Source organism: Protomyctophum parallelum, assembly GCF_964188405.1.
Source record: "Protomyctophum parallelum genome assembly, chromosome: 22".
In the NCBI taxonomy this organism is placed as follows: Eukaryota; Metazoa; Chordata; class Actinopteri; order Myctophiformes; family Myctophidae; genus Protomyctophum; species Protomyctophum parallelum.
This window is the reverse complement of record NC_139714.1, coordinates 11,293,793-11,435,176: the sequence shown is the minus strand read 5'-3', so window position 1 is coordinate 11,435,176 and position 141,384 is coordinate 11,293,793. Positions and strand designations below refer to the sequence as shown.

Below are 141,384 nucleotides of genomic sequence, written 5' to 3'. Positions count from 1 at the left end.
CTGTCTCTATTAGGCTCACTGTCTTTCCCCAGTCAGTAAACTTGCAATACTGTAGCCCTGTTTAGATTTTAGCCTACATGCATTTGGCCTTGGCCAGTAGATAGCAGCTCTTAGAAGGAGACAGCTGTATAGCCCCTTGTTTTGATAGGGAAAGAGAGTTATCATTTATCAGGTCACGATGACAACAACAGCCTTCATGCACTCCCGGCTTGAAGCGCCATCGATGACGTCGCTACACCATCCTCATCATCAATGTGCTGGACCACTCAGCGCGACACCCATGGTTTTGGTCATCTGACATCCCGGATCCTGGACAATCCTCCAATCACCATGGACAAACAACATTGCGTCATTTTGGCTATAATTGTATTACCCACGGTCAGAAGAGGAGTTCCGACCCATCTTGGAACAATTGGATACTATATTTTGTAACGTTCTTTCCGAATTACAACACATTTCTCTGTAAATTGATTATTACCTACTAAAATATTGTTATAACAACAGAAGTTTCTTGCGTTTGCGTATTCAAATTTATTTTTAAGGTCTTTCTTTTTGGGTTCAAATAAGGTTTTTTCTATTCATCCCCTGGAAGTCAGGTAAAATGAAATTTCCATTAATTTGGGCACCTTCTAAACTTCTCTAAAAAGGTTTAATATTAGGCTAAACATTTTCATAACCAATATTCCTGTTGAACCTAATTCCAAACTTAATAACTAAAAGGTTTTATAACCATTGTTATTGGGACATAAAACCAATGACGATCAGTGGTGATGATGTCGTCGCTTGCCGATTGTGAACCACAGATCAAAGATATTGAGATCATAATGAGACAGAACTCAACTTAGAGAACTTGTTTTAACCAAGAAAAGACTCTAAAATCCATTATTAACGACTTGATTGAATTTGATTGAATAGTTTATTGGACTAAAAGGGATAGCACCAAAAAAGGTCCTTGCTGTCTTGTTTCCATTTAGGCCATATATATGCAATCAATTCATAGACATGACATGAAGAATAACGACAAAATTCAATATCATCATGACTATTAATCAAGGGAATTTGTTAACTAATCGATGAGTTGATATAATAAAACAAAATTGTACAATTGTGTTTGTTTACATGCCTGTACAATCATGGAGAGCAGCAGCCACAGGTTGGAGTCGGAGTGGCTTAGAAGTGAACACTGGATACGTACTGGCTTATAGACTGCTAGAATCAATGGCTATTGGCTTATAGATTGCTAGAATCATTGGCCTATAGACTCGTAGAATCAAATCTAGAGTTACAAGAAAGACATTTTTATTCATTCAGCTAGAAAGAACAAAATTAATTAATACAATATTAATCAACTTAACAACTCGACAAAAAACAACTGTGGTGTGACAAATATCAGTCTGAAACAATAGCCTGCATGTTTTTGAACCAATCGGAAGGTCCAATGCCTTTGAGTATCTCCATAAAGCTTGTCAACATACTGAACTTCTGAAGCACAAAGTACTCCTGATCTCCTGATAGATGGCTATGTTATCACTGTCAGTGGACCAACACCATGCACATAGCATGGCCTAAATCATCACTGTATGTGTTTTATCAAGTCCAAAGTCTCAACACAACTGTCTATTATGATATTTTATGTGTGCTCCCGTATGTTGACAAGCTTAATGTTGATGCTGATCTTCCTTTTCCAGCAGGACTTGGCACCTGCCCAAGGAGCCAAAACTACTAGTAACTGGTGTACTACTACTGACCATAGTATTAAAGCACACCCTCGATTGTAATATTGCAATTATACAGTTACCCTTAAAACTAAGATATTTGCTAAAAATCTATATTTTTTTAATTGACAGATGTAGCCACTACGACCACAAAGGTCCCAAGAAACTCGCTAGCCTAGCAACCCAGTCTGCTGCGCTAAGAGAGCAGCTGATTTATTCTTCTTTCTGATTGATTAGGTGTTCCATATGCTCGTTTGAAGCCTCTGTTTCAACCAATGAGATTGCTTCCTCAAAACCACCTATTGTATAATAATGTATAATATTTCCTTTCGATGTTATGTAAATTGCCTGTCACTGTGTATTGATGGAAATAAGATTGAAGTTCAAAATAAATGTAAATGCACGATTGCACGTGCCAGTATAATGTGTATATTGCTCCCAGCATGTTCACCATGAAAAGCAAGCAGGTTGCATTACATGACTTTAATTTGAGTAAAAAAGAGAAAAGGGCCACACACTCGTAGCCACGATGCGGTATTTTTATTAGTAACCAACGTTTCGGCCTTTCGGCCTTCTTCAGGGAAATTACTTTAATTTGAAGCTCACAGATTTTACAGACAATATTGTATTATGATTCTGAATGACAATGATTCTGGGTGGATGGGAGGCCGAACCTCCTAGTGTCTTCGTCAAGGAGCTGCATAGTAGAAACACATGAACACATTCATACACAACACACTCACCCACTTTATGTCAATGATTCAACAGTTGATATAAAGCATAGTATAGAGTGACTCTACTGGAATATGTTTTGTCATTGCTCATGTGATCAGAAATGGTTTATCGTTGCTTATGTTTAGTTTCTAGGGTTTCAAAGATCTCTCTATGCAGGACTGTCTAAATAAAGCATCAAAAGCTTTAGAAATGTAATAATAAATGTGATCAAATATTGTGTAAAGTATAAATGTTCACTTACCACTAGCCTGTTCCCTCGACAGTTACATTTCCCTAAAATGTAACACATACAATATACAGTAATTATGCACTTTTGTCTAAAATGATCAAAAGCCTTTAAAGAGAGTGAAAATACATCTAGAAAATCACATTCAACATATTATGTTGCATTATGCAGCATGTTGCGACCTTATATAGATCGCCTATTTGTGCTACTGTTTTCAGCTAGTAAAATATTTTCCTAACTATCCCATACAATAGGCCTAAACGATATTAGAATTATTACAACAAATATTATATAAACAAAACTAAAAGTAACACTAAGTCTAATACAAACTAAACTAAAACCAACATAAGAAGAAAAAAATAATAATAATAATGATTAATTCAAAGCCATAACATTCTCTCTCTCTCTCTCTCTCTCTCTGTCTCTCTCTCTCTCTCTCTCTCTCTCTCTCTCTCTCTCTCTCATGGAAACACACAGTTGAATGATGTGTGAGTGGGTGTACTTGCACGTACCAGGACCTGTGGTGTTTAGGTCTCCTAAACATAGCACATCTGTACTGGACCTTAAGGCATTTATGTGAAGAGACACAGCTGCCGTAATGTTTCATAAGTCGCGCATTGAGCACACATTTACGTTTCCCGGCACACCTGAGAGGAAGAAGAAGAGAAGCGTCTTATTTATACATATAGGTGTACACTGAAAATAGCTGTTCTTCTCACGAAATGTGTGTGTGTGTGTGTGTGTGTGTGTGTGTGTGTGTGTGTGTGTGTGTGTGTGTGTGTGTGTGTGTGTGTGTGTGTGTGCGTGTGTGCGTGTGCGTGAGTGAGTGAGTGTATTCTTACTTGTTTGCAGAATCATATGCAAGTCTTGCACACTTATGTTTATGATAGAAACTGGGTTTCAGCCACCCAAAAGACCAGGTCCTCTTTGCGTATGTAACCCGTGGTCCGTACTCGATGCGATGTCCAAATGCTAATATTACATGAAATATCACATTAAATATGCTTCATAGTTATTTTACTCCATCAAACATCTTACAGTATAGTAAATTATTTTATAAATCAAACATTTCACGTTAAATATTCCTTATAGTAAATGATATTATTCCACATAACCATTACATCACCTAATCAACATGAGTTATAGACTTTAATATATTAGTTCTGGTGGGGTAAGCACCATTACTTTCAGAGTGTGCCGCCGAGTTGTGCGCATGCAAGGTCACTCCAGTGCGAGAGAGATTGCTATATATTGTCAGGGCAGAGAGGGACACGTCAGAATTCTCCAGGTCAGACACCCTCTCTGGCCTGCGCTTCGCGGGGCCCCCAAATCTGTGGACTGATATGATCGAATCCGAATTCGTGATGTAACAGGTCGTATTTGCTTTCATATATGTCTTTGCTGTTCATATGTATATCACATGACCATTCAATTTGGGATAATTGTGGGCAATCAATAAATGCCAGATCTTGTGAATCCATAATTTTAAGTGTACAGCCTGTTTATTGGACTATTATAATACCCTCTCACAGGATGGCGCATCAGTTCCCCTCACTTCATACGGCGCTAGCCCCTCCTATATACAGCTTTAATGTTTGTTTTTCAACAATGCTTGTTTAAGAAAACGCCATAGACAATAAAGAGAAATGTAATGTTTGTTTTGAGGACTAAAACAAACATTAGCACCCGTTGCTAAACAAACATGTTTTAATTGATGTTGTAAGATGATAAGAGCGCCCCTCAATTCACACTGGTGTGATTTATTTTAATGTCATGTGGACAGAATTATTGCGACCGATGGTCGCAGTTAACTACTCCGTATGAGCTTATGGCAGCAGGTCGCATTTACTATGATATGATCCCTGATTTACTATCATCCCTGATGACCTGCTGCCATAAGCTCATACGGTATATGGAATATGGAGATCCCTGATGTCATCAATATTAGTATATGGATATATGTCAGAACCTGTTTTGACATTCCATATGTTGATTCTTCTCCCTCTATCCTTCCTCTTCGATGTCTCTTGTCGGATACCTGTCCTGTCCGTTTAAACTCTAAACAGGCCTGCCCCAAAGTTATTTGTGCAGCCGGCGAAAACTCGAGTTAAGGCCCGGCCCTACCTGGGTCCTCATCAAACCCTGTACACTCAAGACACTGTCACCGCTGCCACCCTTAGATCTCCATTTATGGAGCTGACCTGTTCTGACATTCCATGTTGTTCTGACCTCTTCAAACCATCAGTCAAAAGGGAGACATCGAAGAGGAAGGACGGGTGGGGAGGATCAACATAATGGAATGTCACAACAGGTCAGCTCCATATACTGAGATCTAAGGGTTTGAGGTCAGATGTAGAGCTGCTGGCCAGCTCCATATATGCAGATCAGTCTTCTCCATGTATGGCTATCCAGGGTTTGAGGAGGGCAGTGTCATGATCTTCATATTATGGAGACAGCCATATATGGAGAGTGTCACGAGGTGTGATGACTGACAGGCAGCCATTTAATATATGGCTGTCAGTGGTGGTGTGTCATGAGGCATGATGTCATGAGGCGTGATGTCACCAGGCGTGAGGTGTCACAAGGCACATATGGTCGCAATTAATATTTGTATGATTTAAAATGAAAAAATATATATAAATATATATCTGTTCGTAAAATATCTGTTAAGAAGAATAGAAAAAAACAATATCTTACCACAACGGAGATGTAAATTGAATTTACCACACCCCATAACAGCTGGCAAATCCAAGTTCACCAATGTGCACGCACGCACGCACGCACACACACACACACACACACGCACGTTAATCTGAATTCCTAATTATAATGCATGTCTTCCTTTACTTGATGGAACATTTCCTAAATCTATATTCAAATGGTGTAATATTCTATGTAATAACTACAACAATAACACATCATTAAGGTTGACAGTACTTACTAGATTCCCCCCAAAATGAGCAGTTAGCCTCCCAGCAAACAGCAGCCAACACTGAAACACACACAACACAGTGATGTGTCAAATATTAACATTATATGATCCAAATAAATAAGTCACAAACCCTTAGTTTTACGTCAATCATCAAGAGAATGGTCCCGTCATATTATCATTGTAAATAAGCTTTGAAGAGTCTCCGCACCAATGAGGACACACAGGAGTCGGAGGTTGGCCATGTTGTCAGAAGACAGCTGAACCCATGTACGTTCCTGCTTCAAACCACGCTCTTATATAGTCCTGCTTATGATAACTACTAGTTTGCATACACTTATATAACACTGTTTGAGATCAAACAGCACCACACCCAATATCTGAGTAGTTAGATGTAAGCACAAGTGATGAGACTTGCTGGGCATTTCTGCCTGACGCACCTCCGACGGTGCCATGGTGCTGGCTGCAGGGTCATCAGCCGGGAGCCACCCTTCACAGATGGGTGGCTCCCGGATGATGACCCTGCAGCCAGCACTTAAATAACACTGTTCAGGTCAAACAGCACCACACCCAATATCTGAGTAGTTAAATTATAGCCATGCAATTCTAGTATAATGCGTCTCTTCGACAGATTGCAAATATTGCATCATGAGGTAATCATTCATAAAATGTGCAATAAGGCAATATCTTTTAAAATAACAATCATTAAAAACTAAAATGTAAGATACCAAAACATAAGGGGATGCGACTTGGAGGACCCCGACCTCCAAGTAGATAAGTAACGATACCACACTGTACTGATTTACTCACATGGCAACATTTAAAATAAATCTTAAAGTCATGTTGAACTTTGGAAGAATATTGAGCTACATTCTACATTCATTGTCATGGGATGGTGAAATTATTACTTTTACCACATGAATGAATGTGAACAAAGAAGATTATGGCAAATGTGTTGCAAATCTGCTAGAAGAAGCAGCTAGTAAAACAAATAATTTACTCATAAATAACTCACCACTTTCTGTCAATGTTTCAACAGTTGCCATTATTCAAGAGAGAAAAATCGATGGGGGCACGGTGGCACAGTTGGTAGTGCTGTCGCCTCACAGCTAGAAGGTCCTGGGTTCGATTCCCGCTCGGGGCGCTGTGGGTGCTGGCGGCGTGTTTCCTCCTCCGCGTCATCTGTGCCCATACCCGAAGGCGGGGTTGGCGAAAGGGCCTTTCTGTGTGGAGTTTGCATGTTCTCCCTGTGTCCCCTAGGGTAGGTACCCTCACAAAAACATGCAGTAATCCTGGTCTCTAAACTGCCTCCCCCTGGCCAGCCGGGACGCCTGATGGAGGGGAAAGGAACTGGTTGGAATAACGTGTTCCTTCCACGCGCTATGTCCAACCAGGAAAACTCCCCCCTGTCAGGTGTAAAGGAGCAACTTGGACACTCAAGCATGAAGGAAGCATGAGTTAAGCTCTCCCTAGGTTGGCGGAGGGTGTGTAGAGCCCAGGATCACATCACAGGATGATTGACACAGGGGTGAAAAATGGGTTACAAAATCGTGGGACAAAAAATATAAATAAAAAAATAAAAAAGAGAGAAAAATCGTAGATAGATACTATATAGACCGCCATCAGAGGCCGGCCTCTTTGATGTGGGACGAGAGCGTGGCTGCATGACATTGAGCTGGACATCTGACCATGATACACCAAAGAAGAGTGGCTTGATTACTACTGTTTTCAGGGTCTGTGGGATTTGAATGTACAGCTCAGGTTCACATGTGTTTATCTATGGGCCACATGGCTCGGGAGCGGTTGGGTCCCAAGGCTACTGTACTCACATAACATGTTGGATCTTCCTGAGGGTAACTAAAAATACACAAAGCAGAATGTTTACCACCACCTAAAACACATGCAAGACTTCTCTTTGTTGATTTTAGCACAGCTTTTAATCCATCCAGACATTCTTCTTCGCAAGTTATCTGAGAAGTGTGTAGTCACGTTCTCTGACGACACTGTTATCCTTAGTCTACTTGCAAGTGAAGGTAACACCAGTAGCCATACAACTGGACAAGTGGACAGGTTTGTAACCTGGTGTGATGAACATCACTTACAAGTTAAAGTAAGGAAAACTGAGGAGATTTTAGTGGATCCCAGGTCTATAATCTCTCTAATAATAAGGCTAGTGGCCTAGATGGCATTGTTGCCGTGCATCTTAAATATTCCAGTGTAAAATTATCTCCTCTCCTTTTTTTTTTTGGCTTTCGCCTTTATTTTATATTTTTTATAGAGGGACAGACAGTAGACTGGAAATGGGGCAGAGAGATGGGGGAGTGACATGCAGTAAAGGCAGTCGGGATCGAACCCGCGGCACACTGCCAGACTTGGGCTACCGGCCAAAGTGCCTGGACCGCTGAGCCACGGCCCAGGCCCTTGGATTGTGTTTTACTGGGTTTATGATTCATGGTATACTTCCTGATTCCATGATCTGTTTTATTAGTCCCAGTTATAAAGGTAAAGTTAGTAGCCTTGACAATAACAGACCTATAGCTTTAACCAGTATACTGTCTTAAGTATTGGAAAGAATTCTGTTGGACAAAATAAAGGAGTACATTGACTCCACAGATAATCAGTTTGGATTCAAACCCAAGCATGGTACTGATCTTTGTATATATGCTTTGAAGTAAATTGTAAACAAAACTCAACAGTCCTTATGTCTTTTATTGAGGCGTCAAGAGCCTTTGATGGTATTACGGTAATCATAGAAAGCTTTTTATTAAACTAAGCCTAAGAGGGGTGCCTGGGGGCATATAGGATCTTGGCCTATTGGTATGCCAACCAGACCATGAGTCAAGTGGGGCAATAGTGAATCAGGCCCATTTGGGGTCACCAATGGGGTCAGACACGGAGGAATTTTGACGCCTATTATTTTTAATCTATATGAGCATTTGCGCCTGTCGTAGACATGCGCAGAGCAAGTTCAGTCAGGGAACCTCAGTCAGCGCGCCGGCCGTTAATTGGGCCACCGCAGCATCAAGCTCTCATCCACATGATTCACTCAGCCAATCACACGCTCACCCAATCTCTCATACCGGCTACTTGAACCAGAGGTTTGCAGTCCTCTGCCTTCTTGCTTGCTTACACTGCTGTTGTATCAACGTGCTGTTGTCATACAACCTGCGCTCAATTCTGCTTGCTTTAGCCTACTGCCGTTGTATCAGCGTGCTGCTGTCATACAACCCGCGCTCATTCTGCTTGCTTATACTGCTGTTGTATCAGCGTGCTGCTGTCATACATCCTGCACTCAATTCTGCTGCTGCTGCTGCTATACTGTATACTCGTGCTGCTGTATACAAGTGCTCAATTCTACTACTGCTGCTAATGTCACCAGTTCGCCACTGCTGTGGCGTCTGGGCGATTAGGCTATGCACTAAACGTTGCTTTCATACAATTCTGGTAAGTCAGTGAGTTTAATTGGTTGGAAGAACGTGCACTGCTTTTGTTCACCGACGGAAATAAGTTGAAGCTGCTGCTTAAATGTTCTCTTCTGTTGCTTTTATCGTTGTGCCTCGATCACACCGAGATCGCGTTAGCCAATGCATTTCACGTCGGGTCCTGTCCTGCTCACAACACTATAGTCAAGGAAGCATCTTACCTGCCGTCTGCTCTGCTTTCCGCCGTTCTTCACATCATAAATCCAGGCAAAGTTTATAATCAGTTTTATGACGGTGGTCACGCTTGGTGCGCATTCTTGTCTCGGCTGCTTCTAGTCAATATGTGGCCGTAATATAGATTCAAGGCAACGGGATTAAAAGCATACATTCGTCCACAGTGTAGAGTAGGAGAGTGGCGACACGCTTTGTATAGTTCCAACATTGTTCCTTTGGCTGGAAGTTGGAACTATCCCTTGAGATAGAACGAGCACTTCCGCATTCCATTGTTGCCAAGTGAGTCAACACTAATGTCGCCACTATTACTAGATTACTCGGGAGTATGTCCGCATCGCGTCTGTCAGGCATGTTAATTGCCACGTCTGCACATTATAACAGTCAACGTTGTTTAAACCCGCGGTTCATTTGAGGCACCCTCAAATTTATATGATGATAAACTTATTTGACGTTGTTGGATTGTTTTCATAATGATTCAAGATAGTTTGTGGCTTGTTTTCGTTGACCCAGCTGCTTGTCTCCTCCATATTGAAGGGTCTGCCGTCCACTAGGGGCAGTATATCTTTAGCTTTCCTGTTCTGTAGAGTGTAGAAGAGAGCCGTCTTGTTTGTTGTCAGTTTCATGTTCACATTCAGAGATGCATGTTGTGTTGTTTGGAGGTTCTTCACCTAATACTTGTAAGTTTGTTTGTGTTATGCATATATATGGAACTATGATATAGTTTTGCCTCTTTCTTTTATTTACATTATGTGAGTAAATGTTTGCTTGTACATTTTCTTATGTTAATTAGCCTGCTTATTTTTAGTTAATGTTTTTCTATTATTGTTTGTTTGTACTGCAGTGTATTTTTCTTCACATATGGCAACACAAGTTCTCTGATCAGAATGAAACGTCCAATGCAGCATCAGTTGGAAGTAAATGGAGTTGACCAGAGCAACTGAGAGAGCAGTGAGGTTGCTCTTGGTTGCATAGGCCCACACGGCACCTGGGTCCCAATGAATATTTCAGTGTGAATTGTACCGTATCATGCACCTAGTGTTGGGCAGAGCCATGCTGGATATTATTATTTTTATTTTGTCTGGAGGAATCAATATCATGCCATTGATTCATGCTAACTATCTATAAACTAATTGATCCTGCTGTTCAAATAAATGATTTACCTGGCTATAAGGTGCATGCTTGCACATTCAGGAATCTCTATTTTTTAGTAGGCCTATTATGAGGTATTTAGGATGCTAATTGATAGTGGGTGCCCCACTGGCCCCAATGCGGGAGCGCACTCGTCCATTTGTTTGCATTGCACCACAGTGCGCTATTTCCGAACGCGCCCATTGTGGCAGTGGGTGCTTCAGCTGTTTTACAGGTAAGTACTTATGGTGCGCCAGGGAAGTGTTTAACATTAAATAAAACGCACAGTCTGTCTTTAAAGACAGGAATTGGCTCATTGCTAACATTTCTGCTATGCTTAGCCCAGGAACAGAGGCGTGGTGTTTTCCTATGCTCAGCCAGGAAAAGAGGTATGGCGTTACCACGCTGCTAACACTGCTGCTAAATGATTGATTTGAATTCTATCAGTGTTACGGCTTAGATGATGCTACACTGTGACTGAAGCTAATTTGCCTTAACGTCAACTTTAGCTATATCCATGTAATTTTAAAGCGATTCATAGCTGTTCTCATGCTGCTTCTGTCTCCATTTCCTGAGCGACAGCCCTTTATACTGATGAGATGAACCTTGGATGCTGGGAAGGTCCTCCCTGTGGGTTGCCGCATACAGTCTTCATCGCAGCTGCAGCCATTATCGGATAGGCTCACATTGGTGGTATACGTGGATCTGCTGCTACTGAAACCATGAGGCAGGTCATCAGTTAATCAATCCGCATCTTCACCTAGGCTGCTTTTGTTCTATTAATTCTATATTCACATGCAGTCGCTCAGCCACCTAAGTAGTTTTCGGTTGAAACATCTGTATCCTTGATATGTTGACATGGACGCAGCTCCATCTACGGTCTTGGGGGAAGAGTATGAAGGGAGATGGGTTGCAGATAAATGGCTGAATTTAATACTTGCCGGCAGATGCAAGTCTTCCGTGTTATTTGGGCTACCTTATAAGCAGCGGTAGCATGCTTTTGGTCGGATAAAACCTGGAATGGGAAACTGATCAGTCATAATGAAGGAATCAGCATCACCCATCAATAAGGACGCTCCTCTGTTCCATCTATCGACACGTTACTCAGTGGTATAACTTGGACCTGTGTTATGGATTATTTCAGTCTAAGAGCTGTTCTAATTCCAGGTTTGTCAACATAGAGATGCTTGTCCTGTTTAATTTCATGTTCTAGCTCAGAGGCCATGCTGATGGTTTCGAAGCTGCCTGGTAACCTTAAATCAAACCATGGTAAATTATTCCTGCCTTCTCTTAATGCAGCTGCAAGCTCATGAGGTTACAGTATGTTGCAGGGTCCTATTCATCTTTCCAAGTTGCTTTCTGTGTATCCTATCATAGTAGTGCTTTTAGTTAATTGTTTAAATCTCAAAGGCATTATAACTGGCGTTCAGCTTACTCCAGATCTTCAGTGAGTAATCTACTGGCATCCTTAATATATATATTTTTTTATACTTTCTATGTGGTGAATCCTATGCATGATATTTCCACTTCTGACTTTGCTTGGATGCCCACCATAAAATCACTCAAAACAACTAATTTCATTAAGGTATATCTGTGACAGAAACTAACACTGGTCTTTGTCCTTTCTCTTCCATGCCTCGTTTTCTGCCATGCTGTCCATCCGCAATGTCATGAGCCCCTATTCATGATGGATTCCGGGAAGCCATGGCCGGTCCTGCAAAAGCTGCTTCTTCTGTGTCAAGGCTGTGGGCTGCCTCCTAATCGCTACACGTCACTCTTTAGGATCGGCTCAGCAGCACCAAAGTTCCAAATGCTACACTCTACAAGCTTGGGCTGGTGGTCTTCTGCAGCTGTTGAAAGCTATGCTCTGCTAAACTCGAATGCTTTTTCAGGCTCAGAACTAATGAGCTCTGAATTATGTTGGTTACATTGCTGCTGCTACATATATTCATTATTTTGCTCCTTATGCTGCAGGATATTATTAATACTCTTAAAACTGTTTTTCTGCATGATCTTTCTGTTTCTTAGGCCGGTGGTCTCTGCTGCTTACGAAAGCTACGTTAGACTAGTCTTGAAAGATATTTTACAGGCTCAAATACTAACTAGTCGCGAATAGTGTGTTATTTGCTACAGATTTTTTCTTGCTTACCACAGAAGTACAATTAATTCTTAAAACTGTATTTGCATATTACTGTGGCAGAACTTGCAGCATTGCCGCATCATGATCATGCATGCGATCATGTTGCAAGCTAAAACTTGAAGCTCCAGGTGGTAGACTAACTGGGTACTGATTTCAGATATTAATGATAATGATAGAATGTCCCTTTCGGTGATCCTGGTTGGGTTGGGTTATTTGTGCAGTGGGTCATGTTGGTTGCAGCGCGCAGCGAACCAGGACACCGTTTAGGACTCCTGAATTTCAGGGATCATCAGGCGCTGTACTGTTGAACACATTGACCTAGTCATCACATAATGCTAGAACAGGCGCTGTACTGTCGAACAGGCGCTGTACTGTCCAACACATTGACTAGTCATCACATAATGCTAGCATGACCTATGTCTGATCCATGTCCTATGACCCTTGTCGCTGCGCGGAATGGATATCGGTATGGTCTTCCTGTTACAGGAAACAACAGGTGCTCTGTTGTACACATGTATAGCTTAGGGTTGGTGGTGATCTGCTTTTTGGGGGTTTCGGATGTTTTGCGCTGTTGGGGGATTCAGAGTCCCTATGGTTGGGACTGATGCGCTTGACCTGAGTACCTAAAAGCAGATCCAATACATTGCCAAACCATAATAAATATATTGCATTGATTATCTTATATTCAATAAATATATATTACATCCTCCTTGAGTTGTCTGACTGAAATGAGCATTTGCGCCTGTCGTAGACATGCGCAGAGCAAGTTCAGTCAGGGAACCTCAGTCAGCGCGCCGGCCGTTAATTGGGCCACCGCAGCATCAAGCTCTCATCCACATGATTCACTCAGCCAATCACACGCTCACCCAATCTCTCATACCGGCTACTTGAACCAGAGGTTTGCAGTCCTCTGCCTTCTTGCTTGCTTACACTGCTGTTGTATCAACGTGCTGTTGTCATACAACCTGCGCTCAATTCTGCTTGCTTTAGCCTACTGCCGTTGTATCAGCGTGCTGCTGTCATACAACCCGCGCTCATTCTGCTTGCTTATACTGCTGTTGTATCAGTGTGCTGCTGTCATACATCCTGCACTCAATTCTGCTGCTGCTGCTGCTATACTGTATACTCGTGCTGCTGTATACAAGTGCTCACCCACCTCCACCCCAGCTACCACCTGTCGTTTTGGATCTACTGTTTAGGTACGGGGGATTCAGAGTCCCTATGGTTGGGACTGATGCGCTTGACCTGAGTACCTAAAAGCAGATCCAATACATTGCCAAACCATAATAAATATATTGCATTGATTATCTTATATTCAATAAATATATATTACATCCTCCTTGAGTTGTCTGACTGAAATATGGATGATCTGTCGAAACAGTTGAATGCTTGTAACACTGGTTGTATGCTGGGTAATGATCTTGTCAATCATTTGATGTATGCAGATGATTTAGTCATATTGAGCCCAAGTAGCGCTGGACTATGGCATTATGTACAGTATGGCATTGAAAATGATATCAAAGTATAATGCCAGTAAGAGTGTTGTTCTTATTTGTAGAACAAAAGAGGACAAAAGTCAAACATTTTATTACAGAACAGTTGACAGATGATGATGATATTCACAGACAGTGCCGTAGGATGTATGCACAAGCGAACACCCTCGCACGCAAGTTCAGTATGTGTTCAGAAGCAGTTAAGATTACTCTTACTACTACCCATAACAATGATATCACTCTGAATTAGACAGGAAGGAATTGTATTGGACCACAAATGAAAACAAGGACAGACCATTTATGTAATCATCTAATTGTCTTTTTATTTGATGATTAATCAGACAAACTTTTGTTCAGAAACATGCAGACTATCATTTCAGACTGATATTTGTCACATCACAGTTACAGTTGTTGTTTTGTCAAGTTGTTAAGTTGATTAATATTATATTGTTTATTTTTTTCTAGCTGAATGAATTAGGTTTTGAAAATTGTGCACATTTCTTGATTTTGGACTAAATCTTTGACTGTAGCCTACTCTGTTGCTGTTTTTTTTTGTTTTTTTTTTACATTTCTGTCTAAACCATTCAATCAAGTCATTAATAGTGTATTTTAGTCTTGGTTAAAACAAGTTCGCTAAGTTCAAACGATTTTGTCTATTATCTCGATATCTTTGATCTGTGGTTCACAATCGGAAAGCAACGACATCATCACTACTGATGTCATTGGTTTGATGTCCCGGGCTGTGACACAGTGACTGTGATGTCACAATGCAGGCTCAGATCCTCCCGACGCAGATGGAGGGATTGCGCTCTCCCTGTTGAGCACAGGGACAGATGTGGATGGTGGACAAGTTATCCATGACACGCACACATATACATATATACATACATAGAACAAGTTTCATGCAAGATGTATTTTTTGTAATAATTCTTTTTACCCCCTTTTTCTTCCCAAACTAGTCTGCCAAATTCCTCCCCAGGCACATTTATGCATGGTCACTGCTGTTCCATGCAATGATAAAGCAATATGCCATGAAGGTCTCAGGTTACCTTGTATTTTATAACGGCTGAGAGGTGTGGTGAGACACGACACGCAGCGGAGTGTCTCCAACCCTCTCAGACATTATAAAATACAGGTACAGTAGACTGGGACCTCGTGTGGCTTATTGCTTTTCGAAAACGGTTACAAATATAATAGCAATATTATTAACGTCATAAAACTGCCTAATTCACAAAAGTAGTTACACTTTGTGCCCACCAGAGAGAGCCACTACCTTGTTTACTCAATCCTTAATCCAGCCAGGCTGTGTGCTTGACAAACACATTAGGTAGCTTGATGTAGCCTACACCCCATGGACAATGACTCTAGTACTTAACCCCAAACCAAGCCTTGATGCTGAGTGCCAAGCAGGGAGGCATTCTTATAGGCTTTGGCATAACTCGACCGGGAATTGAACCCTGACCCCCCCCCCCCCCCCCCAGCGTAAGGGTGAACAGTCTAACCACAAGACTACTGAGCTGGCATTTTACTGTGTAGGCTATCATTTTGTCCAAACACGTCAATCATTCCATGAATAAATAAAAAGAGGGCTAACATTATGTTATTATTTATATTTGTGTGTGTGTGTTGTGAGTGAATGACGTATTTCAGCCAGAACGGAACACTATTTACTGTTCGAATTTGATCGGAAATTAAGTCTCACTGTATGAAAACAGTCTGTTTTCCACTCAATTGGCAAGCTGAAGTCAGCTGAAGTTCTTTGTCCCTTCCCTTCTCCGTTTCTTCCTAATTTAGCGTAGCCAATTGGCTCCCAATTGTGCACATTTATTCTTCCCCACACATTTCTGATGTGTTGCCGCTGCTGTACACTAGGCTACTACTGGCTGAGCTGCCAGTGAGGAGCCCCCACCGGGAGGCCGTAGCACCTGCGTCCTACTTCGCTCTGACTAGGATGGATGCGAGTAGAGACGATACATAACATCTTCAAACTGTCGGAAAACATCTTCCACTGGTTGTTTATGGCTGTACAAAAAAGGGCAAGGAGTGGATAGAAGTGTAGTGGGTTGAGCTTTACGGGTTGCCCCTAGCAACGCAACGCCCACATCCTCGTCAGGCTGATTAATGGGAGCCGGTAGCGGCTGGCGTGTAGCTGACATTGTTTGTCTGTTTGTGCTGGGGGTTGCATGCCAGAGCGTCTCATGATCAAGGTGCGCTCTGCAGACCCCTGCTTGCTTCAGTCCTCTCGTGCCGTGGGCACGTCTGCCCTGGGTGTATGTGCTGTGGATAGAGAGCTAGGTGGCCCACGCCGGGTGTCCTCCACCTAAATGTACATGTGTGCTTAACCTTCGAATAGAGGAGAATCCAGTCTGCCTTGCCTCTGCTGTTTTTGTCCTCGTTAATTTGTTTATGATTTCGTTTTGTTTTGTTTTGTTTAAGTTTACTTTGTTTTGGTGCAAACCTATAGTATCTCAGACTTGATGCCCCTTTAATAATGCTTGAACACAACGTGTAATGTAATATTGGGCTCTGCCTCAGTTTATAGTAGTGCCAGTAGCTAAGGGTGCTGTAGTTGTAGTCCCGACAGGTGGTGGGTCACGTGGTCCTGTAGGCTGTCTTGGGGTTTAGCTATAGTGCATGCTATTTGTTTAATGTGAGACCAGTGCTGTGTGTATAATTGTATTCTCTTTTCTTGCAGTGTTTGATGTGAAGTGTGTGCGTCCTTGGTGGCGGTGATTCTTTCCCCTCACTCCCTCCCTCCCTGCCTTCCTCCTGTCAGTAAGGACACCTTGGCACCCCTTGGCTACTTCTATTTGTAGTTTTAAGATATTAGGCTATTGCCTTTTTAGATCCTTTTGATATTGACCTGTGATTAAAGTCACTTTTAAGTAGCATTATTGTATTAAACATAATTCAATAAAACAATATATATTTCAACTGGAACTGCACGTCTCTGCTCCCCTTCTTATCATTGCCCAGTGGGCTATTGTACTTGTATAATTATATTCTCTTGGTGAAATTCCCAGAGTGGCGTAGTCTGGTGTTCTGTGTCCGGGCCTTAGTGCCCTGGCCACAGAAGCATAAATGTTGTCCATCATGACTTATTAACTGTTGACTGCAGAGAGTGGGGGGGGGAAAGCATTTGTGATTTCAAGTGAACTTGTTTTTGACTGGGGACTCAGGGAGCAGTGGGAGTGTGGAGTGGATTAGTGTGTATACTGTACCAGTGACTATGAGAACGTGCACGTTTGTGACGCCTGCATGTGTGTGAGTGAGCACGTCACCGTTGGTGTCATTGGGGTGTACACATTAATCTCATGTGTGTCTTGCGTGTGCGTGTCGTTCGCTCAGTTCTCACACCGTGAGAAAGCTGTGTTCCGGGGAAACTGCTTGACCGACATGCTCCACATGACAGGAAGTGAAGACCCCTCTGTTGTCCTCTCCCCCGAAAGACGCACGCAATCATGCACACATTTTGCGTGTGTGTGTGTGTGTGTGTGTGGGCGTGTGTGGTTGTGAGAGGTCAGAGTCTCCTCTAATGTTTTCTGGGAAACACTGGAGGATGAGAATCTGCTCTCTGTCACGGACTCTACCCTATACCGTATAATGCGTTTGTGTATGTGAAAGCCAACCCATAATGTGATTATTATTCATACTGCAATACATGCACTTCTGTAGGAAACAGAAAAAATCTATATTTACTCGCGACTCACCCAAAGACGGGTCCCGACCCACTGTTTGAGAAACAGTGCTCTAACTCTAAATCATCTTGGCTCCTACAAGCTACAAAATGTCATGTCATATCATAAGGTATCATAATGAAGCACTATAAGTGGATGTTAGATATCTCTGCTGTCCACCTAACTACAAAATGTTCATTTTTCAGGAAATGAAAAATACACATTTTTCAGGAAATTAAGAAACCCTTATATTTTTAAAACAAAGCAATACTGTCTCATCAAAGTTGGTGTTGTGACTTTAGATATTGTCTGTCAATTACTTGCATGAGAGGTGGAGTTAGCTGTTTTAGCAGCCGTTTTTAGGGTCCGATGGAGTTAAGCGTTTTTGTCCATTTTCGAAACAACACACAAACGTAAAGGGTGTACATTAATTACAATAGCACTGATTTATGCAACAAAAAAAACAGTCAAAAATGGAGTTAGGTGGTTTTCTCCAGACAGCAACAAATTATAAAGGTTAGATGTAAACACCATTCTACAACAATTATTCCTCACTTCCCTACTCTGGGGTGAATATACATAGCAGATCTACAAGCTTCCCTACTCTGGGGTGAACATTCATAGCAGATCTACAAGCTTCCCTACTCTGGGGTGAACATTCATAGCAGATCTACAAGCTTCCCTACTCTGGGGTGAACATTCATAGCAGATCTACAAGCTTCCCTACTCTGGGGTGAACATACATAGCAGATCTACAAGCTTCCCTACTCTGGGGTGAACATTCATAGCAGATCTACAAGCTTCCCTACTCTGGGGTGAACATTCATAGCAGATCTACAAGCTTATACTCTGGGGTGAACATTCATAGCAGATCTACAAGCTTCCCTACTCTGGGGTGAACATTCATAGCAGATCTACAAGCTTCCCTACTCTGGGGTGAACATTCATAGCAGATCTACAAGCTCCCAGCTTGTTGATCAGCTATTTTGGGTGTTGAGATTTTAACCATGCCTCCTGGATCAAAAATGTTGTATACAATGGAACAGTATTGAATTGGTTTTATAATGAGATAAACACAAACACTTTATGCATCAACTTGTCTGTGTCCACAGGATGGCGCTGTGGTTTAACTTTGCAACTATGGTTGCTTTGTTTACCTGTGTCCAGTTTGTCCAGCCGTCAAAGCATAATCCTCCAAGCCACGCCATGGCAATTCTGTCCACCTTCTGACTTCCTTTGGTCCTGCAATGCCAATGCCATGACATTACATGGTGTGACTGAAATGAGATGAGAGATGATTTGAAGTAGCCTGTAAATGGTTGGTTTAAATGGGACTTCTCCTGGACCACTAACAAGTACCAAAGCACGCACGCACAGTGACGCACACACACACACACACACACACACACACACACACACACACACACACACACACACACACACACACACACACACACACACACACACACACACACACACAAGCACATTGTGAACTGGTCCTATGGTAGTCGTTTTTATTTGCATAGCCTACATTTATTTCATTCCTGTGCACTATTTCTTTGAATAATATAGGCCTAATTATTCTCCCAGAGTGTTTCCTCCTACTGTAGCTATTTTCAATCAGTCAATCACATTTCACATTAAGTTGATAATACAATTAAAACTACTGTCACTTATTCTCTATGTCCTTTTTTGCCAAAATAATGTCCAAAAAGTGAGTTTAACTCATAAGGCAAGGCAATTAAGCCATTGCGTTAAAATGAGCCATTAGGCCTACAGCATAAGCTTGTTACTGTATGGAGTGCAAAACAGGACTGCATGGTCATATGCTTGAGTTAATACGTGACCGGCTCTGCTTTTAGAGAGGTCCCCATAGGATTGGCTACTTTAAAACCTTCAACATATAAACCAAGTGAAACTCTCAAATATTGACTTCTAAAAGAAGCTTTTCTTCAGTCCTTCTGTAGTCTGGTGTCTTCTCAAAGATTTCAGTTCAATCAAACAGAGTCTGCAGTGCAGTGTACTGTCTGTCTTCACAAGAGAAACAAATATTTCAACAGGTTTCCCTTCACTGAAGTTGTTTTGAAAGTTGACAGAAAATGGGTTGTTTTCTTTGGATAGCATCTGCAACTGCAGCAATTCCCACAACAACTGACTACCCCTTTGGTATATATGTAGAATTTCCTCAATGGAACAAAGGGTGTCATAGTGTGAGGTTGACAGAATGTCATTGGCATCATCATCAGAGGGTGAAAAATGCTACTGACCCTGCATGGGGCTTCTAAAAGCGTATCATGCACTCCCGAGTCCCTGGCAAAATATAATGGGTTTACTGGCAGCCTGGCAGGAATTATTGGTTAATGTAGTCCATAATGTTCAATTGAGAAGTATTTTAGTCCCGTCAGTGGACGTTTCTGTGGCAGTGAGCAGGTCCGGACCGGAATCACGCTCAACGTAAACAGGAAGTAAACGAGAAGGGGTAAATTGCGTTCGGCCACTTACGGGACTAAACTATTTATTTATTGAAAACTACGGACTAATTCATTAAACAAGAATTCCTGCCAACTCTCTAACATTTGGGGCAAGAGGGTAAGCTGTTAAAGCACCTTATATTTTGCATGAAGGAGTTGCTAATTCTGTAATGGTGTCTCGATCTGCAGTGTAGGCTAGCTAGCACTTAAAACTTAGAGAAATAGCTGTTGACATTGCAATATGTTGCATGATTAATACAGCCAAGTTCTCTCACACAATTTGGGGATAATGTGTAGGCCTAGCCAGGCCATTTTTAAACCGCCTAAAAGGGGCAAGGGGGCATGTCGAATTAGGCCCTCTTTCCCTAAAAGCCTAAATTGTAATATAATGGGATGTATAGGCTATTAACTGCGGTAAGTTGGTAACGCTATCCTACACTCACGAACCAAAAGACCTAGACCTCAATTACTGTCATGAAGTGAGCGTCATATCACGTGAACCATGGCTAGACCTCAATTAACCCTGGCCTAGAGTGAACAAAACAATGATGCCCAGTATTGCTTTTTTATGTTGATTGTCAACCATCCATTGATAGCATGGCCAACTTATTCAAAGCTGTAGGTCGGACGGACGGAGTCAGTTCATTCTACCTAGTTACCGTTCAAAAATAATTACAACTCAAAGCATTCATTCTGATTCTGATTTGTTTTTCGTGCAGGGACGCCAGAACGATGCGCGACTCGATTGAGACGAGCATGGCTGGCCGCGATGCTTGACTGCATGATGTGTGTGCGTGCGTGTGTGCAAGTGCAAGTGCGCGCTCGCTCCTCGGGGTCTGAATGGATGGATGGATGGATGTGGATCATAGCCTATACTAGTACAAAGAGAGGCAGGTCGATGACGGTCGGGAGGAGAAGGACACGCGGGGCAGCGGATGGATGGACGAGGGAATATATAGCCTTCAATTGGACGCCTTGACCAAAAGGAACGGCTCGCAAACGTCCGTCAAAAGCGGGTAAGTGCTGAGCGGAAGGAAGGTTTCATATAGCCTATATTAGGATAGGAATATGATACTCCTCATTCCATCACATTCACAGTCTGACTGAAGACGCTGTCACATTTGTTCCGCGCGCTTCAATGTTTACCCCTGTCCCTTCATTCCCCCCCCCCCCCTTTTTTTTTTACTGAACGCCCATAATCGACTAGATCTTTGACAATAATATTGACCTTGCATATCTTATACAATTGCATTTCAATAAAGCCTCTGCTGCTGCTTGGCTGGATCGGTTGACATTATACCCGGTGGCATGGCATTGCATCGGTTCACTGCATGCGCCCACATATGAATGAATCTAAAGCACGGGTCGTCGCACGGTCGCATACACATATCCAAGGACTTTTATATTCTCCGATTTCTCCCTATATGATGATGGCATGTGGCCTCTATAGCCTCCTAGGCTCTGCCTCCATGATATTTTATAATTGGCCTGATTGTACAGTAGCCTATAGGCTATGCCAATCTAGTTCCTAAAGCCAATCTTCACTGATATAACCTAAACATATTCCACTTGCCTCCTGCTACAATGGTTTATTTAAAATTCTCTAGTAGCCTAGCACAAATTTCCATATGCCTATTTTATTAGACAGACATAATGTGAATGTTGTTTTGAGTCAGGCAGAGTCCTGTTCTGACAGTATCAAAAGCATCTACAACTGATATTTTATTCACAAGTTTCTGCCTGTTTGTCAACCTATTCTATCACTGTCTGCAAAACATATAGGCATAGCTTAATAGTTTTGGTTTTCAAAATGTTGATCTCCATAATAAATAGATTACTGTGTCAATGTGTACAAATGGGTCCGTTTGGTTACATTGTGTACACTCTTACACAGTTGAAAATGACACTGCAGGATGTTCCAGTGTAGCCTAATCTCATTCAGACTATATGTATACCTGTATCCCCCACACACAATTCTACATAAGACTGACAGACCACATGGCTCATGGACAGGGTCTGTGTGAAACTGTTACTCTGTCACTCTCACACTGCTAGACTTGTTCAAGTTTTGGAAATCCGATATGAGGGGAGAGAGAGAGAGAGAGAGAGAGAGAGAGGCTAGTATGTGGCTGATGCACTGTTAGGGCTAAAAATAATCTGTTTTTTTTTCTCTCTCCAATATTTTCTCTCTCTTTCTTTCTCTCTCGCTTTTTCTCTCTAATTTACCCTTTCCTCAAAACCCAGGCACCCGGAATGAACCTATAGGCCAATAAGGACTGCTGTTTGTGTCAGAGGTAAGCTGTTTTTTTGTGTCACTATAATTAGCCTAGGTTGTGTTCCTATAATGAACATTGACAGACGGTAGTAAGGACTTGGTTTGAGGAACAGGGCTGTGTGTACGAGTAGTAAGTGGACAGTTGGAGAGTGCTGCTATAAGTTGAGTGTCGCTTGGCTGTGTGTTGCTTACACTGCTTTACTGCGTTACTGTAACCCTTGTCGGACCATTAACTATTCAAACATATTATTTGTGTTTGAATCAAATGAGTTGTCCAGTCAATTGTGCTTTGATTTATAAATTAAACACTGCATGACAATTAGCCCTCCACTCCACCGGAAAGATATGACCTTACAAAAAATATGTAAATATGGTATCACTATAGAATAATCATTTGATTGATAGATTCATTGGTTGATTGATTTATTCATTAAATAAGTGCCATACTTCACACAGTCCCAGTCAGCAAAGGATTTCATTCACAATACATTGTATTTATTTTTTAACACGAATAGTACTAGTGTAACAAATGACTAACAATGCCTATGTGACAATGTTGTGTATGTAACATGTTGCACACTCAAAGTGTACAAATGGAACCAAATGGACAATTAGCGGCCATTAAAGTGGCCCCTAATTGTTAAATGAACAAGTTAAATGAACACAGAGGATGCTATTATTGTGTATTAACAGTGTGGGCCTAAGGAGTATGGTTATGCTACTGTATCTGAGTGCATTATGCTTAAAACCCATTTTGGGGGGGAACCCTTTTGGTGTTAGCATTATGTTATGCTTTAGCTATTGAAAAATAGCAGATCATCAATACAAGCTCGTAGCTCACCACCGAGTGGTGCGCTACGAGCTTGTAGGTCTGCTATTTTTGAAAAATCAAAGAACCACTGACATATAAACATAGCTTTTTCAGAAAACTGTCAGGATGTAGAAGACATTTTTAGAATCTGATCTCAGGTCAGAATGGGTTATGTGATCAAAAAGCAGAGCTGAGCTAGCTCAGCTTACTGGGGTTATTTGCAAGCGATCTAGACACTTGAATGAAAAAATCACGGTAAATTAACTGGACACTATAAAATCAGTTGCATTTATAGTACTGAGGATTATTCTATGTGCCGTCATGTAGTGGAGTATGTTTGTGTTTGCATGCTCTTAGCATCTTAATAATGAGCCTGGATCTCACGGCAAGAGTATAGAATAATATTATGCTTATTAGACCATGGTGAAAGTTCTGGTGGTTGTGTAAACATTGATTGCTAACTCCTTTATATTTACACAGCATTCTTAACGTTACTGTACACAATACTGTACTGTATTTGAATCGCCTGTTCAGTAATATATTACTGTCTCATTCAAATCAACAACCAAAAATCTATGCTGGTGAAAACTGTCCAGGTAACCGAGCTAAACGCAAACCTAGCGATTTAGCTGGTTTATTCAGCGTTTGACTAACCGTGTTTAAAGGGATGTTAGGTCACGTCAGTGTGAAAATGCCATGTGTTCTTTCTGTGCAAGTGCTTTAGCTAGCTAAGCTTCCTGGGTTGTCAACAATGCCATGGAGAGGTTAACAACAGGAGGGCTTTGGAGTCAAGGTCAGGCATGTGCATAGGCCACGTCGCACGCACGCACGGTCGCACGGTCGCACGCACGCATGCACGCACGCAGGCACGCACACACACACACACACACACACACACACACACACACACACACGGCCATTAAAGTGCAAGCATGTAGGTGTCTTGTCTAAATAGTTCCAAGGCAATAAACAGACAAAATATTGTATTTGTTTATACATTTTGAAGTTCACACATGCCAACAAATGCTCGTAAAATTAATACAGTACCTCTAATGCTTTGTTTTATTGTTTGGCACTTTAGCCTGACTGGCCAACTGTAGGGATGGGACGATATGAAAATGTCATGTCACGATAATAATAATTGTGATTAACGATAGTACACGATAATTGTGATAATCAAAATACGCATAAAACTTATAATGGCACTGGCCTCGGGTCTAAAAGGGTTAACAAATGTTAAAGGTCCAATGACACGCCCCGAAAATATCAGTATGATACTGTACATCACATGGTCGGTCTCTGTCAAAACAGTCTGAAAACTCACACGACGGCCGGGGCGCACTGAGCACTAGCTACTAGGCTAGCAGGTAAGGCTAGTCATTTGGATGGCAGATTTGCGTGTGTACTGGCTAAATTTGGCATTTCATTTTATTTTGATGAGCTTGTAGGTCTGCTATTTTTAAAAAATCGAAGAACGACTGACATTTTTAGAATCTGATCTCAGGTCAGAAATGGGTTAATCAGACCAGTGTGTGTCCAGTGGAAACCTCGTATATGAATCTGATCTCAGGTCAGAATGGGTTCATCAGACCAGTGTGTGTCCAGTGGAAACCTCGTATGAATCAGATCTCAGGTCAGAATGGGTTAAATGATACATAGTTTGCAGAGTTAGTTTAGGCAGGTATCTACTCGAGGGGCTCATTCAATGCTATTGAAGTCCTACATGTCGTACGCTGTCGTGGCAATCAGCTGACCATTTGGGTGGGGTATTTAAGCTCACTTAAGGCTGCAATCTCCCTGCATTCCTTCTGTTGCGTTCCTGGTTGTCTCCCCCCCCCCGTCACCCCAGCACCACCAGTGGGCTCTGCTATTTCTGTTCCCATTGGGGGGTGGGGGGGGGGGGGTTGTTATTGTATATCTATCTCCCCATGCTCTTAATGGCTAATGATGGTTGTATAAGAGCCGAGCAGGGAGAAAAATGTAGCAGAGCCGAACGGCAAGATAAAATATCATATGCACACTCACTGTATATTCTCATTCAATAATAATATTCGCTCAATCTATGCGTGAGTTATCTGACTGATCTGTGTGAAGTCACTTCCTGGTTTAGTGGTGCAACTCGTGCGAGGCCGTGCGAGCGAGGGGAGACATACAGGCAGGGAAATGTTTATCTCAGGGCTGAAAAGTTGCTATATACTGTACATAGCAACAACATAGCAACAAATGGGTTCCCGGATTGAAAGGTGTTTATGTAACCTGGGGCAATGTAAATGCATTGTGAGCTTCTATTTGTGTGGAGTGAAATAAAAGCTCTTTACAGGTCTGTTTTGATCAAGTTTAGAGAAGGTTTAAGTGGTACTGAATTGGTGGTGATGACCAGATCCGCGAGTTTCAGCTAGGGCTCATTTCTGATTTTACACTGCACCGCGATTACAATATTTCTGGAATGTATACATTATTTAATAACTTCATTCATAATTTTCATAATTTCTTCTGGAGAAAGATTGCTATCGTGAGCTAACGCTAGTGTTTGAAATTTTGCATCATGATTTCTAGATGGGGAGAAAACGTATGTGCTTCAGAATAAAAGCTCTCTCTGGCAGCCAAGCGATATCGCTGGTGGCCAGACTGGTCACACGGTGGAAGCCAAAGAATTAAACATCTGTTCACTTTGAAACATTGCCAGTGCTTAACGTTCATTTTTATTCATTCAGGGGTAAAACATTTTCATACAAATTCGATCATTATCGTACATCTGGCGACACTGTTCACAGTTGACGACATATGGCTGGCAACCAATGATGACCTCTGTTCATGTTATACCCAGGCTTATGTGGACCAATCGGGTGGCGGCATGGGCTTGTCATTCTGTGGCAACGACAGGAACGATTCGTACAGCGTGGACCTGGGCGTGTTGAATAACGGCTGCTTCGTGGACGCCCTCAACCTGGTCCCCCATGTCTTCCTGCTCTTCATCACCTTCCCCATCCTCTTCATCGGTAGGACACGCACGCACGCACGCACGCACACACACACACACACACACACACAAACACTCCAAGGAACAGCAATGTCCGTGTTTACCTATGTGTTGTTCACCTATGTGACGTTAATGAGCACCAGTATATGACTATGAGTACCAGTAGGGGCGCTGTTGTGCCAGAAACAGAGAGAGGGATAGTGCTGCACTGTTGCCTGCTAATGAGAGAGAGAGAGAGAGAGAGAGAGAGAGAGAGAGAGAGAGAGAGGAGTGAAACTTTTACTCCACTACAATTATTTGAAAACCTTAATTACTAGTTACTTTGTAGATTTTTACCAAACAAACATTTACCACTTCAGTCCTTTTTAAACTTTGGCTAGTACTTTTACTTGTGGTACTTTAAGTATATTTTGATGCCAATACTTTTATACTTTCAATCAAGTCAATTGTGACTTGAGTCTAACAGACTTTTTACTTACCAGTAAGACACCCTGAGGGCGAGGTCGCGTGCACGCATCCGCCTGGGTGACAGCAGACTGCTGGGCGAGCGCTGGCGCTTTGGCATGGGGGGGGTCAGATCAACATATGGAATGAATGCTGTACTGGCCATACATGGAGCGTGTCTTGAGTGTACAGGGTTTGATGAGGTCAGATCAACATAACTGGAACAGGAACAGAACAGGAAGGAAGGACAGGTGGGGTAGGATCAACATCCTATTCCCCAATAGGCGGCCCGCGGGCCATTTGCGGCCCACAGAGCGCCCCCTTGTGGCCCATGAAAGAATTTCCAAAAAAAAAAAAGTTTTTTTTTTTTTTTTTTTTTTTTTTAAGGGTCCCAGATATAAATGGCATTAAATGGGGGTCAGTAGCCTATGCATGTCAAACTGGGCATCCTTTTCAAATGGGGTCTTGCCCTGAAAATGAAATTTCAGGGCAAGACCTCGACCTCGCGCGTGCAGACTCGCCCCCCAGCCTGGTACGCTAGTCAAAATATGGCCCTTGAGGAAAATTAATTGGGGAACCCTGACATATGGAATACAGGTCAGATCCATAATGGAGATTTCACTAGGAAAGACCAAACATCAGACATGGGAACCCTTTAAGATGGTTTATTGAACGAGGGTGGAGAATGGTCATTGCTGTCACGAATGCCATTGCATGAAGTAAGAAAGCGGGGTATGGTTGTACAACATAAACATCCATTGCAAACAACATGGTGGGCCAGCATGGTCGTCTATGAGTGCGCTCTGGCATGCGAAGCATGGGACGCGCAGTATATACGGCCAGGCATGGCAGCAAGGTCGTCCATGGGTGCGTATAGTGCGAGGCACAGAATTACGCACGACATGAACGGCCAAGCTTGGAATACGTAGTGAAGCAGCATGGTCGTCTATGAGTGCTCCTCATGCGAAGCATGGGGAGCGTAGTATAAACGGCCAAGGCTTGGAATACTTAGTGAGGCAGCATGGTCGTCCATGGGTGCATAGAGTGCGAAGCACAGATTACGCACGACATGAACGGCCAAGGCTTGGAATACGTAGTGAAGCAGCATGATCGTCTATGAGTGCGCTCTGACATGCGAGCATGGGACGCGCAGTATAAACGACCAGGCATGGAATACATAGGGAAGCAGCAAGGTCGTCCATGGGTGCGTATAGTGCGAGGCACAGAATTACGCACGACATGAACGGCCAAGGCTTAGATGAATACATAGTGGGACCCGAGGTTCGAGGGGGCGGACCCAGATACTTTGGCTTAGGGGTCGAGGCGTGGGCCTGAGTGATATAGTAGAAACCCCAAAAGTATCATTCTAAAGTTACCAGACCCTGGAACGGTGGGCGTCGTGGAGGGCGCGTTGGAGCAGACGTAGCTGTGATGGGCCTGGGAAGACCTTCGGGCCGAGAGTCTGGGTTATGTGGTCGGGAACTCCCTTGTTGGAGCTGTGACTAGGGTTGGGATTCGTTAGGATTTTAACGGTTCCGGATCCTTCCCGGATCCCTCTTAACGGTTCCGGTTCCTAACGGTTCCCTTAACGGATCCTAATATAATTTTTTCCCCTTTTCTTCTGACATAAATGATGCTTATATTATAACTAACCTAACCAAGTACATAATAAAAACAAATGAATTAATTAAATTATTGAAAATGCACTTTACAAGTATGAGGTGGCACTATTATTTAAACTTCACCACCACCACCACCAGCTAGCCACCACAACAATATCATTTTTACTCTATATTGCAATTTGCTGTATATTAAATACAGTACACATTGCAATAATGATATTGTTGTGGTGACAAATGTTGTCTTTAATGTTCAGATTAATTTAATATGAAGGACCCCTTACCCTAATGGAAACAAATAGTGCTTTCTTGGAATAAAGAAATCCTTTTAGCAGACCTTGTATTGAACTGTAGGCTACGTTCCTGTGCTTTTTTCTGCAAACTGTTTATAAAGTAGGCTAATCAATCTATGGAGGTATATGCACCTAAACGCTGGGCTCTCAACAGTCACGCGATTAATTTAGAGCCAAATCAAAAGCAGTTGAGTTGCTTATAAGTTGTAAAAAATAAGTGCAGAAAATTGATTTGGCATGATTCATAAAATATCAGACAGAAAGACGTCGAGACATTGGCGTTCTAAATTAACACCATTAACAACAGTTGTACAATACACCTAATGAAAAGCTCTGTAGACATTAGTAGTTTTTATTTTCTATTACGTTACTAGCCTGGGGAAAGTGAACCAGCCTTGCATCATCCTCATCCCCCGCCGGCTGTGGTGGAGCTGCGGGGAGTGTGAGCTTTCCGCATGGCTCTCAAACGCGATTTGCCTAGATTATTCTCGTGAGTTGTGGACTCGTGTAGGCGTATTGATTTTGAGTTGTTTCATCAATGTGGACGTGCAACTGGTACAAGTTGCAACAACCTTTGCAGGGAACTATAGCATAACATTTATTCCACTTTGCGTGCTCAGCCTCAGAGTCATTTCCCTCTCTGTTAACCACACTTTGGAGATCTCTTCGACATCACTCGCTCCGCAGCGGTGAGCGGTCGCTGAATGCACAGAACAGTGGGCGTATCCTCCCCGACCCCACACACTCCTTTAGGTGGGGTGACGTCACCTCAGGCTCTGCTTGCATGCATGCACATTGCACAGACACAGCGGAGCTAAATGACGACTGATGAGAACCGTTTGGGGAACCGTTAATAAAAAAACGATGGAACCGGCTCCGGATCCGCAATGTCGGAACCGGGTCTGAAATGGACCCGGTTCCGAATCCCAACCCTAGCTGTGACGCGGCTCCAGTTCTGGAGGGGTAGCCGAAGGAGTGTTCAGGGGAGAGTCCTGGTCGGCGGGGACCAGGTGGAGGTAGGAATGGAACCAGGAGCGGATGGCGACTGAACCGCTGTTGTTACGAACCCGATGGCGTGCGTGCTGGGCGTGTCGGGTGAGTGGGTGGTTAAAGGGGCTCATTGGGCTGAGGGAGGTGTTGGAGATGCGGGAAACCCAAAAGAAACGAACAGGAGAACTTGGCTTCGAGCGTGGCATGGTGAGGGGCCTGAAGCCGGTGCGGAGGATGGAGCTGTTGTGGGTTAAGGTGTGGTGGGTTGGTGTTGAGGAGATGGGCGTTTGGCCTGCTTGTCGGTGCAGGTGGGACGGGAGTGGGAGCCGCCGCAGAAGGTGCAGATGTGGAGATGGCGGCATGCTGACAGGTCGCAGCCTCTTTCATTGAAATTATTGCAAACCGTTTTGGTGCCGACAAAGACAAGCGGGCGGCCACGCATGTCTTTGGCCTTGGAGGAAGTGGGGAAGACCTTGCTGGAGGTGGTGACGCTCAGTAGGGGGGGGGGGACGTAGCTGGTTTGGTGTGCGGCGTGAGGGCGGGGCTCTGGAGCTCTGAAGGTGCAGTGGGTGGTGGGATGGGTGGGGCAGTTGCAGAGACTGCATGCTTCAGAGGTTTTGCCGGCAAAAATCCTGCAGTATAGCTCCAGCTCGAGGGAGCCCCAGTAGGTGGTGGTGTTGAAGTGTTGGAGTCTGGAGGCGGCCCTGGCGGAGAACTGACGGTGGTACTCGTAAAACAGGCTGCCTCCGAACCGTGTGCAGAGGTCCATGCAAATGTAAAGGTGGTCGTCCAGTTCTTGGCGGCGGGAGGGGAATGAGGTGCATAGAATGTCTCGGAATATGGAAAATGCTAGGACAAACTCTGTGGGTGTGAGGACGGAGGAAGTGGATGGGGAGAGGTCTCGGAGGGTGATGGAGATTCCTCCGAGATCTACTGACCGGTGTTGGGCTGTGCTGGCGGAGGGGCGTATGAGGGAAGAGAGATCGATGTCCATACCTTGTAAAATCTGTGAGCGGAGGTGTGAGGGGACCATGGGGGCGTTGAGAGCGATGGCGGATGGCGGGATGGGTGCTGGCGTTGCTGTGAAGAGGGAGAAGGAGGGGGGGGGGGCGGTGGGGAACGCTGGGTGGGGGGGGAGAGAAGACACGTTGGTGTGTGGGGCGCTAGGTGCTGCTGGGGGAAAACCTAGGATGGCTGGGGGGAAACCTAGGGGGGATGGGGCTTGGTAATTGTACTGAAAGGGGGGGTGGAGGTGGGGTGCTGCTGCCTGCTGGAAATGGGGGGGAGGAACGGGTTGGGCATGGGGGAAAGAACCAGGAGGATATAGTAATGGGGAGGTGTGAGGTAGATGGAAAACGCTGGCCGTGTGGGGGGTGGAGAGAGCTGAGGTGGCTGGAGCTCCTTCAGGGGGGGGGGGGGGGGTGGAGAGGGTGGATGTCTGGTGGAAACGGCTGCCTCTGGAAGGTCACGGTGGCTGCGGGATGTTGTGTGGCGGCCTTCCTTGTCCCGCGACGTGGCGGAGCTGCCTGCCGCGCAACAACGCCGCCTCTCGGCCGAGCAGGCGCCTGTTGGTCTTCTCCTGGGCGCGTGACGTCGTGTCGGCGCGACGGACCTGCGACGGCTGGTGGTGTTGTTGTGGTGCTGTTGCTGTTGCTGCGTTGGCCGGTGCGGGTGGTGGTGAGAAGGTTGAAGAGGCTTTGTTTTCTGGCGGTTCTGGTGAATGGTATCCCTTTGGCGGTGAGTGCACGCTGGAGACCGACGACGGTCCAATCCGACATTAGCGTCGGCGCCGAGTCGTACGTGCCGCGCGAGGAGGCGCCGCGGCGGTTTGGCTGGAGAGCTGGGGAGGGAGATGGATCCCCGCGAAACTCCCGGGGTGTCCGGTTGAGATCGGACGCGGCGGGACGAGGAGGTGCCACGGCTGCTGACCTGGAGCCGTGCTGGCTCGGTGGCGTGTCGGGCACGGCATTCGGATCGGCGACATCCTGGTGAGTACCGAGAAAAATGTCGTCGTTCTCCTCGGCGTGAGCGAAAAGCAACATGTTGAGATCAGGCACCGCGAGTCCTCGGTCTGACATGTTTGGTAGCTGGTGGTTAGCTGGCTAGGTGGCAGAGAGAAAATGCGCGATTTTAACTCTGGTAACGTTGGGGTGTGCGTGTTTACAAGAAACTGGCACAGGGCACTTTTTTGACGGTTGAGTTTAAGTACCCACGGTAATGGGCGACGTAGGAGTGGCCAGGCTAGTTGGAAGTGGGTGAGTGGTGGCATGGTTGGCAAGGGTGGAGTATTGATTGGCAAGGGAGGAGATGGCAGGCAGGTGGGTTGTCTTCTGCTTGGCCAAACCTCCCGAACCTTAGTTGTTCCAACTCCATCTAAGGGTTTGAGGTCAAATGTAGGCGTGACCATATATGGAGGTGTGATGTCACGAGGCATTACCATATATGGAGGTGTGATGTCAGGATGTGTGACCATATATGGAGGCGTGACGTGACACACGGAAATGCAGGTTTTCATAGTGAATGCGACCTACGGTCACAATAACAGAGAATTTCTGCATGGCAGTATTGATACTTTTACTTAAGTAAACAATTTGAATACCTTATTCCACCACGGGACCCCGCGGTGTGTCTGGCTGACAAGTACAGTAGTGCTGGCTGACGATCAGCGCAATATCTCCCCTGGCCAAGTAGGCAGAGTTCAAGTCGCTGGGTAGGACATTATGGTTTGGTGTGTGTGTGTGTGTGTGTGTGTGTGTGCCTCTGTCAACATATGTTACTGGTGTCTGTGTACATAAGCTTCTCACTGGGTCATTAATACATCAGACATGACTGCATCAGATGTGTGAAACGGTAATCTCTGAGGATTATCCACATGACGCCCTCGGACGTTTGGCGAGAACAGCAGATCTGCACGCTCACAGCGAGCGAGATTTGGTGTAGAGGGAAATTCTAACCCTGGGGCACATCGGTCAACTAACCCTGGGGCACATCGGTCAACTAACCCTGGGGCACATCGGTCAACTAACCCTGGGGCACATCGGTCAACTAACCCTGGGGCACATCGGTCAACTAACCCTGGGGCACATCGGTCAACTAACCCTGGGGCACATCGGTCAACTAACCCTGGGGCACATCGGTCAACTAACCCTGGGGCACATCGGTCAACTAAGTATGGTTTCATTGGTTCATTGGAAGAGAACCAATCCAAAACTTGTTCATTTAGACTGGGAAAGCCTATACGTGTATACAGTATACAGTATACTGTATGTCGTTAGTGTGGGAAACCTCCAATCGAGGCCTGGGCTGCGACTGAGCGGTCGAGGCACATAGGCTGGTAATCCAGCCTGATGTCGCGGGTTCGAGTCCCAGGCCCGTCAGCCTTTTCCGCATGTCTTCCTCCCCCATCTCTCTCCCCCTTTCCTGTCCAAAAATGACTGTACCCTATCAATAAAGGGCTCGGGACTCGAACCCGCGACACGCCGTCAGGCTGGATTACCGGCCTAGGTGCCTGGACCGCTCACTCAACACTGATGAGTGTAGCATTAGCCGCCTTTTTCATTCTGCAGAGTAAAGCGCATTACAGTAATTGCTAGACTATTAGACTAATTAACAACTTTCTTTTCAACCCTGTGTCAATCATCTAATGTGATCCTGGGCTCTACACACCCTCCGCCAACCTGGGGAGAGCAACGGACTTGAACTTTTTTTTAAAAGATTCTCTCTGTGTGTGCGTGCGTGCGTGCGTGCGTGCGTGCGTGCGTGCGTGCGTGCGTGCATGCATGCGTGCGTGCGTGCGTGCTTGTGTGTGTGCGTGTGTGCGTGCATGCGTGTGTGCGTGCGTGCGTGCGTGGGTTTGGATTTTATTCCTTATATGTTCATTTCATCTAAAGTGGCTGTATCAGACACACGCTCACACACACACACACACACACACACACACACACACACACACACACACACACTCGCTATTCTGTCCTCCAGCTGGGTGAAAGATAGATTTTGAACTGGTTCAAGCCAGTGGTTCTCATGGTCCAAATGGAGTGTCACAGGTCTGTAACTCTCTCTATTATTTTAATTTAAACTCTGTAAGTTTAATGACTGAGGATTTATTTTACAGTGTAGATTACCATGACAGTAGTTTACTTCAAGTGCTCCCTGTCACGTATTGATGTGGTCAGCACCCAAATGCAGACAATTTCTATACGTTTTCTTACGTAATACGTTTTCATGTGGACAGAGATATTTTGGCCTCAAGACGCAGATTATTTTTTCTTCATAGATGCTATTTCTGTTTCGGTTAAATAGCCTACTTGATAGATTGTTTACAGGCAAACTACCATCGTAGGCTACTCTGCTTCAGAACCACCAGAGACGTAGCAGCTGGCTGCTGGCCAATGCAGAGCTCCACCCAGAGTGCACACTGTCCTGCAACTCCTGATTATTGCATTTATACAAACAATAACAAGAGGCTCGCACACTGACAAAATCACGCTGCGGCTCTTTGCAAAAAAAAACACACACTTGAGGCACTGTGGCTGCAACATGACGTCACTGCTTAATGCAAACATTAAAAGTCGATAGACTTGGCTGCCACGCGCCACATGACGTCACGCGTGGTGCTGTTCTTTTTTCATGGATGTCACAACATGACGTGATTTCTGAAAGGCAGATATCGGAGGCCAGCATCCCATAGCTTAGCCTATATAGCCTATTATTTATTAGGCTACAAAAGTATGTTTTTATGGATCTCTATATAAAAAAGTGTAAGAAATAAAAGTAATTTAAAAACACCCCCCACCCCATGATGACATGATGGGAACAATGCACGAAAACGGATTTCACACACTTTTTTACCTTATAAACCTGCGAGGTGAAAATAAATTAAAGCTGACATCAGCTGCTGGGGTGCTGGGTTAAAAGAGGATCATAAAAGCAATAGAAACGGCCTGTGTATGAAATCTACTGGAGCGAAGCTGAGGAGCGTACAAGTGGAGCACCTTCCATTGACATGGTCATAAATTACACGATGGATATGGTCACAGTTAGAGACCTAAGTGATTTTGTTTATTCATTCGATGATAAAAGAACATCCTTTGCAAGTGTATAGACCTATATGCTATGGAGTCAACAACATGTCACTCTGGCTATAGTTTATCTAGCCAATAATCTCCGCGTCCTCACACATGCACTTTGTCTTGCATATATACAAGCCCAGTGGTGTGTGTGTGTGTGTGTGTGTGTGTGTGTGTGTGTGTGTGTGTGTGTGTGTCTGCGTGCATTGTGGCATACTGTAGAAACTTCAGGGGCCAAAAAGGAGCGTGCAGGCTCCCAGACATAAGCGCTCAGCAGTATGATGGAGGTAGGCATGAAGCTAGCTGATCCCCTTTTGGTGAATGTTGAGCAAAATAATATAAGGGATGCCCAGAAAAGAAAGAAAAAAATCTCACTGTATATATGTACAGTTTTTGTTTTAATAACCTCTATTATAGTGTATGTCTGAACTATGTCAGATCATGATGTATGTCATTAATTGATTCCCCAAAATAAGGAACAAAGTGTATATAGGCCTGTCACAATTATTGCATAATCACCTGAGATAATACCAATGATCAATTATTTGAGATAATAGTAATACCAATCATTTTTGCATAATCGTCAATCGTTTCCATGTTGAAAAATGTCCATACATTTTCAAAAAAGATTAGCAGAAATAGCATCTACAACTATAGTTACAACTCATCACTTCCAACTTCAACTATTTTGTACATTTTTGTTAAAGAAAATGTATATTTAAAATTATTAAATGTGCCTGTGAATTATTTGAATATATTTGTCATATCTATCTGCCCTATACAATTTGTCATTACGAAGCCTAAAAGTCAAACGGATACAAATTGTAACGTTCCAATGTGCAAAAATGCACAATTAAATTGTTAATCGCAATTATTTGTGTGACAATTAACCGTCAACTTAAAGCTGCTATAAGCAATAATATGTCAACTTTTTAATGACCTTATTATTTTAATTTATTTTGGTATTCAGACAGACAGCAATGGGTAGAACGCTCCCCAAAAAATGTAGCCTCTGCTTATAGCATTTTTAAATGAGTAATCGTGAGTCGTGACAGCCCTAAGTATCTTTACCTACAGCATCAGTTAAATAAGGGACACATCTATTCGTTTCCAAATAAGGTACGAGTCCATATTTCAAGGGACGGTTGGCAAGAAGAACAGTTGGTTGGTTGAATGTAACTGTGTGACTGTGGTGTCCCTTACTCAGTCTCTGGGGATTTATGACTAAGATTTACTGTTAATGTGTGGTTTATATATAGTGTGTGTGTGTGTGTGTGTGTGTGTGTGTGTGTGTGTGTGTGTGTGTGTGTGTGTGTGTGTGTGTGTGTGTGTGTGTGTGTGTGTGTGTGTGTGTGTGTTTGTTTGCACATTTACAAATGTTATATTACTGTGCGTGCGTGCGTGCATGGTTTCTGGGAAGTTCAGACTCTGAACTCTGACTCAGCTGTTTCCCTGAGGACTCACTAATTAATGCTTCCTGGTTTGGATTGTTTATTATAGATAGACGGTGTCCCCAGAGTGTCCTCCAGTTGGTTTAACGACAGAAACCAAATGAACGTTAAAGTAATATGCCCTCAGTGGTGGACAGTAACAAAGTACATTTACCCTGAGTAGCGTACATTCTTTGAGTATCTGTACTTTACTTGAGTAGACCTATTTGTATTTGTAGATACTTTCACTCCACTACATTTCAAAGTCAAATTGTATTTTTGACTCCACTACATTTTTAGAAAGGGAAAAAACATTCTGTACTGGCCATAATGGAGCGTGTGTTGAGGGTACAGGGTTTGATGAGGTCAGATCAACATATGGATTGTCAGAACAGGTCAGCTCCATATTATGGTAAATGGTGCATTCATATATCGCTTTTATCCACGGCACTTTACAGAGATTCACACACACATTCACACACCGATCCCAGAGGACAACATGCAAGGCATCAACCTGCACATCGGGAGCAATTAGGGATTCAGAGTCTTTCTCAAGGACACTTTGAGACTACTCTGGGGGAGCCCGCCCGGGTTCAAACTGGGAACCTTGCGGTTCCCATCCGGTCACTCTACCCCTGAGCCACTGCCGCCCCATATATATGGAGATCTAAGGGTGGCAGTGGGGGCAGTGTCAGCTCCATATAAGCCATATATACTTTGGTCAGCTCCAAACAGGTCAGCTCCATATATGGAGATCTAAGGGTTTGAGGTTTGAGGTCAGATGTAGAGTTGCTGGCCGGCTCCATATATGCAGATCTAGAGGTGATTATCCAGTCTTCTCCATGTATGGCTATCCAGGGTTTTATGAGGTCAGTGTCGTGATCTTCATATATGGAATGGAGACGGCAATATATTTTCATAGTAATCTGCAACCTACTGTCGTAATAGGTGTATCCCACTCGATGTGTCGGAACCTCATCGATGAAGATTCGAAAATAGCAGATCTACAAGCTCACAGCTTGCAGATCTTGACATTTTCTTGATGACATTTCGGAAATATAGTAGCAACACAAATCTTGTATGGGGGTCCCTGGCAGGAAGTCATCTTATCGTCTACTCGGGCACACACACACACACACACACACACACACACACACACACACACACACACACACACACACACACACACACACACACACACACACACACACACACTGATACCAATGCAGACAGTACCAAGCGTGTGCCAACCATTTTTCTATCTGCAGCCAAGGAAGCCATGTTCCCACCACCACACCATGTGAACTGATTTGATCCCCACCCTGCGCGCACACGCACGCACGCACAGTACACACACACACACTGTTCATCTACACAGTATCTAACATCTGAGGCCAGCTTTACCAGCAATCTTGTATATTAGCTTTTTTGTGTGTATCAAACGGGGCTTAAGGCACTGACCAGGCGGGAGGACATCTGCTTGCCTGGTGTCTTATAGTGGGGCTATTTTTCAGGAGGAGGAGATTAAATCCCTTCGCCGAAAATGATCACATTTGTGATGTCTAGGGAAAAAAGAATCGGAATCGAAAAAAGTATAGACCCCGGGACGTCTCTGGTCAACAAAGTATATATGGCTTAAAGGAGTAGTTCATCCAAAAGAATTACACACCTCTCCTATATTGAGGATTTGGAGCCACACTCCTCTGCACTGTTATTGGTTAGCAAAATACAAGGCTCACTCCCACTCCTAGACCAGATTTCCAGGCTCATTTGCCCAGGTTTTCTTTCCACTTTTAGTTTTCGTCACATTTCTGTGGCAGAAAAGATGCTAATGTCTCGAGACTTCGCAAGTGTCAGGGTTGACGTTGTTACGTCATCCCCTCCTTTTTATGAGGCATCTTGCCAGAACCATTCTCTGTCGCATTAGAAACTTCAGTCAAGTCCGTATAAGAATATAAACCTAAGCCTTACAACTAAGCTTATCTTTAACTTGTCCATCTTTAAATCCGAGACCTAATCTACTCTGCAAATCTTTAGTCAAGACTTTACTCTGCTATAGGAGTTACATCATGGTCAGCACTTCCGCTCTTGTGACCACGGAACATTCTCAACCCTTACAGCAAGTTTCCAACAGGAGACTCCGCCGTTCATCAAATTAGTGGCTCAGGAATGCGACAAAAACGAAACAAAATGATCTCATTCTCTCTCTCTCTCTCTCTCTCTCTCTCTCTCTCTCTCTCTCTCTCTCTCTCTCTCTCTCTCTCTCTCTCAGGTTGGGGCAGTCAGAGCTCTAAGGTACAGATCCATCATAACACATGGCTCCATTTCCCCGGCCACAACCTGCGGTGGATCCTCACCTTCTCGCTGCTGTTCGTCCACGTCTGCGAGATCGCCGAGGGCATCGTCTCCAACAAGTAGGCGACGAGACTTGCAAAATGCAAAATGACGCAACGTTAATGGGTTGACACCGTGGGAGGTTTACGGCGGTCACATCTGCGCGAGCATATATATATACAGTATATAAATGATGGCGCCGCAAACCTGATAATATTTTCACCAGCTTTTTGTTTGTGCTTTGTTCTTACGCTGTGTCAGTGGCAACAAGAAGCAAGGAGAACCGCATTGTACAAATAACCCAATACTCTTATCATCGTATGGAAGTCTTTCTAGATGGAATCTGATTTATCCAAGTTAATGTGTCTCACTCACCGTCTCACTCTCTCTCACCAGAATGATGTTGACGGACCACCTGCACCTCTTCATGCCAGCGTTTATGGGCTTCATAGCAGCCATCACGTCAGTGGTTTACTACCACAACATAGAGACCTCCAACTTCCCCAAACTACTGCTGGGTAGGTATATAATCGTCACATCAGCGGTGTACCACCATTACCGCTGTGTCAGGACGCCGGGTAATGGAGTTCTGCATATGCAGAACTCTTCTCAAAGTACCCGTAGGAAACTCAGGAGGACAGTTTACGATGACTTCACTTAAACTTAAAACAGAATACAAAACGGCACACCTCACAGGGCGAACAAACGGGACCCCGTGCCATGTCATTATTCCGACCTCCCATTGTTCCGAAATCTCTAACCTTAACCTAAACATAACCGCAAGCACGGGAGCAGCGCATGTTCGCCAACCAGCAGCGCATGTTCGCCAATCTTAGCGCATGTTCGCCAACCAGCAGTGCATGTTCGACAACCTTAGCGCATGTTCGGATCTATGGGCAGTCCCCCCCGTTGTTTAATCATCACGTCAGCGGTATACCACCATTACTGCTGCTCAGTGTCTCTGCAGGAAGGCCACGTTTGCACAATCAGTTGTATATTTATCACATCACGGGTTTAAAGATGCAGGGCAGTGGGTGACGTAATTGTTTTCGTGCACGCTCCATCATCAGAGTGAGAGCAAAGGGAAAGGGATAGAAAACAGGTTAAATAGAACAAATACAGATATACAACACAGCTACAGATAGGGTGTGCACATCGCATGTGAATGTGATATTCATAGCATTTGTGAAACAAGTCCCCAGGACTTGTTTTGTTATCCTTTGTGTTTTACTGTTCCCCCATGCTAATTGGCACAATCAGTGCCGGAAGTGCATCAAAATAGAAGCTCCGGGGTGCCAGAGTTGTCTGATCGCTTTTACTCTGAAAGCCATGAACCGGAAACACTTTCCTAAAAAAGTTGACTTTACAAAGTGACCTCACATCCCCGATCATCTTAATCTATTTTTTTACGCTCCAAAAAGCGTTCATATTTTGCGGGAGAGACGGATGAGGAGCAGAAATGAAGCGCCAGCATATCGATCCATTCATCACCACGGAGAGCGCCTTGGATTAGGAGATACGAGTCATTCTTTCAACATGGGAGTCAATGACAAGCTAATAGTTGCACAGAGCGTTAGCATACGGAAAGCGAAAAGCGAAATGCCAAAAAAGAAAATAGGAAAGATTCTGAATATTCTTATCTCGCCCCGTGTCACTAGGACGTCGCTAGGACGTCCACAGACGTCGTAGGCACTAATCTTTCGGGATCCTTATGACGGCCTCACTCGTCGTATGAACTGAAACGGTTAAAATGTTTGACTAATACTAATGAAGTATTCAATCAGTCAGTCAGTCAATCAATCAATCAAATGCATCACATGAAGGTGTGGGTGTGTACATGTTATTTTGAAAATATAGGTAAAAAGCAGCAGGTACAGTGTTCCTTAAAGTCCTGTTTCAAAGACCAGTTTGTGTGGCATGAAAAAACATTACTGTAGGATATTTCACATGGTTAAAAACACGTTGTGTATGCCTTGTTCAACAGTCTGGTGGTAGCTGCGTAGAAACTGCTCAGAAATTGGATGTTCAGGCATTTCATACTGCAATGAACTGTAAGCTTGTAGATCGGCTATTTTTGGTGAAGAGATTTGGTGTATATAAAAAGAAAAGAAGACTGCAAGTTCAATTTCAGTTCAGGTCCGTTTGACTAGGTTATACAGGGTTTAAGTGCAGGACTGTTCCTTCTGTTTTATGGGAAGGCTGTGTCATTTGGCTGTTGACATTAACAGCCAGACATTAAGGCGACATACTGTTGCACTGCCTTCTTTACCAGAGGCGGTGTCACATTAACCATGATCTTTCCTGGATACAGAGTCGGATTTGCCAAAATATGGAAGCAGATGTTCTGTCCAGCTGAACAGATTTGATTTGTCACGCAACCGGAACCTCCAGTAGTAAAAAGCATGCAAAAGTGCATGAATCCTAAATGCCTGTGCATGCATTTCACTGCATTTCGCCAAGGCGAAGAAAAAACACTTGATATTATAGGATATTGTTTTCAAGGTTTGATTTGTAAACAAAAAAAAAAGAAAGAAAAGAAAAACACAACATACTTGAGCCCTATATTCTGTACTTCTTTGTACAACAAATACCCGATCTACTAGCTCTAGATTGCAGATCTGCTATTATTATATATATTTTTAGGGCCTTTTTCTGCCTTTATTTGATAGTGTACAGTATTCTGACAGGAAATGGGGAGAGGGGTCGTATGGAAGGGACCGAACCCACGACACGCCGTCAGGCTGGATTGGCAGCGTAAGTGCCCGGAACGTCTACGCCAGCCGATATATATAAGATTGACAAATGAAAACGTGTCGCAAAAATGTATACCCTCCAGCCTTGTTCATCTACTGGGTGTTGGCCTTCATCACAAAGTCCATCAAACTGTGGAAGTTTGCGGAGACGGGAGTGAGGCCCAAACACCTGCGCTTCTGCATCACCTCCCTGCTGGTGCTCCTCTACGGACTGCTGATGGCCGTGGAGCTCAACGTCATCCGCGTCAGGGTGAGTCACTGCTTTCACTTCCTGGATCAAAGGTCGGGCCAGCAGTGGGTCGGTCGGGAGCCATTGTTTTTGGTTTCCTAAATTTTTTTCTTTTTTTATTATTATTTTAAAAAAAAGTTAAAAACATACAAAATTACTTTCCCAAAAAAGTTAAAAAGAATTCCATGAATTAAAAATAAAATGCAATGATCTTTTCAGTGATTTCATGAAGAAATCAAAGAAATTCCATAAATCAGAAAACAAATGTTTAAGAAGTAGTGAAAATAGCCGAAAATTCAAGCTCGCAACGCAGCACTTGTAGATCTGCTATTTTCACTAGTTTGGGTCCCGGGGCAAACGTAATTTATTTTTTGGGGTCTTGAGCTAAAACGTTTGGGAACTACTGACCTAAAGCAGCATTTGATTTAGAGTCTAGAAAGTAATACTGGATACATCTCTGTTTGTTAATTTCATTTTGATTGACTCACTATACTTTAAACTATACTTATCCGTTTTGAATTCCAAGTTTGTAAACTTAATTAGAGAATAGCTAGACCACCATGCCATCACAGTTCCAGGGATTAGAGCGAACATTTCCGTTGTTACGTAACCAAAATATCTCCGTCCGAACTCCGGAAACTGAATTACTATATTTCCCATCATTCAAGTGTGGTAGCAGATGCATAAATTAAGTTCCCATAATCCTAAACAGAATGGAAATGCACCTCAATTAGCTTCTATCTACTGGTTGTGGCAAAGCACACTATGGCGCTGTTTAATACAAGTTTTTTGTATTTACTTGTATATCTTATTTTAACCACTTAAACCCCATGTACTGTAGCCTATTTAACCCATTCTGACCGGGCACCCATTTTGGTGTCAGCATCATGTTATGCTTTAGCTATTTAAAAATAGCAGATCTACAAGCTCATATCGCGCCACCGAGTGGCGCGCTACGAGCTTGTAGGTCTGCTATTTTTGAAAAATCGAAGAGCGACTGACATTTTTAGAATCTGATCTCAGGTCAGAATGGGTTCATCAGACCAGTGTGTGTCCAGTGGAAACCTCGTATGAATCTGATCTCAGGTCAGAATGGGTGAACAGAATGTTATTTTCGCAAAATGTTTTCCGATTGTATAGAATTGAGACGATACCAATCTATGTTTGACTCACATTGTTCTCTTTTCCCTTTTGTCTCGGTGTAGAAATACGTGTTCTTCGCCAACCCTCAGAAGGTGAAACCACCCGAGGATCTGCAAGATCTGGGTGTTCGCTTCCTACAGCCATTTGTCAACCTGCTATCCAAGGTACAGTACATGTACATAACAGTACGTGTGGTCAGTTAACTTTGTTCACTCCAGAAAAGAACAAAGTGTACCCCTTGTCCAGGAGTTTGGTTCCGGAATCCTTTACTGTGTGTGGAGGTCAGCCCCACCAGGTTTAACCTGTAGCACTCAACCTCCCGCAGCAGTGTGTGAACATTATCGGGTTCAGTAGGTGAGCTCTAGACCGGATCAGAGCACTAAGTAGTGAATACAGGCTAAAACAGGCTTTCCTACTGCGAAAAGCTGGTGTCTATGGTATATTTATATAAAAGCTGGTGTCTATGGTATATTTATATAAAAGGTCTATGGTATAAAATATAAAAGCTGGTGTCTATGGTATATTTCTCGCAGAAAGTTTCCATATCTCTCCAATGGACCCTATAGTGGACTTTTCATATATTTACATGCAGTTCAGTATTGGGTCAATGTTCTACTATTGCAATAAGTAAGTATAAGTAGATTGAAGAGGCTTATTGTCAGTATCAGCCGATAACATGGGAGTCTATCCTCCCTAGAATGCGTTAGACCCCTGGGAGACGGGTTGCTGAGGTGGAGCGCCACACCATCAGCTCCCAGTACCACCCGCACTATAATACGCAGATCCCTGGCATATCTTATCAAATGGGGGTCCGCGGGCTAATTAGTGTCAATTTCTTGACATGAAATAGTTTGGGAACCACTGCTCTACTGTGCATAAGGCCTCTGATCTCTCTCTCTCCTCTTCATCACCAGGCCACGTATTGGTGGATGAACCCCCTGATCATCGGAGCTCATAAGAGACCCATCGAGTTGAAGAAGATCGGCAAGCTGCCCATCGCCATGAGAGCCCTGACCAACTACCTGCGGCTGAAAGACGCCTACGAAGACCAGAGGGTACGCCCGGCCGTCACTCACCGGCATGACGTTTTACTTTACCATCGCACGTCCCACTGGGAGGAGACCCCGGGGCAGACCAAAGGCGCAGTTGGAGGAAATACATTGACCAACTGGCCTTGGAACGTCTCAGGATCCCCCCAGGAGGAAGTCACTAATGTTGCTCTGGAGAGGGAAGTCTGGAGCACTCTGGTGGAGCTGTTGCCCCCGCGACCCGACTACGGATAAGCGGTTGAAGACGGATGGATGGATCTCACCTCATGACCTCGGCAGGCGTCCTACTCCAGTTCTCAACCTGTGGGCCATGAAACAATTGACAAAACACAAAGATTTTCATTAGAAATGTACCGTAGAAACAATTTCATGGTATTTTTCATTGATGAAATGTTGTGATTCTTTTGTTTAAACTATTTATAATCGTTAATAATAATAATAATAATAATAATAAAAATAATAATATATATCGGCCGCCCTACACAGTATATATATTTTAGGAAACGAAAAAAGGTGGATATTTACTCGTGACCCCTAAAAATTGGTCCGCGACCCACAAATGAGTCCCGACTCCCGACCTACTAGTGCTCTACCATTATAGATTGGTTCAAATCAACCTTCGACTAGGGAAGGGACAATACTCATTATATTACTGCAACTGCAAATTCAGTAACCCTTAAACGCAATTATCTTTCTGCCACACTAACCGTGACTGTAATGTAATTCTCCACATTTGTCCCCCTTTTGACCCCGTGCATATAGACACCGGAGGATCCGGACGCGTCTCCGTCCATCTGGCGCTCCATGTACCGGGCCTTCGGGCGGCCCATCCTCCTCAGCAGCACGTTCCGGTACCTGGCCGACCTGCTGGGCTTCGCCGGGCCGCTCTGCATCTCCAGCATCGTGGAACACCTGGGCAGCAGCAACACCACCGTCAAACCACAAGAGGTACTGTGTGGTTGTGTGTTGTTGTGTCCGTACCACTTTATCCCAATCTGACCTGAGATCAGATTCATACGAGGTTTCCACATGGACACACACTGGTCTGATGAACCCATTCTGACCTGAGATCAGATTCTAGAAATGTCAGTCGCTCTTCGATTTTTCAAAAATAGCAGACCTACAAGCTCGTATCGCGCCACTCGGTGGCGCGATATGAGCTTGTAGATCTGCTATTTTTCAATAGCTAAAGCATAACATGATGCCAACACCAAAATGGGTGCCCGGTCAGAATGGGTTATAGGCTTTCAGGTGGAAATTTAATCTCATAATCGCTCATACACTAGCATGACTGTGTGTGTGCACGCAAAAGCGAGCACGTGCAAAGTACGTTTCATTGCGTCAGTGACAGAAAGTGTGACCTCACTGTGAGTCTCACACTAGCACACGCACGCTGCACACAACCGTACGTGCACACAGGCGGCGTCTGACCAATTAGATTGTAGCTATAGGTGCATGGCTCAGCTCGCCAATGGATGACTCACTTCCAGGCGTGTGACCCATATCACCGGCATTTTAATCCCTGAGACGAGATCGCTTCAGACTAGAGGTCTTCACACGTCCTCCCGAACCTCTCAACTCCAGACCATAGGCAGGGTGTACTGTAAATGGAACCATAGTTTCAACTGATGGTTATAATTCAGTCCAGCTGCTATCAAACCACTTGAACCCCAGCATCCTCCATTCCTCCATATTCTGGGGGGAACATTATATTAGCCAAAAATAGACGATCTACATTTTTGGTGTAGATGGAAAAAGTGGTCAGTTGTAACCCGAGTCCAGTTCTCTAAGACGACAGTTAAGTGGTTAAGCAGGCTCGGCTCCAGGATGAAATGTCTGAGGGGGCAGTAGAAAATGGCGAGGGGGCGCACATCATTTTTGTGTATCCTGTACACACACAGACAGGGAACAGACAGACTATGGCAGTCCATTTGGCAGAGGAAACAACTCAGATTATCCCAGAGATTATCTGTTCTTATAAGGCCATGCTGGGTCTGTAAAAATAAACATGATATATGAGAGAGAGAGCGAGAGAGAGAGGGGGGGGGGGGGGGAGGGGGGTGACTAACAGAAGCCATTAATGCAGTCTATTTGGGGGAAAGACACTGTTAAGAGTTGGTATGATAGATGAGTTGTCCTTTCCACAGTGCTAGCTCAGAAAGAGATGCCTGCAGGATGACAACAGCAACCCTTCATTCAGTCTGTTAGGTTGTGTGGTTGACAATGATATGGCTTCTCCTAGTGTGAAGCTACGCTGTTGTGTCTTCATTCAGTTTATTAGGCTGTGTCGTTGACAGTGGTTCGCTTTTACCCTATGAAGCTATGCTGTTGTTGTGTCTTCCATGGCAGCATGTCTACAGGTCTGCTGGGTAATGAGAGAGAGAGGCAGAGGCAGCATGTGCATTTCTCACTGACGTGGAAAATTCACCACTCACCTCACACCTTCTCACACACACACACACACACACACACACACACACACACACACACACACACACACACACACACACACACACACACTAGGTTAACACAGGTCATGTCTGCAAAACATCAGACCGGTCTTTTTTGTACTGTACTTTGACATGCAATGTGTGTGTGTTTGTACTGGCTGCAATGTGTACTGGGTACAATGTACAATGACAATTGGTGATGTCTGTATAGAGCGTTTTTCCCATAGACATTATAAGCGTCGTACAAAGCCAACTCGAGTCGTGACAAATCATGACAACAAACACAATATTTTGGACCAAACAAATAATTACAAAAAGAAAACCAAAAAAAATAAAAATAAAGTGATGTAACCTGCCGTTTTCTTCTTCTCTCTAATTATTTGTTCGGCCCAAATATGCTCGGCCCAAATATGCCTGCATTGATGCAGACAAATCAGCTAATGTGTGTCTCCCATTCGACCCCCCCCCCCCCCCCTCTCATTTACACTAGCCATTAGCAGAGATTTACCTTCTCTTAAAAAGGATTGTGTGTGCATACCAGTAAGTGTGTGTAGTGCATACCTCTGAGCCAACATTTTTAAACGTCATTCACTCGATCCCATTCACGACAGACTTATAGCAAAGTGAGCTGTGATTGTCTCTTTCCCTTTGCTCTCACTCTACCTCTACCCCCTCTATCTCTTCTCACAGTATACTACAAAACATTTAAAAAAAAAGAATCCACCCACTTATTTACCATAAACAACAAAAAGGCTCGCACACTGAAAGATGAAAACTGAGGCTCTGTGTTGATGATGGTCTGAGGACCGGAAACGTCCACTCTCTGTGTCACGTTATTTCACCATGTCACTTCTTGCACTATCGCAGGTAAAAAGCATTTTGTTGCATCTAAAGCAGTGGTTCCCAAATGTTTTTGTCCAAAAGTGATATTACTTGTTTGCCCGGGACCCCAAAAACGAGTGAAAATATAGCAGATCTACAAGCTCAAAATGCGCCCCTTCGTGGTGCATTTAATTGTGAGGGGAAAATCTTTTGAAATACTTTTTGTTTTGTTGTAGGAAAAGAAAGTGCAATTATTACTCGAGTTGTGACCCATAAAAATGTGTGTGTGTGTGTGTGTGTGTGTGTGTGTGTGTGTGTGTGTGTGTGTGTGTGTGTGTGCACGCGTGTGCGTGCGTGTGCACAGACGACGTCCTTTCTTGGCGTGTACTTCATGTCGTCCTCGGAGCTGTTGGAGAATTCGTCGGTGTTGGCCGTCCTTCTCTTCCTGGCTCTGGTCCTACAGAGGACCTTCCTACAGGCCTCCTACTACGTCACCATAGAGACCGGCATCAACCTGCGGGGAGCCCTGCTGGTGAGAGAAGGGGCTACATGGGAAATGTAGTTTTTAATTGACCACACAGACCCGAGCGTCCCTATTCCGGGGGGAAACATTCGGCCAAAATAGCATATCTACAAGCTGACACCGTGTTGTCAGCTTGTAGATCTGCTATTCTCGCCGAAGATATTTAGTGTAGAACAACGGATAGGACGGATCCGAGTATATATACCTGCGGGACTCCGTTTTACCATGTATGTAGGGTTCGAATGTTGGATTATTGTTTCGGGGATGTGAAATATATATTCAAGGCTTCGTGTAATTGACGAAAGGACTGCGAGGCGTTGATCTATGATGACACGCTGCTCTGGACAGATCTTTCTTGAGGCTGTAATGTGTCAAATCAACCTTTTTATGACAACCAAGATGTGTAGCATTGTCCTCAAGGTACCAATGGGATGTCTAATTATAGAGAGGTCAAAGTTCACTCTTTTAGCCCTAAGGCATACGCCAATGATGAACGTTATATGCAGTATGTGCAATAGTTTCACTCTGAGGCTGAATCTGGTTGATGGGTTTAGACCATATTAAGGCCCATAATTTTTTCGAAATTGGATCCACGGACCACCGTTTGATGACGTTTAGCCTCTCAGACCCAAAACTAAAGAATATTTTGTTCATTGTATTTGTTTATTTTGTTGGTAGCATTAGGAGATAACTAGGCAAATGTTGATCAAAATAACCATTCTTCTACATTCTCTAATTGTTGTAGACTTAACAATAATGTAACTCTTGAGAGTTAAAGATCTACGGTAATATGGGTCCATTTGGTTACCAACTCTCCATAATTTTGCTGGGGACCACCTGGAGCCCCCTCAAGGACCACTGGTGGTCCCCGGACCACTGGTTTAGAACACAACAACACTGTGGATCACTCCATCCAATGTGTGTAAACTTAGTGATTAGCCTACTTTTTGGATTAATTGACAAATGCACAATTATTTTAATGATTTTTTTAATTTTAGTTTTACACATTCAATGAATTAGTCTGATTAACCACTTAAGCCCTATTTTATACTTGGGTATAAGTAGGTGATCTACCCGCTCACAATATGTCACATCATAAATATATATATAGCTTGTAGATTTAGATTTTATTAAAATACATTATTGTGAAAAGGTATTATTATTATCATAAAATCGATTTGTTCAATTAACTTTTGCACCCCTAGTTTATTATTAGCTGTATTAATATTGTAGTGTGTGTGTGTGTGTGTGTGTGTGTGTGTGTGTGTGTGTGTGTGTGTGTGTGTGTGTGTGTGTGTGTGTGTGTGTGTGTGTGTGTGTGTGTGTGAACCAGGCGATGATTTACAACAAGATCCTGCGTCTGTCCACCTCCAACATGTCCATGGGGGAAATGACCTTGGGTCAGATCAACAACCTGGTCGCCATAGAAACCAACCAGCTCATGTGGTTCCTCTTCCTGTGTCCCAACCTCTGGGCCATGCCAGTGCAGGTGACTGTGTGTGTGTGTGTGTGTGTGTGTGTGTGTGTGTGTGTGTGTGTGTGTGTGTGTGTGTGTGTGTGTGTGTGTGTGTGTGTGTGTGTGTGTGTGTGTGTGTGTGTGTGTGTGTGTGTGTGTGTGTGTGTGTGTGTGTGTGTGTGTGTGTGTGTGTGCGCGTGCGTGCATTCTGTGCAGGTACAACAGCGCTTGTTTTTTTTTAAACCAATGAGATTATTTCCTTGTGTTGTCTCCGGATAAAAATCTCTACCGTCAGGCCTTCAGAAACGCCACTGAATCCCCTTGCTGTTGAAATGAATGGGAGCAATATAGAGATTGACAGGTTCCTTAGCCAATCAAATTTCGAGTTTGCTCTGCTGGGCGTTTACTTTCAAGTGCCAGGGCCAGCTAGCTGGGCTTTGGTGACGTTAACGTCTTGCTTGGATCCCATCGCTGGGGGAAAATATTGATATATATATATATATATATATATATATATATTGAGAAAAGAGAACTGGGTGTTTGAAACTTTCTGCGCGAGTTCCCAACTATGGGGTTGATTGAGCACACTAAATGAACAGATTTAACTCACAAACAAACACGGAAAATGGCTGGACTAGGAGAACAGACTGTGGTGGTGGATTTACAGTCAAGGCCCTTTTCAGCCATGGTAAGGAATAAGATATTACATGTGATAATGCGATACGATGCAGCTTATTGATCGTTTTATGGGAGAAAAACGAATTATACGTGAGTACCCGGGCGGGCTGGGTGCTGGCTATGCGCTATGGTTGTTGTGAACTTGTGGCTGGTGCTCACTGGCCGAGTCTCTCTCAAACTCAGTGCCTACTTGGGTGTAATGTGTGCGCTGCCGAGTGCTCTCTCTCTCTCTGTCTCTCTCTCTCTCTCTCTCTCTCTCTCTCTCTCTCTCTCTCTCTCTCTCTCTCTCTCGGTGTGTGTGTGTGTGTGTGTGTGTGTGTGTGTGTGTGTGTGTGTGTGTGTTTAGTCCCCCGGTGACAGGTTGACACTTGACAGGCTGCAGCCTATTTTTATTGTTTGTGTGCTTTCGTTGTTCCAGACTTCCAGTATAATAACGTTGATGTGCGTTCTTACGCCGTAGTGTGTGTGTGTGTGTGTGTGTGTGGGGGGGAGGTCGGTTCTTGCACGCGCGCGGCCGTTCCGCGACCGTCCCAGACGGTCTCTAGATTGTTGAGGCCCAGTTTATTTCAGTACGGACCGCCACTGCAAATTATGTACATATTAAACCAATCACCTTAAAAAAAACTGCCCGGGGTGTTAAAGATTTTAAGTGATCTTACTGTATATATGATAAGCGTTTTCCTCTTCATATTTAGTGTGAATGAACTGCTTCCTCTTCCTGCTCAGATCGTGATGGGAGTGATCTTACTGTACAATAAACTGGGATGGAGCGCGTTAATCGGAGCGTCTGTCATAGTTCTGTTGGCACCGGTCCAATACCTCATCGCCACCAAGCTGGCAAACACACAGAAGAGCTCACTGGTCAGTAGAATGATAATGTACATGTTATGCATTTGCTGTTTAGCTGTCGTCTCTCAAGTCCGTCCGATAACGCAAATAATAATACCCTCTTTCTGCTGCCGGGTCTGGGTAAATGTAATGAGTAGATTTGGGCCAAGCTAACCAGATATTAAACGGGAGGGAAAACTACTTGCTACTACATTTTGAAATGAGATCAAACGAACCAATACTGCTGGAAAGTGTCTTTAGGCTAATAGCTATGCTACATGAAACCCCGCGGAAGATATACTATGTCGTAAAATGCACTCTAAGTAGGTTTAGACGAGGAGGAAGACCACCGAAGAATGCAGAAAGGAATGTTAATGCCTTCAGGTACGCTTCCCTTACAGCGCTTACCTAGGCACATGGACATGAAAAAAGGCCTTAAAAACACGCTGTGTCTATTAGGCAACACATTTTGAGTCAGCAATTCTTCCTCCAACCATGTGCATACTGTAGATAAGCAGATCGGCGAACCACTATGATCCAACGCTGTGATCCCCGTGGCACCCGCCCCTCTATACCAGGGGCGGGTATTATTATTATTATTATTATCCTTATCCCATTCTGAACGGGAACCCCTTTAAAATAGCAGATCCACAAGCTCATATCGCGCCACCGAGTGGCGCGATACGAACATGTGAACACGTGGACCGAATGTCACCCATCTTGTGTACCTTTTTAAAAGGACCACTCCACGGAGCGCCTGAAGAAGACCACGGAGATCCTGAAGGGCATCAAGCTGCTGAAGCTGTACGCCTGGGAGAACATCTTCTGTGACAGCGTGGAGGACACCCGCGAGAAGGAGCTCACCTGTCTGAAGACCTTCGCCCTCTACACCTCCATGTCCAGTTACTGACCTGTCTGTCTGTCTGTCTGTCTGTCTGTCTGTCTGTCTGTCTGTCTGTCTGTCTGTCTGTCTGTCTGTCTGTCTGTCTGTCTGTCTGTCTGTCTGTCTGTCTGTCTGTCTGTCTGTCTGTCTGTCTGTCTGTCTGTCTGTCTTTGGTTATTGTTCTCTCTCTCTTTCTCTCTCTCTCTCTCTCTCTCTCTCTCTCTCTCTGTATTCCTAGGTGTTTAACCTCTCTCTGTCTTGTGTCCCTGCAGTTTTCATGAACGCTGCCATCCCCATCGCTGCCGTGCTCGCGGTACGCCATTCTAAACACACTCATTGGGTTAACCGGCCCTTCCGAGAGGCTGTGGCCGACTTGAATTTACTGCAAAAAACGCCATCATTTCGTGAAACTGTCGAGACGACAACATGCATTTTGTTATATTTGTTATATGCAGACGTTTGTGATCCATAACTTCATCAATGGAAAAGTTCCCAGTCCGTCCGAGGCCTTCGCTGCTCTGGCTCTGTTCCACATCCTGGTCACCCCGCTGTTCCTTCTGTCCACCGTGGTCCGCTTCGCTGTCAAGGCCCTCATCAGGTCTGTGCGCGGCTGTGTGTACGTGTGTGTGTGTGTGTGTGTGTGTGCGTCATAAGGGAGTTGGGCAGCCGGCTATTGCAGTGATGGAGTCTGGATGTGAAGAAGGCATGAATGAGTGTCTGTAAGTCTCAGAAGAGGTGTGAGACAGTGTGGCAACGTTGCGGAGGTGGAAGAAGGGGCTTGGCAATAATGGAGCGGCCGCTGTTCAGGGAGAAGTTATGTTCTCGGTCCTCTCCTTTGCAGTTAACACAGTGCTCAATAACTAATCTGTTTGTATCTGTGTGCATTTGATTTGTGCGCCTGTGTGTGCGTGCGTGCGTGTGTGCGTGTCTACAGTGTTCAGAAGCTGGGTGAGTTTCTTCAGAGTGATGAGATCGGAGATGACAGCAGGAGAAATGGAGACATGTGCAGCTCACTGGACACGTACAAGAAACTCCCTGGAACAGTGAGTCTCAATCACACCATGCTCCTCAATGACTCACAAATCCATTGATTATCAACCACGCCAGACCTCATAAATCCATGCGAATTAGACGGGGCCGGCCTGCCAGGTACTATACTTTTGAAAAGAGTAATGAGAAATTAGTAATACAATCTTTTTAACCCATTCTGACCTGAGATCAGATTCATATGAGGTTCACTGGACACACACTGGTCTGACGAACCCATTCTGACCTGAGATCAGATTCTAGAAATGTCAGTTGTTCTTCGATTTTTCAAAAAATAGCAGACCTACAAGCTCGTATCGCGCCACTCGGTGGCGCGATATGAGCTTGTAGATCTGCTATTTTTCAATAGCTAAAGCATAACTTGATGCTAACACCAAAATGGGTGCCCGTTCAGAATGGGTTAAAGTTAAAATGTCATTAATTTTGAACAACATTTTGAACAACATTTGAAGTCTTTGGAGGTTTTCACATAAAAAGTCCGCTCCAGAATGCCATGCCAGGTGTTTTTCTCTCTGGTTCTAAAGCTTCTTCAGATGCAATGGAAAACACTTTGCCCCGTCAATCATCGCCTCTGCTCTGTGGCCTCCTGGTGGCGCTATAATAGGCCAATGTGAAAAGGGCGCCCTTTCTTCTTGTGCCTTGGATGGCAATTGGATGATTTGAGGCAATTTGTTCCAAAAATGTGTTTTGCAAAAATCCACCTGTTGGTGGCGCTAACAAAGGCCAAGGCATCGACCGGGTTAACGGTGCCGGACATTAGCTGGTAACAGACCGATGGACGGACAGACGCACTGCCTTCACCAGTGTCACCACTAGTCTGCCAGTAACTCAAAAGGATGTGAAAGAAAGGAAGGAAGGGTGTGCGTTGCACCTCGCTGTGTGAACTCAGAGGGTGACATACAGTAACATATATCACAGAGCAGCACATTCCGTCTAATCCCATGGCCTGTCTGAGATTACAGCCAGTCAGGTCATGTGTCCCAGCTGGATTAGCACCGTGTAGCCAACGGCATTAAACAGTCAATCTAACAATATCACAAAACGCGACACGTTGTGAGCTTGTAGATCGGCTGTTTTCCGTGCAGAATAATAAAGAAGAGCAAACTAATCTCTCTATCTAATTCATTATTCCAGAGCAGTGTTTCTCAACCTTTTTTGTCCCGGGGCACACTTTTCATAGCCTAAAAATCTCGGGGCACACCTAGATATATGGTGTGTGTATATACTGTATATATACCGGTGTATATATATATATATATATATATATATGAACCCAATATACACACATGACAGCACTCGTCAAATAACTTTAAAGAGAAAGAAAAGGACAGAGACAGCATGCCTCGTTTCACCAATTTATTTTTGAAAACTCATAATCTAGAAACTTCCTCTCCTGTTGTATTTCCAGGTAGTTGTTTGCAAAACAGGTAATTCTCTCTGATGAAGTCACCATCCGCGTCACAATCAATGAATCTCACGTTTGCCAACAGCTGTGCGTGTCCACTTACATCTGTTGATTCATCCACTTGCAGTGCAAATTTACCACTCGTCATCATTTTGTGTATGACAACACTCTCGATGTCTGCAGACATTTCTTCAATGCGTCGCCCAATTGTGCTATCTGAGAGCGGCACATTTGCTAATTCCTTTGCAAGATCTGCTGGCACCAAGCCCACACCCCCCGCGAGTTTGAATGCTCTGGCTATTACTGTTTCTGCCAATGTATGTGGCATTTTTAACTGTGCCAACAACTCTGCGATTTGGTAGCTTATTTCCAGACCTTTTTCAGAAGTCTTAGTGGTACTGCGTATCAAGAGACTTGCCTGCTTCGTTGTGTCTTTCTCCTTTTTTTCTTTCAAGCTCACGAAAAAGTGTTTGTCCTTTGTAGAGAGTTCATCATGATTGGTATGAAGGTGGCGCTTCAGTTTACTCGGAACCATGCCGCTGTTTGCCAGCTTGAATCCACAAACTATACACAGCGGAATCGGGTACGTTTTATCCCCAGTAAACGTGAAGCCAAACTTCATGTAATCATCACGGTACAGTCTGGCAGGGGCTTTCTTTGTAGGCGTTGGTAGTAGTCGCCGTTCCCCCTGGCGGCGGCGGCGAGGGACCGCTTGCCCCGCTTGCTGTGCCCCATTTATACAGTAAAGTTGCCAGGCTATTAACATTTCTATGGCCGATGGTCAGAGGACACTGACAGCAGAGGAATGTGTCACCGTCAGGTGGAAACCTTTGCTCTTCAGGAAATAGGGAAAGAAAGAACCTGGGTCCAGTGTGGTTATCTCCATATATGGGCATATCAGTCAGCTCGAACTCTAACCGTAGCCTAAAATAGCAAATGTATGAGCTTGTAGATCATCTATATTTGCTACTTTTGCGTGACTGTGTCATACGACAACATATAAACAGGCTTAGTTTTTATAACCGTTAATAGTTATTATGCTGATTATTATTAGAATAGTGGCTGTTTCTAATTAGTGTGACATGAATGTGGGTTCATGTTCCACTGAGCACTGCTGACCCTCTGTCCCCTGAGACACACGCACACGCACACACGCACGCACGCACGCACGCACGCACGCACACACACACACACACACACACACACACACACACACGCACACAACTGTATGAAGTTAGAGAGAAAGAGAGAGAGAGATGGTTGTGTTGTCAGCCAACTTTTTCAGCTGTTCTCGCTGGTGTTTATTTCTGTTGGATAACTCAAGGAGCAGAGACACATTATAATTAGAGTCAATCAATCGTAGAATGGCCCATACATTGGCCAGGGCAGGGTACAGGGAAGTATATAGGCTTACGTGTGACATTTTGGACAGATTTAGTTCATATTTCTTTTCACCATTATACAGTGCAGCAATGGTTCCATGTGAAGGACCCACACAGATTATGTGCAAGCGATCCCCCCCATTAGAAAATATTTGTGTCATATTCTCCCCCCTGGGAGGGGGGGGGGGGGGTACTAGTCATGGCCTAGTATACAGAGCCTGGTACTAGTCATGGACTAGTATACAGAGCCTGGTACTAGTCATGGCCTACTATACAGAGCCTGGTACTAGTCATGGACTAGTATACAGAGCCTGGTACTAGTCATGGCCTACTATACAGAGCCTAGTACTAGTCATGGCCTACTATACAGAGCCTAGTACTAGTCATGGCCTAGTATACAGAGCCTGGTACTAGTCATGGCCCATGCAGCGACAAAGGGAGATCTCGATGGATGCAGGGAACAGGAAGACGTGGGGGGATTTATAGTTTATAGTTGAAACCCGTCTTGTGGGTCACTTCCCCAGGGCTTTGAAGGCACGCACACACACACACGCACAGTCGCACACACACACACACACACACACACACACACCAAAGGGACTGAGGCTGATGGTGGAGCATCAAGTTCATCACTCATTGAAATCTCTCTATTTCTCCATCGCTCCATTCCCCCCCCCCCCCCCCCCCCTCTCCCTCTCCCTCTCCCTCTCCCTCTCTCTCTCTCTCTCTCAGACCAAGGCCATCAACAGGAAGCAGCCTATGCGGTATCAGATGGACAGCTACGAGCAGCCAACCAGGCGACAGATCAGACCCACCGAGCTGGAAGACGTGGCTGTGAAGGTCAGGGTCAAAGTTCACTGGGTCATACGGGGGGGAGAGAGCGAGAGAGGGAGGGGGAGGGGGAGAGAGAGGGAGGGAGAGAGAGAGTCATTCAGCGGATGGAGAGATGTATGGATGGGGATACAAATGGGGCACGTACCACTGTCCTCTGCTGTAAACACACGTATGCACACACACATGCATGAACACACACACACACACACACACACACACACACACACACACACACACACACAAACCCCCATCCATGGTTTCATTACACTGTAATCTTCTCACATTGTGAGCGAACTGTACTTAACCTTTGTAATCTTCAGAGGTTCATTAACACGACACACACATGCGCGACACACACACACACGCACAACACGTGCGCGCACACAGACTCCCTCTCCAACAGACGAGGTCCATTTATACTCTTTATTTGTTGAACTGTAACTCCAGATGTTTCATGTCCACACCACTGTTTGTATATACAGTACGTATGGGATTGTGTGTGTGGGTGTACATAATGTGTGTCTATACAGTAGTGCACATGGGGTTGTGTGTGTGTGTGTGTGTGTGTGTGTACAGTACATTAATGTGTCTGTATACAGTAGTACACATGGGGTTGTGTGTGTGTGTGGGTGTACATTAATGTGTCTGTATACAGTAGTACACATGGGATTGTGTGTGTGTACATTATTGAGTGTTTGTACAGTTACAGTTGAATGTTGAAGTGGTTTGTTGGCTCAAATGCCACTCAAAGTCCCAGTCTGACGTAAAGGGTTAAATAGGGCTAACAATAACACCTACAACCTGGACTGAATTGACTAGCAATTAAATCGACCCCTGCAACAAACCATAAGCACACTAGACAATAGAAAACCATGAAGTAAATGCGCATGCACGCACGCACGCACACGCACACATACACATTGCTTTGGTTACCAGCAGTGTATGAAATTCAAATGGTGAACCCGAAAACCCCAAAATACAATACATGTTCATGCGTTTACCCACAGTCAATGTACAGATCCAGAACGTCACTCAGAGATGTCAAACAATGTTCAATCATTATGACGCACGCCACGAATGTTCAGGCACACAACACAATAACAAGGCAATTAATGTTCACCTCCGCAGAGAAAAGAAACCCTTACTGTATACCTGATACAGACCGGACGTTTCCTCATTCATAACATTCTCAGGGACTGTAACTGTACGTACATTCATACTGTATGTCTGTGAGTCACCCTGCAAGGTGACCCAGTTGGCTCGTAGAGTCGCAGTAGCTCTTCATTTCTCACCCTAAGCTCCCTCTCTAGTTCAGTGCTTCTCAAACATGTTTGTCTCAGGCCACCCCTGTGAATCAGTGGTTCTCAAAGTGGGGTCCGGGACCTCCAGGGGTCCTTGAGGGAGTTCCAGGGGGTCTCCACTCCCAGCTATGATGGATAGTTAGCAAACCAAATGGACCCATGGATCTGTAACTCTGAGAGTGTACATTTGTACACTCTCAGAGTTAAATAAACATTGATTTTACAATATAAATTGGGGTCCCAGAGATAGCTATGCCATTACATGGAGGTCCGTAGCTTAATGCATGCCAATCTTGGGGGTCCTTGAAATTAAAATGGTTGGAAATCACTGCAAATCTTCTCTTGTGCGGGTCTCTGGCATAACTTTTTCAAATGGGGGTCCGTGTGCTAGTAAGTAAGTAGCCTTGCCGAGCCATGAGGCCCACAGGGCAGGAGCCTATCTCCTGTTTCTGTAGCGTTAGGCAGCTTGATGTACAAGTACACCCTCTGGACATGACGCTAGTATGTCGCAGGGACTTACCCCCAATCTAACCCTTGATGCTGAGTGTCAAGCAGGGAGGCACTGGGTCTTTGGTATGACCCGGCCAGGGATTGAACCCCGACCTCCCAGTCTCAGGGCGGACACTCTAACCACAAGGCCACTGAGCTGGTATCCGTGTGCTAGTAATAAGTGTCAATTTGCGGGGCCTTGACATGAAAAGGTTTGAGAACCACTGCTGTAAATAACATTTTGATGCACGGCACCCCTGATTACCTTGTTACCTTACAGCAGCTTACATTTATGTCAAATATGTCAATCTTTTCCCCTAAAGTACAGTTAGTATGTCGCGAGGACAACTTCAGAGAATATCTGTTTCCATTTGGACAGATTGAAATTCACTTTTATTTAACCACTTAAACCCCGGCATCCCTATTCTGGAACATGACACGTTGTGAGCTTGTGGATCGGCTGGTGAAGAGACTTGGTGTAGGCTGAAAGATATCAGTAAAAGAAAAGTACAGTACAAACTAAAGTCTGTTTTTCACAAAGTATAGAGGTTGTGTCACACGGCACCCTAGGTTGCCAGGGCTCACACTTTGAGAAACGTAATAGTCCTTTTTCTCCTCAAAATGAGAAAAACTACGATCTTTGAAACCTTATAAACTCACGCTAAGAAAGTGAATCCATCGCGCGCCGATGCATAGCCTAGAATGAGGACCGCTCAAATATGGACGGCTATCGCTTCCGGGGCGGGCGGAAGTGACCCGTCTTGTAAGCTATCACTTTCGGGGTGGGCAGAAGTGACCTGTCTTGTAAGCTTATAACACAGATTTATCTGGCACTAGCGCCACACTCTGGAGATAACGTGTCTCTCTCTTTCTTTTTTAATTATACTCTCTCATTACTTATTTTTCTTTCCTCTCTCTCTCTCTCCGTCCCACAATTGAATTTCAGTTCAATTCAAATGTGCTTTACTGGCATGGGAAAACAAGTGAGAAATAGTGTAATCAAAGCTACAAAAGGTATGTACAATTAAAATGAATTCAATAAATAATAAATGCTAAAGGAATAAATTAAAGTGTGAACGAAGACGTGTCACATTGCAACTCAGATAAATTAGCATGCGAAACCTCTCTCTCTCTCTCTCTCTCTCTCTCTCTCTGTGTGTGTCTCTCTACCTCTCGTCCTCTCTCTCACCCGCCCCCTCTCAGGAAGTGCATGATTCTCACGAGAACTTGTCGGCCCTGTTTAGACCCTGTGAAGAAGCCCAGTGAGTGTGGCTGACATTTTCTCAGCACCTCGCCGCATCCTGTGTCCTCCCCATGGACACGCGCTCGCAGCTACCAGACGCATGCTAGCTGCTAATTGGCCCTCAGGGTGGTTGGAGGACTGAGGCACCGTGTCCTCCCGGACGGTCCCATGTCTAGAGACGCTGCCTCAGTGCAACTCTTACGCAGTAAAATCCCCGTGTCGAGGGCCTGCTCACAATTTACTACAGCACTGGTTTCCAAACACGGGGTCGGGACCAAAATGTGTGGACAGTGGACATTTTTTGGGGTGTCCCTATACTTTTTGGTCCCTACATTTTTTTTTTATTATTATTATTTTAAACATTTCCCCAAAATATTTCCAAAAAGCAAAATGAATGTCATGAATGTCATGAATTAAAAACAAAATTCAATGTTTTGTCATGAATTAAAAACAAAATTCAATGTTTTTAAAGTAATTTCCGGCGTGGCCAAATCCAAATCCGCCATTATTGTTTAGGGCTAAAGACCATTGGAATTGCATTACAAAAAAAACACAAATGTTTATGTTTTTTCTTCATTCTACAACAACACTATGGTCAAGTATTGTAGTGTCGGGAACTGTAAAAACAGCAGCAACATAAAAGATAAAAACAGGACGTCCAAATTTACTTTTTCCTTGTTCCCCAGCCACGAAAAGGAACCGGAGAGAAGAGCAACACTCACATTATGTGTATTTCAGCTCGTCAACTTTTGCTTTTACCGAGCTAACGTGCTTGGCGCGAGCTCTTCAAAATAGTCAGCTGACATTTAAAAGCTGAAAAGTCGATAAAACAACAGTTCCGTGAAACCAACGAAGAAAACTAGGACTTTTCACCAAAGACATTTCCCATATGTCGCATAAATAGCCGATCTACAAGCTCATAATGGTCACGAAGGGACATGTGTGAGCTGAAGTGGTTAAATCCTCTTCACATCCGTTCCCTTGCCCCCATGTCACCTTGTACCCCGATGCCCCCCACCCCCGCACGCCCGTGCCACTGTCCTGGGTGCTCTGTGTACAAACGTAATGTTGTGCTTTCTCAACAGAAGCATCTGTCTTTGATTTCCGTTTGTTTTGGTCTGGGTTCGGCTACGTACCGCTCCAGGAAATGACGTTGACACTTTACAAATCTGTTTTACATCTCCGTGAATGAAACAAGTGTTGTGATTGGTATATCGTATTTGGGGGAAATACATCTGACGGATATTCTGGCCCGACACTTCCGCCGATAGCGTCTCTGCCTTAGGTTGTGACCAGGCTTTTCTGTTCGCAGATCAGTACATAAACTGGGACCGAGGCTAGATCCCACTAGAACTGAAATGGTGCCAAGAACCAGTTTATCCGCTAACTGGACGAACTGAGAAGTAGGGTGTCAAAGATCACTGGTCAAGGTCACTAGCTGTGACCTCACAAAGCACAATACGAATTAGTGAATTAATGTACAGTATGAGTCTGTACATTCACTGAGAGTGGGATGTCTGTCTGTCTGTCTGTCTGTCTCTGTCTGTCTGTCTGTCTCTGTCTCCCTCCCCTCTTCTATCCATGAAGACATCACTGTCATGAGATCAACCTAATTTGCACAAATCCCCACCCCGACCCACCATTCCCTTACAAAGTAAGAAACACATGTTGACTGTATCTGTGGTCGGGACGCTGCCCTTTTGGGGGAGAACTCGGCTGTGTTTGTGAGAAAGGAATCGGAGCCAGGGAGTGGGGGTATTTGGTCGGGGGGAGGGGGTTTGAGGGTAGAAGGCCAGAGCATTGTCAGATAAAATAAACATGAAATAAATAATAGAAAACAGCAGATGGGAGGAATGTAAACAGCGATAGGGTCGGGCTCAGCAGGAAGCGGGGCGATAGATCACCAAACAGGGATTAGAGTGGACCGGGCCGCGCAGCACGTGCTCATCGGTTGCATAATGGTTTTCACTGGGGTCCATTCTCTCTGCCATTTAAATCCTCCCTCCCTGATTGAGGACATGCGTGAGGTCTGGTGGAATGTTGATGCGAGGGGTTTTCTGCTCTTTATGCAGATCATGGAGGTGTCACGCATATGTCACTGTCTGGCTGATGTCGCTTTTGTTTTAGTTTTCATTGTCTGTGTTGAACACAGACAATACAAGAAGAACACAGCGTGTTCTTTATCTGGTTTTTTGTATTTTTTATTTCTTGTAGTGGTGTTCTGGGTGTGATTCAATCCGTTTATTGTAATGTTTGTATTGCATGTATCTGCATATTGTACCCGTTTTGATAATGGATGCTTCTGTGGAAAACCCAGTTTTAAAAACGATTGAATAATAATGGTTTTGGCTCCGGCGGGCCTGTCCTGTCTGCTGAAACCATCTTTCTCTGTGCTGGTCGGTGGACGCCAATGTGTGTTTGAATGAATACCTTCAGCCTCACCTTGAGGTATTGAACCTTCAGCCTCACCTTGAGGTATTGAACCTTCAGCCTCACCTTGAGGTATTGAACCTTCAGCCTCACCTTGAGGTATTGAACCTTCAGCCTCACCTTGAGGTATTGAACCTTCAGCCTCACCTTGAGGTATTGAACCTTCAGCCTCACCTTGAGGTATTGAACCTTCAGCCTCACCTTGAGGTATTGAACCTTCAGCCTCACCTTGAGGTATTGAGATACGTTAACCACTTCTAACCTGGCGTCCCCGTTCTGGCCATGTCATAATCGTTTCACATTTCAAAAAAGATGTGAACATTTTCAAATACAGTGTATTGATGATGTATGGTCATCCTGGAAGGCTCTTTTAGTTTTGTGGCCCATTGATTTCCCCTGTTGGATACTGTACGATCACTGTGTATTCCCACTAGTCTCTGTGCATGTGTGATGCAAGGTCATGCATCAGTTTGTGTTGAATTGTCTTGCTTTTCTGTTCATCCAGGTGAGCAATGGATTCTTCACCTGGGGAAGCAACCTGTCCACACTGTCGGACATTAACATCAGAATCCCTACAGGTAATAATCTCAGTAATGACCTCGATTTTTATTTCTAATATTAGCCTTCTGAGCAATGGATTCAGTAAACGTTGTGCATGGCTGATTTTGCAATTCATACCTGAATTGTATTATGAATGGTTCGCCCAACAGTATGGGACATTTTTTTTTCACCTGGGCATTTCCCTGAGTATAATTTGTCAGGATTCCTTGTTCCTTGTTGTCTCATTCTGAAGGGGTCAAATAAAGTATTTCATTTGCACGTCTGGTTATATTTGGTAATGTAATTGGCCCTTGGGTGTTTTAATATTTTCTAACATGGCCCCCTTTGAAGAAAAAAATTGGACACCGCTGAACTAGATAGATGAATGCGTGCTATAGCTGTGTAGAAACTGGGCAGATTGGATAGGAAAAGATCCAGTACATGCATGCTTCCAACGTCCTAACTTTTCTTGGGAAAGATGCATGTAACTATAAGTTGACGTCATGCAGAACCACTGCCCCAGTGGCATGTTTGCTCCTGGAGGTTTTGTTGTTGGAAGGGAGCACTTTGGGAAAGGCCATGCATGGGGCCACTAAATCAGCCAACCCATTCTGACCTGAGATCAGATTCACACGAGGTTTCCGCTGGACACACACTGGTCTGATTAACCCATTCTGACCTGAGATCAGATTCTAGAAATGTCAGTCGTTCTTCGATTTTTCCAAAAATAGCAGACCTACAGACCTATCGCGCCACTCGGTGGCGCGATATGAGCTTGTAGATCTGCTATTTTTCAATAGCTAAAGCATAACATGATGCCGACACCAAAATGGGTGCCCGCCGCCCGGTCAGAATGTGTTAAAGGAGAATTCCAGAGTTGCCGTTTTCTTAAGGCGTATTCATAGTCCAGTTTTCGGTGAAGAGGTGACCACTGAAATGGTGGTTAGTAAAAACAGAGAGATGTGTTGTGTGAGAGGTGAACACCGTTTTCGGTGGTCACCTCTTCACCAAAAATTGGACTATGAATAGGCCTTTACCGTAATCTCATGATAATACAATCCATTAACCACTGGTAGAGGCAATGCTAGTATTTACATGACTTGTAACTTAAACAAAAACTGGGAAAGGAAACGTCTCAAGCATGCAAGACGTACAAAGTAAAAGAATCACACCCATGTGAAAAGAGGGGCGCTCTTATTGTACATCATCATAAATGGCTATTTACTGCTTTTTATATAGAAATAAAATTGATATTATGCATAATTAAGTTCAGCCTTTTGGCCCGGCCCTCCAAATATTGTCTGTTTCTAATGCGGCCCATTGGGAAAAATAATTGCCCACCCCTTGCCTTAGACCGAAGCCCATTTGGGACAAAACTCTGTGGACGACATTTCCGACATTATTAAAAACAGAGGCATTGGAGTTTTTTGTTTTTGTCTACCACTGGTTAATGGATATAATAACTAAATTCGGTACGAAAACGGCTACTCTGGAAGGAGTATAGTCAGAGACTGTCATAGATTTAGTCGACGAAATCAACACTGGCCCAAAGTTTTGGACGGTTGGACGGACGGACGGACGGACGGACGGACGGGCGGGCGGCCAGACAGACAGATGGATGGTTGTAGCTGTTGCTGTGTTGGAAGCATGAAGGAATGTTTGAGTGACGTCACTGGAATGCAGGGTGTAACGAGAGCAGACCACACTGAAGACACGCTGACAGTCCAACAGTGTCGTATATCATCAACTCCCGCACGTGTACACACATACGTACACACACGCACACTCAAGCGCATTGGACACAGACAAACTCACACGCTCACACACACAATTAAATGTAGATTTTGACAGGTTAAAAAGCTCTCTCTTGCGCTCTCATTCTCTCTCACTGTTTCTGCCACACGCACGCACGCACACACGCACCACCTCGCCCTGGATCAGTTCATCAGTACCAGGGTAGCCGTCCTAGCTATCTTATTAAGACAAACTGGATTGGTCAGCCAAGTGTGTAACGCTTATCTGGGGCAACTTTGTGTGTGTGTGTGTGTGTGTGTGTGTGTGTGTGTGTGTGTGTGTGTGTGTTGTTAGATACAGTGTAGATACAGTGTGTGTGTGTGTGTGTGTGTGTGTGTGTGTGTGTGTGTGTGTGTGTGTGTGTGTGTGTGTGTGTGTGTGTGTGTGTGTGTGTGTGTGTGTGTGTGTGTGTGTGTGTGTGCGTGCGTGCGTGTGTATAGCTGCTATTACTCTAATAATCATATTCCATGTATGTGATGTATTGCCATGCTCTTTGTTCTTACCTAATGTAAATCGCTAAATGCTAAATGCTAAATCGCTAAATGCCTAAATTGTATTCCAATTTTTCTGAATTTCTTAGATCCTTGCAAAATATCTCACCAAATCAATCATCGTCACAATATTCTTATTTGCCAATCAGTGACTAGTTGTTAGCCTGTGTCAGGCCTAAGAAGGTCCTTAAAGGCTAACATGTTATCCTCGATAAATGCAATCCCTTGTATCAGGCAGATATATACACAGTGTTCAGGCAAATTCTTCAATTTTATCTTTTACGTGCACACAAGACATACAGATACAGTACATGATCAGGTCTCTGGCTCAAATACCACAAAACTAACTGAGGGCCGTGGGGCACACTTTTACGGCCACGTTCCCTACAATCTCACTGAAAAGACCTCTCGGGTTCTTCACTAATTGCTTTCGGCATATTTTTAACATTACAAATAACAAACGACAGTTACAAAGTAACTATCTTGGGAAGTAACCCTTTACATTCTTAATAGGGAACACAACTATAGCTCTTGGTCAATTTCTGTCTACGAATGGGCTTTACCCTGCCACATGCCGTGGTTCACTTTTCTCCTCAAAGGACAATTCATAATGATGATAATGAGACCCAAGAATTCAGAGTTATGAAGTATAAGGATTTTACTTGAGTAGGAGACAAGACTTACATGACCTGTCATGTATGGAAACCCCAGTCTGACTCACAGAGTCACAAAAAGGACAGCCTTTATAGCTCACTCCCACAATAACCAAACCCCCAACATAGCCTCCAGACTTTGAGCCAATACAACACATGGGACAGTGACATTGTAAACCAACCACCCCCTTAGATAGCATTTCTGTAGACTTAGATAGCATTTGATACAGACTTATAGCATGTTATGTAGACAGCACTATAATTGCATCTAGTCATAGCACGCCATAGTACATATGTATAGCATAGTAGTATAGATATATAGTTTATATTAGTGCTGAGATCCACTTGTGCCTTGAAGATTTTCAAGTGGTCCCTCATCCAGAATAGGTTGTGATCTTATTGTGTGCAGTTATACAGTTTATGTGTGTGGGTGATACAGGATATGTTATAATCTTTGTTCTCTTCTCAATACAATCAGCTTGGTCAATTTCAGCTCAATGCTGCAAATGCATCTTCGGCACGACACATAGATTGTACACATTCCTAAAGCAGATGGTAATGAAATGAATACCGCACTCTCTGTAGCCCTATGGTGGTTTTAACCCTATATCAGTGGCTATTTGAAAAAAAGCAGTCAAATATATATGAATTTGTGCGTCCACCATCCTTCAAATAGCAGCCAAATATTTTTTAATCTAATTTGTCTCGTGTCAAAAAAATGCTGAACTCCTCTTTGTATGTGCCATCTATGTGTATCTTTGTTTTGTTATGCTCTGCAGCACTTTGGTCAAACCTGGTTGTTTTTAAATGTGCTCTATAAATAAAATGGCTTGACTTCACATGAAAACGGTTTGAGAAGCAGTGCTGTATAGAAAGCCGTATTTAACAGCAGTTCTTCTGACCTGCCATCTCCATCCAGGTCAGCTGACCATGATCGTGGGCCAGGTGGGTTGTGGGAAGTCTTCTCTTCTTCTGGCCATGTTGGGAGAGATGCAGGCCCTCAGCGGAAAAGTCCACTGGAGCAAGTGAGACCGCACGACATACTTCTGATCACTATAACACAATACCACCACAATTTCCATTTATGTGCAATAGGTTGAATTTCAAATATGTACACAATATATACATTTGTGTGTGTACATTATGGCTCTCTATATACCATAATGTGTTATGACAGCGAGTTCTTGTAGGCTAATATTTCCCCATGAGTCTGGCTATTTTTATGTATTGTTTAATGTTTTATGTTTTCATGGTCAAATTTAAGAATGTCTCTGACCAAATGTAAAGATATGGCATGTTTTGAATCGCAGAATCCGCATTTGAAGTTTTTAGGAATAACGTGAATTGATCAAATCGCCCTATGGAAAGTTCTGGGTTTCTATTTTTAGGAATAGTTGTGCTAATTCTTGTATGTTTTAAAAAAAATTACCGTATAGTCTACTGTACGTAAACGCTAAATACATTGTGAGAAGTCCCTTTATAGGTGAATTCAGACCACTGCAATGTTTCTCTACGGTGTTCTAATTGGACAGTCGCACAGTGTCTGTGTATACAATGGCATCATTGGCATGCTTCCAATGTTCTTTGGCATATATACTAGTTGTTGCATAGGTTTCAAGAGTGGTTGGAGGTTTAAATGTTTTATAGCGCTGTGAGTGTGACCACAGTGTGTACTGTGTATGTGTACTCACTTCCAATGCTAATCATTCACCGTAGTTTAGATCAAGTCATTCCATTCTTTCATCATCAATACATACATACGTCTAAGCTAGTGGTTCCCCAACCCTGGTCCTCGAGGGGCCCCTGGTCCTCGAGGGGCCCCTGGTCCTGCAGGCTTTCTCTATAGGTCCTCCTCGGGTATGCCCTCCAGCGTCGCTTCCATTCATCTCCATTATCCATACATATTATATAAAATATATTCCCCAAAAAGCAAAAAATTATCATGAATTATTATTTTTGTAATGATATTATAAGTAATTTCATGAAGAAATCAAAGAAAAAATCTAAGAAAATCTAATACATTTGAAAACAAATGTAAGAAGTAGCTAGTGAATATATCAGATCTACAAGCACACACATGCTTGTAGATCAGATCTTTTCACTCGTTTGTTCTTTGGCTCCCACTGCGACGTCTTGAGCTAAAAGGTGTTGTGAACCAGTCAGTGGTGTGACAGACGACACGTGACATCGCCAGCCACTTACCTGACAGCGAGGAGTTTCACTGGGAGGACGTAGCGCGTTTGGAGGAACATGCTAACCCTCCCAGTTTCTCTCCCTGCTGAACATACTGTAGTAGTCAGTAGTTTCGCAACCAGGAACATGGCACGTTGTGGTCGCTGGAGCACTCGTCCCAGCCGGAGCCAAGCTTCTTTCTCCATGGTCCCTGTTCAGTGTTCCATCAATCTTGTGTATCGTCCACGTCAGTGTTGTCATCTTCATGTTGTATGCAGCTCTGTGTATGTGTGTGTGTGTGTGTGTGTGTGTGTGTGTGTGTGTGTGTGTGTGTGTGTGTGTGTGTGTGCGCGTGCGCGTGCGCTTGCGCGCTTTTGTTTGAATATGATTAACCACGGTGCTAATCCAAATCTTCCTCGCTGTTTTGTTATGATTAACACTCACAAACTGAGCTCAACCTCCACTGTCATTCATTCAGTCACCCCACCTCCGCCCTGCTTTCTTATCATCATCCCTTCTGACCATCTCTCAGTACATCGCTGGGGATGGATCTATGATTAGCATTGGGGGACAATAGATAGGCTGAATACAAATGATATGATCCATAGCTTGTGAAAAGCATCCATATTGTAATATAGCACTGTTATATTACTGTAATATAACACAGCAGCGCTGCCCTATCCTGCGCTGCTGTGTTATATTACAGTTAGACGCAGGGTAGCGAGGTTTCATGGTCACATGAGGCTCATATGCCTGTTGTTTCTCTTATGATAACGATGGAGCATCTTCAGATCATTATTTGTGACACAGATGAGAAAACATTAGGACGTTAGCTGGAGGCGCTATTACTCCTTCAGTGCCACCTGGTGGTCACCAGTTTAGGCTCTGAGTGCCAATTCTCCCATTATTAAAAAAAAAGACGGCGTTTAAAAAAAATGTAAAAAAAATATATATATATATTATTTTTTTTTATTTTTTTTAATTACGTCTTTACGGGCATGGCACTCAGTGCAAAGACGTATCGGATACGGGGTTACGTCCCTGGCACTTATCCTGTTAAGAATGATCAATTCTAAAATACATAATTGGAGGTGCACATCGGTATCATACGTCTGTATACTAACCTCTGCTTTGTGTGCGTGCGTGCGTGCGTGCGTGCGTGCGTGCGTGCGTGCGTGCGTGCGTGCGTGCGTGCGTGCGTGCGTGCGTGCGTGCGTGCGTGTGTGTGTGTGTGTGTGTTTGCGTGTGTGCATGCACGCGTGTGTATATTGTATACATGCATGCTCATGAGAGCATTTTTGTGTGTCTGGTACATGTTTTGTGTGTGTGTGTGCGTGTGTGTGTGTGCGTGTGTGCGTGCGCGGTGCGTGCAATGTGTTGTGTCTCTTTGCATCCTGTGCCTCTGCTATATCAGGCCTCCAGATTGTGAGATGGCCCATGAATGGAGCATAAGGTATTTGATCCCTTTGAAACACATGCACACACACACACACACACACACACACACACACACACACACACACCTCCCTGCTTGACACTCAGCATCAAAGTGTTGGATTTGGGGGTCAAATCAACTAATCAAATGATTCCCGAGCGCTCCAACAGACGGGTCAAATGTGGAGAACACATTTCACTGTGGTAACGTGTGTGACAAATCGTATGACTTTGACTTTGACACAGACACACGTGTATCCAAACAAACTGCGAAAACACCCAAATACCTTTTTTTGTTGTCATGTAAACACAGGGCTACATTACACTGCATACTATGCCTTTAATGAGCAGCATTACACTGATAAATTGTATACTGTTCTGAAATACTGCTCAAGACTTTAAATGCAGCTTAAATGGATACGCTTTCGCACCATGTGCAACATGACGGTATACTTATACGGGAAACCACAAAACGTGATGACAGAAGATATTAATGAGAAACCAGACAGGACGTCTGCTGCTCATCCTCGCTGGGTGTGTGAAGACGACAGACTATGGTGACTCTATGTACAGTAGTTGGCCAGTTATACTGTAGCTGCTGACACACGTACACACAGTCACACACATACACACACACACACACACGTCGCTTCCATGGTTTCTTTCTTTCTTTCTTGCTGACTCTGTCTCTCGTACACAAACTGTGAGTTTGTTCTAACCCATGATAACGTGGCTTTGACAGCTGGTCAGGGACAGAGGAGTCTCATGAAGACATCAGGAGGTATAGGTTCCTTTTCCGTGCTTCCTGTGTCCCTCCCTGTTTCCCGTCCTCTGTCTCCTCTGTCTATTATCAATCCATAGTGTTCTCTCTTCTCATTATCTGACACGAGTACAACCTCATACAGTGTCGTCTCTCTTGAAAGGATATATTGAGGGAACGCATGTTATGCTGTTCCCGAACACACTTGTACGTGCATGATGAACAACATCAGTTAAATCTAGAAATATCTTTTGTACATTGTTGCTGCCGGGTGGTAACGTATGTCAAACTATTACTGAACAGTTTTGGACTTTTTATCAAATTTAAAAAAAATAGTAATAATAGCCAATCTAAAGCTCAAAACGTGGCGATGTGTTTTTAGCTTGTAGATTGGCTATTGTGTGTATACCAGAAGATATGGCGTTGGTTCACAGCCTCGACTGTTCCATGGAAGGGTCGTTCTGCTTCGCGTTACATTTACACATTCAAAAGAGATGTCTAAGCACAACCCTATAGTCTTCTACAGTGCCTTAGTCAATGTCACTGCAGGATACCGAGGGTTGTGGGCAGAACATTTTTGCACACTCGCCAGAATTGGCAATTTGGATTTGCTCAAATTGCAGTTCGAGAAACTTGAATTGGGTAGACTTTCAGTTGACCGCTTAAAACCTTCGGGTGGAAACCTTGTATGTCCAAAACGGTTACTTTTCAGAAAATCCAATGGGTCCAATGTAGTTATTAGTCACAAGCTCTTTTCAATACTTTTCATCGGACCAGTCTTTATATAACCCACATACACACTTAAACACTTTTTTTCACTTTCAAAAATGTTTACAACTCGCAGGAATAGCTGCTTTACGAGCTCACAGTACGTCAAGTGTTTGAGCCAGCCTCTCTTACTGTAGGCATATTGTAATGTCTTGTACTGTATTCAGAAGGCTTGTATGTGTGTGTTCAGGAACAACCCAACCAGCGTGACTGGTTGGAGTAAATTGTCTCTAACCCTCATATCCTCTCTATGTGTGTGTGTGTGTGTGTGTGTGTGTGTGTGTGTGTGTGTGTGTGTGTGTGTGTGTGTGTGTGTGTCTGTGTGCATTGTAATGCTGGGAGTCTGTCTTAACACGGAAATAATAAACGTTATTTAGTAGAAAACACAGAAGACGTGTACAATTGATCCAATTTTGTAGATAATACAAAGAAGACATACTGTTCTGCACGGTATACTGTATATGCTCCTCACTTGAGGACAATTTATCATTGATATTTCCTGTTAAAGTTAAACTGTGATTCATAGTCATAATGGACTCTTTATGTTCAGTGTGACATTGAGCAAGAAAAGACGGTGTGATTTCTAATCTTTTTTTTCTTTTCTTTTCTTTTCTTTTCTTTTCTTTTCTTTTCTTTTCTTTTCTTTTCTTTTCTTATGCAAAAACACCATAACATAAACTGAACTCAGTTTAATGTACAAGCAGCACAGATATGGACTCCCAGCAAAGCTGTTTTTATAGATGTTGGCAGTGGTGTAAGAAGTACTCTGACTTATTACTTAAGTAAAAGTATTAATGCCACAATGTAGAAATACTATTGCCAGTAAAAGACGTGTATTCAACATTTTACTTGAGTTATAGAAAATAAGTACTGGCATCAAAGTATACTTAACGTAAAAGTACTCGTTATGCAGGCACCTTTAACATTTTTTTCTCCAAAACTTTAAATAGCAAAAGAGGTTAATGTTTGTATTTTTTGTAATAGTAATGAAAACCGGCAAAGTAATTGGTAACTACATTTCTTTCTCTCTTTTTTTGGATCATCGTAGTGGAGTCAAAAGAACAATATTTGCCTCAGAGATAGTTTAGTAATATGAAATATTGACAAAATGGAACTACTGAAATAAAGTAAAAGTACCTCCAGGTTGTACTCAAGTACAGTACTTCCACCACTGGATGTTGGTGATGCTTCAGCCGTCGTTCTTTTGGTTGTTGTTGTTGCTGTTGTTGTTGCTGCTGCTGTTGTTGTTGTTGTTGTTGTTATTGTTATTTGATGTGCAGTTTATCATTAACCCAATCCATAATCCACGTTTTCCTCACAATGCTCTCTTTATTTTTGCAGTTGACTTTGATATCATCTGAAGATATGTATATGCCTCTCCCGTCTGCAGTTCTTCATAAAGTGTCTTAAAACAAGAGTGCTCACACTAGTTACACAACTTTTACCACTTATATGACAAATATACCCATTTTTCGAGGAAGCAATCTGGTTGGTTGAAATTGCCATCTAGCTGTGCTTATAGAAAGCATGATGGAACGTCTCATAAAGACATACAAATCAGCTGTGCTGAGTCTCTCTGCTCCGCAGAGCAGCGTCAGTTGGGTGGCTAGGCTAGCCGTTTTCAAGGGACATTTTCTGTCGTAGTCATTAAAAAATTACGTTTTTTTTATTGCATATCTTAGTTATAATGAAATTGAGTATAGGGTATCTGTTGTATAGTTGCAATATTACACTCAAGGTTGTGCGTTACTGTCATTAATTAATGGCACTTCTGCACTGCTTACGGAACTCGCCTATCTGTCTACTCATTCTGTGTCTCAGAAGAGGGCTGTGGACTGTTCAGAAACCTGTCTACCAGTGACGTCCTCAATGGGAATACCAAGCCAATAGAATCTTCAGCCTTTATCTCTTCCTGGAAATTTTGCATGCTGAAATAAAAAAAAAGCTTGCCTGCTTATGATAACCGATGATGCTCACTGGTAGGTAGGTTTCTGAACAGCCTTCCTCTAAGACAGAGTGAGTAGACCGAAATGAGCATTAATGAGTGAACCTTTAAAGTTTAGCTCAAAAGAGAGAAATATTATATTTAAAAAAACTGAGTTTAAATTATAATTTATAAGCACTCTTGTTCTTACGGAACTTTATGAATACAGGACCTGTAGTTCTCACCCTCTCTTTCTGTCCCTCTCTCTCTCTCTCTCTCTCTGTGTATTTGCCTCCATTTCCCATGATGCCTCAGTAAGAACAGGTACTCCGTGGCCTACGCTGCCCAGAAGTCCTGGCTGCTCAACGCTACAGTGGAGGAGAACATCACCTTTGGTGGACCCTTCAGCAAGCAGAGGTAGAGTAAAGCTAGAGTTTTCCCAGAGTGTGTGTGTGTGTGTGTGTGTGTGTGTGTGTGTGTGTGTGTGTGTGTGTGTGTGTGTGTGTGTGTGTGTGTGTGTGTGTGTGCGTGTGCATGTGTGTGTGTGCGTGCGTGCGTGCGGGACAGGGGGTAATTGAAGTGCACGAGCAGAGAATATACTGTGCATGAGCATGTGTGGAGAGAATCAGATGGCATATATGGAGCATCTAACACTATAGGCGCTACTATTACTAAGAAATCAACGTCACCAGGTCCGCGACAAAAAAACGGTGAATTAAAACTTTTAATTTGAATTTTAAACATTAAAACAAATAGCGGGTTTAGCGTATTACGCAGGGCAGAAACATGGATTAAATATAGCGTGGAAAGCGGGTTATACAGCAGTACTGTTAAGGGGGAAAGATGTAAGGTGCAATAAAGAAGCAATATAATTCAGGGGTGCCGTGTATTAAAAAAAAAGTGGCGGTCTGTGGCCTGAGGCATGTCAAACTCTGAATGTTGAAACGTTGAAAGTAAAAAGGTTCAGAGCCACTGCTTCAGGTGTGGTTTTTACAGTGCCTGCTGTGTTTCAGGTACAAGGCAGTGATTGATGCCTGCTCTCTCCAGCCAGACATTGACCTGCTGCCATTTGGAGACCAGACGGAGATTGGAGAGAGGGTATAACACACCTGTTATATTCTAGCAGGATAATGGTTATTATATTGTTATATAGCACACCATAACAATGTTTTCCTGATATTACGTTTCTATTATACTCCGTATTAATAAGGAACGTTGATGCGCATTTTACATAATATGACAGAGGATACAATACAATCTCCATCTAATTTTGTTAAAATAAGTGGGAAAGAGCTCTGTATTCTCATAGCAATCATTGTGTACACGGTAGGTCTATGTGCAGTTATAACACCCCCGTCTCTCCTGCTCTTTAGTAAACAGAAAATACAGTTTTCATGCTGGGATACAAATTTCATCCAAGCAGGAGCGAGAACTCGTACAGGATGCACAAGTGAAGTTGGAAGTGATGAAATAAATTATCTTTATGCCGTTCTCTATCCTGTTTGCATGAGAAACATTACTTTTATTTTTTAAGAGCTGGAGAGATGGGGGCTAGAAAAACATTCTACTGTAGCATTTATTACGGATTTATTAAGGAGAATTTCAGAGTAGACATTTTCTTACCGCAATCTGATGTTAATATTTCCAATAACGAGTGGTAGGCCTACGCGTGAAATATTACATAACTAACTTCCAGAGCGCAGCGCAGCTCTGACTGGGCGTGCTGGGTCTTAGGCTCTCTTCGCCTTGTTACGGAAGCCCCGTTGGGACAAACATGTCTGTACGTCTTTGGTCATTATGAAAGATTTTCATGATTGTTATGTAATATGTCACGTGTACCAATCCTTATTGGATATAATACAGTCGGATTACGGTAAGAATACAGCTGTGTACAGAATCATATTATGTTTGATTGTGTACGGTTATCATTATAATGAGAAGGATCATATGTTTGACTGTGTACAGTTAACATTATAATGATCAGCATCATATGTTTTAGGGCATCAACCTAAGTGGGGGCCAGAGACAGAGGATCTGCGTGGCCAGAGCGCTGTATCAGAACACCAACATCGTCTTCTTGGTGAGTTTAATCACCGTTTGCGAGCAACTTTTAAAGGAGAATTCCAGAGTAGCTGTTTTGATACCTTAATCTGATGATAATAATACCCATTAACCACTGGTAGAGGCAAAGAAACTAGCAGAGGAAATCATGCAAGTCCAAATATACCAACCTGCTCATTGGGAACGGGAGTTAGTGGTTCAGTGTCTTGCTCAAGGACACTTTGACACTAACCAAGGTGGGCTGGGATCGAACCGGGAACCTTGGTAAATGGTGCATTTCTATAGCGCCTTTATCCAAGGCGCTTTACATAGATTGTGCATTACATTCACCCATTCACACACACATTCATACACCGATGGCGGTCGGAAACCATGCAAGGCACCAACCAGCACATCAGGACTAGAGCAATTAGGGGTTCAGCTCAAGCACACTTCGACACGTAACTCTGGGCAACCTTGCAGTTACCATCCGGGCCACTCTACCCCTGAGCCACCGCCGCCCAAAGCGCCCACTCTACCTCCTGAGGCCAAAGGAGCTGTCCCTGGCTGGTATTCAAATGTACAGTGTAGAAATATTGTGTTGGTTTTTGCTTTGAAACATTCATGTGGAATGCAGTTTTCACCATGTGAACGGTTCAAACATTATTATTTATGAAATATTAATTTTCTCGTGATGCTCTCAAATGTTCCCCCGTAGTTCCCCGTTGCCACCACAGGCTTTAATGTTGTGTCAGGAACACGCGGTCACACCCCAGATACCATCTCAGACATTCTCTCATACGCCTTATCACACGTACCGACGTGTTGAATAACACGTAATAGAGTTCAATTTATTTATGTGATTAAACTACTAATGCAATCAGAGGAGTGTACGGGAGACGCTTCCTTAAACACTCATTTGGGGCGTGACTGAAAGACAGACAATGAGACTGTGAAAGCTCCCATATCTGATTGTCCAGCACGTCATACAGACACCGCATGAATTATATCAGGTCATGACACGACTGTAACTCCATTAACACACTACCGGACACACCTACTGTACAGTGCTATAGGGCGTCGCAGTCCCGCCCCCTTTCAGAACAACGAGGGACCCAGAAGAGAATTTCCCATGCATTTTTCCCATAGACGTTTCAAAAAGTATTTATTTAAAGACCTGTAAGCCTCAGACGAAGCCAACTTGGATCGTGACAAATCATGATAACAAACTTGGGCCGAACAAATAATTAGAAAGAAGATAAAAAAACACTTTATTGGTTGTTTTTCTTCATTGTCTCCACCAGGCCGAAGGCATGGGGGGAGAGTATGTTTTGCACTCCGTCCGTCCGTCTGTGTGTGTGTGTGTCCGTCCGTCTGTCCGTCCGTCCGTGTGTCCGTGAGCAGCTAATCTCGGCCACCGTTAACCCGGTCGATGCCAAATTTTACACACACACTCCCTGGATGCCAACGATGAACCTCTGCCCCAAAATTTCCAGAACGGCCTGTTATAGCGCCACCAGGAGGCCGCTTTGTGCAAAACAAGTTTTTGCACAGTACACCTACAGATTTTGTCCAAACATCGCGCAAATTGGTACACAGTCTCTCTAGAGCCATTCAACGAAACGCGTCTTTCAGATTTCTCAGACTCCATCCTGATTGGTTAAGATTGGCTTCCAAAGTTCACAGGAGTGCTCAGTTTCAAACAAAATGCTGCAAATCATGAACACATCACGTGATTTCCGTGAAATTGTGCATGCACATTCCCACTAGGCCGAGGAAGAAATGCCACATGAACAATTTCAACTCAGCCTCAAGGTGGCGCTATAACTGGCCCGAAAAGTGTTTTTACCTCTAATTTACTTTTGTTGCCCTTTTATCCAACCACCAGATGAAGGCAAGCTGCAATGTCCTACATTCCTATCCTGGTGGAGACCTGTGCCCAGAAGGGCACTTTTTCTAGTTGTAATTATTTGTTCTGTCCAAAATATTGTGTTTATTGTCATGTTTTGTCCCGATCCGAGTTGGCTTTGTCCGAGGCTTACAGATCTTTAAATCAATACTTTTTAAAACATCTATGGGAAAAATGCATGGGAAATTCAACCTAAAGGCAGGCTTCAACTTTCTTTTCCACAAATGAATGCCGTACTTGGCAAAGTTTTGAGCTCGTAGCAATTTTCACTATTTTAGAAACATGGTTAAGTGTGGCTGTAGGTTTTATAAATATTGAACATTATTAACAAGAGCTGGTGACTAAATTAGAACTACATTGGATACATGGAGCACAGGTTCTTTTTTTTTTTTACCATTTCCTGAAAAGTAAACGTTTATAACTTCTAGATACCTGGGACTACAGTTTCTGTATGCACAAAGCCTGTTGTATAATTGTCATGCCTGTGTGTAATATTTCTGTACGCTGGATGGCTTTTTTAAGCGGTCACAGCTGACCCGAGTCCAAATAATTGGACTCAGATTTAGATGTGACTGCATACTTGTTGGCATTGAGCTAATCGATGTGCATGGGATAAATGGGCCAGCCCCCCCCCCCACACACAAACAAACACATACAGTATATATATAATACCAGATGCACAAATATGCTCTCATGATGAGCATGCATACAGTACAGTATATACAATATTCGCAGACACACGCACACACGCACGCACGCACGCGCACACACACACACACACACACACACACACACCCACACACACACACACACACACACACACACACACACACAGTCACACACACACAAACTCATGACCAGTGTCAAATGATTGCGTGTAACGTTATTTGCGAATTGTCAGTGTTTTTAATTGAATTGGGGAGACAGCCAACGTCACAGTGCACTGAGTTCAGATCTATAGTCTACCTTTCCCCCCCAGTGAAGAAGCAGTTACAGTGTCCCTCGCATTGTTTTGAAGTCCATGAAATGAAAAGATCGGTTTATATTATCTCTGTGCCGACAGCATTATCTCCGTCTCCCTTGGATCCATTCGTATGGCATGGCATGTTTCTCACGCTGCGAGCCCGACCCGATCCCGAGAATGCTATGATGGTTAGTCCAGATTTCAGCAGTTGGAGAGACATTCCATTCCATAGATTGCACATGCATTTTTTTGTTGAATACACACACACACACACACACAAGGAAAAATAATTTCCTTACAAATGGAACCTAATGAACCAATTGTATTCGAACACTATTCTGAGTTAAATCAGCACTGAAGATTTCACTTACTCACGGTAATAGTCGGCAGAAGAAAAAAGTAAATAAAACATGCATATTTTGAGGATGTAATTTGACGATGCAATTACAGATTCTGTGGGGTGCAACGGAAAAGCAATACAACAAATAGTGTAACTAGTTGCTGTTGGCAGGGAGTAATAGTTAAAGTAATAATACTGTATCACTCAATTTTGAAATGAGTAATGAGTATAAATAGCCATAGCTGGTTGGGTAGAGAGCAAGCCCCCAGAACCCAGAGGGAGAACTGCTGGCCGATCATAGGTCCTGCAGCGTATTATGGCACATGCTGAACGAGCAAAAATGGTTTCGTTTTAAAAATATACAGTGACTAATACTGCAAAGGAGTGCGGGCTAAATTATTATTATAATTTTATTTGTTTGTTTGTGTGTTTGTTTTCAATAACAAGCTCAATGCTGGTCTTGCCAGCATGATTGCCTGTCTTTACCTCCTTATTTCAGTGTAATGAAGCTACTTCATGAACCACGGCATGGCAAGCAGTGCAACTGTACTATAATTATGTGAAAGACCAGATAATAAAGAGCTTGTGTTTCGACAAAGAGTAATAATACCATTGTGGCTTGGGCTGACCTTATGTCATCTTCTAAAAAGGCAGAAATGCTTTTATATTAAAAAATGAATAGTATTGCATGTGGACGGAAGTGCCCCAGGCAGCAGTGGCTGTACTACAGTAAAGTAAGTTATTACTGTAAGTAGACTTCATGGGACCCAATGGTTCCAGAGCCATGTGGGCCAATTAAGGTCCAATGCAAAAAGACGAGGAGTGGAGGGAAGGCAGGGTTCTTGAAGACTCTGGTGATCATGGTAGAATGGAAACAGGTGTGCAGTGCCACACCCAGGCAGCTCGTCAGAGGGGGAGGGGAACACAGAGGTGGACCTGACTAGCTGGAAGAGTGGTGATGGCGCAGTGGGTTGTGCCCAGGAACACCAGAAGTGGAAGGTTGGGGTGGAGGGTTCGAACCTGGGTTCGAAACCGTAACACCCACAAAGGAACGGTAACTCTGAACAACTGAAGGCCCACCCTACTCTGCCTCTCATTTGTGGTTCAATTTGAGTGTGTCAGACAGATATTTCGTGAAGCCACTATAAGGAAATCGGGACTTCCTGAAAGTTCATATAATGGCCTGTTGTGGCACTGTCATTGGGCCCAAAAAAAACCCATGTATTTGGGCCCAACTTCGTCCTAACACTGTATTACCTTAATAAACATGGTCATGAATACTTTCTGCTTCCAGTCACTAGTTTAAAGTCTCATTTCTCATGTCATAATATTCTTTTTGGAAAATTATGGTCCCATTTATTAAAATAATTACCATAAAGTCGCGTATGTTCTGAGGGGCGTGGCTACCGTTACAGTCTATGAACGGGAGCCACCCCCCGTTCAGTCAAAATAAAAACCAACGAAGAGTAAGGGGGGAAGTCCCGCCTCGTTGTCGTTGACAGGCTTCATTTTACGTCCATGTTAGACCCGGGGAACGCTTTGTCCATATTTTTTACAGTCTATGGTATGGGTGCGTGTGTTTTGCCCATAGACTGTAAAAAATATGGACAAAGCGTTCCCCGGGTCTAACATGGACGTAAAATGAAGCCTGTAATTCCTTGCACTGTAAGTCGCCATATTTCTAGATCCGTTTTGGCCCAGCTGGCCATTGGCTGGCTCCGTTTTGGCCCAGCTGGCCATTGGCTGGCCCAGACAACGAGGCAGGACTTACCCCCTTACTCTTCGTTGGTTTTTATTTTGACTGAACGGGGGGTGGCTCCCGTTCATAGACTGTAATGGTAGCCACGCCCCTCAGAACGACATAATTTTAACATAACATTTTAATAAATTGGACCATAATTTTCCAAAAAGAATATTATGACATGATAAATGAGACTTTAAACTAGTGACTGGAAGCAGAAAGTATTCATGGCCATGTTTATTAAGGTAATACAGTCTAGGTGAAGTTGGGCTCAAATACATGGACCTCTAACCTCTATGGGTTTTTTTGGGCCCAATGACAGCGCCACAACAGGCCATTATATGAACTTTCAGGAAGTCCCGATTTCCTTAGTGGCTTCACAGAATATCTGTCTGACTGCCCCCCTGGTTTTGCCCCTACAGTTTTAACCTGAGGCAGTGTAAATGTTTAACATGTGTCCATTTGAGAATAAAATTACATTAAAACAAAATAAGTATTTTATGTATTTGAAATACAGAAAATACTCAATCTGAAAGTATTTAGATACAAAATACATCTAATTTCTTCCATCCCAGCGAAATACAAATTACAAAATACAAAAAAGTATTTAAAATACGTATTTCAAATACTGCCCATCTCGCTATCTATGTTACATAAGTTGAGCCTTTGCGTGAGGTGGCTTAAGTACTCTCTCTCTCTCTCTCTCTCTCTCTCTCTCTCTCTCTCTCTCTCTCTCTCATACTCATTCTCTCTCCCTCTCTCCCTGTTCAGGATGATCCGTTCTCAGCGTTGGACATCCACCTCAGTGATCACCTGATGCAGGAAGGAATCCTCAAGTTCCTGCAGGACGACAAACGCACCGTGGTGCTGGTCACCCATAAACTGCAGTACCTCATCCATGCTGACTGGGTAAGAACGGCATTATGTCCCCAACAGCCTTGCTTCAGTTCCAGCCACAGACCTGGGTGGTGATGTGTCCAGGGTCCGGTTGCGTTTTTTGTCCCTACTTGCCCTGCAGGGCAAATACTTTTGACAACCGTGTTTAGTCCATGTTCAACGACCAGGTCATTCCCTGTGACGTTTCAGCGGTGGCCCTGTAGCCTTCCATCAGCTGGATCAGTCCTAGGGCTAGGAGGACCATAATAAGGAATTCATATAAGGCCCCAACTTTCATAATGGGAGCGTTTTTTGGTGTCTTGCTCAAGGACACTGTAACACTAACCCAGAGGGAGCCAGGGATCAAACCGGGAACCTTCTGATTCCAACACAGCCCCTCTACCTCCTGAGACACTGCCACCCCTGAGACTTAATATGACCCCATACCCATAACCTTTCAGGAGTAGTAGCCTACCTCTGAAAGCACACCACACCACACAAGACGTGGGTGTGCATAGATATATATATATATATATATATATAAAAAAATGGATGCCTCATTGGGCGCTGCAGTTAGTTCGGAGCCATGTGTGCTTTGCAAGGAGTCTCGGGAACATGTTGCCCCCTCTCGAGAACATACGCCACAGAGCCGGAAGAGGCGTCTACCTTTGTGTGTGTGTGTGTGTGTGTGTGTGTGTGTGTGTGTGTGTGTGTGTGTGTGTGTGTGTGTGTGTGTGTGTGCGTGTGCGTGTGTGTTGTAGATTCTAGCCATGAAGGACGGCTCAGTGCTCCGAGAGGGAACTCTGAAGGACATCCAGACGCATGACGTGGAGCTGTATGAACACTGGAAAACACTGATGAACAGACAGGACCAGGAACTGGAGAAGGTGCACACACACCACACACACACACACACACACACACACACACACACACACACACATTTAACATCTTTGTTTGCGTTTACATTTGACCCATTCTGAACGGGAACCCATTTTGGTGTCGGCATCATGTTATGCTTTAGCTATTGAAAAATAGCAGACCTACAAGCTACGAGCTTGTAGGTCTGCTATTTTTGAAAAATCGAAGAGCGACTGACATTTTTAGAATCTGATCTCGGGTCAGAATGGGTTAATCAGACCAGCGTGTGTCCGGCGGAAACCTCGTATGAATCTGATCTCAGGTCAGAATGGGTTAACAAGACATTCTATCGTTTGTGTGTAGGACATCGAGGTGGACAGTCGGACCAACATGGAGAGGAAAACACTGAGGAGAGCCTTCTACTCCAGAGAGACCAAGAACCAGATAGACGACGAAGATGAAGGTATTGATTAGGGGTGTCAAAAAAAATCGATTCGAATTAGAATCGCGATTCCCGTTATGAACAATTCAAAATCGATTCATAATTTCCAAATTCTTTTTTATTATTTATTATTATTATTATTATTATTATTATTTATTTTTTTAGATTTTATTTCTGGTTAGTTACAGGAGTTTTCACTACATGGTGTTATGAAATGTAAGCTCACCCTAACCCTCACCCTTACAGTAAACATCATGTCTTCAGTCATTTTCAAGTTAATCACTTCAGTTGGCTGGAGTAGATTGTGATGAAATCCTATGTATTGAATCAAGAATCATTTTGAATAGAGAATAGTTTTTGGAGAATCGAGAATCGTAGAATCGATTTTGAATCGAATCGTGACCCCAAGAATCGGAATCGAATCGAATCGTGGGACACCCAAAGATTCACAGCCCTAGTATTGATATTGAACCAGATAGACCACACATGGACATTTATTTCATGCTCTGAGTCTAGTATAGCATGTGAAGAGTCTGCCTGTGCAACAGGGGTCTGTAGTCGGGTGTCGTAGTTTTCTCTATATTGAGCAAGTGAAGACTGTGCGTGTGGGTTGTTCCATTTTATCGAAGCTTCTAAGTTATTGAAACAGGCAAATTGGTGCTCTTGGAACATGGGTATGCAATTTTACAAACCGGCAGGTCAAGGCTGAATGGTAAAATAAATATCTATATTGCATAGAAAGCTCCTTCGTCTAGTTTTCTTCGAGCAATGTGTATATGGAGTTTTTGAATTTCTCCAGAGAGACTTGCATAATGAAGGTGGGAGTACGAATGACCTCAACAATTATAGTAAAATGTCCAAATTGTCCAGTTTAATGGACTCAACGGGCAGATTTCCCAACATTTGGATAATCAGAATTCATCATCCCGTCTGCTGTTTAAATGATGCATTTATGTAGCACTTTACAATGTGCATTGCATTCACACAATAACCCACACTACAATAGAGGTGAGCTGAACAGGCCCGTCTTTACTGAGCGCCAAAACACGTCCACCGGCAGCGTACATTACAACCCGGTATAAACAAACAGTATTCAATTAGGGCCGCATGCATTTCCGTACTTCCTGTCGTAAACATCAGCGGCGTGGTAAACATTGCGCGTCACAGACGAGGGGCCAACAGTACGCTCGTACACAACATGCACGAGGCCCAAACACATTTTGGCGTCTAATGTCATCATCTAAAACTGAACTAGCTTTAAGCTACAGCCATTCAAAGAGCACAGAGGGACCGTCGGACTGTTTGACAGTGGACGGCACAAACATAACGTCCAGAGATGCGAGGTGCAGCCTTGCTCCGATCCGCACCAAACATGGCTGGCACAAAGTCACAAACACTCAGGTCAGGGGTCTGCCATGAGAATAGCCTAGTCGCACAAAAAAAAAAATGCACGTCATTAAAACCGGGAAAGCGTCTGTTTTTTTAGCTATATAGCAACATACGTTTTTCAGAAAACTTGGGATTTAGAACAGTGGTTCTCAGAAATAGCAGATCTACTACAAGCTCACAGCTGAGATAACAACATTGGTGTGAATACTATGAATAATTATCATTATAGTTGTAGTGATCATGCTTGGTATGAATGGCCCTTAAAGTCAAACCCACCCCCTTTAACTTCTGCAATATCTATCAATATTGTTTGGTAAAATACAAAGGCACATAGAATCTGATTTCTCTTATGACAGCAAATGGGAAAATAAAAACGATATAATCTTACAATAAAGAATGAAGTATGAAAATGTTGAAACTGGTTCCACTCTTCTCAGAGGAAGAGGAAGAAGAGGAGGAAGATGACAACATGTCCACCACCACCAATAGACGATCTAAGATCCCCTGGAAGGTAATCCACCCACCCACCCACCCATCCACCCACCCATCCACCCATCCATCCATCCGCCCATCCATCCATCCGTCCACCCATCCACCCACCCATCCATCCACCCATCCATCCACCCACCCACCCATCCACCCACCCACCCACCCACCTAAATCATTCTGTACCTGCCAACCCGCAGGACGCTCCTTTTATTTGACCATTTCAATCCAAACGCCCTTTAAAATGGACCCTAAAGCCTGATAAAAGTATAAAAGAATACCGGAAATTACATCTACTTTGTTACAGATTTTATTCAAAATATCTCCTTTCTGACGGTCTGAGGTTGGCAGGCATGGTCTAAATAACCAGGTCAACAGCATCCATCCATCCATCCATTCCATCTCCAGGTGTGTTGGCGTTACCTGTCGTCCGGCGGGTTCTTCATGATCTTCCTCATGGTCTTCTCCAAGCTGCTCAAACACTCCGTCATGGTGGCCATCGACTACTGCCTGGCCTTCTGGACCAACACCAGGACGGGGGCCGCCGACGCCACCGGCTCGCTCGGCGCCGTCAACGTCACAGCGTCTGCCGTCAGCCATCCTGATGTACGTAGTGGTTTATTAAATTGTGTGGCTGTAGAGCATATATGTCAAACTCAAGGCCCGGGGGCCAAATCAGGCCCGTGAATGAATTATCTTTGGCCCGCGGGATGATATTTAATTAGTATTAGAACTGGCCCTCTGGTATACTGCACGGACCACCATAATACTACAAGTACCACAATGCACTGCGAGTGCATTGTCACGTATCGAGGGCCCGCAAGCGCAAGCATGCGTCTTCTCTTCACTATTGATCAGCAGTGAAAGTATATCAACTTGTGGTCAACTTTCAGCTACCCCTCTCCCCAAAAATGGCCCGTGTGTTGAAACACAGTCCGGCCCTCGACTTGTACCAATTTCTTTATTTTGGCCCAATGTGTATTTGAGTTTGACATCCCTGCTGTAGAGAGAGAGCTTGTGCATGTGTGCTCGCTGGAGTGAGCCCACGACTATCGTTCTTATTAGTCTGAATGGCCTTTTACTGTCATGTTAAAATTACATTTTTTTTGGTTTAAAAAATAACAAAAATAAGAAAAAGAAAATGCCTGGGCGAACGACCCAGGAAATGTGGCACAGGAGGAGTGGGAGTGAACCTTGTATTTTCCTAACCAATCCGAGTGCAGATGGGGCTGACACTTCAGAGTCTCCCTTAGACTGCCCCGCCCCCCTGCTATTCATTTCGATGGAAGTTGCTCAGTGGCATTTTGAAGCACCCGGGAGGACGGTCTACTTCCGCATTTTCTTTTCTTCGATTTTGACACCAACATTTGGTGCCCAAAAAAGTGCAGCTGGGGTGTAACATTGAGATGTTACACCCCAGCTGCACGGGGTTTCCCCGTGCTAAATGCAGGGGCCTGTCTGCAGTCCCAGCTCTGACCAGTAGGGCCGAGTGCTTCAACGTTGGCTCTGTTCCAACTGGGGGGGGGGGGGCACTTAGGCTTGTGAACCAATAGGGAGCCGACGTCGGTTTCCAGTGCTAGTTTGTTTGAATCCGCGCCTCTATGCCTGGTAAAGGGAGTGTTCTTTCAGACTACATTGTCAGTTGAACTATTTGACAAGCAAACCGTCTGTGTGCAGACTGCAGACACACTGTGGAGCCTACACGGCCAACAGCATTCAGTAAAGTTAAACAGTCATCTGTCTTTCTGGAAATATCTTTCCACTGCCGTGTGGTTTGGTTTCCTAGTTGTCTCAGTGTCAGCTACAGTTTCAGAGCAAAGCCTTTTGTTTATATTAAGTAAAACAAAAAGTGAAATTCAATTGTGTTTTATTTATAGAATATAGAACCACAATTACCGCTTAACATTCCACTTCGTGATTGGTTCCTAGCCACCATAGTTGCGTCTCTTGTAACCTCTCACAGTTAAACCCCACCCCTATAACTCTGAGGCCCTTTTTCTGCCAAAATAACTTGAGAGCGTTTAGGGTGTCCACCTGTTTTAAGTGGAACCATCTAGGATATGTATATGACACAAGGTTTCAGCATATGTGGCCGCATAGGCCGAAACATTTTTGGGCAATAAATTATTTAGGGGGCATTCAAAACGGTGACTTTCTCCTTCTCTTAAATTTTGAATTATTAAAATTAAATATCATTTTAAATTTGGTTTTTTTCCGAAATGATGGTGTTATATTTTTGGATAGAAAGCACTTTGGGTCAACTTCTGTTCTTTTTAAATGTGCTACAAATAAAGGTGAGGTATACATACTCTGAGAGGGTATACAAATGTAACCAAATGGACGGTTGTCGGGTCCATTGGGTTCCATTCGTACCCATGCACCCTCTCAGAGATAAACACGAGCCGTCTGTCCACACAGAGTGAAGCGGCGTACTACTTGCGTGCGTTCACCATCCTGTGTGGAGCGGGCATCACCCTGTGTCTCATCACCTCTCTGACCGTGGAGTTCCTGGGTCTGTCTGCGGCCACCAACCTGCACCACAACCTGCTCAACAAGATTATACACGCTCCCATCAGGTACACGTGCGCGCGCACGCACGCACGCACGCACGCATGCTCCACAAGATCATCCACACCAGCCACCAGATGATGAGATATATACATGGACACAGAAATACACTTAGTTATAGACATGAATGTGCGCCGCAAGGCGCAAACATGCGTGCATGCACAAGCAGGCAGAAGAAGTGCACGCACGCACGCACGCGCGCACGCACACACACACACACACACACACACACACACACACACACACACACACACACACACACACACACACACACACACACACACACACACTTGAATTATTTTATTTGGTCCACACTTTAAAAGGAAAATGCATAAGGACACAAACAGTATGGGTGCAGTTATGTTACAATCACAAGCCTATGACACAAGTCATGTTTGGAATCATGATACAGCATGCAAGAATGTCACTCAGCAGCGTCTCTGATAGCCATATTCGTTCACACGACGGTGCTCAGGACTAGGCTTAGTCTCATATGGTGGCATAGACAGTACAACAGGGACAGTACAACACCTCGCATGTCCTTCTGCCTCATCCTATGGACACTCCATGCTGTCGAGAGTTCGAAACGCTCCCACAAACGCTCCCACGCTGTGGGCATGTCCCAGGCTGGACCATCAGAGAGAACGGAGCCGTCTCACACCGCCGCCCGGTGACAACACACGGCGTCCGCTTGCCGTAGGGAAGTTGCCGACTCACCGGGTCTCTCCCGGTGACGCTGCACCCTCCATACTCCCTAGCCGCTCTCATGGGCCTGGAAGTCCACACACCGCTGCCCCAATGGCGGACCGACACAACGGGGAAGTCACCGGGTCCACTGCCTCTCCTCCCGGCACCTGTTGTTCACGGGAGGGACCAACAGGCAGCGTGGCGCCGGTAGTAGACTACGTCGCTGGGTACATCTTGACGTGATATCCTGACACACAGCCACCGCCACAGGAGTTGCAAAAGTTCCAAAAGCTGTACCCACTACATTAACGATCGTAGTTAGAACGGGTGCGGTTGTTAGATGTTAAAGAACAAGCAAAGTTGGCGTCCACCGGCGTTTCCACCGTGCCGCCATTGCTGCGCGTGCGCGCACACACACACACACACACACACACACGGCTGATCTCTACCCATCATCATCATCATCATGGTGTCTCTCCTCAGGTTTTTTGACGTCACTCCCCTGGGGCAGATTCTCAACAGGTTTTCAGCTGACACTAACATCATAGACCAGGTACTGGGAAATGTGTGCGACTGTGCGTGCGTCAATGTGTCTCAGGCTCAGCCCTATAGGCTGTTAACGTGATGATATGAATTGCTTTGTGTGTTTTATTTGTCTTGCAAGATCCAGAGCCAAGTAGTTGTATTTTTTCTGTCTTTATTCATCGTTTCTTTTGTTATTTATGAATTAAATAATTGTATGTGGCTCACTTTCTTTATCACCCCCCCCCCTTCACTCACTGACACCATAATTTGTTTCTTTGTTTCTTCTTCTCATGCCATCTTCTTTCTCATTCTCCATCCCCCCCCCTCTCTCTCTCTCTCTCTCTCTCTCTCCCCCCCCACATCTCAGCACATCCCTCCTACATTAGAGTCGTTGACGCGGTCCACTCTGCTGTGTGTGTCGGCCATCGGGGTCATCGCCTCCATCACCCCCGTCTTCCTGGTCGCCCTGCTGCCACTGGGCGTGGCCTTCTACTTCATACAGAAGTACTTCCGGGTCGCCTCCAAGTGAGTCCCGCCCTCCGGTCTTCTCCTCTGGTGGCAGTAACACCTGTTGTTGTATGGTCACAATCACAGTGAGAATCAGTTTATGGAAAGGGTGGGGAGGGGGAAACTAACAGAAGTCCACCCTCACAACACCAGAGGGAGCCTCACAAATCACGTTCAACCCAGATTTGGCACGAACAAGGCTTTAAATACGTTCTCCTGCTATACCACAAAAATGTGGAATGCCCTACCTACACAATGTGAGTTTTGGAGAACCCATGTAAGAAATCACTGTAAGCCACTGATGCAAAAACAAAAAGGAACATACAAGAGTTATAAAGTGCTGTGTGTGTGTGTGTGTGTGTGTGTGTGTGTGTGTGTGTGTGTGTGTGTGTGTGTGTGTGTGTGTGTGTGTGTGTGTGTGTGTGTGTGTGTGTGTGTGTGTGTGTGTGTGTGTGTGTGTGTGTGTGTGTGTGTGTGTGTGTGTGCGTGCGTGCGTGCGTGCGTGCGTGCGTGCGTGCGTGCGTGCGTGCGTGCGTGCGTGCGTGCGTGTGCGTGCGTGCGTGTGCGTCTCTCTACGGTCTCTCTCTCTCTCTCTCAGGGACCTCCAGGATCTTGATGATTCTACTCAGCTTCCTCTGCTCTGCCACTTCTCTGAAACAGCTGAAGGTCTGACCACCATCAGAGCATTCAGGTACCACTCGCACACACACACACACACACACACACACACACACACACACACTGCTTAGAATAGTGTTTGTGGTTTCCTGTGTGGAACAGCAGGTGAACTGCATAGACATAAAAAAGGCTCTGGGGCGCGTGTCTCTGCTGAAGGCAACATTTTCCCCAGATTCCTTGCGAAGCATATAGCGGAATCAAAGCGGAGTCTTGCGAAGCTCCCGCGTGCGTAACGGAAGGGGACGCTCGGTAGGCCAATCAGAGACAATGTTAAGGTTTGTTTTCTCTTGACAATAAAGCTCCCTTGGATTGAATTGATAAGTCCTGGGAAAAGTGCCGTGATTGGCCAGGAGTCACTTGAGAGGCAGCCAGAGACATGGAGGAGTCGCGTGAGTGACGTCACTTGGGCAGCGATGCAGCGTGTCTTCAGCACTTCCGCTTGACTTCCTGCCTTCAATGGAGACACGTCGCTCCAATGAACTGCAGCGGCCAACGAATGATGCATCTATTTTTTTATATATATATTTATGGTGAACTGTGTATGTGTGTGTTGTGAACTTAATATCTATGGTGAACTGTGTATGTGTGTGTTGTGAACTTGTGGCTTTCAGACACGAGGCTCGTTTCAAGCAGCGCATGTTGGAGCTTACAGACACCAACAACACAGCCTACCTGTTCCTCTCTACTGCCAACCGCTGGTTGGAGGTCAGAACGGTAGGGAACATTTGAACACACGTTTCCTGACAGAGATCCGTGTCGCATGTTGAGACTGAGAGCCCATGTTTGACATAGAAATAACTTTTGAACGGCTGTCTCTCTGTTTCTCTCTCTCTCTCTCTCTCTCTCTCTCCCTCCCTCTGCAGGACTACCTTGGTGCATTAATAGTGCTAACAGCAGCGGTAGCTTCGATTCATAGCTCTCCATATGCGGCGTGCTGTCCTGGCCTGGTGGGCTTAGGGCTCACCTATGCCCTCACTGTGAGTCTGTCGTTGTGTGTGTCTATCTATCAAAGTATGTCTGGCTATTTCCCTGTCTTTTGTAATTATTTCCTCTGTTGTTCTCTTTAGTAAGACACAAGGGGCTGTATTTTGCGTGTCTTAAGTACCAGGTCTTATTCCCTAACTTGAGTAAACTAAAGACCTGGAGGCGTGATCAATGCTCTTTGGCCACTCAGAATAGCCAAATGGCATTGATCACGCCTCCAGGTCTTTAGTTTACTCAAGTTAGGGAATAAGACCTGGTACTTAAGACACGCAAAATACAGCCCTAACTATTTGAACTGGCTATTTTAGTCAGTCAGACAGACAGACAGACACTATTTGAACTGTTTTTCTGCTAGGTGACTAACTATTTGAACTGTTACCTGCTAGGTGACTAACTATTTGAACTGTTACCTGCTAGGTGACTAACTATTTGAACTGTTACCTGCTAGGTGACTAACTATTTGAACTGTTACCTGCTAGGTGACTAACTATTTGAACTGTTACCTGCTAGGTGACTAACTATTTGAACTGTTACCTGCTAGGTGACTAACTATTTGAACTGTTACCTGCTAGGTGACTAACTATTTGAACTGTTACCTGCTAGGTGACTAACTATTTGAACTGTTACCTGCTAGGTGACTAACTATTTGAACTGTTACCTGCTAGGTGACTAACTATTTGAACTGGGTGGTGAGGAACCTGGCAGACCTGGAGGTCCAGATGGCTGCAGTGAAGAAGGTCAACAGCTTCCTCGGTACAGAGTCGGAGAACTACGAGGGATCCATGGGTAATTGAGTTCTTTACGTTTACACGCATTTATATTTCAAGTCATTTAGAGTAGACGACTGCTTGTGCACTACATTTTCACACTGTGAATAAATAGGAATAAAACACCGAAGCGCTGCATAATGTAACAATGTACTTTTTTAACTAATAATAAAAAATACAAAATAAATCTTATTTATACCTGCTCCTATCTATCATTCAAAAGAAAACATCAAATAATTGATCCTCTGTCCATTGGCTATACCAACCGATCACTTGATCACCTTCCAACAAGCTTAGGATTTGTTTGTGATCTTGAAACAAAAAGTGTAGGACTTGGACGTTACTTGGGACATGCCTGTCTTGACTTGGGACTTGATTCGGGGCTTGAGCGACAAAACTTTAGACGTACTTCATGCAAAACGCCGTCCCAGCTCTGCTCCTGTCCGACATTTACAGTATGCGTCCGACACATGGCCATACTAGGCAGTAGGCACGACATGTCATGCGTGAGAAATGGATCATTAAATCAAGTGTTTGCAGCAGTGTTTGCTGCATAAGCATGTGAGACTTTAACAAGGCTCAACGAGCACTGATTTAAGACCCATTATCACTGTGAGCTTGTAATGTCTTACTCTTCACTGTAATATCTGTAAGGACGCTAAGCAGGGAAATACAGCAGCTATATCTGGAACTGTTATGATGGGGACCATATGGTTCCATATCGTCTGTCGGGTGGAAACCTTGTACTAATGTACAAGTAACCCTTCAGGATATTTCAGGATCAAATTAATACAAATAAATAACCGATTGCCAATGTAAATATATTCTGTAGTCACAACTTGGTCTTTTTAATACTTATAGGTTCAATATTTATAAATCTCACAGACACACTTAAAGGACCACTTCACCACTTTTCAACCTATCTTCATATAATAGGTCCTCACTAATAATCATGATAAAATGGCACGAATTTTTTCTACTCAGTCTGTGTCTCATATAGGAGTGCTGTGGGCAGTTTAGAAACCGTCTTCCAGTGACATCATCATTAGGCAGATTTTTTTTTAAACAGATTTTTTCATTATCATTTTCAGGACTAGAAAGCCTGTGGTTTAGCTTGTATTCCCCATCGATGCATGATGAAGACGGTTTCTGAACTGCCCACAGCACTCCTGACATATAGACACAGACCGAGTAGAAAAGAATTGCGCCATTTTTTTCATGATTATTAGTGAGGACCTATTATATGAAGATAGGTTGAAAAGTGGTGAAGTGGTCCTTTAAACACATTCCCTTTCAAAATGTTTCTAAGACAGTGGAAATAGCTGATCTACATGCACGCTCAACCACGTGTTGTAAGTAAGCTTGCACTAAGGAGGGAAAAAACCAAAACATAAGTGGAAAAATGGAGATACAAGGTTTGTTCCCGACAGCAGCAACGACATGCTGGTGTTTATACAAGCCCAGACTATAAGATATACACTGTACACGTGGGTGATGCCATTGTTTTCTGCTTCCTTAATTGTCTTTCTCCCCTTACCGGTATTTTTCCATAACCTTTTTCGATTCCAAGGAATCCATGACTCTGTGAACGAGAGGATGGATTATTTTCTCGGCGATTATTCAAATGTGTTAAAAATATATTATATCATGCACAGAGATGTTAACGCACACCAAAGTCCAAAGTCCACGGGAGAGAACTGAAGAGGAAATCTTGAACAAACAAGAACGTGCAGGCCGCACACGCTAATAGCCAAAGTGCCAATATTTTATTTAGTACGCAGCAGATTAAGACATCATGAACGAGCACCCATTTTGGTGTCAGCATCATGTTATGCTTTAGCTATTGAAAAATAGCAGATCTACAAGCTCATAGCGCGCCACCGAGTGGCGCGATACGAGCTTGTAGGTCTGCTATTTTTGAAAAGTCGAAGAGCGACTGACATTTCTAGAATCTGATCTCAGGTCAGAATGGGTTCATCAGACCAGTGTGTGTCCGGCGGAAACCTCGTATGAATCTGATCTCAGGTCAGAATGGATTAAGACATCATGAATCCAACGTTTCGGCGGTTAATCAAGCCCAGTCAGAAGGGAGTAGGGCTATTAGCGTGTGCGCGGCCACTTTCTTGTTTGTTCAAGATTCCCTCTTCAAAAATATAATATCAACATGAAAACATTTTGATTGATTATTATTATTATTATTAGTGATTAACCACTTAAGTCCTATTTTATTCATACTTAGAGCGAGAGTGCATGACCTCATAGAGCAGGGGTTCTCAACCTGTGGGTTGAGAACACATAGTGCATGCATAAACTTTCCCTAATGATTATATCTGGTTTCAGTATTTATTTATGATGTATTCTCTCTATTATTAAGGTTATTGTAGCGGTCAATTTGTATTGGGGGGGGAGGAGGGGGGGGGCGGGGGTCTCGAGACATGGCCCAAAGCATTTCCGGGTAGGCCTGTCAAAAACTAACTCGATTCGAGTTAGAATCGCGATTCTAATGCCGTCCGATTCAGAATCGATTCTCATTTTCCAAAAATCGTTTTTTTTTTTCGTTTTTTTTTCTTGCACAAATGTACCTGTGCATGCAATGCATTATGGCCTGGGTTTCTGCATAGTGCATTTACTACCAGCTAAGCTAAGCCTGCCAATTGTATTTATTTTACACCTGTTTTAATACTAATGTATTGTTCTGGTATTGAGTGAGAAGAGATTTTGTAACTTTTGTACTGGTTCAAATTTGTGCAAGCTAAATCAATGAGACATGTTCTTACTCTTGGATTTAACCTTTGTGTGTTTAAATCATTCAGTTGATAAAACCTTTACAATTATACAAGCTTTTTACTAAATGTACTCTGCTTTCATGCCAGAAGACTGGAGTAGATCATGCTAAAATTCTATTTAATTGTTTTTAATAAATAAATAAAAAATGCTTTAGAATTTTTTGAATCGAGAATCGGAAAAATCGAAAAGATCGTTTTTGAATCGAATCGTCACCCCAAGAATCGGAATCGAATCGTGGGACACCTAAAGATTCGCAGCCCTATTTCCGGGGGTCCCCAGCCAAAAGCATTGAGAACCCGTCATAGAGTATGGTCTAAACTAAAACGTTATCGGACTCCAATGCCGGGGACAGTGTGAACAAACGTGTGAATCAATCTTGTTGTCATAAAAAAAGTCAAATTAAAAAATAATTGTCTTTCAACCAGGGATGTCCTGATCACGTTTTTTTTAATTTCGATCATTTGATTTTGAGTATCTGCCGATACCGATTTTCCCAATCCGATATTTATATTTTTGTAGAACACTTATGCCATATCACAAAAGTACAATATCCCAAATCACAGACAATATCCAGTCTAATAGATATGGATATAATTGATACTATGTATGTCCCGATCACGGTTCTATGTCAGTGGTGCTCAACCTTTTTCATGTCAAGGACCCCTTGTATTTAGCCGTGGATCCCCATCTGAAAATATGTTGTTCCAGGAACTCCCCAGAAGCAAAAGACTAGTGGGATTTGAGTTAAAATGTCCGCTCTGAAAGAATATATATTCAAAGATTTGCGGCACATTTTCATGATTTAAAAAAAAATAGCAATGCTATTTTTCAATAGCTAAAGTATAACACAATGCTTAAAACACTAAAAGGGGTGCCTGTCCTGAATGGGTTAATACTGTATTTACACTGTAGAACATTCTGTCATCTTCCACCTCCTTCCAGATACGTCCGTGATTCCTGAGGATTGGCCCCAGCATGGGGAGATTAAGATCCAGGACCTGTGTGTTCGATACGACCCCTCACTCAAACCTGTCCTGAAGCACGTCAACGCGTACATCAAGCCTGGACAGAAGGTACTTACTAGGAGAGACCGCTAGAGAGAGAGAGAGATGTTTAACTCTGAATTTTTCTTTCACCTTTATTTTATTTTTTTATTATTATGTTTTTTTTATAGACAGTAGGCTGACAGGGAATGGGGGAGAGAGATGGGGGGGGTGACATGCAGTAAAGGCAGTCGGGATCGGGAGTCGAACTGCCAGACTTGGACTACCGGGCCAAGGTGCCTGGACCGCTGGGCCACGGCCAGCCCCAGGCACTGTACATTATACTTTACTCAAGAAAAAATACTACCCATACTACAAAATTATACAAGCCCTCACAAAATTGATTCAGAGTACACTTTCATAAGTATACTACATCCAAGTCTCCCATATTTGTACAACGTTTACCTTTGTAATCTCTGACTTAGATGAACACTAAGAATTGTACGGTATACTAACTGCATGGTCACATCAATGAAAGGAGAGAGAGAGAGAGACTGTCACCTTGTTGCTGAATAGCTTGGTCCTGGAGTCTCAGAGTGTGCGGTACCTCACACCATTCTGCCATCCAACACTCAGAGTTCAGCCTAGGGACTTTTATTTATTTCATGTCCATGTGTGAGCAATAACCTGAGCAGACACATTTTCTGTGTATACCAGTGGTTCCCGAACTTTGTCATGTCAAGGACCCCCAAAATGATACTCATTAGCCTGCGAGTGTACAAATGGAACCAAATGGTTCCATTTGTACACTCTCAGAGTTACAGAACCATAAGGGTCCATTTGGTTACAAACTATCATTTAGCTGGGGACCCCCTGGAACTCCCTCAAGGACCCCTGGGGGTCCACGGACCCCCACTTTGGGAAACACTGGTGTATACTGTACGTAAGAACGAAGCCAGCGCTAATCCACCGGTGTCATTCCACGTGTGAGAGCAAACTTCACAAAGTAGCTAAAATATTTATTTTCATTTTTACAACCTTTGTGAGACACTGTAGTGTGGCAAAGCACGTCGTTCATTCACACGCAGAAACATAAAAAGAAAAAGTATTGAGTTGCGGTGTTTCTGACGCTGTGTATGTGATTCAAACGTGTTAAAACGCTACCGCAACGTGTGTGACGCACGCGTCGCGGCAAGGTGAAACGGATTGACACATAGCGAGCCAACGTCACCTGACACACGCGTAACATGACTGTGCCACCGGATCGTTGTCACGCCAGTGTTCCATTCGTCAGGGCGGCGTGACCGCCAGGCGCCCTAGTAACCTTGTGTACTCTCTCTCTCTCTCTCTCTCTCTGTCTCTCTCTCTCTCTACCTCCAACGTTCCCTCGTTCCTCTAGGTGGGCATCTGCGGTCGGACCGGCAGTGGGAAGTCCTCGCTGTCCCTGGCCTTTTTCAACATGGTGGACATGTTTGAAGGTTGGTTCTGTCACTTGCACGCACGCAGGCATGCACGCAATCACGCACGCACACACACAAGATCTTGGTTTGCTTTAGTCTGTCTGTCTGTCTGTCTGTCTGCCATTTCCTTTTGGTTTGTCTCAATTTCCAACTCCTTCCCGTTCCCTCGCGCGTTCGCCAGATGTTCTTTCCCTTATTCCTAAAAGATGGAAATAGAAACGCTCTCCTACACTCTCTCATAAGGGGACACCGCACTGCCATCTTTCTCTATGGTGAAGAGGGGTCCTTCAAACGTTCAGACTAATGGAATCCATCGCAGTGTGGAGGACGTCAAAAACAATTCACATAGATCAGCTGACATCTGAGGCACTGCTGCCTTCAACTATTTATAATGAAGTCCATTTCCCGACAGACCTCACTTCACATTGTTTGAATGGATACGGATCATTGCTGTCGGGTGGAAACCTCATACGTCCAAAACTGTTACTTTTCAGGATTCAAATAAAGAAATAGCAGATCTATACCAGCTGAAAACCGTTGAAATAACAGCGTCCCATTGCGACGCAGTTTTGCTTTTGTGTTTTTGTGTTTATGTGTACACTGTACACATAAAATATGTTCTGCCCAACAGCGACAAAATGTCCTGGTACAGTATATCTTGGTATTCCAAGATACATTTAATATAATAATATTTTTTTTAGGTAAGGATTTTAGGTTACGATTTCTTAGTTTTTCATCAGGAATTCATAAAAGCCCACAATAATATCCAGCTTTCAATTTGGCAGCGACGTATGCGACTCAGCCTCTCTCCATCCAATAGTTTGATACAAGTCCATGACTTTGTTTAGGAATGAATGTAGGACTGAGCCTTTAACCTGGACATTAAGGATTTAATATCAACAAGGGCAGAGACTGCTCATTGAAGGCGTATAAGAAGCATAAACACTCTCTCAGCCGAGTGTTGACCAGGATTAGCTGCAGCGTTGTCTAAAAACGCCTGTGTGTCTAAATGTATCCTCAGCCACTACTTCCTGTGTTTACATAGCACAGGCACCTTGGGCCTTGGCTCACTCTGATGATGTCATTTGAGAGCAGACACACTCTCGACAGCCACTCTGTTCTTCTGGCATGTTTAGGTTTGATTAAACAGAAACGCTCTCTGAGGTCTTAATAGTGCATACTTTATACCAATGTGTGTATGTGTGTGTGTGTGTGTGTGTGTGTGTGTGTGTGTGTGTGTGTGTGTGTGTGTGTGTGTGTGTGTGTGTGTGTGCGTGTGCACGTGCATGCGCAAGACCCAGCTGCTGTTAGTTTCATGCTACCTTACACATCCAACCAGCCTTCTGTTCAGAATCAGTATCAGCTTTACAACTTATTCCCAATTATATCCAATATTAATATTATTTTATGGGAAGCATAGTAGATACAGAGATGTCCATATATGGGCATTTCAGTACTGTATAGGTGTGAAGGCTGCATAGTGGCCCCAACTTCTAGTAATACTAAAAACAGGATTGCAGTTTTCTCTCTCTCTGTCTCTGAAGTGTTTATGTCTAGTAATGACTCTTGTGAGTTGCTCCACTACCTTGCTTATCTTGAGGGGTCAACATCAACGGTTTAATCACCCAAAACTCCCAATGATTTACTCCACATATGAGGTCTGCCTACTGTACCACTGTCTCTGTTTCACGCAACCCACTTTTTAAATCAGCCGTAGACATTATGGACATTGTTGCCCTCTTTGGCAGGGCTGGAGATCAGGTTAGATGGTCTTTGACCACTTCCAACATGACACGCCCATTTTGGGCATGCCATTGTACGCGAAACTTTTAAGAAATCCAACTTAATAATGTTAATCTAGCTAGCCGATCCAGAAGCTCACAATGCATGATTGTGAGCTTGAAGATCGGCCGTGCAACGCCATCGCATGACAAAGTGAGCGGTTAAGGAACAGAAGCGAAGCTCAAAACATTGTTTGCCTCTCATAACCCTCTGTCATCCACCATTTGGTAGAAGAGACCTTTTTTTTTCTGTCCACGTTTATGTTTTATGTTTATGTTTCTCTCTCCCTGGCTGTCAGCTGAAGTTCAAGAGCTCACCCAGACTTCTATAAACACTTGAACCTTAGCACTCCTATCCTGGGAGTGGACATGCAATGAGAAATTGCAGCTCTAATAGATCATCAGTTTTTTTGCAAAGATACCGGTATTTGGGAAATGTAGGAGGCTTAATAGATCCCTGGGAGATTCCAATCAGCTGAATTTGGACCCAGTAAATAACTCTTATGATACGGAAACATTATAGGTATAAGTGGTTACACTCTCTCAATTCCAAATATTGTCAAAGTATTTTACAGCACCCACTTTGAGAAACGTCAAACCTGCACCTGTGTGTTTAACAAAATCTGATTTGCCTGGAGTGGAATGTTCGTTTAACCCATTCTGAACGGGCACCCATTTTGGTGTTAGCATTATGTTATGCTTTAGCTATTGAAAAATAGCAGATCTACAAGCTCATAGCGCGCCACCGAGTGGCGCGCTACGAGCTTGTAGGTCTGCTATTTTTGAAAAATCAAAGAGCGACTGACATTTCTAGAATCTGATCTCAGGACAGAATGGGTTAATCAGACCAGTGTGTGTCCAGTGGAAACCTCGTGTGAATCTGATCTCAGGTCAGAATGGGTTAAATAAACATGCTCTGATTGGCCGTCATGTTTAGTGGTCCAATGAGCACACTTTTGACATTTTGAAGTGGGGCACCTGATCCAGAAAGGTTGAGAACCATAGTTCACGCAAATATTAATTACTCACCCCATGCATGGAGACTTAAATTCATGGATATTTCAACATTAATTCAAGTCTGCATGGGGTGAGTAATCTATAGGACAAAAGTCATTTTGGAGGGGAACTATCCCTCGTAATTATTTTTCTGTCATGTCTGTATATGTACCCCACCGCTAGGGGAAGTTATTTGCTATGTCCGTATATATATGTATATATACTCTGTATATATAATGGTTGAGCCCCACGGCAGCTTTTAACATTGATCCGGTTGCTATGCAACGCCTCCGTCACCACCAGCTATGGGACGTTAAATCTGATCTCCGTTTAGCCTGAGCTAACGTGTTAGGTTTCTGGTCTAGAGGGGCGGGTCGCGGCTGAGATTTGCGCACGCCCTGATTGGATCTCATCGATCTGTCCGTCACCCCCGGCCCCTCCTCTCCCCCCTTGTGCAGCGCTACGTCACATCATTTGGAGCGACGCCCACCCGGAAGGGTCAACTCCCACTTTTAGACCAGAGCGGCCAATGCGTTCCTCCAGGCTTTCAATTTTTGCACCAACAAAAATGAAAGCCTGGTACCGAGGCTAGTCTCCGTTTAACTCGGTTACATGGAGGATTTTCAAACCTCCATAAGTCGGAATCCAGCAGAGCTGTCCATGGTGGATCTTCAGCCATTCGGATGTAATTTGTGACTTTGTACTGCGTCTCTCCCGACATGCAAGCGTTTTTGGCGAGACGTAAACAGTGTGTGCTTGTGCTAATAATACTAACTTGTGTGTATTGAGTGTGTGTATTGTGTGTATAAACTTCTTCTCTTAAAGTGAATGCAGATGGTGCATAGGCTAACTTAATTTATACTAACAGCTAGCGGCAGAGAAATAATGAAGTGTCTACAATTGGTACATGTACAGTAGGAGTCAGCCTATGCGCCTATGTGGCCATGAGCACGAGTATATGACTATAGGGTACCAGTAGGGGGCGCCACAAACAGAGAGAGGGATAGTGCAATGTTGCCTGCTAATGAGAGAGAGAGAGAGAGAGAGAGAGAGAGAGAGGTGTGGGGGGGGGGGGGGGGGGGGCTGCAACACTCAGTTCACACATTTTAATTTTTTTTAAATCAAAAGCTAAGTGTTTGAATCTGAAAGTCTGGATCTACAGAGCATGTGTATTGTGGGGCATAACAAAAAATTATGTCATTCTTGCGCCTAATGTTTCTCTCTTGTACGAACCGACCGACATCGGCGGCATTTTGATCTCGCTGCCTCTCAAACATCTTCAGACAAAAAAAACAACTGGTGAATGTATTTCTTTACTTGGAATCAACAGTGTGTCTGAACACTGATAGCCCAGTTGTAATTGTTATATCATTGTTTACGTGCTAGAATATTCAGCCAAGATTACAAATTCTTTCCAAACACACACACACGCACGCACGCACGGACGGACACACACACACACACACACACCACGCACGCACTTGTGCATGCACGCAGGCTCACAGTACAGCTGTGGGGGGCGTTCTACTATCAGTACATTTGTTTTGGCAAGGCTGACCTTATAAAGTCAAGAAAGAGAAAAAGGAACAGAATTCTGTGTTAAGATAACAGAATGACTTTATGATACATTATCCAGCTATGGAGCACGACTCTGGACGTCCACGCACAAGATGTGATAAGATGATGTCATGTTCAGTTTGGAAATAACACTTAAACACAGTCTAAATAAACTGTAAACCACATCAACCGACCGTCCCTATTCTGGGCATGTCATAATGCACTAACATTCTGCGATGGGCTCTATGCACACAAAATAACTCTTCCTACTTCCTGGCCCCTTCCCTACTTCCTTCACAGGTGTTACCGAGGATACTAATTATGGCTCTGTTCCATTTAGTGTACAGTGGTTCTCAAACTGTTTAATTTCAAGGACCCTCATAATTCTGAGAGTGCAAATGTAACCAAATGTCCCCAAAAGTCTAAATGATCCCAAAAGCAGATGTACAAGCTCGCAGCACGGCACAAAGTGACACGCTGTGAGCTTGTAGATCTGCTATTTTTTGAATAGACAACATATAAATGGATGAAGTGGTTAAGATAATTGTGATGCTATATTGACTACTTTAGCTGCCCCCCCACCCCCCCAAGGACCCCTGGGGTCACCAATGCTGAAAAACACACGTCGCCAACCTGTGTGTGTGTGTGTGTGTGTGTGTGTGTGTGTGTGTGTGTGTGTGTGTGTGTGTGTGTGTGTGTGTGTGTGTGTGTGTGTGTGTGTGTGTGTGTGTGTGTGTGTGTGTGTGTGTGTGTGTGTGTGTGTGTGTGTGTGCAGGGAAGATCATCATAGATGGGATAGACATCTGTAAGATGCCTCTGCAGACCCTCCGGTCTCGACTCTCCATCATCCTGCAAGACCCTGTGCTGTTCAGTGGAACCATACGGTACGTGCACGCATGCAGACATCTTCTAATAATAATAATAACAATAATTTTGCAATAATAAGTCATTAGGAAAGGCAATGGATTTTGTGTTCTTTTTAGATGACTGTGTTTCATGCAGTTTTAATTCAAAAGATATGGCACCAGGAACAGTTGACCTGTGGTAATATAATCAGGCTAATATTGATGTAATTCCTGCTCCTGCCCACTCCCATTGACTCCGTGACAAATCCCGGGATTAATACAAATTTTAATCCCATCCCGCGGGAATCCCACGGGACCCGCGGGATGCCAGCAAGGGCAGAATCGCTGAGTTAATTCACTGTAAAACTTTAAACTTTAAAAAGGGCTTTGGACTCAAATGACTTGTCACTGGAAGACACCCGACCAGCTCCCAGCTGGGAGGTTTATAACCCAGCAGGACTCTGGAGGTCACTCCTAGGATATCACCTCTCTCTCTCTTCCTCTCTTTCCCCCTCCCTTCATCTCTCTCTCTCTCTCTCTCTCTCTCTCTCTCTCTCTCTCTCTCTGTCTCTTTCTCTCTTTCTCTCTCTCTCTCTTTGTCTCTTTCCCCCTCCCTTCATCTCTCTCTTGTCTCTGACTCAATAAAGTGTGTTTATTATGAAAGACAAAGAGCATGTGCAGTTTGTTTGGACAAATACACTTCTCAAGACGAGAGAGAGAGAGAGAGAGAGAGGGAGAGGGAGAGCAGAACCCGTTTCAGACTCACTCAACATATAAACAAGACAGTTACAGTAGAGCAGAAGGGAGACATGGAGACACTGTCGAATGCAATCAATGTTGCATTTATATAGCAATTAGGGATTCAGAGTCGTGCTCAAGGTCACTTCGACACTAACTCTGGGTGAGCCCGGGATCGAACTGGGAACCTGTTGCCCTGTATGCATTTAACATGGACAATTGCACATATCTCTGTCGCCAAATACAAACAATAAAACACAAACTACAGTGGAATAGTAGTGGAATAGAGCACCGGTTCCCAAAAATGTTGCCTGGTACAAAATATTTTTCAAAGTGGTGTCCATATAGCCAAATGGGGGTCCTATTACTATAGAGTACCATCTCTCTCTGATTGTACATGTGTCCTTCCAGACTCTCTCTCTCTCTCTCTTTCTCTCTTTCTCTCTCTCTCTTACTCTCTCTCTTTCTCTGTCTCTCAAGTGTAGGATATAGCGCTACTAGAATAAGGAAATGAGTAAACGGAGCTTCAAGAATAGTAGTCTCTCTGTCTCTCTCTCTCTCACTCACACACACACACACACACACACACATGCTTATGCACTAACTCCCTCCCGCTGACTGCGTTCCAGGTTTAACCTGGACCCAGAGAGGACGTGTACAGACGACAGACTGTGGGAGGCGCTAGAGATCGCTCAGCTGAAGAACATGGTGAAGGCTCTGCCTGGGGGTCTGGGTATGTCGCCCGCACACACTTCACACAAACCAATAGGTCGCATTGTCCAACTTTGGGTAGCCTTAGTGGGACCAATAAGATTCTTGTCGACTAAATGTACTGTACACTTGATTTTGCGTCGACAAAACTATATTTTGGCAGGCCTTGATGGTTAATTCTGAACAAACATGCAAACAATGTCTGTGTGTGTGTGTGTGTGTGTGTGTGTGTGTGTGTGTGTGTGTGTGTGTGTGTGTGTGTGTGTGTGTGTGTGTGTGTGTGTGTGCGTGCACGCGTTCAGACGCGGTGGTGACAGAGGGCGGGGAGAACTTCAGTGTGGGTCAGAGGCAGCTGTTCTGTCTGGCCAGAGCCTTCGTCAGGAAGAGCAGCATCCTCATCATGGACGAGGCCACTGCTTCTATAGACATGGCTACGGTGAGTGTGTGTGCGCGCATGCGTCAAATCTAATCGAATTGAGAGGTTTTTTATGACGTGCCTCCCCTTTTTTGGGATGTTTTTGGGCAGAATACTCTGCCCAACCTCTACAACCTCGGCACGGCGTGAAGATTGAAGATACTTTTGAATTTGAATGCTCAACAGTCACTGTTTTGGACTTCCTACCCGACCCGACAATAATATGAACAAATATGCACAAGAAACTATCACAGAACTTCACGGTTTCTGTAAAGTTTCAGGTGCTGTAAAGGTTTGTGTTCTGGAAGGTTCTGGTTTTAACCTTCGTAGTCCAAATGAGCCTTAATATAACATTGACATTATTTGGTGTGCCTTTGTGTCAGGTGTCCATATAACAAACTGTACTTGGACCACTTTTCATTAGCATGCTGTGGTCTGTTCTGTTCTGTTCATAGTGTTCTGTTCCCTTCTGTTCATAGTGTTCATAATGTTCTGTTCCCTTCTGTTCATAGTGTTCTGTTCCGTTCTGTTCATAGTGGTCATAGTGTTCATAATGTTCTGTTCCCTTCTGTTCATAGTGTTCTGTTCCCTTCTGTTCATAGTGTTCATAGTGTTCTGTTCCCTTCTGTTCATAGTGTTCATAGTGTTCATACTGTTCTGTTCCCTTCTGTTCATAGTGTTCATACTGTTCTGTTCCCTTCTGTTCATAGTGTTCTGTACCGTTCTGTTCATAGTGTTCATAGTGTTCATAGTGTTCATAGTGTTCATACTGTTCATACTGTTCTGTTCCCTTCTGTTCATAGTGTTCATAGTGTTCATAGTGTTCTGTTCCGTTCTGTTCATAGTGTTCATAGTGTTCATACTGTTCTGTTCATAGTGTTCATAGTGTTCATAGTGTTCATACTGTTCTGTTCCGTTCTGTTCATAGTGTTCATAGTGTTCATAGTGTTCATAGTGTTCTGTTCCGTTCTGTTCATAGTGTTCATACTGTTCTGTTCCCTTCTGTTCATAGTGTTCTGTTCTGTTCATAGTGTTCTGTTCCCTTCTGTTCATAGTGTTCATAGTGTTCATAATGTTCTGTTCCCTTCTGTTCATAGTGTTCTGTTCTGTTCATAGTGTTCTGTTCCCTTCTGTTCATAGTGTTCATAGTGTTCATAATGTTCTGTTCCCTTCTGTTCATAGTGGTCTGTTCCGTTCTGTTCATATAGTGTTCTGTACCGTTCTGTTCATAGTGTTCATAGTGTTTTGTTCCCTTCTGTTCATAGTGTTTTGTTCCGTTCTGTTCATAGTGTTCATAGTGTTCATACTGTTCTGTTCCCTTCTGTTCATAGTGTTTTGTTCCGTTCTGTTCATAGTGTTCATAGTGTTCATACTGTTCTGTTCCCTTCTGTTCATAGTGTTCTGTTCCCTTCTGTTCATAGTGTTCATAGTGTTCATACTGTTCTGTTCCCTTCTGTTCATAGTGTTCATAGTGTTCATAGTGTTCTGTTCCCTTCTGTTCATAGTGTTCTGTTCCCTTCTGTTCATAGTGTTCTGTTCCCTTCTGTTCATAGTGTTCATAGTGTTCATAGTGTTCTGTTCCCTTCTGTTCATAGTGTTCATAGTGTTCATAGTGTTCTGTTCCCTTCTGTTCATAGTGTTCATACTGTTCTGTTCCCTTCTGTTCATAGTGTTCATAGTGTTCATAGTGTTCTGTTCCCTTCTGTTCATAGTGTTCATAGTGTTCATACTGTTCTGTTCCCTTCTGTTCATAGTGTTCATAGTGTTCATAGTGTTCATAGTGTTCTGTTCCCTTCTGTTCATAGTGTTCATAGTGTTCATAGTGTTCTGTTCCCTTCTGTTCATAGTGTTCATAGTGTTCATACTGTTCTGTTCCGTTCTGTTCATAGTGTTCTGTTCCGTTCTGTTCATAGTGTTCATACTGTTCTGTTCCCTTCTGTTCATAGTGTTCATAGTGTACATACTGTTCTGTTCCCTTCTGTTCATAGTGTTCATAGTGTACATACTGTTCTGTTCCGTTCTGTTCATAGTGTTCATAGTGTACATACTGTTCTGTTCCGTTCTGTTCATAGTGTTCATAGTGTTCATACTGTTCTGTTCCCTTCTGTTCATAGTGTTTGGCCTTTGTTTCCTTACAGGAGAACATCCTACAGAAGGTGGTGATGACAGCGTTCGCTGACAGAACAGTTGTAACTATTGCAGTAAGTCCTCCTTCGTATTTGCCTATTTGGTCCAGAACGTTCTCTGTTTGTCATTGTGACACATGTCCCCTTAAAGGTTCTGATGGGGGACATAGTTGGGGTGAATTTCTCAGTAACTGTGACAGTGTAACAGCGTTTTCTTTCTCTTCTGTGCAGTTTTAGTGAATTAAATACTTGGGAGATCAGAGAAGTAATATTCATATTAACCTTCTCAGCGGTTACAAGCTTTCTGCAGGTAAAATCTACCCTGTCTTAATAATATTTCCTGTCAGGCACTCGGGTGTCACAGGTTTAAAGTTCCTCCCCACGACTACCAAGACTGGGTTCCAGTTGCCTCCGGCTTGGATGGGCATGTGTAGGCCAGTACATTTCTGGAAGATTGTATGGCTTGTGACGATCGGGTCCAATATTTGGTTCAGTGACCATGGGGCTAATGAATGTTTCAGAAGCTGTGTTCACGTTAACTCTACCATTGGAAACCCTGCTTCCAGTCTCCTATAAAGGTGGCCCTGTCCCAGATTTTAGAAGGTGGCATACCCATTTCCTGTTCCAGTTCACTTTCACATTTGTTTTAGTAGCCGGTTTGAACCGGAAACACATATACGACAGCTTCAATGTGTATGTTTCCAGTTCAAATCTGTTGCTGAGCCAATCGCTATATGGGGAACTAACCAGATTGGGTACGCCACCTTCTGAGAACTTGGGGCTACAGTTATGCATGGTTGTCCATGATCACGGGTATCGGATGCCGGGCGGTGAGAGAGATCTCTGTCGCTACAGTAGTGACTCCTACGCCAGTGGTAGGCAACACGGCCTGTGGTCCGCCATATTTTGTAAATAATTTCACTGTCAACTTTCCTCTTGAGAAAACTTCTCTCAGCCTGTGTGTTACATGCCTTTAATTGAATCGTTTTTCTCCCTTCTAAGATACCTTGAAGGCCTGAACCATGAAAGAGCTCTTGTTCCAAAAGGAGCATGACTCTCTGGCCCCAGATAAAATGTTCCTTTGAAACGTTTTGACACAAACTAAACTAAAGTGCCACATTCAAGTATGAGGCCTTCACCTGTAACGTTTTATTGTCTCCACCAGGCCGAAGGCATGTGGGGAGAGTATGTTTTGCACTTCATCCGTCCGCGTGTCCGTCCGTGTGTCCGTGTGTGTGTCCGTGTGTCCGTGTGTCCGTGAACAGCTAATCTCGGCCACCGTTAACCCGGTCGATGCCATATTTTGCACACACACTCCTTGGATGCCAACGATGAACCTCTGCCCCAAACTTTCCAGAACAGCCTGTTATAGCGCCACCAGGAGGCCGCTTTGTGCAAAACAAGTTTTTGCACAGTACACCTACAGATTTTGTCCAAACATCACGCAAATTGGTACACAGTCTCTCTAGAGCCATTCAACGAAACAGGTCTTTCAGATTTCTCACACTCCATCCTGATTGGTTAAGATTGGCTTCCAAAGTTCACAGGAGTGCTCAGTTTCAAACAAAATGCTGCAAATCATGAACACATCGCGTGATTTCCGTGAAATTGTGCACCCACATTCCCACTAGGCCGAGGACGAAATGCCACATGAACAATTTCAACTCAGCCTCAAGGTGGCGCTATAACTGGCCAAAAAGTGTTTTTACCTCTAACTGCACGGATCTGTGGATAACCTGGTGGAGACTTGTGCCCAGAAGGGCACTTTTTCTAGTTCTACATGTTTTTCTATCTATTGTTATCTATTGTTATACGACACACTTTCATAACAATATAGTTATTATTATTGTACATAAGGTTCCGGTACCTAAATTAGCCATTGATTGTGTTCTGCCCCACCATCGTTGTCTTTGAAAGAGTTTGGCCCGAGACCGACCCCTGTCCTACACGTTGGCCGGGGGCGCCTGAGAGTGTAACTGGGCATGTGGCATGTTCATCCACATGCGTAATTACACCCTCCCAGATAAACTCCTCTGGGAAGAAACAGCTGCATATCTGTCGGAGGAGACATGTGCTTCTCTCTACAGTACACCCTCCCACACGATCAACTGTAGTGGTTAGCAGTGACAGGGAATACACAGTGTGTGTGTGTGTGTGTGTGTGTGTGTGTGTGTGTGTGTGCGGGGCAGAATTGGGAATTGGCATAAAAAGGATAAAACAAAGATTGTCAAAAAATGTATTTCCTGTGTAATCGTGAAACTTGAGATATTTGAAAACAACTGGACTCCTGCATTGTAGTCAGTGTTTCAATTTGAAAATCATTTAAAGCGTCTATATAAAATAATAATGGTGTCTTTAGGTAAGAGGACTGGTTCTCTGCATCTCTCTTTCTCACACCTCCATGCCTTAACCCATTCTGACCGGGCACCCATTTTGGTGTTGGCATCATGTTATGCTTTAGCTATTGAAAAATAGCAGATCTACAAGATCTACAAGATCTACGAGCTTGTAGGTCTGCTATTTTTGAAAAAAATCGAAGAACGACTGACATTTTTAGAATCTGATCTCAGGTCAGAATGGGTTAAAAGCGCCCTCCCCTTGTATTTTCCTGCAAACATTATTGCAACATTATTTTCCATTGCTACACTATAAAGCCCCGAGTGTGAATTAAACTCTGAGAGTGTTAAAATAGAAATTGACCATTCCTTACAGGTTAAATTGGGCACTCGGGTGTTTACAGTGATGTGTGTTTTCCTAGCTGAACTTTCCAAATGCATTTGTTATCTGAATGCAGACTTGATCTTCCTGCTCGCTTCCATCACTTATCTGCCCTCCTTTCCCTCCCTTTCTCCTTCCTATCTCTCTTTCTCTCCGTGGTTCTGGGGTTCTCTCTCCCTCATTCCTTGCTCTCTCTTTCTCCTCTTTGCTCCCTCCATCTTTCTCCTTTTCCTCTCCGTCTGTGTGTCTGTCCATCTGTCTGTGTGCGTGCGTGTGTGCGTGCGTGCTGCGTCCATGCAGCACCTGGTGTCCTCCATCCTGGAGGCAGAGCAGGTGCTGGTGTTCTCCTCTGGGATCTTGGTGGAGTGTGACTCCGGTTCCAACCTGCTGGCCCAGGAGGACAGCCTGTTTAGTGTGCTAGTGAGGACTCACAAGTAGACCCGGACCGGACTGACAGGCCCATTCTGGTTCACATCGGCTCCAATCCAGCTTTGGTCTTTTGTACTTTGGTCCTACTTTTCCTCTCTCTGTCTTTTTCTGTATTTCTCTCCCCCCTCTCCCTCTTTCTCTGTCTCCCCACTCATCTCTCTCTCTCTCTCTCTCTCTCTCTCTCTGTATCGCACCCCCCCCCCCTCTCTTTCCCTCTCTCTTGCTTGGTTCTGGAGGTGTGGGTCAGGGTGTGAGTTTGGGTCCGGGTCTGCGGAGGCCTCACTGCCACTGACAGCCCAGCTGGTACTGCAGAAACATCCATCTATATTGCATGCTGCCCGTGCAAGCATATCCACACTGGCGGTCGAAAACCTTCTGTATCATGTTACTTTCATGGGTGAAGCACAAAATGGCCAATCTACAAGCTCACAATGTGTCCCATCTCTGTGTGGGTATTCTAAGCATTGAAAGGTATTAACAAGAGCTGTGACTAAATGATGGACTACAATGGATCCATTGGAATCCAGGTTATTATTTTTTTAAATTTCCTGAAAAGTAACGTTTTTGGACATATAAGGTTTCCACCCGACAGCGGCGATATGTATGATGCCTATACAGCATCATCCACTGTGTTTTCAAATTGTTCTGTTTGGGATTTATTTTCCTATAGTTATGCATTATTATTTGTTTTGTGTCATTGGTGTAATTTTGGACGATACATTTGATTGTAAAAATGTAAATTATCCAGCTGATCTACCACATTTTAGGGAACATTGCAACACACACACACACACACACAGAGAGACACACACACACACACACACACACACACAGAGACACACACACACACACACACACACACACACACACACACACACACACACACACACACACACACACACACAGAGACACACACACACACACACACACACACACACACACACACACACACACACAGACACACAGACACACACACACACACACATGCAAACGCATGTCGGCATCCGTCCCGAAAATCCAGTATGAGTTGGGCTCCGCTCTAGTAGTCTACAATGTTAGTTTAACCTGAAATAGTTTAACATTTTAAGTACCGTAATTTCCGGACTATAAGCCGCTACTTTTTCCCCATGCTTTGAACCCTGCGGTCTATTCAACGGTGCGGCTAATCTATGGATTTGTACAGCTAACGGACACTAGGGGACCTTCTAAATCTCTATGACCGCTCCACGTCCACCTGCGGCTTACTGTATAGTCCAGAGCAGCTTGTATGTGTACACATTAGTTTTTTTCCCCCTAAATTTAGCTGGTGTGGCTTATATTCAGGTGCGCTTTATAGTCCGGACATTACGGTAAATACATCTAAAATTAATGTTGTTTAACCTACATTAAAGTGTGTGTAACTGGACCACATTGCTCATACTAGTGTTCATAGTAACATAATCTAAAATATTATTTCTTTGTTTTTTTCCTGTGTTTTTGTGCATGACTCCGTCGATGTGTTGGTCTTCTTCTTGGACATACTGTAACCACTTCAACCCTACTGTATGCTTACTGTAACCACTTCAACCCTACTGTATGCTTAGTTGACTCTATACTAGGCCAACTAGTGTTTCCCTCTAAACCAACCGGAGTCTTTGCTGAAAATAGCCGACCAATCGTGAATTTTAATCAAATGTTTGCTACAGAATAAGGACACTTTAGAGCATCGCAGTCCCTCCCCTTTCATGACGACGACAGGCCCAGGAAAGAATTCCCCATGCATTTTTCCCATAGACATTTCAAAAAGTGTTTATTTAAAGATCTGTAAGCCTCGAACAAAGCAAACTCTGAGCGTGACAAATCATGATTGTAATTATGTAATTATTTGTTCGGCCCAAAATATTGTGTTTGTTGACATGATTTGTCACGATCCGAGTTGGCTTTGTTCCAGACTTACAGATCTTAAAATAAATACTTTTTGAAATGTCTATGCGAAAAACGCGTGGGGAATTATATCCTGGGCCTGTCGTCGTCGTCGCTCTATACTATAGGCTTCAAGTGGTTAAAATAAATCGAACAACATGCTAAATAAAATGCATGACTCTGTGGATATGCTCGTGTTGTCCGTGGCCTTTGACGACCTGCGTGTAACTGGCGTTTGTGTCGGTTCGTTGTGTCCTCAGCACCGCGTCCACACCATCCTGACCGCCGACCTGGTCATCGTCATGAAGCGCGGCAACATCCTGGAATACGACAAGCCTGAGACTCTGCTGAGCCAGGAGGACGGCCTGTTCGCCTCCTTCGTCAGAGCCGACATGTAGTAGTGCTTCATGCACCGCTGGTTCCCCATAGACACTGGGTCGGGAAGGGTCGAATTATTATTATTTCAAAATGTTTTCGAAAACACATTCTCAATTTTTTTTTTATCTCATGAATTAAGAGCAAATTCAATTATTTTTTTTCAGTAATTTCACAAAGATATAAAAGACAATTCAAAGAAATTCCATAAATTAGAAAACAAATGTTTAAGTAGTAGTAAAACATCGCCGATCTACAAGCTCACAACGTGGTGCCAACCACTGTATGCACCGTCAGCCCGCCAGCACACGGCGATGTGTTCGTCAGTGTCTTAACCAGTGTGTCCACTGTCCAGTCCCTCGCAACTTGGCGGTTGCTCGGTGGAGAGGTTGAGTCATTTTAGGTCGACTTGTGTGTCTCCGGATTAGAGCAGGGTAGTCCTTGTAAGATAAAAGTTGAGGGAGCACTTCACCCCTTTTCAAGAATGTCTTCGTACAATTGGTCCTCGCGAAGGCTATGTTATACGATGGAACCAGTTACTCACTCTGCGTCTCATTGGCCGCGAGCTGTGGACAGTTTAGAAATCTGCCTACCATTAACATTCTCGATGTGGGTTCCAACTTCCAAGCTAGCGTATTGGAAACTACAGCCTTTCTCTATCTGGGAAGTTCAGCATGGTGAAATATAAGTAGTTTTTCTTGCATTAATGTACTAATGAGATAAGAGTTATTACCACAGATGATGTCCTCAGATAGATAGAAATGGTAGCACCATCTTATAATGCATTAGTGAGGACCACTTACATGAAGATAGGTTGAAAATGGGTGTACACAGATTATCACTTATTTGTCAAGGTGTCAATCAGTTTACACATAGATCAGTCACATTAATTCATTAAATCATTCATTTGTTCATTCATTCATTTATTCATTCAATCAGTTAATCGACTGCTTCTTAGAGCTCACATACCGGTATTGATGAACTGTTAAGCATCAGTCAGTCTGCCAATGAATCAATCAATTCAGTTCATAAACTGATCAATCGTTATGGCATCGTTTCAATCAATATGTTAATCAACAGATACATTACTTGACCAGGGTTTTAATATTTTACTAAACTTCCATCATGTATGCCAAATTGATTGATTGGTGAGTTGGTTGGCTGACTGATTGTTTAATTGGTGTAAAAACTGGGTCCTGTAAGGATCTTTTTAGTAGAGTAGAATTTCATAAAGCATTTAATTTTGACAGTATGTTTCAGTTAATATACTATATGAATCCATTGTATTATTCCTCATCACTTGTGTCTAAGCAATAACAACCTTTTTGCTGCAGACCAGGGTGTAGAATTGCATAACTGTTTCTCTCACGGAAAACACAGTGAATACTTAAATGCTATTACTTTAGGCCCTGGTCTGAATGCTCTAAGTTTATATGAATGCCGTGCCATAGAATACAAATGGATAGAACTGACCTTTTAATTGAAGTCAACCACAAACAAGGGACTACTACATGTTGGTAATACTACAGTATCCGGCTGTGTAGACTTCCATGGCGATATGTCAATGGTCACACTATGACTTGAATGGGTCTGGCCTGACTGGCGGCCATGTTTGACGTACCATACAAAGTGCCCTGCTCAGACATGACTGGGACCAGTCTTTGCCTCTTTGGTGCACCCTGTTCTGTCAATTGTGTTTCTATGGCGGCTACATTTAGTGCAAACACTGTAGGACGTCGCAGGCGTGATAAAACGCCATGCAGCGAGCCCTCTGTCTGTCTGTGGTCATGCGTTGCTGAATTCATACTGTACTTGGGGACAGTTGGACACCAGAACTTTGCTCCCGTCAGGAGAGGTGCAGTGGCTTAGGGGTGCAGCAGTTAACTTCAACCCTATAGGGTTGACGGGAGTCCCTCAGGGCTCGATACCGATATCGTTTCTGTTTTGTTTTGTTTTTAAGTTAAGTGGTTAATCGAACTAATCCATTTAAGTGATCATGAACATAATGTATTAAATAATAGCTTTTCCAAAATAGTGCTGCTCAATTAAGGGCTCAAAGTTCAGACAATGTGCATGATTTCATCCTGCTCTGAGGCATTTCTCTGAAAGGATGCAACCTCCAGAGAACCTACTGTATCTCTTCGAGGGAGCGGTGTCACTGTCCCACTGTAGGTACCTTATATAGGATATAGTTATTTTGCATATCAGTGAATTTTTTTAAACAATGACTTTGTACTCTTTAGCTCTATAGCCTATGCCAAATGGATTTTTAAATGAATGCTTTATTGTGTGCTAGTGTCATATCTGTTCGAAATGTTTGTCTCGTCTCAAGCAACAGTGGCATCTTCAGCGTTACGTTATGGTTTATTTTTTACTCTCAAATCCTGGAGAATGCATACTATATAATGTTCATATACTGTACATACCATAGTCGTAGTGTTCTCATACACTAGTGGTCATACATACTGTGCACCACTGGTTCTCAAAGTGGGGTCCAGGGCTCCCTGCAGGTGCCGTCAGGGGATTCCAGGGGGTCCCCAGCAAAACCAGGAGCCGTTTAAAATACATATTTCTTTGGCTATTCAAAAATAGCCCGATCTACAATCCTCAAAATGCATCGCAATATTCAACGTTTTTTGGGGATAAATCTCGTATAGGGGTCCCTCCCTGGCACAAAGTATTTTCATTCTTTTCATTTACATATAAATTTGCTGTACACATACACACTGCAAGGCTAGCACCAGTACCTGTATCATTTCCTTTGACAATTATCTTAATTATCTTCACCTGCTATAGCTCAAACTTCTGTTCTAAATTGTTTATGAATGAGGTGGCTGCCATCGTGCTCTTCCATCTTCATTCAACTTCCTGTTCCCTGCATGGTACAATACACATACATACAAAAGTTTACCATTTAAGTTTACCATTGTGTGTGTGTGTGTGTGTGTGTGTGTGTGTGTGTGTGTGTGTGTGTGTGTGTGTGTGTGTGTGTGTGTGTGCGTGCGTGCGTGCATGGTTGGTTTCATTTTATGCTCTCAACAGTTAAATTATTGTTAAACATCTGCATTACTTAATTTACAAGAAATCTACATCATTAGGCTAGGGAATATGGAAGAATTGTTAGTTTGATCAACGTTTGCCTGTTATCTCTCCTAATGGTATACCACATCAATACAGCATGGCATTTTGGACAAAATCTTAGCCAACGACAACAACATATTCTTTATTATTACATATTAATAGTCTGAGAGGCTAAATCTCGTCAATTGGTGGTCCGTGGCTCAGACGGTGAATACATAGTGGGCCTTGACATGAAAAGGGTTGAAAACCACTGCTGGTATATCCTCCACAAACTGGGCAATATTGCCTTTTCCACCTAATGCAACTCTTTCATATATAAGCATAAAAAAATATGTAACAATGTGTCTGATGTGTTTGAGACACATTCTTCTGTCTTGTTTGTATATGAGATTTTGTTTTAGATTCGAGTGGTTACTTAATAACGAACTGTTAACTGTTTTGGGTGATGGTGGTGGACAAAACCTTTAACAACTGAAATGCAATGTCCTTTATGATCAAAAGAATGGGTTTGATCACTTCAATGCAAAGAAAGGTGCTGGGACTTTTACAATTTCAGCATCGTTTATGGTATAGCTTTAGATAATCGGATCATTAGAGCTGGACATGTATGGTCAATTCTATCAATACTGCCACAAGTTTACAAAACATTATTTTGTCTCGCCCATCTACATGTTAAAGCTATATGCATTGTTGTGCCAAATAACATTATTATATTCAATTTAAGTTTATTTTTCCTATCAAGAAGGCGCTTTTTGCTTCTGAGAATGCAGTTGAATTGAATAGCCTAATAATCTTCACAAGCACATGCTTGTTTTTTTCTGCAACTGTTTTATTATAAGTTTGTGTTTGTCTTAAGTGTACATAATATAGTAGGCTGTGGAGCCCATCATTTCTAAAAGCATTAGGCCATTACACCAAAACAAGTGTGCCTATTTGTTATCTTTTTTTACACTTGAAATGATAATAAAATGGTTTAGAGTAAAGATGTGTTTTTGGTATTCATTCATGGAGCAAAATATAAATAATACAGAGGTACATTAATTTACTCTGAAATTCTGAATGCACTATTCTATTCTGATACAGTGCATTCAGAATTTATCTCTAGAGTTGGTTGGTCTATCGAAATACTATACATTGCTAAATGGCGCCATCTGCTGACCATGCCCTAAAATTGAGTAGTAGGGGAGGATGGGGGAAGATGAACCGTCGGGTAAGTTGAACCACCCCCTGTATCTTTAAAACTACACACATGAGTTGTCATGTGACCTCAAAATCAGGACACACCCACCATTTCAACCTGACTGTGAAGATGAGAGACACATGGACAAAGTGGAAAGTACATTTATACACAAAAAAGTGTTTTTTGCTGGTCAAAGTAAAAAAATAAACTTTTCTGGAATAATCATTTTTATATTAAAGCAAAAGCACCCAGGTCTAAACTTATATATCATGCATGTTGGTGATATACCAATGTATAAAACCCATGTGAATCATTTAGCTAAACATTATCCTGGAGCATTAAGCTAGCCATGTTTTGTCAAAAAGTGGCCATGGGGCAAGTTGAATCAATTCCTTGGGGTAAATTGAGCCAATTTTGTGAATGTGTGATGTGAATCACCATTCATATTTTTGTATTAAGTATTAGCTACTCAAATTATACTGAATGACCTTTAATTTGGATGTTTGCAAATGTTTGCAAATTTGCTATATTGTATTAACAATATTGCAAATATTATAAGGTTCTGAATAACAAACTTTATTTAATTGTCTTTATATTGTTTAAATAATAAATAAACAGATAAATAAGACTATTTGCAAAAGGGAAAACTGTTATTAAATTATTTTCAATACGTGAATACATATTTTCATGGCCCTTTGTCATAGCTGCTTACTCATCATTTCAATTGATAGAGGACATCCTGAAATATGTGTAGATCATTAGATTTGACTGCCATCTCATTTTGCCTTGCTTCCAGGACAACTTAAGTAAAAAGTGGTTCATCTTCCCCCATCCTCCCCTATTATATTGCATCGCAGCAGCATACCCCTGGGCCCATGGAAGGCTACTTTATACAAACAAACATGTAATTAATATGAATTCATGAATACGAATTAACATTGTTATTATTACAACTTCTTTTAGATGTATTGTTTTTTCCTGCTAAACGACAGATACAAATATGCAAATATAGGAGTCTATTTCACAAAAACAAATGTCCCACAAAGATGTTTGACGACTTTTGACTGGCTATTAGAACATTAACAGTTCAAAGCAAAGCCGTCAAGCCGCCCATAGCCCATGCAGTGTTTGAGGAAGTCAGACTACGTCAATGGGATTCGGGGGGAGTGGAAACCATCCCATATCCCACTGAGAGGCTACTGCGCTTTCGTTCCCACACAAGCAACAACCACACTAACTTTACAATACGGTAAGAAAAAATGTAATTTGCGTTGAAACTTCACAGAGACACAACTATTTGAAACATGCGGTGCTGCTACAGGTGGTGACATGCATCGATATAGTGCTTAAAGTAAACTGAAAGGTAGATTTCTTGATTAAGTTGAGGAGATTGGTACTGGGAGAAGAAGAAAAAAAACAACAACGAAGGATGTTGGCGAGAAAGAGCATCATCCCGGAGGAGTTCGGCCTGCCGGGGCTCGCGTCCCGGTTGCCCCGCAAGCCGGTGTTCAGGGACCGCGTCAACAAGGCGCGCTTCATCGCCAAGAACGGCGCCTGCAACCTGGCGCACAAGAACATCCGCGAGCAGGGCCGCTTCCTGCAGGACGTGTTCACCACGCTGGTGGACCTGAAGTGGCGCTTCACGCTTGTCATCTTCACCACCACGTTCGTCAGCAGCTGGCTGCTGTTCGCCATGTGCTGGTGGCTGGTGGCCTTCGCGCACGGAGACCTGGGCCCGCACCGAGACACCGGCGGGGTCCAGCAGTGCGTCACTGCTGTCAAGTGAGTTTTTCTTTTTACGCGTCGGTTAAATCGTTTTATTATTACAATAATACGTGCATTGGTCATGTCATTTTAGAGTTACTGTCGTCTGTTCCAAGTTTATGTGTTTTAGTTTTGCACGCGTGCGTGCATGGCCAGTTAAGTTATTTTGGTAGCTACCCGGCAACAGGGAGTCTGCATGGGAGAGAAGATTAGGAATTATTAACTTCTCCTCACTCCATCCAGTCCTCTCTGAAGCCTCCATGATCCCCCTCCTCCTCCTCGTAGCCCAAAGCCCCATATCTTAACTTTCTCCTTTTAACTTTAATTCCGTTAAACCTCACCTCCCTCTCTGTCTCTTTCCCTTTATAGCCTTAAATGGTCTGAATTCTGAATTTAATTGTAATTGGGACATTTCGGCACTTTACAACGTCAACGTGCATTACATTCACCCATTCACACAGATGGGATGAGGAAACCATGCAGCCTAGCCATCTGGATCATGGAACCAGCCTTTCCAACCTGCCACTTCTCTGTGCTCCGCCCCGCCCTCTTATGACTTCTTCCAGATTTTCCTAACTTTCCATCCTTCCTTTTCTTAATTCCTTGCTTCCTTCCCTCCCTCCCTCCCTTCCTCTCTCCCCCTCAAAACTTGTTTTTCCCTTTTTTCTTTTTACAGAATGGGTTCCCAGATTGGTCTCAACTCCTTTTTTTAACCCCTCCTCTTCCCATATATAGTGCCCACTGCCCACTTTATCAATCCTGCCCCCTCGAGACGAGTCCTCCATCTTCACCCCCCCTCTTCCTCTCTCAATCTCTTCATCTTCACTCCCCTCGCACTTGTTCTCCTTTCTCCTACCCCCCACAAGCTCGATAGAATAACCGTGTAGAAAGTAATCGTTGAATAGTTGCAGCCCTATTTCAATCGATTGAAAAATGTTCAACATAATATTGTCAACTTGTCACAGCCCCCTGGTCCTGCCTCCCTCTCTGTGCAGGTCTTTCACCTCGGCGTTCCTGTTCTCCATCGAGGTTCAGGTGACCATCGGCTTCGGGGTGCGTGTCATCACAGAGCAGTGTCCCACCGCCATCACTGTGCTCATCCTGCAGAACCTCGTTGGGCTCATCATCAACGCCATCATGTTGGGTACAGAATAGATCTAGAACAGCTTTACTGAACCCACTAAAGGAGAATTCTGGACTGCTCTTGAATTTGAATTCGGAAAAGTAACAGTTTTTTGATATATGAGGTTTCCACCCATTTTTTTACGCGTTAACCAGGACAAATACACTGAGACAAAGACTCTTTTAATGTATTTTGGGGCTTCTCATGCCTTCATTGATAGGACAGTAGACTGACAGGAAATGTGGAGGCAGATGGGGAGTGACACACAGCGAAGGTCGCCGGTTTTGGGATTCGAACCTGCAACATGCTGTCAGCCTGGCATTGCAGCCTATAGGGTGCCATCACGCATGTCATGTCATGTGCTTTTTATTTAAAAAACATCCGTGTTCAGTAACAGGGGTCTCCACGACTTTCCAGCTCTTTAATGGAGAGAAAATGTGTTTTCAGGTGTGGGATTAGCCTGACACAATTTAAAATTTGTTTCAAACTAGTGAAAATAGCAGATTGGCTTTTTTTGGAATGTCTTTTGAAAATATATTGAAATTATAATTAAAAACCAAATGTAGGAAACCAAAAATAAAGGAACCCGCAAACTGACGTCGCTCCCACTATACCCCTGGGGTCATGGTCAAGTGTTTTTTATTATTATTTATTTTCTACTTGAAAATACCAGAGGGAAATCTTAGATTGCGTCATATAAGAACAGTGTTCCCCCAGGGGTCCTTGAGGGAGTTCCAATTAAACAGGTTGAGAATCACTGCAAGAGCCATACAAATCATCCCTTATGGGGAGGGGGGGGGGGGCATTATCTTTTCAGATGGGGTTCCGTGGGATAATTATAGTGTCAATTTGGGTGTCCTTGACATGACAAAGTTTGGGAACCGCTGGACTAGATGGAGCAGTCAGTTCATACAGTCTGCTGTACGGTTCCATCTTTCCAGGTTGCATCTTCATGAAGACAGCGCAGTCCAACCGTCGCGCAGAGACGCTGATCTTTAGCCGACACGCCGTGATCGCCGTCAGGAACAACCGGCTCTGTTTCATGATCCGCATCGGAGACCTCCGCAAGAGCATGATTATAGGAGCCACTGTTAGGCTGCAGGTACTATCTCCTCTCCTCTCATCTCTTCTCTTCTCTCCCCCCTCCTCCCCTCTCCTCTCCAACAGTCAACAGTTTGATCAAATGAAGGACCACAATGGGATTAAGCCTTAGGGCTTTATTGTGTTTTTATTGTCTCTTCTTTTATTACCAAATACATTCAATCAATCAATCTATCCAGTGGTTTTCAACCTTTTTCATAACAAGGCCCATTCTTTTTTTGGCATTTGAGCCACGGACCACCATTTGATGAGATTTAGCCAGGCAAACAATTCTTCTACATTCTCTAATTGTGTAGACTTCTTGTAAATTAAGTAATGCAAATGTTTAACAATACTTGAACTCTTGTCCATTTGGTTTCATTTTACGCTCTAATAAGGGTCCTTTTGGTTACAAACTCGCCATCATTTAGCTGGGGACCACGTGGAACCCACTCAAGGACCACTGGTCCCCGGACCACCAGTTGAAAACCACTGAATCAATCAATCAATCAATCAATGGTGTGTTCCTTGCAGGTGGTCAGGAAGATGACCACCCCAGAAGGAGAAGTCATCCCCATCCATCAGATAGACGTCCAGACAGAGACGGTGGTGGCCAGCAACAACCTGTTCCTCCTGGCACCGCTCATCATCTGCCACATCATCGACAAAAACAGGTGTGGAGTGGTGGCATGCAGATATATATGCAACCATCATCAGTGCATGGCATGCACGATTGCACTTCCACGCGGCGCACATGCAGGGCACACATGTGCAAACGTGCTCACAAAACTCACACGAATTTTATGTTCTTTTACTTCAAACAACTGCCCATAAGGAGAAGCTGGGGATCAGGTTGACCGGTTCCTAGAGTGGCCACTTATTTTCAGCTCTCTCTCTTGACACAACATTATCCAGCTGATATAACACATTTTGCGCACGCACGCACGCACGCATGCACGCACACACACACACACACACACACACACACACACACACACACACACACACACACACACACACACACACACACACACACACACACACACACAGTGTGTAGTGCTAGTGTGTACAGAGTATACATTTTTGACTAAACTAGCCCAGTGTATTTTGGCCTCCACAGCCCGCTGTATGACCTCTCAGCCATGGAGCTGCAGTGCAGTGATCTGGAGGTGATCGTGATCCTGGAAGGGGTGGTGGAGACCACCGGCATCACCACACAGGTGATATAATAATAATAATAATAATAATAATTTGTGGTGTTGTTGCTGCTGTTGTTGTTATTATAATATTATTAACGACCACCGGTATCACCCACACAGGCCAGAACCTCGTATGTCTCAGAGGAGATCCAATGGGGTCATCGCTTTGCTCCCATAGTATCAGAGGAAGACGGAGTGTACTCTGTGGATTATTCCAAGTTTGGAAACACACTCAAGGTGAGAGCTGAACTGTGTTGTTTGTGTGTTTGTTGTCTGTGGCCGTCTTTACTTTCTAAACGCCACAGTACATTGCTGTTCATCAAATACCAAAAGCAGCTGCTCTATAAGCTCAAAACATTGTGCGTTGTGAGCTTAGGGCTGCTATATGGTCACTGGTTATTGCCAAATGTTTATCAACATAACCAAACACAGCTGCGGTCTCGCTGCTCTTTTATCGAGACATTTAGATCTTGTGGTCTGGCAGGACCTCTACTGGTTGAACAATGGTACTGCCTGAAGGTCAAAATCATATTTCTCCCCTCAGCCTGATTTCCAAAAGTGCTGTACTTTGGCAGTGGACTCGGGTTCAAATCCGGGGTAGGACCTGGAAGTTACGGAGTGCACCCGCAGACCAGTCAGGGGGTCTACATTGACCTTTGTTCGACGGAGGGAAGCCGGGCAGGGAGGGTGATATTTGTCACTGCATGGTAGCACCTGTCAGCAGGATATAACAGCAGTGACAACACACAGAAAAGTTTGTGGGAAGGAGGAAATAATTGAAAGAAAATGTAGTTCACACACCGGTCTTGAGGTCTTCGACGACGTACCCATCTGTACGTATTTTTGTTCAGCACGCGTATAATCTTTTGAGATGTGCGTGCTTTCCTGCTGGATCCTATTTCTAAGGAGGAAATAATTGTCATTAGAAAAAAAGGGAAAAAGCTAAAGAGTGCAGGTTTAACGGCCTGCGTTGTGCTCCTTAAAGGTGGCCACGCCTGCCTGCAGCGCCAGAGAGCTGGACGAGAAGCCGTCCATCCTGATCCAGACTCTGCAGAAGAGCGAGCTGTCGCACCAGAACTCGCTGCGCAAACGCAACTCCATGAGACGCAACAACTCCATGCGCAAAGGAGGGGCGGGAGGGAGCGCGGGCATGCGCCGCAACAACTCCGCGCTCGCCATTCCTAAAGTCCAGTTCCTGACCCCTGCCGAGGGAGGACAGAACCCCAACGCGGTCACCTGACACGAGGCCTGGATCCCATTGGCTGCACTGGTCTTCCTGGTAAGCAGGAGGTTCTGGATGCTAGGCCTCCCCCTGCTGGCTGAGTTGGAAATGACACTCCTTCTGTTCCCCGCCTTATCTCAACATATTGCCCTTCACTTTTCTACCTAACTTCAATCAGTGTGTTTCTCTTGTTTCTTTGTACCTGGGAGTCTGGGACTGCTGTTGTTATAGTTTTGTTTAGGAGAGTCTTGTTTTGTTGCCCGTTTGAGTCCAGATTTTCAGTGTGACTTTGAATCTCTTGGCATTTGGACGCTATGATAATAATACAAATGTCAACCACTTTTCATTTTTCATCCTCTAGTCTACACCATCACAACGCCCTGACTTTTTAGCTACCCTTAGCTAGCACTAGCATGTCTGAAGTAAAATCAGACAGAAGTAGCATGTGCTTAAATTCATATTTAGAAAATGTTTCAGATGTTTCAAAAATGTCTGAGATGATGGAATGGTGCTGGATGATGATGGTCATGGAAGGGGAAACTTCTGAAAGCTTTATTTATGGGCAAAGATAATCAACTTCAAAATCTAAAAGAAACTGTCAAAATGACCTCTCAGACATGCTAGTGCTAGGTGTTAGGGGGCTACATACCATTAATCCGACATCTAACCGTCAAAAATCTTCTTCTTATGAAAGTGTATGGGTTGTGAGTAAAAATCCCTTCATTCTGTTTAAAACAATTCTTTCAGAAGATTGAGAAAAGTTTTCAAAAGAGTTTCATAAATACCTTTTTGGTTTTTAAAGCATGCATCACTATGTAAAGTTAAATAAATAAATTCCATACATTTGGGAGGGGAAAATTAAGAAGGTATACTGGGTTTGATTCCTGCTGGGGACGCTGTGGGTGTGTTCTCTCCTCCACGTCATCTGTGCCCATACCCAGGTGGGGTTGGCGAAAGGGCTTGCATGTTCTCCCCGTGTCCCCTAGGGTAGATAGTAGATACCCTCACAAAAAACATGCAATAATCCTGGTCTCTATACTGCCTCCCCCTGGCCAGCCGGTGAGCCTGATGGAGGGGAAAGGAACTGGTTGGAATAATGTTTTAGTTCCACGTCCAGCCGGGGAAACGCCCCCCCCTGAAAAGAAGTGTCTTGGACTCCTCATGCATTCCAGGATTACATTACACAATTGACACTGGTTGAAAACAAATCTGGGTTACAAAACTTGTGGGATAAAAATGTAAGAAACCAAAAGAAGTAGAAGAAAATTTGAATCCACTCAATTGGTTCTTGAGCTAAAAGGACCACTGCTTCAGAAGCACAGCACTGCAGAATGAATGAATGAATGACTATAGAGGAAACACTGCTGTACACGATGCATTTTACACCTCATGGATTATAGTTTTGTTTTTGTATACAATGAATAAAATGCACTCTCTGAAGTAGACAACTGGTATATTGTGGTGTTTATGCGGTCATCCTTGATATATGAGCTAATCATTAACTTTTGACAGGATTATAATCTTTAGTCTGTATTGGTCTATCTTCTTCATTATACTCAAAGTGTACCAGAGTGATGTATTTCATTTACGAATGCAACGTTTTCCCCGGGATGATACCCACTGACAAAAAGGTCTGACAACCCCCACCGCCCCAACCCAAGGCCAGTAGTAGGCGATATACCTTTCCATAGTCCGGCAATTATAATTGCAGTGATTCAGGTCAAGAGACTTTCTGTTACAGTATAAATTGGTAAATAGCATGCAGCACTATGTAACGTTCCTCTTCTACCCTGAATTTGAACCCAGTTTCATGCGCAAATGCTGTCATTTTATTTGTCAAAATAAATTTGTATTCATTCATTTTATTTATTTTTATCCCACAATTTTGTAACCCATTTTTCACCCAGTGCCAATTGCCTAAACTGTAATCCTGGGCCCTACCTGCTAACCTGGGGAGAGCCCTGAACTGAGCTCATGCTTCCTTCAATGCATGACCTTCAACCATCACTCAGGTGCCCCGGCTGAGGCAGTATAGAGACCAGGATTACTGCATGTTTTTGTGAGGTACCTACCTACCCTAGGTATAGGAGACACGGGGAGAACATGCAAACTCCACACAGAAAGGCCCTTTCGTCAACCCATCCTAGAGGGTACGGGCGATGAGGACACGTGATGTATGTACTAAACTTTCATTTTGGTCTCTGAATGTTGTATTCTGAATCTGTACATCTAAGCAGCGGTCCCCAAACGATTTTGGCCGTGCACACCATCTCATTGTATTTGGCTGAAAATTATACATATTTTAATATGATTACGGCAAATAATCACAGAATGTCACTGCACTGAGAGACCTGCAGCTGCTCTATACTATACTGTACATCTTCTTACAACAGTGTTTTACAGGATTATCGCCATTAGCCTTTTCACCCCCTCCTAAAGGGCATTCACGCACCACAAGGGAACCCCTGATCTACAGTATACAGTACATACTGTAGATTTTCCATTAATGTTGTGTATAGTTCTGTCTTTCCTTTCATATTATGCAAGGTCAGCCCTGAATGTTAGGTTTGTTCACTTCTTCCAGCTGAATATGATAAATGTCAGCGTACAGTATTACTTAAATTGTTGACAATACATACTTAATTCTCTGAACTCCTACGATGGCAATACTGCCCTCCACTAGAAAAATGTAAGCCAGTAGGATCAGATGTGATATGTTCAGGCCATGTGAATGTGACCTGAATGAAGGTTTGTGTGACTGTGGATGTCTTCAAACTGTATCTGAATGCTCACACTCCTTCTGTTCCCCGCCTTATCTCAACATATTGCCCTTCACTTTTCTACCTAACTTCAATCAGTGTGTTTCTCTTGTTTCTTTGTACCTGGGAGTCTGGGACTGCTGTTGTTATAGTTTTGTTTAGGAGAGTCTTGTTTTGTTGCCCGTTTGAGTCCAGATTTTCAGTGTGACTTTGAATCTCTTGGCATTTGGACGCTATGATAATAATACAAATGTCAACCACTTTTCATTTTTCATCCTCTAGTCTACACCATCACAACGCCCTGACTTTTTAGCTACCCTTAGCTAGCACTAGCATGTCTGAAGTAAAATCAGACAGAAGTAGCATGTGCTTAAATTCATATTTAGAAAATGTTTCAGATGTTTCAAAAATGTCTGAGATGATGGAATGGTGCTGGATGATGATGGTCATGGAAGGGGAAACTTCTGAAAGCTTTATTTATGGGCAAAGATAATCAACTTCAAAATCTAAAAGAAACTGTCAAAATGACCTCTCAGACATGCTAGTGCTAGGTGTTAGGGGGCTACATACCATTAATCCGACATCTAACCGTCAAAAATCTTCTTCTTATGAAAGTGTATGGGTTGTGAGTAAAAATCCCTTCATTCTGTTTAAAAAAAGTCTTTCAGAAGATTGAGAAAAGTTTTCAAAAGAGTTTCATAAATACCTTTTTGGTTTTTAAAGCATGCATCACTATGTAAAGATAAATAAATAAATTCCATACATTTGGGAGGGGAAAATTAAGAAGGTATACTGGGTTTGATTCCTGCTGGGGACGCTGTGGGTGTGTTCTCTCCTCCGCGTCATCTGTGCCCATACCCAGGTGTGGTTGGCGAAAGGGCTTGCATGTTCTCCCCGTGTCCCCTAGGGTAGATAGTAGATACCCTCACAAAAAACATGCAATAATCCTGGTCTCTATACTGCCTCCCCCTGGCCAGCCGGTGAGCCTGATGGAGGGGAAAGGAACTGGTTGGAATAATGTTTTAGTTCCACGTCCAGCCGGGGAAACGCCCCCCCCTGAAAAGAAGTGTCTTGGACTCCTCATGCATTCCAGGATTACATTACACAATTGACACTGGTTGAAAACAAATCTGGGTTACAAAACTTGTGGGATAAAAATGTAAGAAACCAAAAGAAGTAGAAGAAAATTTGAATCCACTCAATTGGTTCTTGAGCTAAAAGGACCACTGCTTCAGAAGCACAGCACTGCAGAATGAATGAATGAATGACTATAGAGGAAACACTGCTGTACACGATGCATTTTACACCTCATGGATTATAGTTTTGTTTTTGTATACAATGAATAAAATGCACTCTCTGAAGTAGACAACTGGTATATTGTGGTGTTTATGCGGTCATCCTTGATATATGAGCTAATCATTAACTTTTGACAGGATTATAATCTTTAGTCTGTATTGGTCTATCTTCTTCATTATACTCAAAGTGTACCAGAGTGATGTATTTCATTTACGAATGCAACATTTTCCCCGGGATGATACCCACTGACAAAAAGGTCTGACAACCCCCACCGCCCCAACCCAAGGCCAGTAGTAGGCGATATACCTTTCCATAGTCCGGCAATTATAATTGCAGTGATTCAGGTCAAGAGACTTTCTGTTACAGTATAAATTGGTAAATAGCATGCAGCACTATGTAACGTTCCTCTTCTACCCTGAATTTGAACCCAGTTTCATGCGCAAATGCTGTCATTTTATTTGTCAAAATAAATTTGTATTCATTCATTTTATTTATTTTTATCCCACAATTTTGTAACCCATTTTTCACCCAGTGCCAATTGCCTAAACTGTAATCCTGGGCCCTACCTGCTAACCTGGGGAGAGCCCTGAACTGAGCTCATGCTTCCTTCAATGCATGACCTTCAACCATCACTCAGGTGCCCCGGCTGAGGCAGTATAGAGACCAGGATTACTGCATGTTTTTGTGAGGTACCTACCTACCCTAGGTATAGGAGACACGGGGAGAACATGCAAACTCCACACAGAAAGGCCCTTTCGTCAACCCATCCTAGAGGGTACGGGCGATGAGGACACGTGATGTATGTACTAAACTTTCATTTTGGTCTCTGAATGTTGTATTCTGAATCTGTACATCTAAGCAGCGGTCCCCAAACGATTTTGGCCGTGCACACCATCTCATTGTATTTGGCTGAAAATTATACATATTTTAATATGATTACGGCAAATAATCACAGAATGTCACTGCACTGAGAGACCTGCAGCTGCTCTATACTATACTGTACATCTTCTTACAACAGTGTTTTACAGGATTATCGCCATTAGCCTTTTCACCCCCTCCTAAAGGGCATTCACGCACCACAAGGGAACCCCTGATCTACAGTATACAGTACATACTGTAGATTTTCCATTAATGTTGTGTATAGTTCTGTCTTTCCTTTCATATTATGCAAGGTCAGCCCTGAATGTTAGGTTTGTTCACTTCTTCCAGCTGAATATGATAAATGTCAGCGTACAGTATTACTTAAATTGTTGACAATACATACTTAATTCTCTGAACTCCTACGATGGCAATACTGCCCTCCACTAGAAAAATGTAAGCCAGTAGGATCAGATGTGATATGTTCATGCCATGTGAATGTGACCTGAATGAAGGTTTGTGTGACTGTGGATGTCTTCAAACTGTATCTGAATGCTCACAAAAGAACCATTCTGAGCCTTAGTTGAATCTGTAGACTAATTTTAAACAATTTCCTTGAAAACAGTCAAACACCATTGTATTCCATGGATTTTGGCTTGAAACGTTACAATATTGCACTCAATGTCCATCACAGTCCATCATGAATCTCACATGGGGCTTATTTTTATGACATTAACAATTAAAACCACAGATTTAACTTAATGAAAAGAGAAGAGTAAAGAACTACGTACATAAATTAAAAAACTAAAACTAATCTCTACCAACACTGAATAACAATTCAGAAAGTAAACATTCAACAGAATTGAATCAAATGTGCATGTTCACAGCCATTGAAAAGAAAACCTGTGCCATTAAAGTGTCAGTATATTATACCAGCAGTCTAATGGTTTAATAATGTAAAAAATAATTATTAAAATGTATCATTTAGTGTAGGCTGAACTAAAATACAAGGTCTACTCTCTGTATTTTTGGAGTTCCTCAACACAGACAAATTCAATGCACTGCAGACCAGGATGTGAATAGACTTCCAAAAGCTGTGGTTTTCACATTAACAAGATTATCATAGCTCTGATACGCCTTACCATCTCTGTGGTAATCAAAATGCTGCCTATTCCTATGAACTGAATTGTGATACTTGTATGTCAACTGGTATATGGGGTTTCATGTAGAAACATATACCTTTGGGCATCCTTGACATGAAAATGTTTTAGAAGCAATGTGAGGACCGATACCGTGAAGATAAGGTATACTATACTGCACTGTGGTGTTGTTGATTGAGACTCAGACCGGTCAGGATTGTTTTTTACCGTCCGGTATTTAAAATCGGTTGATGCGGTCCTGTTCCATCTGAGACTTGGCCTTCTTCTTGAGAAGTAGGATGTGTTCGGCGAACTCCCGGACGGCCCCCACGCCCCCGGCGCCGTGGCAGCTGTACTTTGCGGCGTTGACCGCTAGCACCGGTGCGTCCCGCGGCACCGCGCTCAAACCTGCCAGGATCAGACACTCTACGTCCGGTTCATCGTTGCCTGTGAAGAAGAGGAGGGAGACGGCACAGGTTAGAAGAGCCACACCAATATGTCTGCCAATATTTCACTTTTTCAGTGATACAATTGTGTCTCCCGATTTTTAACCACTCAAGCTGGCATCCCTATTGTGGGAATGCCGTCAAATGTGAGAATTCCTAAGGTTTTCTAAAATAGTAGAACTACAATGTTTTTGTGTTATTTTTTTAAGGTTAGAAGTTAAATGTTCTCAAACAGAAACATTCATCAAATTGAGTAGAACATTTCTCCATTTTTGACAAAATCGTCCTGGCTCTAATGTATTGAGGTAGCAAGCAGCCTGCTGGATGAGCTGATAAACAGCTCTTACTCATACAAACATCTATATTTAACAACTTGCTTTACCCACACAAGCCTCCAAGTCGAGCCCTAATATAATATAATAATAAAATAATACATCATTCACATAAACATTTAATAACTGTTTTACCCATATACGCCACCTCCTTCCAGTCCAGGCCTCTCTCCTCCAGCATGCCTTTCATGTCCCCCAGCAGCTCCACCCCAGTCTGCCTGACCTGGCAGCCCGTTCTCTTGGCCACTGTGTCACACAATGCCTTGCTCATGGGGTCCTCGCTGGAGTTCAACAGCACCACCTGGTGGGGGGCAAAGAGTAACAACCGTAAGAACATTTAAAGGAATTATAATCAACGCTTTCTCTCTATTCTACATGGTTTGCGTCCAATTAAGGCACACCAATGGGAAAGTCAAAATGTCACAAACGTGTCACACTGCAACGCGTTATAGATATGCTTTTTTTTGGCTTTAGGTAGGGTGGCCAGACCCGGATTTCCCTGATTTCAAGCTGCGTGTGAGTCCCTACAAATCCATCTAAAATAATAATATGCCTGTTTTCAACATTTACTACAAAATTGTCTCGGTTATCGCCAGAATTACAATAATAAAAGTAGTTTTCAGTGGTTGCATAGATGTTTATCGTGTTCTTGTCATGTAAACATGCTCACCTAACCAATCAGAAAACATGAACTAATGCAATGCATGTCTAAATCCAACGCTGAGGCTGATGTTTGTCAATCAGTCATTGCCTGTATGCAACCCCTATGCCGAATGGGTGGCCACAACGCCACATGCACGACGAACATGCTCTTTGATTTAAGGGTCCCGATTTGAAATTTGATGGGGCTGAATATATGGTCTCCCTAGCTTTAGGGCTGTAACAGAGAGGACCTCTGTTACTATGCTAGCACTTTATTTAGTGAATGATTGTTACAAAGACCAAGAGGCACGCTCCCAAAGCGTGTGCATGAGCGCGCCCCGCAGGCAGGTAGTGGGAGTGCGCCCACCTTTCATTTAGTAATCAAACGAAGTGAAGCCAAGATGTAACTGCCTCTGTGTCAGTCGGCGCAGTATTTCTGAGTTATTTATTTAGATAGGAACCAAAGTTCTCTAAGGCGGAACCTTTGTCCTTTATATCGCTCGTTTCCGTCAAGACGTATTTTAACGTAACACTCGCCAAAAAGTCCGCGGATTTAATACATGTTTTCAGTGCTGATGCATCTGCAAAATAGCATCAAGATAGACAATCTACAGAGTAATACCAAGCTAAGCAATTTTCCTCATGCAATGCAGCTACTAAGGTACATTTTGCTGACGTTTTTGTGTGTGTTTTCTTTCTTGTTTGTATTGAATTGTTGTTATTGTTGTATTAGCTAAGGGCTAATACAGCTAAGGGCTAAAGTGTTGGGCTTAGTTAGATGTAGTCTATGTTTTTATGTGGATTATATGTAACCAAGGTTTATTGTGTATACAGTAATTGAAAGTGACGACATTATTAAGACAATGTTTGAGATATTACTGTATGTGTTTTGTTATTATTTTGACTAGTGATTATTGTATTTGTGCATATGTTTTTTGCTTACAGTTTTCACGGTCTGGATTAAACTAAAAATAAATCCTGCCAGTATACAAAAACTCGTTGCTGTCGTCTGTACTGAGGGAATTACAGTGAAAACTTAACTGCTCACGAAGACAGCACCAAAGAGCAGTGAATGACAACAGTAAGGCAAGTAAGATGTCCCGAAATGGCGAAGAGCACGTAATTGCAGAAGTACATTGCACAGACATGGAGTCACACGCACCTGACAAGACAGAGTGTGTGCACGAGCACAGCACAACCGTGCAGCCACAAGTGACTGAAGGCATCAGAGTGGACAACCCCGCTTCCTCAGAAGAGCCACCATTAGGCCAAAGAGTCCGCAGAATGACGGAAAAGGGTCAAGAACAGCATGATGAGCAAGTAATAAAGGTTGCACATCGGTTCAATGTGTGCTATGAGAAGTGGAAGGATGCCACTAAAGAAGCCGACCAAGCGCTGAGTGGAAAGTGCTCAGACGACCTGCTAGATGGACACATCGCTAAAGTACGCAATACCTCTAGGAGTCTAAATGACGTTTATGACGATTGGAAACGCCTTGAGGTTCCTGACCTTAACACACGTCGCAGAATCGACACTTGTGAAACAGTAACAAAGAAGATGGTCAAGGATGCAATGGACCTTATAGATGCAAGGGAGGAAGATACAGTCCATAGGCATACTATGAGTCAAAGGCATGAAGAACATCAAGTCATTGAAGAGGTAATGTCTGTAGCCTCAGGAAGGACAGGCATTAGCTCTCACCACACTAAGTGCTCCTCTGCAAGCAGGAAGAGTGCAGCTGCTGAGGTTGCTGCCAACAAAGCCGCCTTAGAAGTACAGTTGGTGCAAGAGCATTATACTGAAGAGCTTCAGAGACTGGAAGTTGAAGCCGCTCAGCTAAAAGCCAAACAAGAGGCTGAAAATGCAGAGAGACAAAGAGTGCTAGAAGCCAAGCGCAGAGAACTAGATCGATTGGAGACTATTAAGAAGCTAAAGGCGGCCGAGGCACGACTGCAAGTATATGACCAGAGTGAACGTTCATGTCCAGCATCTAAGGGTGAATGCTTGGATGAAGAAATAAATTATCTTCTCCATCGTGTCTCTGTGAAGAAAGAAGAGGAAGTCAAGCCTCAAACTATAAATGATCTTCTCCATCGTGTCTCTGTGAAGAAAGAAGAAGAAGTCAAGCCTCAAACTAGCCCGCTGCGGCACCGTTCTACACCACCAGCTGTAGCACAAGCAAGGCAAGAAAACAAATATGAAGATGGCACAGCAGTTCTCGTCAGAGCGCTCGCAGAAGCCATCAGTGCGAGTCGCATTCCTCTACCTGAACCTGCAGTGTTCAGCGGTGACCCACTCCGATTCAACGACTGGAAAGTGTCCTTTCGGACGCTCGTTGACAGGAAGAACATACCAGCTGAAGAGAAGATATATTATCTACGCAAGTATGTGGGTGGATCTGCTAAAAAGGCCATAGAGAGCTACTTTCTACTTAGCACAGAGCCAGCGTATTATGCAGCATGGGACATCCTAGAAGAGCGATACGGCAATCCATTCCTCATCGCCAAGGCCTTCAGAGAGAAGCTCGACGCGTGGCCCAAGATAAGCTCCAAAGGCAGTATGGAACTTCAAGAACTCGCCGACTTCCTGCGCTGCTGTGAGGCAGCCATGTCTCAGATCAGAAGTCTTGAAATACTTAATGATTGCAACGAGAACCAGAAAATACTCTCTAAACTCCCAGACTGGTTGACTTCAAGATGGAATAGGAAAGTCATAGAAGCAGAAGAAGACACTCACATGTTCCCGAGCTTCAGCCAGTTTGTCAAGTTCCTCACACGTGAAGCTAAAATCGCTTGCAGCCCAATAACATCTCTTCATGCTCTTAAGCCAAGTGAAAGGATTCCAGACAAGAGTGTAAAGAGCGGAAGTCCTGGAGCAAAGGTGTTAGCAACCACCTCCGATGAGAAAGCCGTCGTCACAAGCTGTGTCTTCTGTGAGGAGGCAGGACACAGTCTACAAGAGTGCTACAAGTTTATGCAAAGGACAATCGTGGAGCGAATCAAGTTTGTTCAAGAAAATAGGTTGTGTTTTGGCTGTCTCAATTTTGGCCACCGATCTAAAGATTGTGAAGAAAGAAACAGCTGCGACACCTGTGAGAGAAGACACCCAACTTGTCTTCATGACGATCGCACCAAGGAAGAAAGGATGTCTACAAGATCTGACAGAGCAAGGTACAGTGACGAGTACGAAGAAAGGAAGAATGAACAGTCACAAGACCAGTCAGAGAGACCATCACGTGAGGCGACGGCACTTAGAGTCATCCAGAATGGTGGAGACACTCATACCTCCACAATAATTCCAGTGTGGGTGTCATCTACGAGTGTGCCAAGTCGTGAAGTTCTGGTATACGCACTCCTCGATACACAAAGTGACACAACCTTTATCCTCGAAGAGACAGCGAAGGCTCTCAATGCTAGGAGTGAACCAGTCCAGCTAAAGCTCTCCACGTTGGCTTCAAGAAACACAGTCGTGTCCTGTCGGAAGCTAGCTGGTCTACAAGTTAGAGGATTTTATTCAGACAAGATAATCACTCTGCCAGTGACTTACTCAAGAGAGTTTATCCCTGCAAACAGAGACCATATTCCCACACCGGAGACGGCAAAAGCATGGCCTCATCTTGAACACATTGCAGATGAGATCGCTCCTCAACAAAGCTGTGATGTCGGCCTATTAATTGGCTACAACTGTGCCCAAGCCCTCGTTCCAAGACAAGTGGTGCCTGGTGAGGAACACCAGCCGTTTGCACAGAAGACAGACTTGGGCTGGAGTGTAGTGGGATATGGCAACCCGTGTCTCAAGAAAGAAGTGCACTATGTCTGTAGGACACAGATCAAAGAAGTTCGCTTACCTGCAGATGTCATCAAGATGCTGAAGTCTGACGTCGTTGAAAGAGCGTCGGAGACCAGCCCCATCTCTCAAGAAGATCTAAGGTTCCTGTCGAAAATGGAAAGGAGCATCAAGTTAAAGAGCGACGGTCATTGCAAAATGCCGCTGACATTCAAGAAAGAAAGACCTAACTTACCTGATAATAAGATCTGTGCTATCCATCGTCTCGAGTGCCTAGAAAGGAAGCTGAGAAAAAACGATCAGTACTACAAGGACTACAAGACCTTCATGGATGATACCATAAGACGCGGAGATGCAGAAAGGTTTGTGGCAAATCGTGTGGAACGCATCAAGCAAAGCACAGAGTCTACACAAGGGAGGTATGTGGCTTCAGAAGAGAATCCAGCAGACCATGCCTCAAGAGGTCTTTGGCAGAAGGAGTTACCAAGTGGAGACGTCAAGGTGGGAGAGATCACATGTGACGATCCTGAACTTAAGAAGGTCCAGGTTCTCGACACCCAGGCGAAAGAAGTCAAGTCGCTGCTAGATCGCCTACACAAGTTTTCAGACTGGTCCAAAATGGTGAAAGCTATCGCCAGACTCCAGCGCCATGTGAAAGAAATTAAGGAGCTCCAGCCAAAGTCCTGTGAAGCCAGCAGTTTGGAGGAAGTGTACCCAGGAAAGGATGGGAAGGTGCGAAGACTCAAGTTGCTCATCAGCGACTCAACCCTTGATGAGAAAGGAAAGCGCATCTCCAAACCTGTCCACCTGGAAAGGCCCATCCATAAGACGGTGACGCTGATGGAAGCAGACTGAAGACTCCGGCCTCTCTCTTTCTGTTTCCTCCCCTCTCTCTCTCTATCTGTCTCACTACAGGTGCAGTCATAGGTGATCGTTCTCTGGGAAGCCAAGGACTGAATTTTTTGTTTTTTGTTTATCTCTTCTACGTAGTATGTTGTCTCTCAATAGTTGAAGGAAATCATATACATGTGATATGTTTGGTGGGAGTGTAACTGCCTCTGTGTCAGTCGGCGCAGTATTTCTGAGTTATTTATTTAGATAGGAACCAAAGTTCTCTAAGGCGGAACCTTTGTCCTTTATATCGCTCGTTTCCGTCAAGACGTATTTTAACGTAACACTCGCCAAAAAGTCCGCGGATTTAATACATGTTTTCAGTGCTGATGCATCTGCAAAATAGCATCAAGATAGACAATCTACAGAGTAATACCAAGCTAAGCAATTTTCCTCATGCAATGCAGCTACTAAGGTACATTTTGCTGACGTTTTTGTGTGTGTTTTCTTTCTTGTTTGTATTGAATTGTTGTTATTGTTGTATTAGCTAAGGGCTAATACAGCTAAGGGCTAAAGTGTTGGGCTTAGTTAGATGTAGTCTATGTTTTTATGTGGATTATATGTAACCAAGGTTTATTGTGTATACAGTAATTGAAAGTGACGACATTATTAAGACAATGTTTGAGATATTACTGTATGTGTTTTGTTATTATTTTGACTAGTGATTATTGTATTTGTGCATATGTTTTTTGCTTACAGTTTTCACGGTCTGGATTGAACTAAAAATAAATCCTGCCAGTATACAAAAACTCGTTGCTGTCGTCTGTACTGAGGGAATTACACAAGAGACTGTGTTTTCTCCCGTCGGAGTTTATCTGCTCACAAACTCACCACGGACATTCCTGTTCCTGTTTATTTCCTTTACCTGTGTGCGTCTTTGAACAGTGGTGAGTTGTGAAGTTTGGTGTGAAGTTTGACTTATTCCTGAGTGTAACTTTATTTGCCCAGTATATTTTCCTGTTTCCTGTTTAGCTGGGGAAATGCTTGGTATTTAACAATCATGAGGGGCAGATGCAAATTGGGTAATATGTACCGGTACAATAGGAGCTAGGTGCAATATGTTTTGAGAAGTATATCTAATGTTAAATTGGATTGAATGCTTAAAGGACCACTTCACCACTTTTCAACCTATCTTCATGTAATAGGTCCTCACTAATAAATAATAATCATGATAAAATGGCACCATTTTTTTCTACTCAGTCTGTTTCTCATAGGAGGGCTGTGGGCAGTTCAGAAACCCGTCCACCAGTCCACCAAAAAAACATCAGGCAGATGTTTTTTTAAACAAAAATGTTTAGATTATTATTATTATCGTGAGAACGATGGCTTCCATTTTCGCATTGCAACTTTCACTTCAGGACTAGAAAGCCTGCAGTTTAGCTTGGATTCCCCATCGAGGACGTCACTAAGAGACACAGACCGAGTAGAAATAAGATTGTGCCATTTTATCATGATTATTAGTGAGGACCTATTATATGAAGATAGGTTGAAAAGTGGTGAAGTGGTCCTTTAACAATGGCCTGTTGTGTTTCAGTAAGATTGGGCTGGGCCAAGGATAGCAGGGGGTATGGTAAAGTTATTGCAGTTATTATATTGTGTAACTAGTAATTAATGGAGACTTTTAATATACTTTTAATTACTTGTGGATATTGATCTATTTATAGTACGTTTATTTATGTATTTATTGTGCTCCTTATTGTGCTATTTATTGAATGCTATATTTAGAATGCACCCTTCTAATGGTATAGTCCAGGCTGGCTCATTAGCTCAGTTGAGCATAAAAGGCTGACAACTTGCCAGTTGACAGAGGTGTGTGTGTGGAGGGGAAGACCTACATGATGTGCTTGTCCTGTTTTGTATGTTCAATGGTGAATTATACACCTTTTGGTTGCAACCTACGATTTGGCTCTTAGATATTAATACAATCTTGGGAATACATTTCTTACTGAGACTTTTCTTCACCAATGTGTTCGTAAGGGCGTCTCTACTAACATATCCCACCACCCTAGGGGAATTTTTACACGACACGAATGGATTTAGAACCCCCTAGTGAGACATGTCACATGCTAATTAAAGCATAATGAAATTTAGAACATTTTGCCTTATTGGTTGTTGATGGTACCCCAACTTTCAACAGCTGTTAAGAATTCCCCTAGGGTGGTTGAATAGAAACCAATGTGGGATATGTTAGTAGACGCCTTTCTTGGTAAGAAATTTGTTCCCAGATTTGACATTATTCTGATAATATTCCCTGACTATCTGTACTGTTTCCAGTCGCAAGACTGTCATCCTAACGAGGGCTAAAGTAAAACAATTGCAACAAAATAATTATTTATTTTTTAATTATTGTTAATAATTATTATACCTCCACTCCTTCTCTGTTGAGCATGCGTAAGCCCATGGTGTCTCTGGTGTTGATGGAGATCATTTCCTCTCCGGACGCAGACAAAATCATCTGGCCGTCTGTCAGACAGCCAGACACCTTACACAACAACAGACGCACCACCTCGGGCTTGTCTCGCCCAAAGTAACCGTACCTGGAGAGAGAGAGAGAGAGAGAGAGAGAAATGCGACGTGACGTAACATGACATGTTCTGAGCTTTGTAATCATTTAGAAACGCAAAACTTAAAATAGAAGTCCACTGCTAAATAGCCTACATATAAATTAGGGGGGCTGCCCTTGACATGAACATGTATGAGAACCAAATTAGCCTACATATAAATTGACATAAAAATGTATGAGAACCACTCACATAAGGTGAGTTATAGGTCTGTCTGTCTGTCTGTCTGTCTGTCTGTCTGTCTGTCTGTCTGTCTGTCTGTCTGTCTGTGTCTGTCTGTCTGTCTGTCTGTCTGTCTGTCTGTCTGTCTGTCTGTCTGTCTGTCTGTCTGTCTGTCTGTCTGTCTGTCTGTCTGTCTGTCTGTCTGTCTGTCTGTCTGTCTGTCTGTCTGTCTGTCTGTCTGTCTGTCTGTCTGTCTGTCTGTCTGTCTGTCTGTCTGTCTGTCTGTCTGTCTGTCTGTCTGTCTGTCTGTCTGTCTGTCTCTGTCTGTCTCTGTCTCCCATTAATGTGTATGTGCGGTTACTGGTTAGTCTTCCCCACCTGAGGACCCTCTGTTCGGCTACAGGCCAGTCGATGTCCACGTCGATGTCCACACTGTACTCTGGCAGCATCTCATAGTAGGAGACCTTACCGCCCTGCAGACACGGTAATGAACGGGGGAGAGTGGAAGACAACAGACTGTTGGATAAACACACCAACATCTATGTGCTATATTCAACACTTCTAATAGCAGACAAACAAGCGTGAAAATCATCTACACCGCAGGTATAATACCACTGTTGTTCCAAATAGAGATGGGGCGATTCAATGACAATTCTAGTCAGTCACCTGCAGTGCTCCTTGGTTCAGTACGAGGTCTTTGGTGGCGAAGTAGAAGGATCCATTCTCACACAGTTCCCCATCCCAGTCTTGGCGCCGGGGTCTTTTGGCAGGGTTTATATTCAGTGGCTTGGTCGTCTCTCCAGCTATAGGGACAACAGCGAGGATACATCGTAAGGTTAACACATAACACAAATAACTGCTTTAAATAGGTCTATTTCAGAATTAAATAGGGGAAATTTAATTATCAGCCAACACTTAAGCGAAAAGCACTATAATGATGACAGCTTTCCTTTGTGTTGCAGCTGTTCCGGCCCTCTAATTACTGCCATTCCTGCCCAGGGGGAACAGGTTTATACACTTTGAAGAACAACACTGCATGCACGCGCACACGCACACACACACACACACACACACACACACACACACACACACACACACACACACACACACAGCCCAAAGCCATGGATTTTTGCAACCCTAACTTACACCCAGGTTGAATTGTCTATATAAACTGTGACATACATACTGGGAACTACTATTCAAACAAATATCAAGATTTATGCTAATTAAATGGAACCGCGTTAATTCTGTCGACGGAGGTTTCCCTGGGGAATGCCCAAGTTCACACACACTGGAAATAGGCTCACTTATCTCCTTTTGTGCTTCATCCTTTTAACAGATACGTACAAATATATACTTGTGTTCTGTTCAATTAAAACGTCAATCAAGAATGAAGTGTGTACGTACATCCTTTCTTGACCTCCTGCCAGCGGAACTGGTGTCGCCGGACCACAGCGAACACGGAGTCACATCCCTGCATCGTGATCATCTCCACAGCCTCCTTCACATGGAACGGATGGAGGCACGGAGCCGTCGCCTGGATGTTACAGATCACATCCACCTCTGGAGAGACAAAATAGTAAGAAATCATTCTCCTCATAAGTTTGAGATAAAAATGATGCATGATGCATCATCATTGAATTGTACATGGGAAAAAAGCTAATAAGATCAATTGAATTGATCAAGGTGGTTGGTCGGAAATCACTGTAGCTGCTTCTCAAGACGGGCTTCATCACTCTTAGCCATTTAATCATACGTATTCCAACATGGTGTGATAGTCAACTACCTTGCCATATGAACCCATAGTGTCTCTATTCCGATGAGAACATTTGGCGAAAGTTGCCGATCTAACAAGCTGTGAACATCTGCTATTTTCACCAAAGACATCTGATGTAGAGGGGAAAAAGGGGACCTAGTGGATCCCCTCGGTCAACAAAGTATATGGATTAAATGATAACTTAAGCTCAATTTATACTCCATTGCACAATGCTGTCACTTGCTGGGGAAAAAAATAACATATCTAACAACACGTCACAGAGCGAAATCTAAATCGGGCATTGTACGTGGGAAGCTTAGTCAGTAACAGGTCATGGAATACAGGGTTGAATAAGTGAGTCACTGCTTGTATGCACAGCAGACCGGGGCACAATGAACCAGCCTGGCCACCAACCTACAAGTCAACACATGATGTCACTACAGCAAACAAACTCTCCACGTCACAGACGGAGCGTTTATATCCTGGTGAGAGTTTAGGAAATAAAGATAGGACACCAAATAGCAGGTTTTATGATTTTTTTCCTGAAACGTCCCAGTGCTATTTATGTGTAAGAGGGCAATACTAAAATTATACTGCTATCAGGAAAATATTTTAGCTGCGATGATCTTTTACAGATATTTGGAGGGAACATCTATACAATTCAGGAATTCAGCAGACACTCTTATCTATAACAAGTTGAACAACTTACAAAGTACAAGATCAGAGTAAGCGACATGAACCCTAGTTTGTTAACCAATGACAGAACTATGCACAAAAACAAATTTCACACACTTATTTACCTGTAAAACTGTGATGTGACAATAAAGCGGCTACCAAATTAGAGTATGTAACACAAAGTAACTATACGACAACAAAGTAGACCTCAAACCTGGGAGCTATACGGTATCATATAGACCAGTGGTCCCCAAACTTTTTTGGCCGTGCGTGCACCCCCTGTTACATCCTGACCTAGCTGACGCACCCCCCAGTCTCCTTGCATTTGGCCGAAAATGATACATTTTTAATGTGATTATGGCAAATAATCACAGAATGTCACGGCACTGAGAGACATGCAGCTGCTGTGTATACTCCCGCAGCTGCTCTATACATCTCCTTACAACAATGTTTTACCAGATTGTGCACGCACAACAGTTTGGGAACCCCTGATAACATCTGTCAACAACTGGTTGCCACAAGGTTAGCCTCGGAAACCCAGGCGTTTTATTTACCACAAGGTGGTCATCTTCTATACTCTATAGCACTGTTGATCAGAACTTTGAGAAAACACAAACTCATGTGTGTGAAAGGGAACACACAACCTTCACGATAACCTGACGTGTTCAGTATTTTCTGCGCGGTGCTTGCTTGCTGAATGCTGTGAAAAGAAGCTGTCCTGTTCAGTTCCTTCAACTTCCTTTTTCTCAGATTTATTTTCTTATTCCTTACATATTCTGCGTGGAAATGGTTTGGTCTTTTGTCCCCCTCTTGGCGCCTGAATGCTGTTGTCCCATTATGCTCTTGTTTTAGCTGTGATGGTATATAGCAGCAGGTAACACCCAGACCATTAACATGCTTCCCAGGGTCATTCCTATGCTAATTTGCACTGTGCTGCTCCCCAGGTGGCATTCAAATTCAAACCAGCAAGCCTGCGTGGAATTGGATCATGGCCAATATTGTTTTTGCCTGGGATTTCAAAATTGTTCCGCCATTGACCAAAAGAATCATCCCAAACAAATGGCTCCCCATAAATGGTACTGTTATATAGCGCTTTTATCCAAAGTGTTTTATAAGATTGTGCATTCACCCATTCAACCAATGTACAAATGGTAGGCCTACCAAATGCTCACATCATAATACAAGCATACATTATTGACCTCGGCACATACAGTACAGAGTAGACAGTGCTCCTACATATATACATATTCTGTTGGACTGTCTTTTATTCATCATAATGCCTGTTACTTCTCAGCCAGGGCTAACCTTTACACATATTTATTGTATTGTATATTTATGCACAAATTGTGTCAACATTTATTGTGTTCATATAATACTGTGTAATAATGTGTATAGAAACACTTTTTTTTCTCTTAATTTAACTGACATATAGTACTTTCTAAACGCCTCCTGACCTGAAAAACTTCAAATATTTATTCAAAATCATGTTATGTTGCTATATACTGTACATAACAACCAGAACCCCAAAATGGGTTCCCCTCTTGAGGGGTAAAAAACCCAAAGGGGGTTCCCGTCATGAATGGGTAAAAGTATAGTTCAACCGCTATTACATCTGTAATTAGATTTCAATAAGCCATAACTTGACATGACCACAGTCAGTGTGCACACTGCACAGTGTGCACTCGTCTTATGTTGCTCAAAATAACTGCTCAATAACTTGCTCTTGTGGCGCTCAGAAGGTTTGAGTGTTTGCTCAGAAAGGATGCCAACTTAAGAGAGGGTTACTGGCACACATTATTTTCAAATGGGGGACTCTGCGGCCAAATACATGGGAACCACATGATAGCGTGCGTGTGTGCATGCATGAGCGTGTGCACATACCTGGATTGAGCCTAACAAACTCCTGAATGGTCTCCAGTGAAGTGGATGAATCTCTGGATACTCCAGGGCTCCTGCGGTGAACCTTGGCCCCCCAGGCTTTGGCTACCTTCTCTATCTCATCGTGGTCCGTTGACACCCACACGCTAGGACAAGACATAATAATAATAATTCATATCTAGCAATGCAATTAATTATATGACAACATTACAGTTAAGCACAGAGTACATTTGTGGGTCCCGTAACGATGCAGTGATTATGAGAGAAGGTTAAAACACTTAATAACATTATTTTGTGGGGGTGATATGTTTATATTTTGCTTTCACAACATTTTGCAACCTGGAAAGCCTCCCCAAAGGCTGGTCCTAATTGGTGCTCTGAGTATGTTCAAATTATCCCCACATAACATACATACAGTATAATGGAACAGCCAATAATGGAAGTTTTTACAGCGTGGCTGGCTCAGTGACTCTCAACATTATTTAAGCCACAGGCCCCCAAAATTGATACCATTTTCTCATCTCTGTCACCCCAATCTACACAGTAAAATCCTCAGTGTTAATTTAACTGTGAGAGTATACAAAATGGACCAATTTAATAGTTACATTTATTAGACACTCACGAGTTACAGAACTCTGAGAACCACTGCTCTGTGGGACTTCATCCAAAGTAACACCTAATCTAACAAAAATATTTAATAGATCACTTCCTGGAATCCAAAATACGGTGTGTGGGCTCACGAATGAAACATTGTTGTGGTTTAAAAGTAACCCCAGCACATCATGTCACAAACTTACAATGCAATCAATAATGTAATATTAATGTAGGCAATTCAGTAAGTTGTTACTAACCTGTCGAACATGTTGGAGTCTACAGCAGCCCTCAGCACCCATCCTATGAGGGGGACACCAGCCAGCATCTTGATGTTCTTCAGGGGAATGCCCTTGCTTCCCCCCCTGGCCAGCACCAGGGCAGCGATGTGCTTCTTACCGTTGTGTCCGTCTTTAGCGTGTTTTTTCTGGGACTGGGAGGGGGAGAGCACCCCGTCCTTCTCCGGGACTCCCTCCATGCACGGATGGGTGCGTTTCCTAGCAGCCATTCTGCCTGTTCGCTGCTGTTACCAACCTCACAACACCGTTATAAACAGATAGTTACCAGAGCAGGCTGGTTAACTATAAAATGACTATACTACTACTAATAACAACCTATAAACGGATCTATCCATGCAACATTGTCCGGAGGTTTAATGCGGTGCATTTACATTCTTTACTTTTCTAATCTATATCGAAAGAAATGCAGCAGGAAGGAAGAAAGAAAACCGCAACCCGGCCGGGCAGCTGTACTACGTGACGTGCCGTGTCCCGTAATGATGGCTGTAGCTGCGCAAAACGTTTTTATTTATTTTTATATGGCGCGTTCGGAAATACCGCACCGGAGTGCACTCGTGACTCGCCTATTAGTTTGAATTGCTCAGTGCGCTATTTCCGAACGCGCCCATCATGCCTAGAAACTTGATGATATGATCCCATTCCCAAATCGCAGTATTACGGGACGGGTACGATTGTATAAACACACACACGCACACACGCACACACGCACACACGCACACACGCACACACACACACACACACACACACACACACACACACACACACACACACACACACACGGTCATGGAAGGAGCAGAAAAAACTGAATAAATATGAGTCTACCAGGACCTCTAGTAGCCTACTGCTGGTTTTGAACATAATATGATGTGGCTTTGATGGTTGATGACAAAGTACAAAGTTTTTGTTGGGGCATTGAAATCTCCTGAGTGTATCAGGTAACCCAGTGGTTCCCAAAGTGGGGTCCTGGGTACAAATGGAATCAGATGGACGGGTCCATTTGTACACTCACAGAGTTAAATTAATATTGATTTTTACAATATAAATTGGGGGTCGCAGAGATAGAAATGCCATTAAATGGGGCGGGGGTCCATAGTCTAATGCATGTCAAACAATCAGTGGTAGAGCCGGTCCCTGGCATATCTTTTCTAATGGGGCTAATTAGTGTAATTTTTTTGGGG

The 141,384-nt window shown here is 43.5% G+C and overlaps 3 protein-coding genes across 6 annotated transcripts; 2 read left to right on the top strand and 1 right to left on the bottom strand.

The window, feature by feature from the left end:
- The first annotated feature begins 22,330 nt into the window (after positions 1 to 22,330).
- On the top strand, positions 22,331 to 113,550 carry abcc9 (ATP-binding cassette, sub-family C (CFTR/MRP), member 9). Of its 4 annotated transcripts, XR_014568835.1 has the most exons (42): positions 22,331 to 22,464; positions 26,084 to 26,255; positions 38,357 to 38,498; positions 38,815 to 38,936; positions 41,255 to 41,421; positions 42,606 to 42,707; positions 43,458 to 43,598; positions 44,355 to 44,540; positions 47,229 to 47,396; positions 48,721 to 48,876; positions 50,248 to 50,382; positions 51,089 to 51,251; positions 51,505 to 51,545; positions 51,688 to 51,830; positions 52,167 to 52,275; positions 55,799 to 55,906; positions 61,869 to 61,941; positions 65,761 to 65,866; positions 68,428 to 68,466; positions 72,215 to 72,316; positions 72,913 to 72,997; positions 73,899 to 73,979; positions 79,665 to 79,802; positions 80,531 to 80,656; positions 80,994 to 81,093; positions 82,899 to 82,972; positions 83,356 to 83,553; positions 85,366 to 85,523; positions 86,686 to 86,755; positions 87,095 to 87,252; positions 87,833 to 87,925; positions 88,524 to 88,626; positions 88,776 to 88,889; positions 89,562 to 89,682; positions 93,393 to 93,523; positions 94,833 to 94,911; positions 100,003 to 100,111; positions 101,440 to 101,543; positions 101,824 to 101,957; positions 104,075 to 104,137; positions 107,081 to 107,512; positions 109,372 to 109,508. XR_014568835.1 is itself a non-coding variant. In XM_083758178.1 (41 exons), the coding sequence occupies exons 2-41, from the start codon at positions 26,111 to 26,113 to the stop codon at positions 109,507 to 109,509; spliced, it is 4,725 nt and encodes a 1,574-aa protein (XP_083614304.1). In that variant the 5' UTR covers positions 22,331 to 22,464; positions 26,084 to 26,110; the 3' UTR covers positions 109,510 to 113,550. The 4 variants fall into 4 exon arrangements, 2 of the variants coding, with proteins under 2 accessions (XP_083614304.1, XP_083614305.1); XR_014568834.1 differs by lacking the exon at positions 68,428 to 68,466; XM_083758178.1 differs by lacking the exon at positions 107,081 to 107,512 and having other exon boundaries at positions 109,372 to 113,550.
- A 1,370-nt stretch (positions 113,551 to 114,920) lies between these two features.
- kcnj8 (potassium inwardly rectifying channel subfamily J member 8) lies at positions 114,921 to 121,758 on the top strand. The gene is made up of 7 exons (XM_083757418.1): positions 114,921 to 115,529; positions 116,507 to 116,655; positions 117,576 to 117,736; positions 118,249 to 118,388; positions 118,835 to 118,934; positions 119,034 to 119,150; positions 119,899 to 121,758. Exons 1-7 carry the CDS (start codon positions 115,177 to 115,179, stop codon positions 120,151 to 120,153), a joined length of 1,275 nt encoding a protein of 424 aa, XP_083613544.1. The 5' UTR covers positions 114,921 to 115,176; the 3' UTR covers positions 120,154 to 121,758.
- Positions 121,759 to 125,614: 3,856 nt separating this feature from the next.
- Positions 125,615 to 140,645, bottom strand: cmasa (cytidine monophosphate N-acetylneuraminic acid synthetase a). Its single transcript, XM_083757530.1, has 8 exons — positions 140,168 to 140,645; positions 139,320 to 139,462; positions 136,415 to 136,570; positions 135,674 to 135,810; positions 135,386 to 135,480; positions 134,650 to 134,821; positions 127,101 to 127,266; positions 125,615 to 126,634 (listed from the first exon to the last, which is right to left on the bottom strand). The coding sequence occupies exons 1-8, from the start codon at positions 140,413 to 140,415 to the stop codon at positions 126,426 to 126,428; spliced, it is 1,326 nt and encodes a 441-aa protein (XP_083613656.1). The 5' UTR covers positions 140,416 to 140,645; the 3' UTR covers positions 125,615 to 126,425.
- Positions 140,646 to 141,384: the final 739 nt, after the last annotated feature.

What these genes read in the sequence shown, in the direction of transcription:
- abcc9 (XM_083758178.1), top strand. Translation starts at nt 26,111, where the DNA reads ATGGGCTTGTCATTCTGTGGCAACGACAGGAACGATTCGTACAGCGTG. An exon ending in TCAACGTCATCCGCGTCAGG is followed by an intron (nt 41,422 to 42,605) that starts GTGAGTCACTGC and finishes GTCTCGGTGTAG; the next exon opens with AAATACGTGTTCTTCGCCAA. An exon ending in CCACCGTCAAACCACAAGAG is followed by an intron (nt 44,541 to 47,228) that starts GTACTGTGTGGT and finishes GCGTGTGCACAG; the next exon opens with ACGACGTCCTTTCTTGGCGT.
- kcnj8 (XM_083757418.1), top strand. Translation starts at nt 115,177, where the DNA reads ATGTTGGCGAGAAAGAGCATCATCCCGGAGGAGTTCGGCCTGCCGGGG. An exon ending in CATCAACGCCATCATGTTGG is followed by an intron (nt 116,656 to 117,575) that starts GTACAGAATAGA and finishes CCATCTTTCCAG; the next exon opens with GTTGCATCTTCATGAAGACA. An exon ending in CACATCATCGACAAAAACAG is followed by an intron (nt 118,389 to 118,834) that starts GTGTGGAGTGGT and finishes TGGCCTCCACAG; the next exon opens with CCCGCTGTATGACCTCTCAG.
- cmasa (XM_083757530.1), bottom strand. Translation starts at nt 140,415, where the DNA reads ATGGCTGCTAGGAAACGCACCCATCCGTGCATGGAGGGAGTCCCGGAG. An exon ending in GCCGAACAGAGGGTCCTCAG is followed by an intron (nt 134,822 to 135,385) that starts GTGGGGAAGACT and finishes CTCTCTCTCCAG; the next exon opens with GTACGGTTACTTTGGGCGAG. An exon ending in TCAACAGAGAAGGAGTGGAG is followed by an intron (nt 127,267 to 134,649) that starts GTATAATAATTA and finishes GCCCCCCACCAG; the next exon opens with GTGGTGCTGTTGAACTCCAG.